Source organism: Choloepus didactylus, chromosome 10, assembly GCF_015220235.1.
Source record: "Choloepus didactylus isolate mChoDid1 chromosome 10, mChoDid1.pri, whole genome shotgun sequence".
Lineage (NCBI taxonomy): Eukaryota > Metazoa > Chordata > Mammalia > Pilosa > Megalonychidae > Choloepus > Choloepus didactylus.
This window is the reverse complement of record NC_051316.1, coordinates 10,932,119-11,075,637: the sequence shown is the minus strand read 5'-3', so window position 1 is coordinate 11,075,637 and position 143,519 is coordinate 10,932,119. Positions and strand designations below refer to the sequence as shown.

Genomic DNA, 143,519 nt, shown 5'->3' with positions numbered 1-143,519 from the left:
ACCACGCAGTCATACAAAACAAATCGTACATTCGATTGTTCACAGTACCATTACGTAGTTGTATATTCATCACCTAAATCAATCCCTGACACCTTCATTAGCACACACACAAAAATAACAAGAATAATAATTAAAGTGAAAAAGAGCAATTGAAGTAAACAAGAACACTGGGTACCTTTGTCTGTTTGTTTGTTTGTTTCCTTCCCCTATTTTTCTACTCATCCATCCATAAACTAGACAAAGTGGAGTGTGGTCCTTATGGCTTTCCCAATCCCATTGTCACCCCTCATAAGCTACATTTTTATACAATTGTCTTCGAGATTCATGGGTTCTGGGTTGTAGTTTGATAGTTTCAGGTATCCATCACCAGCTACCCCAATTCTTTAGAACCTAAAAAGGGTTGTCTAAATTGTGCGTAAGAGTGCCCACCAGAGTGACCTCTCTGCTCCTTTTGGAATCTCTCTGCCACTGAAGCTTATTTCATTTCCTTTCACATCCCCCTTTTAGTCAAGAAGATGTTCTCTGTCCCACGATGCCAGGTCTGCATTCCTCCCCGGAAGTCATATTCCACATTGCCAGGGAGATTCACTCCCCTGGGTGTCTGATCCCACGTAGTGGGTAGGGCAGTGATTTCACCTTTCAAGTTGGCTTAGCTAGAGAGAGAGGGCCACATCTGAGCAACAAAGGGGCACTCGGGAGGAGGCTCCTAGGCACAATTATAGGGAGGCCTAGCCTCTCCTTTGCAGCAACCATCTTCCCAAGGGTAAATCCTATGGTAGAGGGCTCAACCCATCAAACCACCAGTCCCCTATGTCTGTGGTCATGTTAGCAACCATCGAGGTGGGGTAGGCCAATACCCCTGCATTCTCCACAGGCTCCTCAAGGGGGCACTACATATTTTTTTCCTTGTTGTTTTTTTTTTAACTTTTTTTTCTTTTTTAAATCAACTGTATGAAAAAAAAAATTAAAAAAAAAAAAACATACAATAAAAGAACATTTCAAAGAGACCATAACAAGGGAGTAAGAAAAAGACAACTAACCTAAGACAACGGCTTTACTTCCAACCTGTTCCTACTTTACCCCAAGAAAGTTACCTAATATAGCAACATTTCTGTGAACTTGTTCCTACTATATCCATCAGAAATTAACAGACCATAAAAGCTCCCTGCTTTTAATCAGCTGCTTCAGGTTGCTGGAGGTGACCACTGTTCCAACCCCTGGGGAAAAGATGCAGAGGAGTCTTAAAAAGGCAATACCATTTTTTTTTCCTCTTTTCTCTTTCCATCCCCTGTTTGGGAGCAAAATAGTTCATAAAAGTCATAAAATGATGGCTCTAGGCCTCAACAACAACAACAACAAATTTGGTAATCCCAGAGGAGCAGGAAAAAAGATCTCCAGAGTTATAACAACACAGTACTCAGAATTCCAGTTCTCAATAAAAAATTACAATACACACAAGAAAAAATGACTTTGCCAGAAAGCATCCCTGAGAAAGAACATACATTGGAACTATTAGTCAAAGACTTTAAACTGTTTTAACTATATTTAATAAATGAGCTAAAGGAATCCATACACAAAGAACTAAAGGAAAAATAGGAAAATATTTTCTGAAAAAAGTAAGGAGATGGAAATTGTAAAAGAAACCAAGCAGACATTTTGGAGCTGCAGAGTACAGTAATTGAAATGAGATACTCATTAGATAGATTCAACAGCAGATTTAAACATGCAGAAGAAAGGATCAGCACAGTTGAAGATGAGATGATTGAAATTATGCAGTGCAAACAGCAGAAAGAAAAAATAAGGAAGAAAAACCAACAGAGCCTGAGGAATCTGTGGGACACCATCAACTGTACAAACATGTGCATCACTGCAGTCCCAGAAGGACAAGAGAGGGAGAAAATGGGCAGAATTTCAGTGATTATTGAAGAAATAATGGCTGAAAAGTCCCAAATCTGATTAAAGACATGAATATATACACCCACGAAGCTCAACGAATTCAAAAAAGAATAGACTGTAAGAGATCTACACCAAGACACAATCTGACAAAGTATAGCCAAATTGTCAAAATCCAAAGACAAAGTGAGGATTTTGAAAGCAGCAAGACAGAAGCAACTTCATGGATGTGCCGGAGTGAAGCTGTTATGGACCCCAGAAGAGCCATGATTTAGTCCAATCTTGTTGGGTGGGACCTTATGATTAGGCTGTTTCCATGAGACGTGACTGACACAGTTGTGGGTAGGAACACTGATTAAACTATTTTCATAGAGGTGTGATCCCACCCATTCAGGGTGGGTCTTGATTAGTTCACTGGAGTCCTTTAAGAGAGCTCATGGAGAGAAGCAGCTCAGAGAAGCTGAGAGAAATGTTTTGGAGAGAAGCTAAGATATGTAATCCAGAGTTTGGCCCTGGGTGAAGCTAAGAGCTGACACAGACCCAGATGCTTGGAGATGCAGACAGAAAGACATTTGGAGATGCTAAGCTAAGAGATGAAGCCCGGAGTTTACCTGGAGAGTCTGAGAGAATCCCCAGAATCTTTGAGAGAAATGCCCTGGGAGAATGAGCAAGGACACACAGAAGCTGAGAGAGAGAGAAGCTAAGAGAGACAGAACCCCAGGGACATTTTGGAGAAAGCCATTTGAAATGCAATCTGGGAGCAAAGGACCAGCAGATGCCAGCCATGTACCTTCCCAGCTGACAGAGGTATTCTGTACACCATCAGCCATCCTTCAGTGAAGGTATCATCTTGTTGCTGCCTTAGTTTGGACACTTTTATGACCTTAGAATTGTAAATTTGTAATCTAGTAAGCCCCATTTATAAAAGCCAATCCATTTCTGGTATTTTGCATTCCAGCAGCTTTCAGCAAACTGGAACATAAGAGATCCCCAAGAAGGTTAACAGTGGATTTCTCATCAGAAACAATGGAGGCCAGTAGACAGGGGGATGGCACATTTAAAGTTCCTAATGAATAAAACTGTCAACCAAGAATTTTGTATCCAGCAAAATTAGTTTTCAAAAATGAAGGAGAAATTAAGACATTTACAGATAAACAAAAGCTGGAAGAGTTCATTATCCAAACACCTGCACTGTAAGAGGACAAATGGAGTCCTTCAAGCTGACATAAAAGGACAATAGACAGTAACTTGAAGCCTTAAGAGAAATAAAGAAAATTAGTAAAGGTAACTACACAGGTAAATATAAAATCCTGTATTCCTGTACTTTTGATTTGTAGCTGCTTTCCCCCCATGACTTGACAAACAAATGTAAATGTGTAAAATAACATTTTAAATCTATGTTAATAGATATACAACACATAAAGGTATCATCTGAGACAATACTATTATGAGGGAGAGACAGAGATCTATATGGGTGTATACTACTGAAACTAGGTTGGTGCTAGTTGGACTGGTTTAAGATGTTAATTGTCATTACAAAGGTAACCACTAAGAAAATAACTAAAAAATATAGAGAAAAGGAAAGAAGAAGGGAATCAAAATGGTACACTATAACAAAGCAATAAATCCAAAAACAAAACAAAACAAAGGGCAGGAATGGTGCAACTAAGGAACAGAAAACATGCAAGACATATACAGAAAGCAAATAGCTAAATGGCAGAAGTAAATCCTTCCTTCTCAGTTATTACCTAAAATGTCAATGGATTAAACTCCCCTATTAAAAGGCAGAGATTGGCAGATATGAATGAGAAAGCATGATCTATCTATATAATCTCTGCAAGAAATATACTTTAGGTACACAGACACAAAGAGATTGAAAGTAAAAAGGTAGAAAAAGATATTCCATGCAAACAGTAATCAGAAGAGATCTGGAGTGTCTATATTATTGCCAGACAAAATAGACTTTAAGTCAAAAAAGATTGCAAGAGACAAAGGATATTATTTATTGATAAAAGTTTGAATCCAGTAAGAAGGTAATGATTATGAACATATATACACCACACAACAGAGCCCCAAAATAAATGAAGCAAAAATGGTGTTCTAGTTTGCTAATGCTGCCAGAATGCAAAACACCAGAGATGGATTGGCTTTTATAAAAGGGTGTTTATTTGGTTACACAGTTACAGTCTTAAGGCCATAAAGTGTCCAAGGTAACATGTCAGCAATCAGGTATCTTCACTGGAGGATGGCCAATGGTGCCCGGAAAACCTCTGTTAGCTGGGAAGGCACATGGCTGGCGTCTGCTCCAAAGTTCTGGTTTCAAAATGGCTTTCTCCCAGGACGTTCCTCTCTAGGCTGCAGTTCCTCAAAAATGTCACTCTTAGTTGCACTTGGGATATTTGTCCTCTCTCAGCTTCTCTGGAGCAAGAGTATTCTTTCAACTGCCATCTTCAAACTGTCTCTTATCTGCAGCTCCTGTGCTTTCTTCAAAGTGTCCCTCTTGGCTGTAGCTCCTCTTCAAAATGTCACTCACAGATGCACTGAGTTCCTTCTGTTTATCAGCTCATTTATATGGCTCCACTGATCAAGGGCCACCCTGAATGGGTGGGGCCATGCCTCCATGGAAATTTCTCATCAGACTTGTCACCTACAGTTGGGTGGGGCACATTTCCATGCAAACAACGTAATCCAAACCTTCCAACTTAATCCCCACTAATATGTCTGCCTCGCAAAATTGCATCAAAGAATATGGCTTTTTCTGCAGACATAATACATTCAAACCAGCACAAATGGTCAGAATTGAAGGTCTTCAAAAATAGTTGGAGACTTCAGTATTCCACTTTCAGGAACTTGTAGAACAGCTAAACAGAAGATCAGTAAGAAAATAGAGGTCTTGAACAATGCTGTTAGCCAATTAGACCTAATAGACATTTACAGAATTTTCCACCCAGCAGTAGCAGAATACACATTCTTCTCAAATACACAAGGAACATTTTACAGGATATGCCATATGTTAGGCCACATATCAAATCTTAATAAAGAAATATTGAAATCACACAAAGTGTCTTCTTAGCCCATAATGGAAGAAAGCTAGAAATTAATAATAGAAGAAAAACTGATAAATTAAAAAATATGTGGAAAGCAAACAACCACTATTAAACAACCAATTAGTCAAAGAAGAAATCACAAGAGAAATTAGGAAATATCTTAAGATGGATGAAAATGAAAACACAACAGAGTAGAACTTATGGGATGAAAGTGGAGTCAGTGACCGAGGGAAATTTATAGGTCTGAGTGCCTGCATTAAAAAATAAGAAAGATAACAAACCAATAACCTCACTTTGCACCTAAAAAAACTAGGACAAGAAGAGCAAACTAACCAAAAGTAGTAGAAGGAAGGAAGTAGTAAAGATTAGAGCAGAGATAAATGAAACAGAAAATAGAAAAACAATAGACAGAATCAACAAAACCAAAAGTTGGTTTTTTGAAAAGTTCAGTAAAACCAATAAACCTTTAGTCATGTTGACAAAGAAAAAGAGAAAGAGGACTTGAATAACTAAAATCAGGAATGAAAATAGGGACATTACTACCTACCTAAGAAATAAAAAGGATTATAAGAGGATACTATGAATAATTATAGGCCAATAAATTAGAAAACCTCAATGCAAGGAATATTCCTAGAAACATACAAATTACCTAATGAAAGAAGAAAAAAACATGATTGCTTCAATTGATGCAGAAAAAAATATTCGAAAAAGCCTAACAGCATTTCATGATAAAAGTAATCAGGAAACTAGGAATAGAAGGGAACTTTCTCAACCTGATAAAAGTCATTCATAAAACACCTAAGGTTAATATCAATCAATGGTGAGAAACTGAAAATTTTTCCTCTAAGATCAGAAATAAGACAAGAATGCCCATTTTTACCACTGCCATTCAGCTTTGTACTAGAAACTCTAGCCAGAGCAATTAGGCAAGAAAAAGAAAGAAATTCATCCAAATTGGGAAGACAGGGGAAAAACTACCTGTCTTTGAGTCTGGTGCTGGTTTGCTGGTTTGCATGACCAATTTTAAAAAAAAAAAAAAACTTTTTATTTTGAAATAATGTCAAACTTACAAGTTACAAAAATAAGACAGAAACAATACATAGAATTCCAATATACCCTCTCCTACCCAGATATACCAACAATTAGCATTTTGCCACATTTATTTTGTCATTGTATCTATCAGTCTGTCTGTCTTTCTATTTACCTATAGTCTAAACATTTGCAAGTAGATTACATACATCACGTTCCTTGAACACTTAGCACTTCCATGCACACTTCCTGAGAACAAAGAAACCGATGGAAGTAATGGGGTGAGCTATATTTCGAAAGTGGAGTCCGTTGTGTCGGTTACCTTTCCATGCCTCAGTTTCTTTTTTGTGAAAACAGGTAAAAAAGAGTTTATCCTCGGGGTCACTGTGCAGTAAGCGGGATATGGCTTTTTAGCCCAGAAAATTGTGATTTCTGTTGCTATGGTTTTTACAGCCCATTTTAACTGCTCAGTCCCTCAGTCAGTGTTTTCAAGTGCAATGATTTGCCCTCACTGGCAGGCAGTCACCCTCTCCAGGGTGGATGCCCTCTTCCAGGATTTTGAAACTGTGGGATGGAGTAGAACTGAGCCTGAGCAGGGATGGGGTGCTGTCTCCACACCATGGCGGCCCTGATGTGGGCCTCATATGTGCAAGGGGTGACAAAGGCAGTCCCCTAATGAGTCCCTGTGCAGACATTAGGCTGAGGACAAGGTCTGGGGTGGCAAGAGCTCCCACAGTGGAAATAGCCTTGGGGTCACCTTCAATGGGTCCCCAAGGCACTGAGGAGATGGTGTGGCAAGGGGAGTGGGCTGCTGACCCTGGAAGTGGTTCGGGGCTCAGAATCTTCTCGTGCCCACAGACTGGCTGCCAAGGCTAAGAGGCAGTGGCCTGGTCTGGGTTCCTAGACCCCCAGGTGGATGTCTTTGCTGAGTAGAGGAAGTAAATGAGATAGAGGTTTTGCAGTATGCTCTTTTCCAAGGGAAAGCTGGTGCAGATTTTAAACCCTTTCCCAGAACACCAACGTGCTGTACTTAACCTCATTTATGGACAGAGAGGAAAACACATATAACAACTGTGAGCAAGGAGCTGCCTCTTGGCTGAAGAGAAGGGCCTGACTCCATGTGTTTCGGTTGCCTGGCATTTGCACAGATGCTAATGACAGGACTGAGGTTCTCTGTGTGAGTCATGGAGGGAGCTGGAGCCAGAGGCAGGGCTAGGATCCCAAGCTGGTGTAGGTTGCGAGGGGCTGTGGGTGGCCCCGGGACGGAAGCGTCCAGGGCCGGCTCCATGCTGGGTGCCTCCACCCAGACTTGACCCCAGAACTATGAGCTGCTCCCACTAAGCCACTTTTCTGGAGCACGCATGGTGTAAATAAAGCCTTGGTGGCTGCTGTGAACCCCTCTTATGGATGCCGCTTGTCCCGCTCTCCCCAACACTGGGATCCCGGGAGATGCTGTCACTCAAGACCTCTGATGGAGACAGGAAGCTTGGAGCTTGCAAAGGAGAGTGGGGCCAGGCTTCGAGAGAGTGCTCTCAGACTCAGGGGGCTCTCTGGGGCCAGATGGGGAAGAGCTCTCCCACTGAGACCCCAATATCCACAGGGGCCAGTGGGCAGCAGGGATTGGTGAGATGAGGAAGGGGGCACTGTGGGAGAGTGGAGGGGGGCCAGCTCTGCCCTGAGTTGGCGGGCGTGCCTTATATCTCAGCCTGAGGCATCCTGCTGTGCAGGGAGACCCAACTTACCTTGAGGGCTGGCTACAATCAGAACTGCTCTAGGGTCTCTCTGTCCTGCTTTGTGTGGACCACAGCTCCTTGGGGGCAGGTGCTTCATCTAAAGTGTCCACAGCCGTCCTCAGGGCCTGAAACAGTTGCAGAATTTTTTGTCCTTCGGGTTTCACATTACATTGCTTTGGAATATTCCAACTTTGTCTTGGCAAAACCAAGAGAGTAAATGTGTGGGTGTGGGCAGGGGCATGTGTGTGCATGCACATGTGTGCACATGTGTGTGTGCATGCGTGTACACTCCCCACTTGCCATCGGGAGCCACCGTGGCAGCCAAGTGGGCTGACTCCAGAGCCCACAGGGTCTCCGTGAAGGTGGCTCAAACCTGGAGTCTAGGAAGGAGAGCCTGGATCTGCTGGGGTCAGGGGACATTCTCCACCCCCTCTTACTGGGCAGGGCCGTTCCCTAAGTGTCTGCTAATTTCTTCAAACCAGAGAGGTGACGGGCCGGAGAGATCTTTGTGTCAGACCCAAGGGCTCCAAATCTGGCCAGCTGGGTGATCTTTGGGTGAGCAACTCTCTTCTCTGACTCCATTTCTTCATCAGACAGAGAGAATTAAAGCATCCACCTCCCTGAGAGTAAATGATATGATGTAAGGTCCTGGAAAGATGAAACGTTCAAAACTGACTGCCATTATTTATTCAGTATATAGATATTTAATAAATAGTTCTTATAATTATAGTTTAGTCATTCCTTTTGACCAACCAATAGAAAAAGCAAATTCTCTTTTTTTAAACTTTTAATTGTAGCAATCTTATACAGCTCAAAGTTTCCTGTTTTAGCCGCTTTCGAGTGTAAAATTCAGTTGTGCTAATTACATTCACAATATTGTGCCACCCATGAACAAATTCCCCTTTTTTTATTCAATTTTTTTGAGATATATTCACATACCATACAATCATCCACAGTGTGCAATCAATTGTTCACGGTATCATCATACAGTTGTGCATTCATCACCATGATCAATTTCTGAACATTTTCATTACTTCAAAAACAATAAAAAGAGTAAAAATAAAAGTAAAAAAGAACACCCAAAACATCCCATCCCCTCCTAATATTTATTTACTTTTTGTCCCCGTTTTTTCTAGTCATCCACTCATACACTGGATAAAGGGAGTGTGAGCTACAAGGTCTTCTACAATCACACCATCACACAAGCTTTATATTTATATGATTGTCTTCAAGAATCAAGGCTACTGGGTTGCAGTTAACAGTTTCAGGTATTTCCTTCTAGCTATTCCAATACACTAAGACCTAAAAAGGGATACCTATATACTGCATAAGAATGCCCACCAGAGTGACCTCTCAAATCCATTTGAAATCTCTCAGCCCCTGAAACTTTATTTTGTTTCATTTCTCTTCTCCTTTTTGGTGAAGAAGTCTCTCCCAATTCCAAGATGCTGGGTCCAGGCACATCCCTGGGAGTCATGTCCCACGTTGCCAGGGAGATTTACAACCCTGGGAAGCCATGTCCCACATAGAGGGGAGGGCAGTGAGATCACCTGCTGAGTGGGCTTAGATTGAGGCCTGAGCAACAAAGAGGTTCTCTGGGGGAGACTCTTAGGCACAATTATAAATAGGCTTAGCCTCTCCTTTGCAGTAACAAATTTTCTTTTGAGGCTGATCTCCATATGCCAGTTAAAGCCCAGTCTGTCATGTAGCCTTGTGGACAAGTTCAGCTTTTCTGAGGAAGGTTGCTGGTTTTTTTCTGGGGTGGGTGGGCCCTGAGAGGTCTGACACACAGTGTGCAGTGATGAACAGCAAGCCTGGCAGCCTCATGCCTGCATGCTAAGGTGCATTTTGCCAAGAACACCCACTGCTTTCCCAGTGCATCAGGCGAAGGGGCGGAAGTTGGGAGCGAGACGGTGCAAGATCGCCCATTTTTTTCCCTCCAGGACTTAAGCTGAGGGTGCCACCTGGTGGAAATGGGTGCGAGGCTGTCTCTGAAGGGGGGTGGCAGGAAGTTCAATCACACTTCTCCTATCAAAATGTCAAGAATTCACAGGCAAATGCTGCAGAGAGAGCTTGTCTAGCTTTCTGAGGAGGGCACTTCTGACTTTCATGCTCCTTGTTAGCTAAAGGATAAAGTTCCGGTCCACTTGGCTGGCAGCTTGGGTGTTTTTAAACCCGTTATGTAGATGTTTGAAATGAATGTGCTTCTGCTGTTTTTTCTGCTTGCCATGGGAAAATCCGCACTCCGTAAATTCAAGGAAAGAACACCATTTCTCTTTGCTGAGGTTTGTTTTTGTTTTTGTTTTTTCGCTGCTTTTTTTTTTTTTATTCAGTGTTATTGAGATATATTCACATACCATACAGTCATCCATGGTGTACAATCAACTGTTCACAGCACCATCATATAGTTGTGCATTCATCACCCCAATCTATTTCTTTAACATTTTCCTTATGCCAGAAAGAGTAAAAATAAAAATGAAAAATGAAAGAAAAAAAGAACAGCCAAATCGTGCCCCCCATCCCACTGTATTTTTCATTTAGTTTTTGTCCCCATTTTTCTACTCATCCATCCATACACTGGAGAAAGGGAGTGTGATCCACAAGGTTTTCACAATCACTGTCACCCTTGTAAGTTACATTGTTATACAATTGTCTTCAATAGTAAAGGCTACTGAGTTGCAGTTTGATAGTTTCCGGCATTTACTTCTAGCTATTCCAATGCATTAAAACCTAAAAAGTGTTATCTATATAGTGCATAAGAGTGTCCAGCAGAGTAACCTCTCAACTCCATTTGAAATCTCTCAGCCAGTGAAACTTTATTTTGTTTCATTTCGCATCCCCCTTTTGGTTAAGAAGATGTTCTCAATCCCATGATGCCGGGTCCAGATTCACCCTCAGGAGTCATATCCTGCATTGCCAGGGAGATTTACACTCCTGAGAGTCAGGTCCCATGTAGGGGGAGGACAGTGAGTTCACCTGCCAAGGTGGCTTAGTTAGAGAGAGAGAGGGCCACATCTGAGCAACAAAGAGGCACTCAGTGGGAGACTCTTAGGCACAATTATAAGCAGGTTTAGCCTCTCCTTTGCAGTAATGAGCTTCATAGGGGCAAGTCCCAAGACAGAGGGCTCAGCATGTCAGGCCGTCAGTCCCCAGTGTTTGTGAGAACATCAGCAACAATCCAGGTGAGGAAGCCCAACACGTCTGCATCCTCCCCCAGCTCCTCAGGGGGCCCTGCATATATATTTTTATTCTCTGCCCAAATTACTTTGGCACGTGTCACTATTTCACTCTAACCTATGCAAACCTACCAGGTCTCCCTTCCTATTCAAAGTTCCATGTAATTATGGTGTTTGAACAAACTGATTGTAGAAGTTATATTGTTTAGAAAATACAGGTCCTACACCAAATAAACGTATCTTCCCTTCGTGTCACGTGGAAGATGAAGTTTTAAAACCCAGTCAGTATCATCCTTTACCCTTTCCACCAACTGTTTTTAAGAGTTTTGAGGAAGTGTTTCTCTGAGAGATGGTCTGGAGTTCGCTTTGGGTTGAAAAGACCTAGATTTGGGATCTTGGCTCTGCCACCTCCTTGCTGAGATGCTTGGCCTAACGAGGAAGGCGACTGATGAGTTCATCTCCAGAAAGTGCCCAGACTCCAGCGACGTCCTGAAAACCAAGAGCGTTCCCTTCTTTCCTTGTTTTTATTCATTACACGTTTTTTATCCCAATGGCAAAAAAGTGCAATTAAGAGAAAAGACAGAAAGAGCCTCTGCCCACAGTCCCACCAGCCAAACACTCTGTCTCCTTCTTGTCGGCTACAAAAATCTTTACAGAGTGATAATCGCAGCTTATACCATTCTGCCTCCCCCCCCGCCCCGTTTCCTCACATTGCTACAAAACCCTCAGACTTATTTTAATGGCCACATTACTATTTCAGGCATCAGCTTTTTAAGACCAAAAGCATTTATTTCAACAAAGGCATTTTTCCTAGACCACAAGTGTATGCTCTTATGTGCATGGATTTTCAGAGCACAGGAAAGGCCAGATCGGGACACACTTGGAGCTACTAAATGGGACAGTAGGGAAAGCATGAACTTCCTGGGTACTGGGAACCCCTGTCCCAAGCATGACCTCTTGTCCCTGGCGCTTCACACCCAGTGGCAGGTAACTGCCCCCACAGCTGGCCGTGTCCTCAGTCTGCTTACTTGTCCCACTGGGAGGTTGGCACTCCGAGTCACAGAGAGGTGACCTAACTTGCTGAGGTGATGTTGCTAGTGAAGGTGGGGCTAGGATTGAACCCAGGGTGTCCAGTCGTGCTGCCTTCCTCCTTCTCTGATGGGGAGGTGCCAAGGCATGAAAACAAATCAGAAACATTGGTCTGCAGAGCAACCTTGGCTTGAGGGGCCCCGCCCTTGGATCTGTAAAAAGCTGTGAAGTCTGGAAGGTTTTAGGTCCACGTACTTTGGGGCAGTGCATGGGAGCCTGATTTTGGAGGGATGCTTCTGTCCACTTTGCAAAATGGCTATGTGAGCATATGAGGAGAGAGGTGTTAGGGCTGTGAGAGGGTCTGTGGCTCATGGCCCAGGGAGAGCCAGGCTCCCACCAGAGAAGGGAGAAATTTGCTTAACCGCAGATTTCTATCCATTTTTACTCCATTAGCAGCCGAAGGGGCAGTGATTAGAGATGCCACAGGAGGGCATCCAGCTCAGGCAGGAGGGGAGTGGAGCTGGGTCTGGTGAGAGAGTTGGCACAAGGAGCAGAAAGAAAACATTGCTGCAGGAGAATATTTAATAAGAGAGAAAGTGTGCAATGTGTTGTAGGGTGGGGAAAATCCATTCTAAACAATGTATGCAGTAGCTTCTCATTAAAAAACGAAGCACATGGCACATTCGGAAACAATGAATATGGTAGATTCTCGTTAAAAAGCACACAGGCTCTTTGCAGCCTCTTCTATCAGAAGGAAGATCATTCCCGACTGTCAATATTCCAGAAAACATTGACGTGATGCTGGTGGGACATGCGGTTATCACGAAGGGCCCCCTGGAACCCTGCGGGGGGACTTCCACCCCATCAGTGTAGGATTCGGTCTCCTTGGGAAGAAAAAGAGGCTTCCAGTTGATGAATGGCTGGGAAGTAGGAACTGGCTCCAGTTCGCACTGTTTGTAATCATGTGTAGAACGTGATCAAGGGCGTGGCCATGAGCTTCCCTTACAAGATGGGGTCTGGGTATGCACACTTCCCCATCAGCCTCATTATTCAGGAGAGTAGGTCTCTTGTTGAAATCCGAAATTTCTTGGGTGAAAAATATACCTGCAGGTTTCAGCATCTCAAGCCCGGAAAGAGGAGTTAATTCTTGTTGGAGGAAATGACATTGAACGTGTATCAAATTCAGCTGCTTTGATTTGGCAAGGCACAACCACTAAAAACAAGGATTTCAGGAAATTCGGGGATGGTGCTTATATGTCTGAAAATGGAACAGCTCAGCAGACGGCTGAATAAGTTCTCTGAACGGTCTAGCTTTGGAAACAAGATGCCAGGCCTGTTTGTGATGTTTAAAAACCCTGTCTCAGTCCTAAAGATTTCTAAAGATTTGTAGCCTTCAGCAAGTAATTCTCAAAATAACTTCTAAAAAGAAGATGCTTCTAAAAAAGAAGACGATGTAGAAATAAAAGCAAAGTACAGGGAAATGCTGGAATGATATCATGATACCAGCCAACATCAGCCGGGCAATTGCCACGTGTAGGCCTGCGTCTTACGTGTTTGAGCTTCGGTAACCCAACAAATCTTCCCCACCACACTGGAGAGAGGCCCCACTGGTAAGATCTACAGTTCACAGATGGGGAAAATGAAGCCACTTGCGAGGAAAGGGATTGGAACCCAGGCATCTCCCCAAACAAATGCTATTTTGTCCTTTGAATTCTTTCCCTGCATGCATTTATTTAAAATTTCATAAATAGCATACTGGAGCATTCTCTTTGTAAAATATTTTGCTGTTACCAGAGAGAGAAAGAGAGTCACACATGAAGATTTCTAAGTTTGAAATGCCCTACTTCATCCAGTTTTGTCCTTGTCTGAGGGTAACCAGGCCTAATTAGCGTTTGTGGTTCTTGGGAGCTTTTCCTGATATATTTTGAAGTCAGCTGGAAATGTCACGTGAGGTTTTGGGGAAAACTTGTGTATGTGATGAACAGACACATGGATGGATAGACCTCAGATGTGTGGTGTGCGACTGCCTGGGGGCCTTGGACATCGGCATTTGGATCTGCTGGGCCTGATGGTTGGCACAGTGAGCATGGTGGAGCCTGCTTCCTTGGCAGCCTGTGTCCCTCCCAACGGGCAGTTCACTGGCTGGATATTCTCTGGACCAGGGTCACCTTTTGTAACTTTAAAACAAACCAGCAAGGTGGGGTTGCTCTCCGGCCCCTCTACTCACAGGCAGAGTGAAGAAGGCGTCTACCTTCTCAGTGCCTCTGTTTCTGTAGCCCAAACAGGGGGTGGTGATGGCCCTGGCCTGTCAAGGCTGCTGCAGGCCCAGCTGGTAAACCCATGTCTGGGACTTGGAGCAGGGCCTGGAGGGACTCAGCTCAGTCAGTGTGAGCTTTCAGCAGCATCACTGTCAGCAAAGGGTGGTGCCGGGAGAGGGGGCGGAGTGCTGCCTGTAGGGTGTGTGTGTGATGGAGGGTGTGTGTGTGAGATGGAAGGTGTGTGTGTGTGTGATGCTATGTAGTGTGTGTGATGGAAGGTATGTGTGATGGAGGGTGTGTGTATGTGATGGAGGGTGTGTGTGTGATGGAGGGTATGTGTGTGATGGAAGGTGTGTGTGTGTAAAGGAGGGTGTGTGTCTGTGATGGAGGGTGTGTGTGTGTTGGAGGGTGTGTGTGTGTGATGGAAGATGTGTGTGTAATGCTGTGTTGTGTGTGTGATGGAAGGTATGTGTGATGGAGGGTGTGTGTGTGTGTGATGGAGGGTGTGTATGTGGTGCTGTGTTGTGTGTGATGGAGGGTGTGTATGTGTGAGCTGTGTTGAGTGTGTGATGGAAGGTATGTGTGATGGAGAGTGTGTGTGTGTGATGCTGTGTTGTGTGTGTGATGGAGGGTGTGTGTGTGAGATGGAAGGTGTGTGTGTGTGTGATGCTATGAAGTGTGTGTGATGGAAGGTATGTGTGATGGAAGGTGTGTGTGTGTAAAGGAGGGTGTGTGTCTGTGATGGAGGGTGTGTGTGTGATGGAGGGTGTGTGTGTGTGATGGAGGATGTGTGTGTAATGCTGTGTTGTGTGTGTGATGGAAGGTATGTGTGATGAAGGGTGTGTGTGTGTGATGGAGGGTGTGTGTGTGATGAAGGGTATGTGTTGATGGAAGGTATGTGTGTGTAAAGGAGGGTGTGTGTCTGATGGAGGGTGTATGTGTGTAAAGGAGGGTGTGTGTGTGATGGAGGGTGTGTGTGTGTGTGATGGAGGGTGTGTGTGTGGTGCTGTGTTGTGTGTGATGGAGGGTGTGTGTGTGAGATGGAAGGTGTGTGTGTGTGTGATGCTATGTTGTGTGTGTGATGGAAGGTATGTGTGATGGAGGGTGTGTGTGTGATGCTGTGTTGAGTGTGTGATGGAGAGTGTGTGTGTGTGATGCTGTGATGTGTGTGTGATAGTGTGTGTGTGAGATGGAAGGTGTGTGTGTGATGCTGTGTTGAGTGTGTGATGGAAGTATGTGTGATGGAGGGTGTGTGTGTGACACTGTTGTGTGTGATGGAGGGTGTGTGTGTGATGCTATGTTGTGTGTGTGATGGAAGGTATGTGTGATGGAGGGTGTGTGTGTGTGATGGAAGGTGTGTGTGTGTGATGCTGTGTTGAGTGTGTGATGGAAGGTATATGTGATGGAGGGTGTGTGTGTGACACTGTGTTGTGTGTTGGAGGGTGTGTGCGTGTGATGGAGGGTGTGTGTGTGTGATGGAGGGTGTGTGTGTGTGTGATGGAGGGGGGTTGTGTGTGTGATGGAGGGGGTGTGATGCTGTGTTGTGTGTGTGATGAAAGGTATGTGTGATGGAGGGTGTGTGTGTGTGTGTGTGATGGAAGGTATGTGTGATGGAGGGTGTGTGTGATGCTGTGTGTGTGTGATGGAAGGTATGTGTGATGGAGGGAGTGTGTGTGTGTGAGATGCTGTGTGTGTGTGTGATGGAAGGTATGTGTGATGGAGGGAGTGTGTGTGTGTGAGATGCTGTGTGTGTGTGTGATGGAAGGTATGTGTGATGGAGGGTGTGTGTGTATGTGATGCTGTGTGTGTGTGTGATGCTGTGTTGTGTGTGGTCAGTGAGTAGCAGACGTGTCAAGAACATGAACTTCCCCTGAATCCCATTAACCACCCCCCCAGCTGTGGGGTCCCCTGTGACCCCCTCCCCCACCCCTTGGTCCCCCAGATCGCCCTCCCACCCCGCGCCCCTCCCCGTTGCCGTGGTGACCGCCTGCGGCATCCCCGTGCCCGCAGCCCCTCCTCGCGGCCCTCGCCCTGCAAGCGGCTTTGTCAAAGGCTCAGTGTTTGCATGCAGCTGCGAGCCAGCCCAGACGCATTGGGGACGGGAAGGAAAGGGGGCGCCCGCGGGGGCCGCCCTGGACCTGCCTTGGCCCCGGGCTGACCGACTGCTGGCGGTGTGGCAAGGGGGCTCGGCCCGCAGGACCGGGACTGCCTGGCAGACAGCGCTGGGCTGCCCAGGGGACGTGTCCGTGAAGCCCCCCGGCTTCCACTCCACCCCCGACCCCCTCAGACGGCTTCTTCCAAGTGGGATCCCCAGAACTCCGGGGGAGCTGGCCGGCAGGTGGGTCCCAGGGATGCCCGGGCTCCAGTGGGCTTGGTGCCCGCCTTAGCATCTCTGTGCTTTGGACTGGGAGCTCCTGACTTTTTTGGTTTGCTTCTTAATGTCTTTCTTCACCAGGAAAGGCAGGTGAGTGTGTTGGTGTTTGAACAGGTGGGGATTTCTCCCGTGGCTTCAGGTGGCTTTGGAATCTGCAGGTGAGTATCGTTTTCCTTGTGTTTCTTTGGGGTGAGAGACCGGTGAGGTCGTTGCTTATTTTCCAAGGTGGCTGGGGCTGGGCTGCACTCTTCTTTAGGGGTTGGAGAGGTGGTTTAATGAGCCAGGCGTGATTTCAAATGCCCTGTGCACCTTCTTAGCTCGCCAGAGTACAGACTAAGTGGACAGGAGACGATCTGAGCACCTATTTGCTGTGGACGGCTGGGGTCCCCAGCTTTTGAACAGAATTATTCTGGGATAGTTCATCAGACAAAAATCTATACTATGTTGGCAACTGTTGGTGTTGTGGTGATGGCACACAAATAGCAAAACTCTGGAATCCCCTCTTCTTCATTCCACTCTCCTCATTTCTTTTCAACTGGGTGGTGAGGGAAAAATAGAGTATGTGCTTAAAAAAAAAAAAAAACCTCAGGTTGCTGTGACAATGGAGACCCACTTTCAGATGTCAAGATGGTCTTTTTATTTTTTTAAATGTTTCTACTACCGCTAAATGTTTCCCCCAATTGTCACCTCTCAGAAGGGAGAAAATTAAAGCAAGGAGAGTCAGGGGTGCTTTGGTGTGGTGCAGATGTGTGAGGCTCATTAAGAAGACAAACCCTGAAAATAAATATGGGCTATGGGACTTTTTTTCCTTTCTTCTTTTTTAATAAGAGACCGTCAAATGTGCAGCCACTGGTTTGTGGTTTGTGCCTCTGGGTCCTTTGGGGACGCCGAGTTTTCCCTGGCTCTTTGGTTGTGTGTGTGGATTTTTTACGCTCCGTGTCTGTGAAATCAGGGTGGTTGGATGCTTTATCTGCTGTTGTTTTCTAGGATTATAGGGAAATGCCGGCATTATTACCTAAAGTCAGTTTGAAGTGAGAAGTATGAATCGCTGTGTTATACATGGGTTCTGAGTGTGCATGCACAATGTGGAGGGGGGTAGGATTTAATTTTGTTGCAAAGACAGTGAGCCCCAATCCCAGTGAAGCTGTCACGAGAAGATTTCTATTTGTGCAGGAAAGTTAAACATGTCTCAGAATCGCACCTTTTCTCAGCCTCTTCTGGGCTGCCCAGGGCCAGTGGCCCCTTCTGTGTCCTGGGAAATAGGGTGCTCAGGATCCTGTCTCCGTGCCCAGGGGGATGCCCAGAGGTGTCCACACCTTCCCTGCTGGAGGGATCCCAGGTGACTGGGCAGGTGGCGAGTGAGGCAGGGGGCTTGTTGTAAGAGACCCCATTGGGTGGCACTTGGGCTGGGGGCTGGAAGGCCTCAGTTTCTTCACCTGCCAAATGGGTATCAGGACATCCACAGATGCACCTGCCTAGGAGCGGGAGCGACTGTGTGTGACCACACATCCTCATTGCCCTCATATGTCAAGATAGCATCTCCTCGCCTTCTGTCATCCAAGCCGGCGGGCACAGGTTCTGGCTCCATCCTGCAGCTTCAGCTCAGCCTGGGAGGTGGGGGTCCATGTTTTCCAGGCCAGCCTGAGGAGGGGGCACCCGGCAGAGCCTTTGGGCTGTGCCCAGCCTTGGCCACTCTGGGGCCACACAGACACACATGCAGGGGGTCCCAGGGTGCTGGTTTGTGCTCCAGCCAGACACGACATGCAAGTGTGTGCAGTGATGTACCTAGAAAATGTGGTGAGGCAGAGGCGAGGCCCAGGTCAGTGTGTGGGGCCCTGAGCTCCCGTGTGCCAAGCAGGAGGGTGGGAGCACACACTCGCCTGCTGTGTGTGTTGGGGGGGTGACAGACCACTCTTGTCACACCGTTCCCTGCCGAGAAGCTCTCAGCAGTCCCCATTACCTGGGGATCCCAGTGCAGGCCCCTTGGGCCTTCTAAGGGTTCAGCTAACCAGCTGATTAAACAACCGACTCCTTGGCTTCCTGCCTTCCCTCTGTTCTCTCTTTTGACCACCTTCTCCTTCTTTCCCTTTTGTTTTTTTAATTTTTATTTTAGTAGCATATATACAACATAAAATTTCCCATTTTAAACCACTTTCAAATATGCAATTCAATAGTATTAATTGCACTCTCAATGTTGTGCTCCTATCACTACCATCCACGAGCAAAACTTTTTCATCACCCCAAACAGAAACTCTTCTTCCATTTAATTAGCTTTATCTCCCCATTCCCTGCCTTCACCCCTGGTACCCTGTAATCTTCTTTCTGTCCCTGTGAATTTGCTTATTCTAGGTATTTCATATAAGTGAAAACATGTGGTATGTGTCTTTTTGTGTGTGGCTTATTTCATGCCACATTGTATTTTCAAGATTCATTCATGTGGTCGCATGTGTCAGGACTTCATTCCTTTTTACAGCTGAATAATATTCCATTTTGTGTGTGTGTGTGTGTGTGTGTGTGTGTGTGTGTGTGTGTGGTGCATTTTGTTTTTCCATTTACCTGTTGATGGACACTTGGGTTGCTTCCACCTTTTGGCTGTTATGAATAACGTTGCTCTAACATTGGTGTACAAGTGTCTGTTTGAGTCCCTGCCTTCACTTCAGTTCCTTTGGGTATATGCCTGAAAGTGGGAACCTTATGATAATTCTATGTTTCACGTTCTGAGGAACCTCCAGTTTTCCACAGTGGCTGCACCACTTTACATCCCCACCAACAATATACGAGAGTTCCTGCTTTTTCACATCCTCATCAGCATTTGTTGTTTTCTGTTTTAATTATAAAAATATAATATACACAACCTGCTGGGTGTGAAGTAGTATCTCATTGTAGTTTTATTTTGTTTCTCCATAATTGATTCTTTCTTTCTCTACTGCTTTTTTCTTCCCTTCCCTTCTTTTCTTCCTTTTTTTCTTTCTTGCTCCTCTTCAGTTCAAAGTTTAGAGGACACAGGATAAAAATAAACAGATGAATAAAAATTAAGAGTGAGTTTTTGTCAGGCAGTGCTTGTAGGAGGAAACGTGATGCCCAGTCCCCAGGGGAGGGTCCCAGCCCCCCACAGCTGAGGCCCGCACAGTCACAGAAGCCCCCAAGGCCCTGCCCGAAGCTCGCCTTCCTGGAGAGTGGAATTCTATGGGAATTCTGGACTTGGGCCAATCCATCAGAGTTCCTGACTGCATCTGGGAGAAGACAAAAGATGGGCTGGGTGTGTGTATTGGGGGATGGGGAGGGGCTGGCCTTCAAGATTGGCAAGACTTACTGCAGGCCCCCTCCCCACCTCCTAGTAGGACCCTCTGTGAGCTCAGCTCCAGGGCCTGAGGTTGGAAATTGGCTGCAGACTAGAGAGCCTGGGCGACATTTGGTCTAAATTGGAGAGCCCAGGGTGTAGACAGCCAACTCTGAGGCTGTGTGATGACCTAGTGCCCTTAAATGACCTTGGAAATGTCAAGGACAGGTGCAGCCCCTTCTCCTGCCCACGGACAGAAGGAAGTGGAGCTGTGAGTCCTTTCATTTACCAAGGGTGGGTGCATTTTGGTGAGCAAGCTCTGGAAGGAGAGGTTGGAGACCCCATTCCCTTCTCTGGGGGTTGAAGCTCCATCTCTCACCCTGGAGACAATGGGGGCCGAAGCTCCATCTCTCACCCTGGAGACAATGGGGTCTTGGACCTTCTTGGACCTTGGCTCCCAGCTACTTATCGTGGTCCCTGGAGAAAATGGGCAGAAGCAAAGCAGACAAGAGGCGAGATCAAGCCTGCCATATTTGTTCCCAGAAAGGCCATGCAGGAAGGTGTTGGGACATGCACACGCACAAAATAAGGAGAACCCCCAGGCTGTGTCCTCTTCTGGTTTAGAAAGCCCAGGGCTTGGCTACTTGATTGCTGTATGTGTTTTAATCTAGGTTCAGTGCCCTGAACACACGGGGCTTTAGAAACGAAAATGGTCACCGTCAATTCCAGTAATTTCTAGCCTATCTTTTCTGGGCAAATCATTTTGCATCTCTGAATATTCCAATTGGACAGAGCCGGATTGGGCTAGGACTTTTTGCCCAAGGTGGCTTTTTGCCACGCTTGTAGCATTCAAACATATTAGCATCCTAATAAGCTGTCATCTGATACAGAATTTACTCTACCAGAAATGGGATTATTTCTGTACATCCCGGTGTTCTTATCCCTTGAAGCATCAGTGCATGTTTCAAGGAGCACACTCAGCCGCTGCTGGGGCTGGGTGAGCATTTCAATCCATTGCTGGCCATTTGCTGAGGACATGGATAGGCTTGGCAGGTCCCCAGCACAGGCAGCGATGTGCCATTTGATAGCTGATGCAGCCTAGCACAGCCTGTGTTGTTTCTCCAAGAACTACATCTTGGGGAGTGAGGCTGATCCCTTCCTGATACTGTAACTGGTCATGGTTGGAGCTGGCAGGCATCAGGTGAGGAAGGAGGAAGCTGGCGTGGTGTCTGTGTGTCTGCAGGAAACCCCCGGGTGGGGTGGGGGGCTGTTAGCACTAGGAGCTGCTGCCTGCTTGCTCCTTGAAGAGAGGGTCTGCTCCATCTCCCATCTCCCACATGCACCTGTCACCTCCCAGTCCACCTCCCTACCACATGTAGGCAGACTGTATTGCTAGTGACACTTTTCAGGGAGGGTGAGATCTTTGATGGCAAAGGGGGGCCTCTGGTTCCTCACTCCTTCCCTCCAGCAGTCCTCTGGCTCAACACTGTGCCTTCACAGGAAGCCCTGTAAATACATACCTGCCAGTGACTTCCGTCCGGCCCTGGGTGATCAGGAGCTGAGACTCAGGGCCTGAATGGTGAAGAATGGGTCCAAGTAATTGCAAACTTGGCACCTGGCAGAACTGGTGTCTAGAGGGGACGTTAGACAGAAAGGGGTAGCAGCATCTCGCTGGGCTTGCAGCTGCCCCGTCACAATGCTGAAATTACCCTTCATTCAAGCTGCCACGGGCCTGGCTGAGTGGGGGGCGTGGCCACCACTCCATCGCCTCGTTTCTTTATGTATCACTCTCTTTATACAGTGTTACTTCTTCTTCTTACAGGGGAATTGTCTTAAAAGGCATCAAGCCCCACACTTTTAAGTGTAGCCACATCAGCATTCTTTGTGAAAGAAAAGAAATAATTGCTTCCACTTCAAGTTCAAGTGTTGTCAGAGCAGACTGCCAGACATTGTTCTGTAATTATTGGCTCCTTTTCTGGAAAGCTTTCAAAATGTCACGTCATCTAAGAGTTTAAAGCCGGGCTGGCTTAGCACGGTGCTAAAGGTTCCTTTTGGCTAAGATGATGAAACCGTCAAATATTTTTAAGGCAATTCAACATTTTTTTTTTATTTTAATAAGGAAGTAAAGTGAATGGTGATTAATCAGCTGCTGAGTCACTGCCCACATCTTAGTGTTTTACAGGCATTTTGCTAGGAACCCCCCAATGGCCTCGGGCCATAGGGATATTTGCCCCATATTAGGGTTCAAAGTTGTAGAGATTCACCTAAACTCACCCAGCTCAGAAGTGGCCGAGATCAGTTTCACCCTTGGGACTCATTAATTCCAAATCCTGAGCTCTTCCACCTTCCTACCTGCCTGATAAAATTAAAGGCAGGGCAGAAATGGAGGAAACATTTTCTGCCTCCAAACAAAAAGCAATTTCCATTTAAAGCAACCTAGGAAACTCATTTGCAGAAATGCGTTTTCAGAAAAGTAAAATTACTCTCAATGTTCCTTCTGTTTTGGGTTTCTTGACCAATTTTTTCCTTCAGGAGATTTAGGAGAGCTAAGTAGAAATTAAATTTTCCATACATAAACAATCATGGAGACAGTTGGTTTTTATTGCATAATCACTAGGGGTTTGGGAATTTGAATGATACGGCTGAGAAGCTTAGATTGTCCTATTTTTAAATAGTTTGTTTATTCCCCCTGATTGCAAACATAATAAATGTTCTGTGTAGAAATTTGTGTATTACTGGGAAGCATCACGGAAGCCGGTCATCTGAAGACACCCACGGTCAGCATTTCAGGCTGCTTCTGGGAAGCTGTCTTCTCCTGGGTCTCAGTCTACTTTTAGGTCACATGGTCAGTAAAATTTGTCATGAAAGCAGACAAAGGTGCCTTTCCCACCCCCCAGCCAGGGCCCATCCAAAACTGCCTGGGAAATAACTGTCCCTGTCCTCCATCCTCCCACCAGTCCCAGCCTGTTTTGTTATTTCTGTGTCTTGATTGAGCCTGTCTTCTGGAAATGAGGAGAAAAGCTTGCTTATGCCATAATTCTCCGTGGCGTTTGAATGGTCCTGGGAAGGAGGTCTGGGGTGTCAAAGAAATGATTGCACCAGACAGTGTTAAACAGGCAAGGATGGCTTTATTCAAAGCAATTTGCAATAGGGGGGAGAGGGATACCAGAAGGCTACTGTGTGTGTGTGTGTGTGTTTGTGTGTGTGTGTGTGTGTGTGTGTGTGTGTGTGTGTGTGTGTGTGTGTGAGAGAGAGAGAGAGAGAGAGAGAGAGAGAATCCACTCCCCTGAAGCAGAGGGCAGGCGAGTTCTTAAGTACTGAGACGAGCTAGTGGGAAAGTGCTGGAGAGAGGAGTTCAAGCAATAAGGTGTGCCCTGAGTGGGAGGTAAACCCAGGGTTGATGGTCCAGCTGGAGGCTGCACAGACCCCATAGCTGCCCCCCCACCCAAGGGGCTTTGCCAGCCACCTTCCCAGGGAATTGCTTTCGGAACCTGCTGCATAGTCTTCCTCCCACATCCCACAATTTCAATTTATTATCAACAATTTTTTTCATCAGATGACAAACTTGGAAAGATAAAGAGACGTGGTGCTACATAGGTGCAGTTTTGCCCTTTTATAGGAGCCATTCTCAAGGACAGATTTAATTTTTTTACTGCAATTTTATTGAGATATATTTGCATAACATACAATCATTCAAAGTGTACAATCAGTTGTTCACAATATTGTCATATGGTTGTGCATTCATCAACACAATCAATCTTTCAACATTTTCATTAGTTGAAAAAATAAAATTAAAATTAAAATAAAAAAGAACATCCAAAACATCCCATTCCCCTCCCCCCATTGTTCATTTACTTTTTTTAAAATACAGTTTTATTGAGATATATTCACACACCCTACAGTCATCCATAGTGTACAATTATTCACAACATCATACATTTGTGTGTTCATCACCAGAATCAATTCTTGAACCTTTTCCTTACTCCAAAATAAAAATAAAAGCAAAAAAGAGCACCTAAATCTTTCCATCCCCTCCATCCCACCCTATTCTTCATCTAATTTTTGTCCCCATTTTTCCACTCAGACAGATTTAATTTTGAAAATCCTGCTTGTATACCAGAAGTATTATATTTCTCTAAACATCTGTCCAGGGGCAATATTTACCTCCAAAGTTTGTCCATAAATCTTTTCATCAATATGATTTATAGGTTAAAAAAATCTCACATCTTCATCTGTACATCACTTTATAAATCTTGGCTCATAACTGTTTATCTCAGAATAAAGAGCTGTACCAAAACTTCAATGATTACCTATAACAACAATTACTTAGTCATACATGTAGTTAATAATTAAATACAAAAATTATTGTTTATAACTTACTACAAATCTCTTAAGAAGACCAGTTTTGAAAGAGCAAGAAAATATCTAGAAAATTGCTGGGGGCTCCAAGAATCTCCTTATCAGTCAAAGCAAGTACAACAGGAATAATATTAGATGTTCATTTTGGCCCTAAGAGTTAAAACAAAATGATCTCAGAATGTATAATTGATGATTGGCAAAATTGTTTTAAAACTATATGGCTCCAATATGTATAAGGATCCTTTGGAAGGATTTTGAAGGAGCATAAGGGTTGCAAATAAAAGCAAAGAGCAAGTACTTAGGTGCTTTGGTTTGGTAAAGCTACTGGAATGCAATATACCGGAATTAGATTGGCTTTGACAATGGGGATTTAGTGGCTTACAAGTTCACAGTTCTGAGGCCTTGAAAATATCCAAATTAAGGCATCAACAGGATGATATTTTCTCCTCAAAGACCAGCTACTGGCTAACTTGTTCCTCTGTCAGATGGCACATGGAGATGTCAGCTGGTCCTTCTCTCCAGGGTTTCGTTGCTTCCAGCTTCTGGCTTCAGTGACTTTGCTCTGAGCTTTTGTGTGTTTCTCTCCTTTAGCTTCTGTCTCTCTCAGCTTCACAGGGCTCTTTTCTGCCTTTTATCTGCCCATAAAGGACTCCAGTAAGAGGACAAAGACCCATCTTGAATAGGTTCGGTCACATCTCAATGGAAATAATCAAGTCAAAAGGTCCCACCCACAATAGGTCTGCACCCCAGGAATGGATTAAAATAACTTCTTTGCTGGGATACATACAGCTTCAAACTACCACATTAGGTAATGTATTTTTTTTTTAAATTCAGTTTTACTGAGCTATATTCACATACCATGCAGTCATCCTTGGTGTACAATCAACTGTTCACAGTACCATCATATAGTTGTGCATTCATCACCCTAATCTATTTTTGAACATTTTGCTGACACCAGAAAAAATCAGATTAAGACTAAAAATAAAAATAAAAAAGAACACCCCAATCATCCCCCACATCCCACCCTATTTTTCATTTAGTTTTTGTCCCCATTTCTCTACTCATCCATCCATACACTGGATAAAGGGAGTGTGATCCACAAGGTTTTCACAATCACACTGTCATCCCTTGTAAGCTACACTGTTATACAATCATCTTCGAGTCCAGGCTATTGGGTTAGAGTTTGACAGTTTCAGGTATTTACTTCTAGCTATTCCAGTACATTAAAACCTAAAAAGTGTTATCTATATAGTTCATAAGAATGTCCACCAGAGTGACCTCTCAACTCCATTTGGAATCTCTCATCCACTGAAAGTATTTCATCTCATTTTGCATCCCCCTTTTGGTCAAGAAGGTGTTCTCAATCCCATGATGCTGGGTTCAGATTCCTCCCCGGGAGTCATATCCTGCATTGCCAGGGAGATTTACATCCCTGGGAGTTGGGTCCCACGTAGTGGGGATGGCAGTGAGTTCACCTGCCGAGGAGGCTTAGTTAGAGAGAGAGGGCCACATATGAGCAACAAAGACACTAAGGGGGAGACTCTTAGGCACAATTATAAGCAGGTTTAGCCTCTCCTAGGCAATGTATTTTTAACTATCATGTCACTGCTGTGCTTTTGGTGCCCCAAAAGTATTCTTCAACATCATCTTTCTCCCTTTGATTAGAAATCCCAGTCTCTATCAACAGTCTAATACTGTTTCTGAGGGACAACATCAAATGAAAAGACCATGTAAGAAATAGAAATGAATGGTAATATCATCTTTAGAGATTAGGCATTACTTACACTGCAAGAAGTGATTGATTTGGTAGACATTAGACCTTGTCTGCACTCTGCATCCTTTCCAGAATTATCTAACTTTGCTTTTGTTACTGTCCAGAAGCAGTTACCCTTCTGAGAGTACCTCCTTTCTGTTAATTACCCCAAACAATTGCAATGATCTCCATGGTTCGTTTTCTGACATACAGTTCCCCATTTTTGTGGCGCCGGCAAATGTACACTGCTTCTTCTGAGGCTCACCAAACTCAACATTGCTTTTCTGAATTCATGTATGAAATTTGTGCAGCAATGAAAGACTTCTGAGAATTCAGGGGAGTTCTGCAGAGTCCCAAGATTTTAAGGGAATTGACAGCGTATTTTAGCCCGTAGGCCTCACACCACACCTGGGCAAAGTTCAAGAAGAACAGCGCTTTGTGATTTAGGTTGACTCCAGGAAGTGATTTTTCTTTGCCATTCTTTTCATCATAATTTTGACAGGTCTCCCAGGTCCCATGAAAACTTTCCATCCTGGTACCCCATGCATTGGAATTGGAGTTTGAAGTTGTTCGCAGATTGCTGAGTCGACCAATCAGCGAGGTCTCCATCCTTGTTAAAGTTTCTGCCATTGTCACGGAAGCCATGGGTGATCTCGTCCCCTGGGCCCGTGCTGAAGCCCCTAAAGTTCAGTGAGTCAGGCTGCTGGGCACTGAAGAAGGGGGTGCAGAATGCCAGCTGGAAGACTCCCTGATTTCTACCTGAAGAATAAAATGCATTGTCTACAGCTGCTCCCACTTCTCTCCTCTCCTTATCCACCTTTTCTCAGCTTCTTTCGTTGTTTACATTGGCTGAACTTCAAATTTTGAATAATGTTTTCAAAGATTTCCTCCTCCTTGTAGTTCAACACAAGGTATTTGTTATCCAGTTTGCTATCCTTTGTAATAATGTCATCAGGATAGCTGATCCTTTCCTTAATTGCTAAGGCCTCTCCTTTAGCTTTCTTTTTTTGTTTCAGCACTCTTCTAAGTAAGGTCATCTAAAGTCTGAATAAAAACTTCCCAAATCTGTGTAACCAAATCCTCAGTCATGTGTTTACTCTCTCCAGCAAATGCCGCTTCCACATAAAGCCTTCCCACAGCATTTTCCATATTCCCACTGACATACTTTGCACAACGTCTCCAAGTTGCTGTTTCTGATATTGTGCCGAAAAGGGCCTTGTGGAAAGCATTTCTGGACTCCTTGTAGCTTCGGCTGAGGCTGCTTACAAGATCCAGTATGAAACAACAAGACATTAAATTCTGGAGATCTCTGGCTGTATATTTGGTAAGAATGAGTTTAAGTTTGGTTCAATATTCTGGAGCATAAAGGACTACATCTCCCTCATTTGGAATACTAATATTCACAGTTGACGTGATTTCATTTTTGAAATTCAGCTGGCTGAATGGCTTCCCATTGATCTCTAATGAGAAATTGTTTTGGATCTGGGCCAATGCCATTTTGTTATAAAAGAAGCATTGGATTATTTGATTTTCAGGTTCAGTTGTAGCATTGGCAACTTCTTTTTCCAATTCCATAAGTTTATTCATTTCCAAAGAAAGCTGATTTTCATTGATGGGCAGTCTTTCTTCTTGATGAATCCATTTATCCCCAGAAATCATAAAATCCACATATGCTGTACAAGCCTCTTTATATATACTAGTGCATCCATAGTCATCTCTGGAAGGGAGGCTGAGTCGTGGTTGGTCAATACAAATTATTCAGTTCATAGAGTTCTTATCATTGGTGCCAAAAAAAAAATTACTAAGGGCTTTTTTTTTTTCCATATTTAGGGCTCAATTGTGCAATAGATTTCTCAGCTGTCCAAGAAATACCATCTGTTTGCCCTCAGTTTTCTATTGCTACTGGTCACCCATGTGTATCTGGTGACAGTTTGGGTAAAGGTTCTCCGTCTCTGCCACCGATAGCAGATTCATTTCTATAAGACCTGTACAATGTTTTTGCTTCCTGCACTGCTACTAAATCTTCAGTTTTGGGTTCCAGAAGGACAGCCTTCAAAACAACTTCCAGTTCATCTCTTAACGTGTCAACGTTACTGTGATGGGAGCTATTCTAGGAGGGACGTTGCGTTTCACCCACCTTCCACAGGCGGGTTTGAAGAAGTCTGTGCAAGGTTCAGCAATGGAACTCGTGTTCCGAATCAGCCGAGCGGCTGGTTTTATGCAGACTTGCAAACGCTGCCACTGTAGGTTGTGGACAGGGCCATTGATGTGACGGCTGACAGCGAGGAGCAGGGTGAGGATGTAGGGGCGGACCTCCGGTGGGGTCCACTGCTGTTTCTCCTTTGATTTTGGAGTGTTGATGTCAGTTATATCCATCTGTCACGACCCAGGAGGGCTTTTGTAGCCAGAGGACTAAAGAAAGCACCGGACACGTTCTGAGACATGAGCCTTTATTATGAGGCTTACCTACAGTTTGGGGAAGTCAAGTCACATTGCCCTGAAATCAGGAGCTTCTCTGAGTGGATTCAGGAGCTGCTCAGCACTCAATGTGGAAAGAATCAGCACTTTGGGGGGCGCTGAAAAAGATGATTAGAAGGGCTCGACATTCCAATAGGTGTGAGCTTAAGGTGGGGAGCAGGGTCGTGCAACATAGGGAGGGAGTGATTGTAATCAATAGGGAAGAGTGGAGGATTGTAGAGATAACTATCTCAGAGAGTCTCAGGGAGGAGGTAGTTTCGGGGATAGATTACATTTAGCACCTGATATTACAGGGAGACTAGGTCAAACCTCAGCTGTTCTGGGTCAAGCAAACTGCTGAGGGCAGTATTCAAGACACATCGGGGCCTGAGCTCCCACACCATCTGACTTTCTTATCTGCCCATCACCTAAAATCTGATTTCTTAGATTTTAGTGAGAGTATTAATTAATTTGTCCAATCTGCCAGGGAAAAAGAACTTGTTCAAGACTAGTAAAGGGCAAAAAGATTACTAGGTGTCTTCAGTTGTGGCTATTGGCTGGCACAAGGGTAGGGAAACTCCCCTAAAGGGCTTTGCAAGCCACGTACTCTCTCTGTAGCATTTCCTTCCTCCCTCCCTCCCTCCTTCCTTCCCTCCCTTCCTCCTTCCTCCTTCCTTCCTTCCTCCTTCCTTCTTTCCTTTCTTCCTTCCCCTTAAAAATATATTAAAAAAAGCATAAAACATTTTTGGCTTGTGGGCTGTACAAAAAAATAGCGTACTGGCTAGTGCTGGATTTGGCCTCTGGCTGTTAATTACTGAGCCCAGTTCCTCCAAAGATTATCCAGTTCCAGTCTGTAGCGTAGTCTTTTGTACCTGGTCACTGTTCAGCCAATATTTGTTGACTGACACAAGGGAGCCCTTTAATGTCTCTGAACTTCCATTCAATGGGACCCACCCTCCTGCTCTAGGCGGGGTTGGCTCCTCCTCCAGGAAGTCTTCTCAGCTCTCTGCCCACCCCTCCTCCAGGAGGTGACCTTGACCTGGGCCTTCACCATCGGAACCTCAGCTTCCTCATCGGAAAATGGGGAAGTGGAGGTGACAGCTGCTCTGAGTCTACATCATCCTTGGCTCCTGCGGGCTGGGGGAGTGATCGTAGTCTGAGTTGCTAAGTGCCCCCAGGAGAAGGCTCAATATAGCAGGGTCCCCAGAGCCCTGCTCTGGAAGCAGAGAGGAGACATTTGAGCTGGTTTGGGTGATAAGCCATGAGGCCAAGCAGTCTGGACAAGAGGAAACAGCCTGGGTGGAGGGCACGGGAGATGTCCCCTGAGGCTGGGGGTGCAGAGGGGCCTGGCCAAGGGTTGAGACCATCTCTGTCTTGGATTAGGCAGGGGGTTGGAGTAATTACCGCACGTCCCTCATGCAAACTCTGTTTGTCTTTTCAAGAGCCAAGGTCACTGCATCAGCCTTTTCTTTTTCTTTTTAATTAAACTTTTTGTTTGCAGTCGTAGGAAGTACAACTTGCCTCTCCATGGGATCCCACCCATTGCCTTTTTGTGGACACATCCACTTCCCTCTGTCTCCAACTCCTCTCTCTCTATTTCTGTAATTTTGTCATTTTGAGAGTATTACATAAATGGCATCACATAGTATATAAGCTTTTGGAATTGGATTTTTTCCCACTCAGCATAGATCTCCAGGGATCCATCCAGGTTGTGTAGATGAGACCTCGCCAAATCTGGGTTCGTTGCTTAAATGCACAGACTCACCAAACAGGCTGGGGAGGAAAAAGGGGTTTATTTACTCCAGTGGAAGGGCAAGGGAAACTTCCCAAATCTGCCTCCCCGTGGTGATTTTTCAATTGCCTTTTATACACTTTAGGGATAAAGAGAGATAATCATCTTGGGTAACAGGTAACAGAGATCTGGAGAACTTCAGTAGTTCCTTATCTCAGTTATTTCCTACTTCCTTTAGGATTTACATCCTCTGGGACACCTGTCCAGGGTGACTCCAAGACTGGGGAGAAAGACGAAAATGTATTCATATCTGGATGCAGCCTTTACACCTACATATTGCTTTTCTGTGAGCCTAGGAGCTCAGACTCACTGCGTGCTTATGGTTTTAAGTTTATATTCAAAAGGCTACTGTTACAGTTGTTGCATGTTGCAGCAGTTCACTGCTTTTTATTGCCCAGGAGTATTTCACGGGATGGATTTCCAGTTTGTTTAACCATTCATTCACCATTTGAAGGACAGCTGGGTTGTTTCCAGTTTGGGACTGTCCACTGAAAAATAATACACTGAGCTGCAAGTCAACAAAGGTGTTTAATTGGGGTCTTAGAATTGCAATTCTAGTAGCAACCCAAATTGTGCCCTGTCTTGTCGCTGAGGCTAGGGTTTTTGTTTGTTTGTTTGTTTGTTTTTAAATTAAATTCAGTTTTATTGAGATATATTCACATACCATACAGTCATCCATGTTGTACAATCAGCTGTTCACATTACCATCTTATAGTTGTGCATTCATCACCCCGATCTATTTTTTGAACATTTTCCTGATGCCAGAAAGAGTAAAAATAAAAATGAAAAATAAAAGTAAAAAAGAACATCCAAATCATGCCCCCCATCCCACCCTATTTTTCATTTAGTTTCGTCCCCATTTTCCTACTCATCCATCCATACACTGGATAAAGGAAGTGTGATCCACAAGGTTTTCACAATCACACACTGTCACCCCTTGTAAGCTACATTGTTATACAATTGTCTTCAAGAATCAAGGCTACTGGGTTGGAGTTTGGTAGTTTTGGGTATTTACTTCTAGCTATTTCAATACAATGAAACCTAAAAAGTGTTATCTATATAGTGCGTAAGAGTGTCCACCAGAGTGACCTCTCAACTCCGTTTGAAATCTCTCAGCCACTGAAGCTTTATTTCGTTTCATTTTGCATCCCTCTTCGGCCAAGAAGATGTTCTCAATCCCACGATGCCAGGTCCAGATTGATCCCCAGGAGTCATATCCTTCATTGCCAGGGAGATTTACACCTCTGGGAGTCAGGTCTCATGTAGTGGGGAGGGCACTGAGTTCACCTGCTGAGGTGCCTTAGAGAGAAAGAGAGAGAGGGCCACATCTGAGCAACAAAGAGGCACTCAGGGGGAGACTCTTAGGCACAATTATAAGCAGGTTTAGCCTCTCCTTTCCAATAACGAGTTCCATAAGGGCAAGACCCATGACAGAGGGCTCGGCCCACCAAACTGTCAGTCCTCAATGTTTGTGAGAACATCAGCAACAATCCAGGTGAGGAAGTCCAACGCTTCCGCATTTCCCCCCAGCTCCTCAGGGGGCCCTGTAAATATATTTTTATTCTCTGCTGAGGCAAGGGTTTTTAAAGAAGAAGTATAAGATCATGTAAGTTGTTTGCGATTGGTGGATATTCAGGGCTTTCCAAATGGTTGTCAGGTTAGATAGTTTATTGAGTTCTTTACCTTGTGGTTTGTTTATTGTGTCCAGATGTCTTTAGGGTTTTGAGGAACATTGTTGCTTCAGCTTTGCACACTTTGGCAGTTGTGATATCTGGCTGAGATTTGCATAAGAGTCACTTCCTGAATGGTCTCTTGATTCCGGTTTTTTTTTTTTTAACACTTTATCAAAAAATTAAAAAAACAAAAGGAAAAGCAAAACAATTCAAACAAAACAAAGGATTATGAAAAACGAATAAGCTAAAATAACCACACTGCTTCCAACGTGTTCCTACCCTACCCCAAGAAAATTAACAAACCAAAATCATTCCTGAGCATTCCCATATCATTAAGATTATCTTCAATAGCTTATCTGTTCTTATTAGATTGTTGTTCCCCCTTCACTAGTAGCTGTCTATCTCTAGGTCCCCTACATTCTACAATATAAAACATTTATTTTACATTTTTCACAGAGTTCACATTAGTGGTAACATACAGTATCTCTCTTTTTGTGTCTGGCTTATTTCACTCAGAAGTGTGTCTTCAAGGTTTAACTTGATTCTGTTTTAAATCTCTTAGCCACAGTAAACTATATTGCTTTATTTCTTTGCACAGGGCTCTTCCAAATAAAGCTGGTATGAGCATTTGAATATGCATATCTGGAATGCAATTCCTCTAGGTCATGTGGTAGTTTCGTGTTGCCATTTTAAAAAGAAATTGCTGAATTGTTTTCCAGCATGGCTGTACCATTTTCCATCCCTACCAGCAATGCATGGGGGACCCAGTATCTTTGTGCCCTCCCCAGCATTTGGTGGAGTCATCTTTTTACTTCACTGATTCTGATGGGTGTGAAGTGGTATCTCACTGTGGTTTTAATTTGTAGGTCCCTCGTGGCTTAATGACATTGAACACCTTTTCACGTGCTTATTGGCCACCACTTCATCTTTGCTGAAATCATGTCTTTTTGCCCAGTTTCTCAAGGCAGGGTGTCATTTGTAACTGTTGAGTTTTCAGAGTTGTTTATATATTTTACGTATTAGTCCTTTGTTGGGTGTGTGGTTTGCAAGATTTTTTCCCAGCATGTAGACTGTCTTTTCATCTTCTTAACAGGGTTGAGAATCGTCTCTTGATTCTGTTTTTTTTTTTTAATACTTTATCAAAAAATTAAACAAAACAAAAGTTTTTTAATTTTAATGCAGTCAGAGGGCGGGGCAAGATGGCGGACTGGTGAGCTGTATGTTTTAGTTACTCCTCCAGGAAAGTAGGTAGAAAGCCAGGAACTGCGTGGACTGGACACCACAGAGCAATCTGACTTTGGGCATACTTCATACAACACTCATGAAAACGTGGAACTGCTGAGATCAGCGAAATCTGTAAGTTTTTGTGGCCAGGGAACCTGCACCCCTCCCTGCCAGGCTCAGTCCCGTGGGAGGAGAGGCTGTCAGCTCCGGAAGGAGAAGAGAGAACTGCAGTGGCAGCCCTTATCGGAAACTCATTCTACTGATCCAAACTCCAACCATAGATAGACTGAGAACAGACACCAGAGAATCTGAGAGCAGCCAGCCCAGCAGAGAGGAGACAGGCATAGACAAAAACAGCACAAAAAACTCCAAAATAAAAGCGGAGGATTTTTGGAGTTCTGGTGAACATAGAAAGGGGAAGGGCAGAGCTCAGGCCCTGAGGCTCATATGCAAATCCCGAAGAAAAGCTGATCTCTCTGCCCTGTGGGCCTTTCCTTAATGGCCCTAATTGTTTTGTCTCTTAACATTTCAATAACCCATTAGATCTGTGAGGAGGGCCGTTTTTTTTGTTTGTTTGTTTGTTTTGTTTTGTTTTGTTTTTTAATCCTTTTTTCTTTTTCTAAAACAATTACTCTAAGAAGCCCAATACAGAAAGCTTCAAAGACTTGCAATTTGGGCAGGTCAAGACAAGAGCAGAACTAAGAGAGCTCTGACACAAAAGGCAATAATCCAGTGGCTGAGAAAATTCACTAAACACCACAACTTTCCAAGAAAAGGGGGGTGTCCACTCACAGCCACCATCCTGGTGGACAGGAAACACTCCTGCCCATTGCCAGCCCTATAGCCCAGAGCTGCCCCAGACAACCCAGTGTGACGGAAGTGCTTCAAATAACAGGCACACACCACGAAACTGGGCGTGGACATTAGCCTTCCCTGCAACCTCAGCTGACTGTCCCAGAGTTGGGAAGGTAGAGCAGTGTGAAATAACAAAGCCCCATTCAGCCATCATTTCAGCAGACTGGGAGCCTCCCTACACAGCCCAGCAGCTCAGAACCGCCCGGGGGGACAGCACTCACCTGTGACATAGCACAGTCATCCCTCAACAGAGGACCAGGGGGTGCACGGCCTGGAAGAGGGACCCACTTGCAAGTCTCAGGAGCCATACGGCAATACCAAGGACTTGTAGGTCAGTGGCAGAGACAAACTGTGGCAGGACTGAACTGAAGGATTAGACTATTGCAGCAGCTTTAAAACTCCAGGATCACCAGGGAGATTTGATTGTTAGAGCCACCCCCTTCCCTGACTGCCAAGAAACACGCCCCATATACACGGCGGGCAACACCAACTACACACACAAGCTTCGTACACCAATTGGACCCCACAAGACTCACTCCCCCACTCACGACAAAGGCAAAGCAGGGGAGAACTGGCTTGTGGAGAACAGGTGGCTCCTGGACGCCACCTGCTGGTTAGTTGGAGAAAGTGTACTCCACGAAGCTGCAGATCTGATAAATTAGAGATAAGGACTTCAATTGGTCTACAAGTCCTAAAAGAACCCTATCAAGTTCAGCAAATGCCAAGAGGCCAAAAACAACAGAAAATTATAAAGCATATGAAAAAACCAGGCAATATGGATACCCCAAGCCCAAGCACCCAAATCAAAAGATCAGAAGAGACACAGCACCTAGAGCAGCTACTCAAAGAACTAAAGATGAACAATGAGACCATAGTACGGGATACAAAGGATATCAAGAAGACCCTAGAAGAGCATAAAGAAGACATTGCAAGACTAAATAAAAAAATAGATGATCTTATGGAAATTAAAGAAACTGTTCACCAAATTAAAAAGATTCTGGACACTCATAGTACAAGACTAGAGGAAGTTGAACAATGAATCAGTGACCTGGAAGATGACAGAATGGAAAATGAAAGCATAAAAGAAAGAGTGGGGAAAAAATTGAAAAAATCGAAACGGACCTCAGGGATATGATAGATAATATAAAACATCTGAATATAAGACTCATTGGTGTTCCAGTAGGGGAAGAAAAGGGTAAAGGTCTAGGAAGAGTATTCAAAGAAACTGTTGGGGAAAACTTCCCAAATCTTCTAAACAACATAAATACACAAATCATAAATGCTCAGCGAACTCCAAATAGAATAAATCCAAATAAACCCACTCCGAGACATATTCTGATCACACTGTCAAACACGGAAGAGAAGGAGCAAGTTCTGAAAGCAGCAAGAGAAAAGCAACTCACCACATACAAAGGAAACAGCATAAGACTAAGTAGTGACTACTCAGCAGCCACCATGGAGGCGAGAAGGCAGTGGCACGATATATTTAAAATTCTGAGTGAGAAAAATTTCCAGCCAAGAATACTTTATCCAGCAAAGCTCTCCTTCAAATTTGAGGGAGAGCTTAAATTTTTCACAGACAAACAAATGCTGAGAGAATTTGCTAACAAGAGACCTGCCCTACTGGAGATACTGAAGGGAGCCCTACAGACAGAGAAACAAAGAAAGGAGAGAGATACTTGAAGAAAGGTTCAGTACTAAAGAGATTTGGTATGGGTATAATAAAGGATATTAATAGAGAGAGGGGGAAAATATATATGACAAACATAAACCAAAGGATAAGATGGCTGATTCAAGAAATGCCTTCACGGTTATAACGTTGAATGTAAATGGATTAAACGCCCCACTTAAAAGATATAGATTGGCAGAGTGGATCAAAAAAAATGAACCATCAATATGTTGCATACAAAAGAGTCATCTTAGACACAGGGAGACAAAGAAATTGAAAGTGAAAGAATGGAAAAAAATATATCATGCAAGCTACAGCCAAAAGAAAGCAGGTGTAGCAATATTAATCTCAGATAAAATAGACTTTAAGTGCAGGGATGTTTTGAGAGACAAAGAAGGCCACTACATACTAATAAAAGGGGCAATTCAACAAGAAGAAATAACAATCATAAATGTCTATGCACCCAATCAAGGTGCCACAAAATACATGAGAGAAACACTGGCAAAACTAAAGGAAGCAATTGATGTTTACACAATAATTGTGGGAGACTTCAACACATCACTCTCTCCTATAGATAGATCAACCAGACAGAAGACCAATAAGGAAATTGAAAACCTAAACAATCTGATAAATGAATCAGATTTAACAGACATATACAGAACATTACATCCCAAATCACCAGGATACACGTACTTTTCTAGTGCTCACGGAACATTCTCCAGAATAGATCATATGCTGGGACATAAAACAAGCCTCAATAAATTTAAAAAGATTGAAATTATTCAAAGCACATTCTCTGACCACAATGGAATACAATTAGAAGTCAATAACCATCAGAGACTTAGAAAATTCACAAATACCTGGAGGTTAAACAACACACTCTTAAACAATCAGTGGGTTAAAGAAGAAACAGCAAGAGAAATTGCTAAATATATAGAGACGAATGAAAATGAGAACACAACATACCAAAACCTATGGGATGCAGCAAAAGCAGTACTGAGGGGGAAATTTATAGCACTAAACGCATATATTAAAAAGGAAGAAAGAGCCAAAATCAAAGAACTAATGGATCAAGTGAAGAAGCTAGAAAATGAACAGCAAACCAATCCTAAACCAAGTAGAAGAAAAGAAATAATAAGGATTAAAGCAGAAATAAATGACAGAGAGAACAAAAAAACAATAGAGAGGATAAATATCACCAAAAGTTGGTTCTTTGAGAAGATCAACAAGATTGACAATCCCCTAGCTAGACTGACAAAATCAAAAAGAGAGAAGGCCTATATAAACAAAATAATGAATGAAAAAGGTAACAGAACTGCAGATACTGAAGAAATTAAAAAAATTATAAGAGGATACTATGAACAACTGTACGGCAACAAACTGGATAATGTAGAGGAAACGGACAATTTCCTGGAAACATATGAACAACCTAGACTGACCAGAGAAGAAATAGAAGACCTCAATCAACCCATCACAAGCAAAGAGATCCAATCAGTCATCAAAAATCTTCCCACAAATAAATGCCCAGGGCCAGATGGCTTCACAGGGGAATTCTACCAAACTTTCCAGAAAGAACTGACACCAATCTTACTCAAACTCTTTCAAAATATTGAAGAAAATGGAACACTACCTAACTCATTTTATGAAGCTAACATCAATCTAATACCAAAACCAGGCAAAGATGCTACAAAAAAGGAAAACTACTGGCCAATCTCCCTAATGAATATAGATGCAAAAATCCTCAACAAAATACTTGCAAATCGAATCCAAAGACACATTAAAAAAATCATACACCATGACCAAGTGGGGTTCATTCCAGGCATGCAAGGATGGTTCAACATAAGAAAATCAATCAATGTATTACAACACATTAAAAATTTGAAAGGGAAAAATCAAATGATCATCTCAATAGATGCTGAAAAAGCATTTGACAAAGTCCAACATCCGTTTTTTATAAAAACACTTCAAAAGGTAGGAGTTGAAGGAAACTTCCTCAATATGATAAAGAGCATATATGAAAAACCCACAGCCAGCATAGTACTCAATGCTGAGAGACTGACAGCCTTCCCTCTAAGATCAGGAACAAGACAAGGATGCCCCCATCATTACTGTTATTCAACATTGTGCTGGAAGTGCTAGCCAGGGCAATCCGGCAAGACAAAGAAATAAAAGGCATCCAAATTGGAAAAGAAGAAGTAAAACTGTCATTGTTTGCAGATGATATGATCTTATATCTGGAAAACCCTGAGAAATCGACGATACAGCTACTAGAGCTAATAAACAAATTTAGCAAAGTAGTGGGATACAAGATTAATGCACATAAGTCAGTAATGTTTCTATATGCTAGAAATGAACAAACTGAAGAGACACTCAAGAAAAAGATACCATTTTCAATAGCAACTAAAAAAATCAAGTACCTAGGAATAAACTTAACCAAAGATGTAAAAGACCTATACAAAGAAAACTACATAACTCTACTAAAAGAAATAGAAGGGGACCTTAAAAGATGGAAAAATATTCCATGTTCATGGATAGGAAGGCTAAATGTCATTAAGATGTCAATTCTACCCAAACTCATCTACAGATTCAATGCATCCCAATCAAAATTCCAACAACCTACTTTGCAGACTTGGAAAAGCTAGTTATCAAATTTATTTGGAAAGGGAAGATGCCTTGAATTGCTAAAGACACTCTAGAAAAGAAAAACCAAGTGGGAGGACTTACACTCCCTGACTTTGAAGCTTACTAGAAAGCCACAGTTGTCAAAACAGCATGGTACTGGCACAAAGATAGACATATAGATCAATGGAATTGAATTGAGAATTCGGAGATAGATCCCCAGATCTATGGCCGACTGATCTTTGGTAAGGCCCCCAAAGTCACTGAACTGAGTCATAATGGTCTTTTCAACAAATGGGTCTGGGAGAGTTGGATATCCATATCCAAAAGAATGAAAGAGGACCCCTACCTCACCCCCTACACAAAAATTAACTCAAAATGGATGAAAGATCTCAATATAAAAGAAAGTACCATAAAACTCCTAGAAGACAATGTAGGAAAACATCTTCAAGACCTTGTATTAGGCGGCCACTTCCTAGACTTTACCCCCAAAGCACAAGCAACAAAAGAAAAAATAGATAAATGGGAACTCCTCAAGCTTAGAAGTTTCTGCACCTCAAAGGAATTTCTCAAAAATGTAAAGAGGCAGCCAGCTCAATGGGAAAAAATTTTTGGAAACCATGTATCTGACAAAAGACTGATATCTTGCATATATAAAGAAATCCTACAACTCAATGACAGTAGTACAGACAGCCCAATTATAAAATGGGCAAAAGATATGAAAAGACAGTTCTCTGAAGAGGAAATACAAATGGCCAAGAAACACATGAAAAAATGTTCAGCTTCACTAGCTATTAGAGAGATGCAAATTAAAACCACAATGAGATACCATCTAACACCGATTAGAGTGGCTGCCATTAAACAAACAGGAAACTACAAATGCTGGAGGGGATGTGGAGAAATTGGAACTCTTATTCATTGTTGTTGGGACTGTATAATGGTTCAGCCACTCTGGAAGTCAGTCTGGCAGTTCCTTAGAAAACTAGATAAAGAGTTACCATTTGATCCAGCGATTGCACTTCTCGGTATATACCCGGAAGATCGGAAAGCAGTGACACGAACAGATATCTGCACGCCAATGTTCATAGCAGCATTATTCACAATTGCCAAGAGATGGAAACAACCCAAATGTCCTTCAACAGATGAGTGGATAAATAAAATGTGGTATATACACACGATGGAATACTACACGGCAGTAAGAAGGAACGATCTCATGAAACATATGACAACATGGATGAAGCTTGAAGACATAATGCTGAGTGAAATAAGCCAGGCACAAAAAGAGAAATATTATATGCTACCACTAATGTGAACTTTGAAAAATGTAAAACAAATGGTTTATAATGTAGAATGTAGGGGAACTAGCAATAGAGAGCAATTAAGAAAGGGGGAACAATAATCCAAGAAGAACAGATAAGCTATTTAATGTTCTGGGGATGCTCAGGAATGACTATGGTCTGTTAATTTCTGATGGATATAGTAGGAACAAGTTCACAGAAATGTTGCTATATTAGGTAACTTTCTTGGGGTAAAGTAGGAACAGGTTGGAAGTAAAGCCGTTGTCTTAGGTTAGTTGTCTTTTTCTTACTCCCTTGTTATGGTCTCTTTGAAATGTTCTTTTATTGTATGTTTTTTATTTTTTTTAATTTTTTTTTCATACAGTTGATTTAAAAAAGAAAAAAAAGTTAAAAAAAAAAACAACAAGGAAAAAAATATGTAGTGCCCCCTTGAGGAGCCTGTGGAGAACGCAGGGGTATTGGCCTACCCCACCTAGATGGTTGCTAACATGACCACAGACATAGGGGACTGGTGGTTTGATGGGTTGAGCCCTCTACCATAGGTTTTACCCTTGGGAAGATGGTTCCTGCAAAGGAGAGGCTAGGCCTCCCTAGAATTGTGCCTAAGAGCTTCCTCCTGAATGCCTCTTTGTTGCTCAGATGTGGCCCCCTCTCTCTAGCTAAGCCAACTTGAAAGGTGAAATCACTGCCCTCCCCCCTACGTGGGATCAGACACCCAGGGGAGTGAATCTCCCTGGCAACGTAGAATATGACTCCCGGGGAGGAATGTAGACCTGGCATCGTGGGACGGAGAACATCTTCTTGACCAAAAGGGGGATGTGAAAGGAAATGAAATAAGCCTCAGTGGCAGAGAGATTCCAAAAGGAGCCGAGAGGTCACTCTGGTGGGCCCACTTATGCACAATTTAGACAACCCTTTTTAGGTTCTAAAGAATTGGGGTAGCTGGTGGTGGATACCTGAAACTATCAAACTTCAACCCAGACTCATGAATCTCGAAGACAATTGTATAATAATGTAGCTTATGAGGGGTGACAATGGGATTGGGAAAGCCATAAGGACCACACTCCACTTTGTCTAGTTTATGGATGGATGAGTAGAAAAATAGGGGAAGGAAACAAACAAACAAACAGACCAAGGTACCCAGTGTTCTTTTTTACTTCAATTGCTCTTTTTCACTTTAATTATGATTCTTGTTATTTTTGTGTGTGTGCTAATGAAGGTGTCAGGGATTGATTTAGGTGATGAATGTACAACTATGTAATGGTACTGTGAACAATCGAATGTACGATTTGTTTTGTATGACTGCGTGGTATGTGAATATATCTCAATAAAATGAAGATAAAAAATTTTTAATGCAGTCTAATTTGTCTGTTTTCCTTTTATAGACCATGTTTTGGTGTAGTCTAGGAATTCTTTGCCTGGCCCTAGATCTCAAAAATTTTCTCGTGTTTTTTTCTTTAAGTTTTATAGTTCTACATTTTACATTTACGTCTGTGATCTGTTTTGAGTTAGTTTTCATACAAGGTGTGAAGTTTAGGTTGAGGTTTATTTTTTTGCTGAAGGATGTCCCGTTGCTGTGGCACCATTTGCCACAAAGGCCATCTGGTCTCTTTCCCTTAAACTTTTCAGTTTGAAATAATTTCAAACTTACAGGACAACTGCAAAAATAATGCAAGCCCCATGCAGAAAACTCAACATACCCCACCCCAGACACCCAGATTCACTGATTTTAACACCTTCCACATTTGTTGTGTCATTAGATCGATCTATCATCTATCTATCATCTATTTATCTATCTATTTACCTATGATCTATCTATTTATTATCTATCATCTATCTAATCTATCTCCATCATCCACCTATCATCTATTGCCATCATCTATCCATCATCTATCAGTCATCTATCTAATCTATCATCTATCCAATCTATCATCTATCCATCTTCTTTCTCTCTCTATCATTTCTATCATCCACATATCATCTACATTCAACTGTCATCTATCTATGTATCCATCCATCCATCAATTATCGATCTAACCATCTATTATCTATTATCTATCTATCTACCTATCTATCTATCTATCTATCTATCTATCTCAGTTTACTAAAGCTGCCAGAATGCAATATACCAGAAATGGGTTGACTTTTATTACAATGGGAATTTATTAGCTTACAAATTTACAGTTCTAAGGCTGTGAAAATGACCAAATTTAAGGCATCAGCATGACCAATGCCTTCTCTGAAGAAAGGTTTCTGGCATCTGGGGCACCTCTGTCACATGGGAAGTCACGTGGCTGGAGTCTGCTGGTCCTTTGCTCCTGGGTTTCCTTGCTTTCATCTCTGATTCCAGTAGCTTCCTCTCTGAGCATCTGTTGGTTCTCTCTCAGCTCTCTCTCTGGGTGTTCCTCTCTGAGCTCTCTGGGCATTTCCTGTCTTTTACCCTCATAAGGGACTCCAGTAAAGGATTAAGACCCACCTTGAATTAAGTGGGTTGTATCTCAGTTAAAACAACCTAATCAAAAGGTCCCATCCGCAATAGGTCTTACCCCACAGGAGTGGATTAAAAAAGCAGCTTCAAACCAGCACTCTATCTATCTATCTATCTATCTATCTATCTATCTATCTATCTATCTGATCAGTTTTCTAAGCATTTGAGAGTAGGTTGTACACATCATGCTCCTTGAACACATAATACTTCCATGTACATTTTCTAAGAGCAAAGATGTTCATTTATGTAACAACCTTAAGTACAGTTATCAAGTTCAAAACTTTAACCTTAATATAAAGCTTTCAATCTATGTTCCAACTTTTATATGTCCCAATAATGTCCTTTTGGGCTTTTCTCCTCCATTATTAGATCCAGTTCAGAATCATGTATTGCATTTAATTGTTATAGTCTCTTTGGTTGCTCTTCTTTTTTTTTTTTTTTTTTTTTTTTTGTTTGTTTGTTTGTTTGTTTGTTTAATTGTGGGGAAATATATTTTCTCCACTTTACAATCTCAACTGGACAGTTTTATTTCTTCATCTCTGCTCCATATGCATTTTATTTCCTTTTCTTGCCTTATTGCATTGGCTAGAACTGAGGGACCACTTGGATTACTTTTGCACCTGCAAAATCAGTTGGGCATATTAGTGAGGGATCTTGTTTGCTTTTACTATAATGGTCTTTTAAAAATGCTTAAAATTCAAAATAGGCACTATGGTTACATGGTTAAAAAAACACACAAAAAGTTCCAAGAGAAGTTGCTCTCCTACACTTTTTCCATCCGCCCCCTTTTCCTCCTGTCTACCATAGATAACTGTTTTTAGTTGTTTTTAAAATATTTCAAACTTGCAGAAAACTTGCAAGAGAGGATTCACTAGGTGTCAATATTTGGCCATGTTTGCTTTCTGGAGCCCATCTTTGTGGGTGAATATACTTTTGTCTGAGCCATTTGATCTTTCCCATCAGTTTCAGGCCTCATCATCCCTCACCAGCCATATCCTAGGAGCAGGATCTGTTCCCCCAATACTAAGGGGCAGGAAGCAAACACAGAAAGTGGGCCTTGGTGTAATTGTGCCTTTCATATTATACTCCAGATTGACATTTTTCTCTTAGCCCATGACTCTCTTTTTTTTTTTTTTTTTTTTTTTTTTTAAATCATCATTTTATTGAGATATATTCACATACCACGCAGTCATACAAAACAAATTGTACTTTCGATTGTTCACAGTACCATTACATAGTTGTACATTCATCACCTAAATCAATCCCTGACACCTTCATTAGCACACACACAAAAATAACAAGAATAATAATTAGAGTGAAAAAGAGCAATTGAAGTAAAAAAGAACACTGGGTACCTTTGTCTGTCTGTTTCCCTCCCCTACTTTTCTACACATCCATCCATAAACTAGACAAAGTGGTGTTTGGTCCTTATGGCTTTCCCAATCCCATTGTCACCCCTCATAAGCTACATTTTTATACAACTGTCTTCGAGATTCATGGGTTCTGGGTTGTAGTTTGATAGTTTCAGGTATCCACCACCAGCTACCCCAATTCTTTAGAACCTAAAAAGGGTTGGCCCATGACTCTCTTTTATAGCTGGGGTTTTTTGTGTTTTTTGTTTGTTTGTTTTCTTTCTGATCTACAATCCAGTTAAGGTGCACATATTGCATTTGGTTGCTATATGTATAGCACTTTAGGTTTGTGGCTGGTTTGTTTTCAACAAAATGGGCTTTTCGTAAGAGCCCAAAGCAGTTGTTTCACAGAATAGTCCATATCCTGGATTTGCATGGTTCTTCTCTTACACTGAGATTCATGTTTGACATTTCTGGCTAGACTATTTCATGTCCAAAACAATTTCAACTGGCAGTTTTATTTCTTCATTTCTGCTCCATATGCATTTTATTTCCTTTTCTTGCCTTATTGCATTGGCTAGAACTGAAGGATCACTTGGATTGCTTTTGCACCTGCAAAATCAGTTGGGGGTATTAGTGAGGGATTTTGCTTGTTTTTTATTATAATGGTCTTTTGGCGTCCCATCATGGCCTCAGTGTTGGGTTGACCATCGTTAGTGATGGTAAGTTTTGCCACTTGGTCAAGGTGGTTCTACCAGATCTTTCCATGTGAAAGCATCCTTCTGAAAGAAGCAAGTGGTCCATGTCACTTATTCATCAAGTCCCCTCACTGTTGGAAGCTGGGTCATTCCCAGCCTTTGCTTTTATCAACTTGATGCAATGAACAATCTGGTGCTCTTGTTGCATCCTGTGCAGGTGTGCCTGTAGCACAGATTCCAAGAGAGGTGAGTGTTGTGTCAAAGGGCAAAAGCCTCTGTATTTTGGAAGATCTGGCCAGATGCATCACAAGGGAGTTGTCCCATATCATCCCACCCAACCTGTAGCGTGCATGAGGCCTCATTCCACACCCTCAGCGGTAGAGCCTTGCCAGTCCAGTACATGAGAAGGGGCCTTTGGCATTTTGTCATTTTAAATTCTCTTATGATGAGTGAGGTTGAGCTGCTTTTCATGTGTTCAAGAGCCAGTTGCATTTCCTTTTCCTGTGAATTTTTCAGAAATTCCTGTCCTTTGCTGGAGTGATCTGTTTCTGGGTCATTCCACAGCCCACTCACTGCCCTCCCTCCAACCTCCACTGCCACCTGCCCCCAACTCTCCCCACCCAGCTAAATGGTAGGGAGTGGTTCAGCTGTCGGCTGTCTGAATCTCAAAATCATTAAAAACCAAACCAAATGTAGGTCGAGTCAAATTAAGTCATTTTACCCTGCACTTATAAATCAGGCAAATATGAAACACATCGTTTTGCATCTGGTAATCATTTTTATCATCTTTTTGTCTGTCGCACTGTCTCACTGATTAATGTATGAACCAGGATGTCATTCAGAATATGGAATAACATAAGAGATGAGATTTTTTTCTTTCATTTTTTAACTTTTTATTTTGAAATACTTCCAATTTACAGGACAGTTACATAAATAATACAAGCCCCATACAGAGAGCTCCAAGTTATCCCATTCCTCCAGATACTCAGATCTACCAATTTTAACATTTTACCACATTTACTATTTTCTTTCTCCCCTCCCCTCCCCCATCCCCTCCCCTTCCCTTCCCTTCCCTCCTCTCTTTCTCTCTTTCGTTCTTTCCTATTCTTTCTTCCTTCCTTCCTTCCTTCCTTCTTTCCTTCCATTCTTTCTTTCTTCTTTATATCTGTCTGTCTATTTATCAATCCATTTTCTGAACACTGGGGTATAGATTATATACGTCACGCTCCTTAAACACTTCATACTGCCATGTATATTTCCTAAGAACAAAGATATTCACTTATGTAACCACCTTAAGAGCAGTTATCAAGTTCCAGAAATTTAACACTGATATAAAGCTTACAGTCTATATTCCAAATTTTTATGTCCCCAAAATGTCCCTTTGAGCCTTTTCTCCTCCCTTGTTAGATCCCATCCACATATTGCATTTAATTGTCATTGCTTTTTAATTACTCCTTTTTTTTTTTTGATTGTAGGAAAATAAACACAACATAAACTTTTCCATCCCAACACTCCCAAGCATATCGTTCAGTGGGATTAATTACATTCATAATATTGTGGTACTTCACCACCTTCCATTACTAAAACTTTCCACATCTTTTGAAACAGAAACCCTATACTCGTTACGTGTTTACTTCCCATCCCTGACAACCCGTACCCTAATTTCTGTCTCTGTGAGCTTTCATATTCTCTGATATTTTCCTTGAGGTTACCATGGAACTTAAATTTAACATCCTAAATCTATAACAACACTGTTGCTTGGGTACCAACTTCAATAATAAATACAAACTATGTTCCTGTACCCCTCTGTCCCTCCCACCTTTATGTAGTTCCTGTCACAAATTACATGTTCACACATAGCGAGTCCAAAACCACTGGTTTATCATTACACTTTATGCGTTTGCCTTTTAGATCCTGTCGGAAGTGAAAAGTGGAGACACAAACCAAAGCTGCAATAGTACTGGCATTTGTAATTGCCCATGTTACCCTCACCTGAGATCTTTGCTTCTTCCTGCAGCTTTGCTCTGTTGCCTTCTCCTTTCAGCCTGCAGAGCTCCCTTTAGTATCTCTCCTAGGATGGGTCCAGAGGTGACAGAGTCCCTCAGCTTTTGTTTATCTGGGAATGTCTTCATCTCGCCCTCATTTTCTTTGGTTGGTTGTTTGAATTGTTTTCTCTTGCTCTTCACTTTTATTTTAAAAAGTCAAATGTTGTTTTTTTAATCATGCATCCTCAATTTAGATGAGCATACCATCATTTTTTCAATATATGAATTTCAGAATCTCTTTGGGATACTGATTTCATGTTTCTAGGTTCATCAAAACAGTTGAAGTTTTAAATTCTTTATTTCTCTGAATTCTCAAGACAGTTGCCAATGTAAATTTTAATATAAAATATTTAGTTACAAAATAGTATTGCTTTTGTATGCACATAATTGCAAGATTACCTTGCTTTTGTCAATAAAAAGATACCATCTTTCATAAAACTAAACAAATTAACTGTGATGTCGAACAAAACTTACATATTGTGAAATAGCTTGGGGTAATTTACATCAACAAAGTCTTAAGGGTCCCAAATAAATATACTCATCAACTAGGCATACATAAAGAGGAGCAAGAAAAAAAAAATAAAATGAAATGAAACAACAAAAAAATTAGGACACAAATGACCACATCTAGAATTCCACTCAATTTTAATCAAATAAGACAAATCCTTACTTTAAAAAAAAAAAAAAAAACATCGGCATTTTGAAGGGCAAGGGGGAACAGACTTTAAAAAAAGAGGAAACTTTATATTCACCCTTCCCCTGTTGTAGGTTGACTAAAACCCTAAGCGTGTTTGTTTTTAAAGGCAGGTCTCTTTATTCGAAGAAATCGCTTGGCATTCTTAATTGTGAAGAATTACAGCAGAACAGCCCATTCTTCCAAGTCGCAAACGTGCTCCAAGAAAGCAACTGACCTGTCAATCCAAACCTCCTGCCCTGTTGGCTTTTTGTTTCCATTTTCTTCCCTGAGAAAAGGGCAATGTGTGGTCCAAGCTGGAGAGCTCAAAGATCCAAGTCTTTCCCCTATATGTGTAACACCCATCACTGCCTGCTCCGTTGAGTTGGCACTCGATGAGCAGAAGTCAACGGTATGAAGGCTGATCTACGTCAGTCGTTCACAAGAGCACTGCTTTGGGGTGGATGTTGTAGGGGGTAGGGGTAGAGAACCAGTTTTTTCCAATGGGAACTGATCGTAGACAGTTGCCCTTAGTACAATTCAAGTTTTGCTTTCTTTGACCTTGGTGGTGCGTCTTCTTGTCTTCATCTTCATCATCATCAGGATAATCTCCCAGACCCACCAGGCCTCTCTTGGTAGTAATAGCCACCGTCTGAGATGTATTTTTGGGGACGGATCCAGGAGACCCTGGAGAACCAGGCAGATTTGTTGCAGATGACTGGCTGATGAGATTAGTCTTTGTTCCCCTAGAGAGGGAAAGTGTGAAACTTGGGCTCTGCCGACCGGAAAGATGTGTTTTCAGAAGCACCTCCTTTTCCTCGCTGTCTTTTAGTTCCTTCCTTTCCACGAATTTGCTTATTGGATCTATAAAACCATCATCAATTTTAGGTTTGTCAGAGGGAGACACTGCAGCTTCTCCATCTTCCATGTCATCTCCGTCTGCATTAAACCACATCTCTTGTCTAGTGTCCTGGCATGTCTTTGATATCTATAATTTCCTCGAAATGGAATGCATTCTTTGATATTTGGGATTGTCTCACCTTTGTGTTTGTTGTTCACACTTCAGGGTCAATCCTTTAAATATCTGTACATAATCTACATCTCCTAGTGCTTTCCTGTAATTTTCACTTACATGAGCAGTTAATGATTTTATATCTTCCATTCTAATAAAGTCAAACATCTCTATTATGGCAGAGTTCATCAGATTGTACAGAACCATTGTTGAGCAATGTTTGACCATGGTTCAGACAAAAAGCTTTTCATCATGTGGTGGCTATAAAACTCATTTCTTAATCCAATAATCTTTCTCTAACAACAAAGGGCACATAATGCCAAGAAAGCATGCTTTGAGGCCAAAGAACTGACAATCCCTGGTGGATATCCTTATTAATAATGTAGCTCCTTACGTGGTAGGTATGGTATTCTACACAAAATGTTAACAATTCCAATGCACATGCCAATAACTGGGTTGTTTGAAAATCATCTTTACTAGGTTTCTCTTCCGTCATATTTGCCGATAACAGAGCTGTGAGAAAATGCTTGTAGAAGAAACCCGGAAATTCAGTCTTTTCTGTTTTGTTGGCAGAGGCTAGCATGTTCTCTGAGTCAGGGAGGCACCATGCTCCATGGGGGTAGAGGATCTGCTCAGCTTCAGCCCGAGTAATGGCTGCCTCACATGTGGGAAAGCCTGAATCTGCTGCAGGGACAGCCCCATGCAACACCGTCCCCTCCTGGTGCCCTGTGCAGCTCTCCCACATTTCTGAAAGGCAGTTTAGCCAGATACAGACTTCTTGGTTGGCAGTTTTTTGCTGTCAGCACTTTAAATATGTCTTCCCACTGCCTTCTTACTTCCATGGTTTCTGATGAGAAATTGATGCCTCATCTTATTGAGGCTCTCTTGTATGTAATATGTTGCTTTTCTCTTGCGCTTTCAGAATTTTCTCATTATCTTTGGCATTTGACAGTTTGTTTATAACTTGGCACAGTGCGGTTCTATTTGGATTTATCCTGTTTAAAGTTCACTGAGTGTCTTGGATGTGTATATTCATGTCTTTAGTTAAATTTGGGAAGTTTCCCACCATAATTTCTTTGAATTCAAACATCTCTGCCTCTTTCTCTCTTTCTTCTCCTTCTGGGACTCCCACGATGTGTGCCTCGGTCTGCTTGATGGTGTCCCACAGGTTCCTCAGACTGGATGATTTCGCTTGTTTGGTCTTCAAGTTCACTGATGCTTTCTTCTGCCAGTTCCAATCTGCTGTTGAACCTGTCTAGGGAATTTTTAATTTCTGTTCTTTTGGTCTTCAGCTCTGTTTGGTTCCTTTTCATAATTTCCATCTCTCTACTGCTATTCTCTTTATGTTCATCTACCATTTTCCCAATTTCCTTTATTTCTTTGTCCATGTTTTCCTTTGTTCTTTGAGAATATTTAGGACCATTTTTTTTTAAAGTCTTTGTGGGGAACATCCGAAGTCTGATCCTCCTCGTTGATGGTTTCTTAAGCTTTCATCTTCTCCTTTGCCTGAGCCATTGCTTCCTGTTTCTACCTATGTTTTGTAACCTTTTGTTGAAACCTGGACATTTTTATATTTTAATGTCTTTTCACTGTAATTTGAGAATCTGAGGTGTCTGTTCCATAAGCTTGTATCCAGTTAGGGTTATGAGAGCTTTCCTCAAATGCCAGGGACTAACAAAAAAAACAAGAAGAAGAAGAAGGAGTGACTCATAATGCAAATAGTAGGCTAAAGTTAATACCATAATAGCATCATTATAATAATATTGTTTCAACAGTTGTAACAAAAGCACCCCACTAATAAAAAATGTGAACAGTGGGGATAAAAGCGTATGAGAGGGGGGTGTATGAGAACTTCATACTTTCTACATGAGTTTCCTGTAAAACCTACAGCTACTTTAATAATAATAAAAATAATAAGACCGTTAAGAGAGAGAAAAAGGGCCTCATTCTTATACTAAGGTGATTAGATGGGCTTCAGAGAAAAGGGTCTCCCAAATATATTAACTCAAATATGTAGTAAAGGAGTGAGGAAGCAGATAAGTTTTATCAAGTTCCCTCAGTTGTCCAGCATTTCCACTTATATGACCTCATTTTGTCCTCAATATGTGGGCCTCATGGCTGCAGTATGGCTGCCTCAGGTCCTGCCATCACATCCTCACCCACTAATGACCAAGGTGAAAGCAGATCTTCTCTTCCATGGGTCTCTTAGAGGAAAACCTTTCTCCTCAGCTCCCCATCAGGCAGCCTGTCACATACTGGCTGAAGCCGTTCACCCTGGGGTGGAGGCTTCTTGCACATTTTACCTCACAACAATCCTGCAAGGTTGGCGTCACTGAACACATTTCATAGAGACATCTCTGTAGCAAAGGGAGACCTGGACTCCCCTTGGGCTGGGCTGCCGGACCCCAGTGAACACAGTTTGGGTGTGGTCTAAAGCATCAGTTTTTAAATTGTAGGAAGCAACAGAATCCCCTGGAGGGCTTGTTGGGCCTCACCCACTGTTGAAGGTGTCTGGGGTGGGGCCAAGAATGTGCATTTCTGTCAAGTTCCCAGGGGTCCATGGTCACCCTTTAAGCACCTCTGCTCTTAGCCTGTGGACCAACTGCTTTTGGAATTAAAATGTTGTTGCAATACAGCCATAGTAGGGCAGAGTCCCTGTAAAGCCTGAAATGCAGGTGGCCCTTGCTTGGCATGGTCCTGGGGTGTACGGATTGCAGTTAGCACGGTTTGGTTAGCACCCATCCCACAACCACGTAGTTCAGATTTCACTGACTGTGGTATATTAACTAGGAGTCATTGCATGAATGCAACCTTGGCTGCTAGCTTGTCAGTCCACACATCTGTGTAAGTGTCAGATGCACGTCATGACCAGTGCACAGGTGCCACAATTCTTTCAAAGTCCATCCGTGACGGTTCGTGCAATCTGTTTATCAGTTCATGCACAGATAGCAAAGCAGGTTGTTATGTGGCCCTCTTGCCACCCAGCGATCAAACGAGGGGCAGTTTACAAACGTGGCTCATCGAAAGAAAGAATTGACCAACAGAGATAAAAGTGTGGTGGAAAACCACAGAAGCTATAGCACTGGAAGTGAAATTTGACTCCACCGTCTCCGGAGGTGTAGAAGAAACAGCTGACTGAGGGATGTGGACACATCACCGTTCAAGAGACTCTAGAAGCACAGCCAGAAGAACTTCGCCAAGCTGAACGTATCACCATAAATGAAGAAGGCGATTGTGACGAAAAACGAAGTAACTTCACGTTAAAGGAACTCGGAGAGATGCCTCATGACATTGAATGTGCAAAGGATAAAATGTCAGTAGCTCCAAATTAGTGGCAGGTTCTGGCTTAATGGTGCATGCTGAATAAATATGTTTCTTTCCTCCTAAGACTTCCATTCAAAGCCTATAAAAGGACCAAGGATGCACTGTTTCGTTTGTGCTCCAAGTTTCACCTCTTCCCTTCGGGAAGTGTAAACTGGTAGCTGCGCTAGGACATGAAGCCCTTGCCCAGGAAGACGGGATGTATCATCAGGGTCAGCTAGCTGCTGTAACAAAGCATCTGGAAGCTCCGTGGCTTGGCCTAATAGAAATTGATTCCTCCTCGATCACAGTCCAATGCAGATGACTGGAGAGAGGCTTGGAGGGCTCAGTTCCATGCAACCATTCAGGGTTTGGTTGGAGAAGCAGAGCCTGCCTGTGCGATATGGAGAAGGGGTTCCTTACAGGAATGGGGTAGCACCCAGATTTGAGAGCAGCTGGGTGAATAAGGGTCTGTGGACAAATCTACTGGGATCACAAGCGGGTCACCAGGGCAAGCTGGTAGGACCCTCATGTAAGGCTGTGGCCTGGCCCCTGCGTCTGGAGGGACGTGGTTCTAATATGGTTTGTTTTTTGTTTTTTTGTTTTTTTTTTGGAGGAACATTGGGCACAGAGCAGAGTGAGGACAAGCTCAAATCTGTCAGTGCCTTTGTGCCTTTCTTTCCCAGCATCCCATCATGACGACCTTCACTTCTGCCTTCCAGATCTCATGCACATTTCTCTTTCGACCAGCCCTAACTTGGAACTAAATGGAGAGGCGGGTTCTGGAAAACAGAGGTCCAGCTTAGCCCATGGACACATTGTGAAGCCACCATGAGTACCAAGTTCCTTCCTTCTGGACTTCCGGGGCCTTGTCTTCCATGCGTATGCCCAGCGGATGGTGTGGGAGTTTTTGTTTTTGTTTTCTCAAAGTGTTTTTTTTTTATTAGAAAAATTGTAGATTTAAAGAAAAATCAAATTCATTCAGAAAGCAGTTTCTTCCATATACTGTCCCCATACAGTTTTCCCTTTTATTAATATTTTGCATTAATGTGGTACTTGTGTTACATTTGATTAAATATTATAGCTAGACTGTTAACTATAGTCCGTAGTTTACATTAAGGTTCACTCTTTGTATTGAACAGTTATGTTTGCTTTTCTTTTTTTGAATATTTAATTCTTTTAAATTCAATTTTATTGAGATATATTCACATACCATACAATCATCCAAAGTGCACAATCAGTTGTTCACAGCACCATCATATAGTTATGCATTCATCACCCAGTCTGTTTTTTGAACATTTTCCATGTACCAGAAAAAGTGAAAATAAGAATTAAAAAAAAAAAAGTAAAAAGAACACCCAAATCATCCCCCCATCCCACCCTATTTTTCATTTAGTCTTTGTCCCCATTTTTCTACTCATCCATCCATACACTGGATAAAGGGAGTGGGATTCACAAGGCTTTCACAATCACACACTGTCATCCCTTGTAATCTACATTGTTATAAAATCATCTTCAAGAGTCAAGGCTACTGGGTTGGAGTTTGATAGTTTCAGATATTTACTTCTAGCTGTTCCAATACATTAAAACCTAAAAATTGTTATCTATATAGTGCATAAGAATGTCCACCAGAGTGACTTCTCCACTCCATTTGAAATCTCTCAGCCACTGAAGCTTTATTTTGTTTCATTTCACATCCCCCTTTTGGTGAAGAAGATGTTCTCAATCCGACAATGCCAGGTCCAAATTTATCCCCAGGAGTCATATACCAGTTGTGGGAGTTTTTGAGGAGCCACCTGGAGGGACACACATCACCCTGTTTGACAAGCGCTGGGTCACATGGCCCTGCCCCCCTGCAAGGGATGCTGGGAAGTGTGGCCATCCAGGGTGTGCAAGGAGGAAAGGGGAGATTTGGGTGTACGTGTTGCCCTCACTGCCACATACATGAACCAGCCTCAGCACCAAAAACTCTGAGGCGATTTCACTGGTTCCGAGCTACACTTTGTTTTGTTTTGTTTTGCTTTGCATTTCAATCTCTCTGAAATCAGGAATTTATCTTACAATTAATGGCATCTTACAACCATAATTGGCAGTGTTTTTTCTTTCTTAGTTGGACATAAAACTATAGTGCATCTAAATTTAATGGCATTGTAGATTTGATGCAGTACAGTAGTACCACCCTTCAAAAGCCAGTGCAGACCATAGCATCCATATTCCGATGACTCCAAGGAATGCAAATAGAAAACAACCAGGAGGAGCCACTTTATATTATGAAATACTGTGTTTGGGCAAAGTCGTAGTGAAATGGTTGCCATACTGGTTATAACGTCTGTCGTCCCTGCCCTTTTGCAAAGCATCTCGGCCACCTGGGCTGTCCGTGGGCGACTCCCTTCAGCTCCCTGCCTCCGTCTGGGACACACTGGTGTGCCGTGGGCTTTTAATGAGGTTATACCCCCATACAAGGTGGGAAGAGAGCGTTTTCCAAAAGAACATTCGAGATGGTGATGTTATTTGAGGTTAAAACCTCTGCCAGAATGCTCCAGGCTGTAAGCACGTATTAAAAGCATTTGAGATATTTTTCCAGAATTGGGTCAGTGTGTGCCAAAATGCCCAGTATTGTTCATCACTTTGATTTTAGCAAATGGTGCTGAGAAAATGTTACATCCTGAACCCAGAGAGGAGCCCAAACAATTATGGAATTGCTTGCAGTGGCCAAAAGCTGGCCAGGGCATGGGGGGGTGGGGCTGGAAAGGCAGAGATGTCAGAGAAACCCATCACTTCCCCTCTGGAAGGGGAAGAAAAGTGGGAGGAAACAATTGTGGCTTCTGTGAGCTGACTGCTGGGCTCATGTGGGCCAACTCACCTCACGTGGCTGGTGTGAAAACAGGGTTGATCTGTAAAATACAGGATACCCCAATTAAATTTGAATTTCAGATCAACCACGAATAGTTTTTCAGTATAAGTATGTCCCAAACATAACATGGGATATACTTATACTAAAAAATGGTATGTTGTTGCTCTGAAATTCACATTTCACTGGGCGGGCTATATCTTTATTTCTTGAATTTGCCAACCGGAACTGAAATGGATGTGATGTTTCAACTGTGCAGTTTTGTCTTTAAACACACCCCTGCCCACGAACCTGGCAGGGATGGCAAGCACCACATCACTCATGCTGGGTGGTAAATAAGACATTCTGTGTCTCTGCTGCCAAAGCCGCTGGAAGTGTGAATCAGGGCTCACAACTTTTCTGCAGTCTTAAAAAGCCCTACTTTCTGCTGGGACTTGGATGGCTTCTCTGTATACCAACGAGAAAGCTTACACTTGAACAGATAACAAATATCTATAAGAAAACACTCAAAAAGCAGCCTTTTTCTTTTTATATTCAAAACTACATTTCATGATAACCTAGGGCAGTGGGTTTGAGACTGCTTGGGGTTTGTAGGTCTTCAGGTTCCAAGAGGGAAGTGTGCAAGTGTAGTGTCTGGCCGGTAGGGGTCAGTATGTGTGAGAGTAAGTTGACCTCTCAAAATGTTTGTGCTTGTCTGATTTTCCACTAGCTGAGCTTCTCTCTTACTTAGGATTCTTCCCTGGCTCTCCCGTTAAAACAGGCCTTTCAAGATCTGGCCCCTGCCTGCCTCTCCAGCCACCTTCTCCCCCTCATTCAAGCCTCCCCACAGCTACAGTGAACCTCTAGCATGCCATACTCATGCTCCTCCTTTTGGCCAGAACTTGTTTGGAAAACTCCTATGTAGACTTCAAAACCCCTAGATTCCCTAGATCTGGTTCCCCTGGGCATCCTATATTTTCATGGACTATATTTCAGTGTCATGGAGTCTCCTAAATATTTGCAACCAAAAGATATTCTTATAAATATTTAATGGGATACACTACAAGAATACCATTGCTGCTTTGCTTGAAGAACAGTTGGGGACTAGCTAAGGAAGTCACAATACAGCTGTACATCCACTCATCAGAGAAAATCATGCACGCCCTTCAAAGAATGAGGGAGCACCAAGATGTATTAGGTGAGAGAAGCAAGGGATCCAGGCCAGTGTGTTTGGATGCTAGTCTCTGTGTTGGCCATCCCAGTGAGGATGCAGGAGAGCCTGGCTCCGGTGTTTCTTGTAGGGCAGGGATGGCCCAGGGGCCAGAAGAGAGAAACCTCCCTCCGTGCCCTGTTTTGAACCGTTGGAATTTTCACACTTTGTGCAACATTGCCTACTTTAAAAAATATACAAAGATGTAAAAATCAAAATCACCTAAAAGCACATACTCAAATTGGAAAAGGTGTGCTCAAGAGCCCTGAGAACCTGGTCCTTCCCGATGTCTCTTTCAGGCTCCCTTTTCCTCCTCTTGGCTGTATCCCAGCCAGAACCCTTTAAACCCCAGGGCCTTTTCACAGCTCCATGGATCCATAAGCCCATGTCCTCTGTCTAAAACTCCTCACCCCCTCTCCAGGCAGCCAAGTCTTTCCTTCCTCAGCGGACCCCTCCCAGAGGGTCCTCCACATCCCACTCCCCATTCTGGGGAGTCCTCCCAGGTCACCAAGTGCCTCTTCCCTTGTTTTCAGTTTCCTTTGTTGCATAGACGGTCGAAATTTTCACATCAGATTTACCAGTCCTTTTCCTTCAGGGTTTGTGCCTAAGGAATTCCTCCATTACCAGTAGCCATAAAGACGTTTTCAATTAATTTTGTTCTAAAAGTTTTTAGGTTTTCTTCCTTCTCATATGTGAGCTTTACTTCCTGTGGAATGTTTTGTGTATGGGGTGAGGTAGGTGTTTCGGTTTCCTGGGCAACTCAAGCAAACACCATGAAATGGGTCGGGTTAAACAATGGGAATTTATTTGCTCACAGTTTTGAGGCTAAAAGAAAGTCCAAATCAAGGCATCATCCGGATGATGCTTGCTCCCTGAAGACTGGGGTTCTGGGGCTGGCTGCTGGTGATCCTTGGTTGCTCAGTCTGTCACACGGCAAAGCACACAGCGGCAACTCCTGGCCTTTCCATTCTCTTTTGGGTTCTGTTGAATTTCAGCTCCTTGCTTCCTGTGGCTTCCTCTCTCTCTGTCTGAATTTCATTCTCTTATAAAGAACTCAAGTAACAGGACTAAGACCTGTCCTGATGAAACAATCTTATCAGAGGATCCTATACCCGCAGGAATGGATTAAGTTTAAGAACATGTTTTTCTGGAGTACATACAGCTCCAAACCACCACAGCAGGGATCCAGTTTTATCTTTCTTGATATGCTGAATAGTCCATCCTTTCTTCACCGATTTGTGTGTGATGACATCTCTGTTGTGTTTCCATACACACACTCACACAAACTCACCCACCTCCAGTCTCACACCTGGCACTTCCTTGGGCTTACCTGTTTGTGTGTCTCTCTCCTCACCAGCCTTGGAGCACCTTGAGCAATGACCATGTGGTAGACTCGGACCTGGTTTTAAATTTTTGCTTTCTCACTTACTAGCTGTGACATTTTTGGCAACTCAACTTTCCTTCTCTGAGCCTCCTAAAATGGGGATAATAATTTCAAATTCATGGGCTTCCTGTGAGGATTAAACAAGGTGATGAATGTGAAGTGTTGAATGTGATGTTTGGCACATAGTAAGCCCTTGTACACAATGCCTGTCATTAATAGTGATCTTTGCATTCTGAGTGCTTAGCACACAGTGGTACGAGTGCTTGGCACACAGTGGGTGCAAGTGCTTGGCGCACAGTGATGCTAGTGCTTGGCATGCAGTGGTGCAAGTGCTTGGCACACAGTGGTGTGAGTGCTTGGTGCACTGGGGATGCAAGTGCTTGGTGCATTGTGGAGCGAGTGCTTGGTGTATGGTGGTGTGAGTGCTTGGTGCACAGTGAGTGTGAGTGCTTGGTGCATTGTGGATGCAAGTGCTTGGCACACAGTGAGTGCTAATACATGCTGTAATACATGAATTGTTGAATGGGTTCATTAAGCGAGTTGGGTGGCAAACAAGTGAAAGCTCTGTAGAGACTCAACTGTTGACTTTACCGTCTGAGGCCTCTTTGTTCTTTCCTCTGCCCTTTGTGTGACGCACAAAGTGGGTGTGCGTTCTTCCTGGGGAAATAACCTGTGGGTTGATCAGATGCTCTTCCTTCTGAGCCAGCTTCTCTCTTGTTAAAGTGGGCTGCTGCCCTCTGGAGACTGCCTCTGTCCTTTGGAAGGGCCGAGTGAGCACTGGGCATGGAGCCCCACTCCGTGCCTGCCAGGAGGTGGTCCAGTCAGTTTTCAGGTGTGGGCTCTGAATGTCCAGCATCCCCCCAGACCTGGTTCCTCCTGGCTGGCCCCGGGGACTCTCTTGGGGTAACATCCTGGTGTCATGACACCATTTCCCTCCTGGTGTTTATAAGGCCCTCTCCAGTTCTCCTTTTTTGGTTCCGCATGGCTCACTTCTGGTTCTGCCTCACGGGTGCCCCTGCCTTCCTCTCTCTGGCCTGGGATCTGCCCTGGTCAGCACTCAGGTCATTGCTGCCTGTTCTGCCTAGAGCAGAGCAGGGGCCCGGGGGAGAAACTGCAGAGTGTGCAGGAAGACCCACTCCTCAGAGCAGCCCCTGCTGTGCAGTGAGGGGCTGGGGGAGTGGTGAGCATCTCATCCTGGGGCTGAGCAGCCTCCCAAGAGGACCAGCTGTGGGGATGGTGGAGCGGGAGGGAGGAATCGCCCCATGGCCTTCACCAGTGTCTCCAACTCGGTGACACAAAGCAGACCCTTCACCATTGTTAAAGTCAGTCACTTGTCCAGGGAGCCCCTGCAGGATTGAGGATCCAGTGCAGACTCTTGTTCAATCAATGAAATAACTGGCTAGCGTGACAGGAGCGTGTGGTGTTCATTCTTTGGGGTGGGTTCACCTCCACCTCACCATGCACCCTTTACCCTGATGAAAGAATATTGTAGCAGTTATCTCTTGCTGCATAGCCAGTTACCCAAACAACAGTAGACCTTTATTAGCTCTATTTGTTTTGGTGGGTCAGGAGTTTGGGTTTGGCTTGGCCCTGGCTTCAGGTCTCTCCCAGGAGGTTGCAGTTATCCGAAGGCTCGACTGGGCCTGGGGATGCACTTCCAAAGGGGCTCACTCACCGGGGGGGGGGGGGGGAGTTGGCACTGACAGGTGCTGGAAGGTCAAAAAAGTGGGCTGTGGCACCCTCAAGGCTGCCCCCTGCCTGCCCCACGGGTCTCCCCACGGGCTGCCAAATGACGCAGGAGACAGCATTGTGGAAGCAGCTATGCCTTCTGTGACCGAGCCTCGGATGTCGCCCTCCATCATTTCTGCAGCTCTCTATTGATTACACAGGTCATTCTACTCAGAGGGCAGGGAGCGGCCCAGGGGCCTGGACAGGCTGCCCCCACAGATGTGTTTCCCCTCCCATGCGAGACACCACTTCTTCCCACTCCCCTCCCCTCAGGCGGGAGGAGACACTTGCTCTTGGTTCTGCTTTCCAGCAACCCCCCTCCTTCTCTTGGTCACTCACCTGTCAAGACCCCTCACCTTCCAGGTCATCACACCTGGCTGGTGCTGCACTGCCCAGAAGACACCTTGGCCTTCTTAGACCACTGTGGTAGGGTCACTGGCTGCAGTGCTGGCTCAGTTTTGGGACTGGCTTGTCTGTGTGCCCTAGAAGGGATGCTGTTTTCTGGGCTGGGGTGGACCCACAGAGCCTTCTAGAACCTTCCAAAGCTGTCCAAAACTCTGGCACTCAGAGAACTCCTAAGCTCCACTGTCTCCAGAGGCTCTCGGTGGACAGGGCCTGGGTCCCGGGTGCCAATGGGATTTCACCCTCTGCCTCCTGGCCCGGGGATGTCAGAGAGGGGGAGTGTCTAGAAGGTGATGGCAGCAGGGGCTCCCCTTCTTGGTCTGAGCTGGAAGCTTCTGAGTAGTCCACTGTCACTCCTATGGAGGGCCGGGAGCCTCAGGCAGCTGGAGCTGAGACTCGGGGTCTTGGACATTCAGCAGCTGCAGCCACAGCTACTCAGAAGACAGCAGCTGCTGTCCCTCCAACACCTGCCGTGGGCTCTCAAAAATTCCAAAAACACATGTTCTATGTTTTCTCTACTGCGTGGAGGAAGCAATCAAGGCTCAGAGAGGTTCGGCGACTTGCCCAATGTCGCACAGCCGGCGGAGTCAGGATTTGAACCCGAGTCCAGGTCCAGGCTCCCCCTGTGACACCAGCCCATCCGGTTGTTCGTTACCTGGCTGGGCAAGTGCCACCCTCATCTCCAGTGATGGGTGGCAGCCAGCAAGAGATGGAAGCTGGAGAATGAGCTCCACTGTCACCTGGGCCTTCAGATTCCTGGAGGTAGATGTAGCAGTACGTCCAATGGCTGGGCTCTGTGGGCTGGTTTTCTGCCTTGCTTGGGGCCTGGCACACAGCAGCCCCTGATGCACGCCTTCATGTGGGTGAATCTATGTACCATCAGGGTGTTCACCATAGAATTCTGCACCTCTTGAGCTCAGAAGAAAAATATCTGGGAGGCCAAAATGGGGTTGCAGCTCCCAGCCTCACAGTCATTTTGCACCCCTTCCAGGCACACACAAATAACTGGGCAACTCTTTGAGGAACTGCAAGTGGGGATGAGGTTCCTGTTTCCAACCAGGGCTGACATCATTTGGGAATTCATAGAAGCAACGCCCTCTCTGATATGAAAATGTGAATGGATGCGCATATCGATGTGAGAAAGCGTTTTGTTAAAGTGTCTGTGTGTTGTTATTGTTCCTTGTTTTTGTTTCGTTTGTCTCACACGTATGCAGCCGCCCATTCAACCCCCTTCCTGCCCCATCTGACGACAGGGACTCCAAGGCTCAGAGACATCATCTTGCTTAAAAAAAATAGGGTTTAAGACTGTATTAAAAAAACACACGAAAAAACAAACCTTGTTTGAAGTGGATCCAAATTTATCACCTAAGCCTTTTAGGAAGCAGTGTCTTTATTTATGCACAACAAAAAGAAAGATGGGGAGCCCCTCTCTGGGGGATCTGTGTGTTCTCAAGCCCTGTCTGGAGCAGATCTGCGTGAGGCCAGGTGTTGCCCAGGTAAGGTCTGGCTCCACCCCCTTGGAAGCCCCTGAAATAAATTCATTTTCAGCTGGGCCACTTATTTCCCCACTTCTACCCAAGAAGCTCCGAGAAGCCTCTGCTTGTGCCTTTGGGTGCTCTCTCTCTCTCTCTCCCCCTGTGCCCTCTGACCCTCTGATTCTGGGGGGCTGGGTCTCCTCGTGCTGGGTCCTTTTGAGGGCCTTCTGAACCCCACGCCCCTCTCGGAAAAATCCATCCGAGACAAAAACAGAAGGACGGTTACAAGGGCTGTGTCCACACCAGAACCTAGGTTTCCCCGGGGCAGGTGCCTGTTAAACTTTAAACCACCACTGGCTATTTGAGCTGCGCCAGTTTGGCCCGGCTTGAGCAGTGAGCTTTGCACACTCCCTCAGGCTGGTTTTGATCACCTTTTCTCCGTCGCTGTCACCATCACCGCCCTGGCAAGCACCGGCACTTTCCGCACGATAACGCGGAAATGCAAATACGCTGTCATTTTGTGACCCATGTTGCGAAAATTAGAAAAAGGAAGTTCTGTTTTGCTGCTACATGAAGTTCCAGCCCAAAGGAGAGACACACACGCACTCAGAAGGCTGGTGAGTGATATTTCGCTCTTGGAGTCCTTGAGGATCTCCAAGACCACGGTCAGGTTTTGTAAGGGGTGGCCCTTGGGGTGGGGCGGCCGTGGGAGACGTACAGAGCAGGAGCCATTTGAGGGAGGCCGAGATGTTTGCAAGGCAGGAAGCTGCTGTAGCTGTGTGTGGAATGGTGTCTTCTCTTTGTCCTTTTTGCTTCCTGAGGGTTCCTCTGGCATTACTGGTAGTCAGAGTTATTGTGGGCATTAAACGGGGGAAATGTGAGCATCCTTTGTAAACTGCCAAGGGCCGGATCACTGTGGTGATTGTTTCGGGTGGGGGGTGGTGCATTGTCTCTAACAAAGATGAAAGGGCGCCTGCCTCTGCCTGGGGAGGGCCATGGGTCCTTGGCCTGGCCCAGCACCCAGGGTCCAGTGTCCTTCCTTGTGTCTGCACCTGACGTCAGGAAGCGAGCCAGCAGGTCAGGTCTGGCTGGAAGCTCCAGTTCTGCTTCCACGACTCCGGGGCTGGGGGAAGACGTTGGTGGTCTTTGGAGGGGCAGAGAGTCTCAGAAGGGTCATTCAAGAGCGTGGGGAAAGGGTGCGTTTGGCCTTGGAATGGCCTGCAGAACGGGGGAGGGGGAGTGGAGGAGAGGGATGGGGGCTGGGGGGTCTCCCAGCCGGCACGTAGAACCCATCCCAGCCCCACGACACCGGTTGTGGTGATGAGACAAGAAGGCACCCACAGCCCTGGACCTCGGTTCATCCCTGACTTTGCAAAGCTGGGCTCCCTGTTACTGTAATGCTTAGTCCTTTTACGGGTTCCTGAGAGTTGCTGGGGTGCTTTGGGGAGCAGGAGTCACTGTCTGCCCGTGGGATACTGCGGAGGGTCAGAAACGTGGACCCTGGGGGCTCTCCGGGACACCGATGGGGAAGGGAGAGCTGGGATCTGTGCAGCAGAGGGTCTGGCTGGCCTGTAGCTGCCACCCCCTGCAGCCTCAGCAGCCCCACAGGTGGCCCTGGCCTGACCCCCGCTGTGCAGAAGGGGAAACTGAGGCTGCACAATGGAGAGAGTGAGCATGGGAGCCAGTGTTTGACTTTGGGAGGGAAGGTCCAGGATAGCCTTTGGAGCGGGAGCTGTGGCCCGAGCCAGCCCCAGCACCGTGCCCCTGGACAGGTGGCACTGGCCCCGACCTCACCTGGAAAGTGAGGGTGTGAGTGGCACCAGGCTCCCAGAGCTGGGGAGTGGTCTGGGAGGTGAGCACAAGCTCCGGGCACCTGGACGTAATCAGCTCAGCTCCGCTCCGCTTTGCCATCCATTAGGGCAGGTCCTCAGGGCTCCATCCAGGGTGGATAGTGCTCAGCTGTTCTTGCAGAAGGGGACACTGAGGCACGGAGTCTCACTGGCTTTCCCAGGGACCCCGCAGCCTGCAAGTGCTGCCAGCTGGGTCCCAACTGAAATCTACTGAGCCGACTCACTTGCTCAGCAGCCCTGGGAACCGGGTGGGGCCATGGTTGTGGCGCGGAGGGAAGGAAGTGGTTTGTCCCCGGCTGTCACAGGAGGCCCAAGACCTCAACCCTGCTCTTGAGGGGCTGACGTACATCTCTGTCCCAAGACCAAGGTCACCTGAGGCCAAGGGACCCTCAAAGCTATAAGGGAGCATGTCCTCTGCACACCATTCTGAGAGGCCACACTGCTGAGGGGTGTCTGGGGAGGGCCGTGCGTGAGCTTGGTGGTGCCGAGAAGCCACACCCCACACGTGGGCCTGGCACGACCCCCGTGCATAAAGGGTGTTGGTCTGGAGTTGACATTTTACGTTGAGAGGGAAGTTCTGGAAATGTGCCTAATGTAGGTGGTACAGACCTGTGGGGCAGATGTGAGCCCAGGTGAAGATGAAGTTACGGGGAGGGGCATTATTGAGACAACTGAAACGTTAGGTATATAGACTAAGCTGTATACCAGTGTTAGCTGTCTTGAACTTGATGGCTGAACTTGGAGTGGTCACATAAGTGAAAATCCTTGTGCTTAGGAAATGTACATGGAAGGATTATGATGTATCAAGGAGCAGGATATCTACAATCTACTCTCAAATGTTTAGAAGATAGATAAATAGAAGATATGTATATATATATATATATATATATATATATAGAGAGAGAGAGAGAGAGAGAGAGAGAGAGAGAGAGAGAGAGAGAGATATGGATGGATAGATGGATGGATAGATGGATGAATGGATGGGTGGGTGGGTGGATACACAGATAGATGGATAGAGAGATGGATGGATGGATGGATGGATGGATGGATGGATGGATATACAGGATGCTATAAGAAACGTGGCAAAATGCTAAAAGTTGGTAAATCTGGGTATCTGGGTGGAGATTAGGTTGGAGTTTTATGCTTTGTTTTTGTATTCATTTTGCAACTTTCTAGTAACTTTGTAGTTATTTCAAATTAAAAGTTAAACAATGACAACAACAAAGTTCAGGTTGCTGAAAAATTCTGGCGACCACCAGGAAGCTTTAGTGACCCGCGTGTGGAGAAAAGAATGAACAAGGGAGGGAGAAGGAGACCCTGCAGCCACCCTGGTGGCTGGGGAGGGGTGACTTCCAGCCTGGCAGGAGAGCAGAGGAGAGGAGCGACTAGTCCCTGGTACACAGGGTTTTCAGGGTTTCCGTCCCCTCTGCATTGATTCCATTGCCTGCAGGTGCTCTGTGAGGTCCCATCAGTTGCTGCAGCGATGGGGAGACCAGTGACCTGCCAGGGAGGCAGGAGCCCCGTGGCCACATGATACCCCAGGGAAGAGGTGGAGGTGGGGAGGCCTCAGAGGAGGAGCTCTAGCAGAGACCACATGGAGGGAGGCCATTGCGTGCAGCCGGGGCACAAGCCCACAGCTCCAGGCCTTCCATGTACCCTCCTTGCCTGCCCTGCAGCCCCTGCCCGGCCTGGCCCCAGCCCCACTTGCCTGGGATAACTGCAGGAAGCTCCTGGATGGACACCCCACCTCATCTGGGCTTCTACCATAACCCAGGGCCCTTTGAACATCTGAATGACATGTCACCTGCCACAGGGCCCCCATGGCTCCCCAGTGCTGTGCCGTCCATCCTGACTTGGCAGGGAGGTCAATGGGCACCTGCAGAGCCACTGGCCTCTGCCCCAGCTCACCCCTTCTCTGAGCCCTGCTCTACTTCAGATCCTCAGAGGGCCTGCCTCAATTTCGTTTGCCTTTGCATAAGCCATTCCCTACACCTGGGGCTGATCCCTCCACCTGGGACTGATCCCTCCACCTGGGATTCTGTTCTCTCCACCTGGGGCTGATCCCTCCACCTGGGGCTGATCCTGCCACCTGGGGCTGTTCCTCTACCTGGGGCTGATCCCTCCACCTGGGACTGATCCCTCCACCTGGGGCTGTTCCTCCACCTGGGGCTGATCCCTCCACCTGGGGCTGTTCCTCCACCTGGGACTGATCCCTCCACCTGGGGCTGTTCCTCCACCTGGGGCTGTTCCCTCCACCTGGGATTCTGTTCTCTCCACCTGGGGCTGATCCCTCCACCTGGGGCTGATCCCTCCACCTGGGGCTGTTCCCTCCACCTGGGATTCTGTTCTCTCCACCTGGGGCTGATCCCTCCACCTGGGGCTGATCCCTCCACCTGGGGCTGTTCCCTCCACCTGGGATTCTGTTCTCTCCACCTGGGGCTGATCCCTCCACCTGGGGCTGATCCCGCCACCTGGGGCTGTTCCTCCACCTGGGGCTGATCCCTCCACCTGGGGCTGATCCCTCCACCTGGGGTTCTGTTCCCTCCACCTGGGATTCTGTTCCCTCCACCTGGGGCTTATCCCACCACCTGGGGCTGTTTCCTCCTCCTGGGGCTGATCCCTCCACGTGGGATTCTGTTCTCTCCACCTGGAGCTGTTCCCTCCACGTGGGGCTGTTCCCTCTACCTGGGGCTGTTCCCTCTACCTGGGCTGTTCCATCCATCTGGGATTCTGTTCTCTCTGTCCGGAAGTTGTTCCTAGCATGGGAGATGCTTCAGAAGTATTTGGGGCAGTAACATAGGAGCATCCAACTAACTGAGTGGCTCCAGATGCACAGACCCAAATAAAATGGCCCTGCTCTCCAGCCTATCGTTGTGCTGCAGCATCCCGATGGGGGAGTTTGTAGACTAATGGAGAGTGGGGTAGACCAGCATCCCCAGAGAGTCAGCAGAGTGGGGACGTGAACCCTGGTTTGTTTTGGGGTGGGTGCCACCCAATTGCATGGACCCAGCAGGGCTGGGGGCTGCCTCCTGATTTGGGAAGGGGGGCATGTGGTGAGGGATCCCACAGTGTATGAGGCCTGGCTCAGTGTCCCCTGGAAGACCTGCCTGGGACCCAGCCAGAGGCATGGACAGGGGGTGGACAAGATGGGCAGGTGTGGGGTGACCAGCTGGCCACATTGCCCCCCATCAGCTGGAAGGATGCTCGACTTTCCAATCAGCTCATGGGAGGGTCCCCTGGAAGTCCCGTTGGTATCCGGGCAATGCGAGCTCATGTCATTGCAGCTGTGTGTCTCTAGGGGAGTGGATTCACCTCTCTGGGCCTCCTCTTCCACAGGAACACCCTGGCAGGGTTACTGGGCATCTTAAATGAGACCCCGTGGGGGAAACTGAGTCCAGCCACTGACTGCAGGAGAGCTGCTGAGACCTTTTGTTACCTCATTTTGGATTTTATATTTTGAAAATTTGGACTAGAGCACAGCATGTTGTTGCATTTTTATGTAAAAGTGTGTAATGGAAGGGAGATCAAAACTGCTTGTGGTGCCAATCGAAATTCATCCATTCATTTATTTACGCATTCCAAAGGCATATCAGCTAGTTTTGCATTCTTTCATGGAACCTGATGGAGCCCGAGATTTAGCCATCATTGTACAAACATAAACCAGTGCTCGTGTGGGAATAAGGCAAGCGTGAACACAGAGGCTGTTCAAACCCGTTCGTTCATTCCTAGCAAGGCAGATGGTGCCGTCTTGCACTGTGCCAGGCCCAGGGCACCCTGTGTTTCTGCAGGAGGTTCCTGCCCTCTGAAGGAGAAATGGCATGCGAATGACTTGCTGTGCTCTGAGCACTTTGAATGGTAGTGCAGCTGGGAAGGGACAGAGCCTAGGGAGGTGAGGGGACGGCTGTCACCTGAGTGAAGTGGGCCTGGGCCGTGCAGATAGCTGGGCCAGCGGGACCTGCCGGGGCACAGGCCCTGAGGAGGCCTCCGGAAGGCCCGGAAGCCAGGGGAGGGTGGCGGAAGGGGAAGTCCAAAGGATTTAAGCATATAATGGAAATTACCGGAAGGTGTTTTTGTTTGTGTTTTTGTTTTTTTGCATTTGTTTTTTAGTCTCAAAAGGAAATTTCAAACATAATCAACAGTAGAGAGAATTATGTAGAGAACCCAAGTTGTCCCGTGTGAACTCTTGGAAAGAACAGAAAGCAGGAGGCTCCCCCAAAGTGTGTGCTGCAGGGTTCAACTGTTTCCTGACTCATCCCACCCTTGCCGACACTTTATTGTGGGATTTTTCTAACATGTAGTAGAGTTTAAAGAATTTTGCAGCAAACACTCATATGCCCACCATTGAGATTCTGCTCGCTTTATCCCCAGGGGATTATTTTTTATTTTAAGGGTTGTGATTTTACAGTGGCTTTTGATTTATGGCAATGGATGGTGGTTTTTCCATTCATGGCCGAAATATAACATTTCTTCTAGATGAAAGTAATGTCATAAAGAAAAGTATTAAGTCACGATTGTGGTGCATTTCCCAGAAGTACCTGGGGCATTTGAAGGCCTTATTTAGAGGACAACCAGCAGGCTGTAGAGAGTGTTGGCAAAGGTAAATTTATAACTAGCTCCCACATCACTGTTCTCACCACAAGCCACACCAAGAGTTGCATCCTTGGAGAAAGGAGCTGCCAAGCTCTGCCTGGAGTGAGAACCACCATTCCAGGTTCTGCAGCTGTGGGGGCCCTGGTCTGAGAGTAGGGTGCACATTTGAAGTCAGCTTCTGCTCAAGAAGCTGTGTGATGTTCGGGAGGTTGCTGCACCTGCCTGGGTTGGGGTGGGCGAGCTCGATCACCGGGTCTATGCAGTTCTAAAGTTCTGGGTGCTGGATGGTGGGTCGAGAGGGTTTGAGATCAGAGGCCAGTGTTTGTTCCTTTTCCCTGATTTACTCTGATGGGGTGATGGTGGGTACACTTCCTCTGTTTCCTCATGGAAAGATGGGGTCACAGCCCCATCCCCCTCCCTGGCTAGTTGGCAGTGTGTATGGGAAAAGGAGCTCTGAGCAGGCTGAGTTCAAGCTGGAGCTTTTTCCACAGGGGAGGTTTCTTTATTAAGAACCCTCCTTTTTTTTTTTTTTAATGTGGTCTAATCTGAATGTTTCAAATCCCAATCTAGTTACTTACTTACTTAGCTGGTTATTATTTTACCATGGAAACTTTCCAGCCTGCAGAAATGGAGAAAACAAACAGTGTAGCAAAAGCACCCATTGCCTGCATGCAAGTCATGAGCTGGGTGCCAGACTTGTTTCAGCAGCACCCCAGCCATTCCCCAGCCCTGATGAGCTGGGAGCCGATCTCAGATGTCCTGTTATTTCTTCTGTGAACATTTCTGTCCATACCTCTTAAAGAGAAGGGCTCTTTTCTTAGTAATACCATCACAACACCACCTCACAGCTTCGGGAATGGATGCCAATTTCTCAACATTGTCGGCTAGTGGCATGGTCCCCTTGGCAGGGGCTGGCTCCACTGGCCAGTCCCACACTTTGTTTGTGAAGCACCTGTCCTAAGACTCCTCCATTGGGGAGGGACATGGCCTGCAATCTGATGGCTGGACCAATGTCCATGCTAGGCTGCTCCTGCCATCTAAAAGACCCCACACATGCTACTGTATAAACTCCTGCAGGGAGCCTGGCTGTGCCACTGTGAGTGAGACACCCTAGCCTCCATGTCTTCCCCCAGCTCTGCTTTACCAGCAGGTTCTGACCACAGAATCCTCTTTCCGGCTGACCCACTCATGCACGGGATGCTTCCTGTGCGCCCTGTCCCCAAAGGACCCCCGACAGGGACCCCCTTCCCTCACCAGGGCTGCCTGCTTTTACCCATTTCTATCCTAAGATTTTGCTTGAATTGTCCTGGGCCCCCCTCCACCCACCCCTAGGCCCTGGGAGGCTTGTGCCCTGGCCAGAGGCGGATGGGAGGCAGACGGCCAGGTGACGGAGGCAGGGACGGAGTCACAGGTTGTCACAGCCACCACTGGAACTACAGACTGCAGAGAGAATGCAGCCCTGTAGACACTCAAGGCTGGAGTTCTGGTCTCCCAGTGAGACAACTAACCCCTGTTTTTCAAGCCACCGTGTCAGGGTATTTGTTGCAGCAGCCTTGGGAAACTAGGACACTCAGCTTGCATGCTCCTGTGACGGGAGGCTCACTTCCCTCAAATGTGTGGCCAGGCAGCTCTGTCCGTGGTGGTGGAATCTCACCGTGGTTCCCAGCTCTCCTCCAGCCAGGACAGGCCAGCAAGGAGTGATGATTGGGGGTGGGCGTGGGGCAAGCTACATGCTCCTTTCTTCCCTGCCAGCACCTGCCTTCCAGGTCCCCTGATTTGGAGAGACTCGTGGAGATGCTCGGAGTTCCCTAATTATCAGGCACATGGAAGGACCTCCGTAGGTATCCATTAAATCAGCAAATGAGGGTTTTATGTAACCATCCCTCAGTAATGAAGCATCATCCATAGAACTGTGGCCTGGTTGATGTAAGAGAATTTCTTGGTGGAGCTTTCTGGGTTGGACTAAGCCAGTCCCTGGGCTTGCTGCTGATTAATCTCTACAGATCCAGCTTTGGACAAAAATCCTTATAACTGCACATGTCCAACGACTTTACTGAGCATCCTGCCATGGCTGGCATTGCTGTGAGGCCTCTGCCTGGGATAAAGGCATCCACACAGGGAAGCTGGCAGGGCGGGCAGAAGGAGGGCTTTAGACCCCTGTATCTGGTGCTGTTTGACAGACGAGTGGATATCATGGCTGTGTTTTTCCATCAGGGCTGCTGAGAATACACAAAACAGGCAGGTTGGGACATAGTCCTCATGGGCAGCCTTAAGAATTAGGGACTGTTCTGGTTTGCTAATGCTGCCCTTTTGCAAAACACCAGAAATGGATTGGCTTTTACAAAGGGGGTTTATTTGGTTACAAAGTTACAGTCTTAAGGCCATAAAGTATCCATCAACAGTAGGGTACCTTCACTGGAGAAAGGCCGATGGCATCTGGAAAACCTCTTAGCTGGGAAGGCACGTGGCTGGCATCTGTTTGCTCCCAGGTTGCGTTTCAAAATGGCACTCTCCAGAATGTCTCTATGTCAGCTTCTCAGGGCAAACTCTGGGCTAGTACCTCCAAAACATCAGCAAAACTCTGCTTTCAATGGCTGTCTTCAAAATGTCTCTGTAAGTTGCACCTCCTCTCTCAGCTCCTGTGCATTCTCCAAAGTGTCCCTCTTGGCTGTAGCAAGCTCACTCCTTCTTTCTGAGCTTATATAGTGCTCTAGTAAACTAATCAAGGCCCACGCTGAATGGAAATCAGCTAATCAGAGTCATCACCTACAGCTGGGTGGGTCGCATCTCCATGGAAACACTCAATAAAAGAATTACAATCCAATCAACACTGATACATCTGCCCACACAAGATTACATCAAAGATAATGGCATTTGAGGGACATAATGCATCCAAACTGGCACAGGGACATTCACACGACTGTTTGTAGCACCATTTTACAGACAAGGAGACTGAGGTTTGGGGAGTTGAATTTGTCCTCCGTCACCTGGACAATGGATGGAAACAGGTTTCTGCTAGATGCAGAACCTTCCAGAAGACTGACGTGGGCAGGGCCCACCAGGCCGCTGGATAATCCTTGGGGGACGGGCTGTCCAGGCATGGATCCTTGGTAGCTGGGGTCAGCCAGCCCCTGGTTCTCATGCCAGGCAGCCTGGAGCCCCCTGGTAGGGTTCTGGTTGGGACAATCCCCCAGGGTGATCCAAGAGGACATGCTGGGGGGAGGTTGAGCAACATCCCTCCCAAACCCCCTCCCAGCGTGACTCCCATCAAGGTGTCCTCCATCCCAGGTATGTAGTAAATCAAGAAATTGTTCGTGCACCCATTCCACAAGCATTTATTGCACTTCAAGAACTGTGACGGCGGGAATGGAGCACCTCCCTGGGCTCACCACACATGTGTCCCTGGGGTCGGCAGATCAGGCTGTTTACTGACCTGGGTCCTGTGGCTGGGAGGGGGCCACAGACCCCAGTCTGCCCACCCCAAGGTCTGGATCCTCCGAGTCCTACAGGGAGGGGTGCTGGGGCGAGAGGGTCTTGAGCTGGTAGCAGTGTGCCTTGCTGTCACGCTAAGTAGTCCCCACAGCCAGCACTTGCAGGGGCAGAGGATGTCTCTCAGGCCCTGGCTCCAAAACCGTCATCCTCTGGGAGCCCTCGATGTAGTGCATTTATGGGTGGATATATGTGTCACCTCTTTCAGACAGAAGGATACAGACCTCAGGGTGACAGCAGGTGTGGGTGCTTTTGAAACCCTTTATCCACAGTGATCAAGAATGGATAAACCTAGGAGAAGGAAGTTTGTGAAGACCGAAAGTAGATTTGAGGTTATCAGGGGCTGGGAGTGGGGCCTGGGGAGTTAATGCTTAAGGGGTACAGAGTTTGTATTTAGAGTGATGAAAAGATTATGGTCATGCATGGCAATGATGGTTGCCCAGATCGTAAATAAAATCAATGCCACTGGATTGTAAACTTAAAATGATAAAAATGGAAAATCTTATTTTATATATATATATATATATATATATATATATATATATATATATATATATATGTATATATACTACCATGATTAAATTTTTGGAAAAAAAGGGAAAAAAGTGCATTTCCTCCTGTATTGTCTTGGGATCATTTCACAGAAGTTCCGAGGCGAACCTCACTGAAGTGAATTCTTGAGGACACGGGGGACTCATATTGGAAACTGTTGTTGGAACAACTGGTGTTTCTCTAAGAAAAGCTGCAGCTCAAGTAGGAATTTTAGACCTCTTCCAAGCCATCGTGCATGCAAAACTTCTTACGCAGCCAACTCTGCATTCCTAAGCACCTCTTGATTAGGATGAGGGGAGATTCTTACTTCCTTTCGTCTTTCTATGATAGCTAAGTTATCTGAAGGGGACGTGTCATTCATGTGATTAAAAAAAAAGTAATTTTGAAAAGATGATGGTGTGAGTTTTATTAGGATTGGCATGATTGGAGTGTGTGTCCAAGAAAACCAAAGTCAGCCACGTTGATCCCTCTCTTTCTTTTCCCCACACAGCTCGTCCTCGTCCCCCTGCCCTGCCCCGATGTCTCACTGATGTCCACCCCCATTCCAAGGCATGTGGCAACCCGCGTCATCTTGGCATAGCACGATGTTCTCAGCAGACGGGATGGAGACTCTCAGCCAGGGCATCTCCTTCACTGAAACCCCAAGGCAAGTGGCTCTGTTCCCTGGCTCCTATAACAAATGCCAGGTGGTGGGGTGGCTTAGAGGATGGGAATTTATTGGCTCATGATTTTGAGGCTGGGAGAAGTGCAAAATCAAGGCGTCACAAGGCAATGCTTTTTCCCTGAAGACGGTGGCATTGTGGGGTTGGGTGTTGGCAACCCATGGTCCTGGACTTTTCCATCACATGGCCAAGGATGTGGAGGCGTCTTCTCCTCTCTCCTCTGGATTCTGCCAACTTCTGGCTTCTGGCTACCCTCCATGGCTTCTCTCCCCATCTAACTTTCACTCTGCTTATAAAGGGCTCCAGTCATCCAGATCACACAATATTTGTCCCTTTGTGTCTGGCTTATTTCACTCAACATGATGTCGTTACAGTTCATCTGTGCTGTTGCATGTGTCAGAACTTCATTCCTTTATATTGCTGAATAATATTTTTATTTTAAAGTAACATATGCTCTTTTAAAAAATCATCACATCTGCACAGAGGGCATGGGGCAAAATTAGAAACACCCTTTCCCAGAGCCACCATTTTATTTTCCTCCTGAGGAAACCACTGCTATGTTTCTCATGTACCTGGAAGAACAAATTCAATAGATGTTTAATTTTTCCATTTTATTATGCAAAAGAAACCCAGCTGTTTTTCAGCATGGCTTTCTTTCATTCTTCCTTTCCTCCTTTTTCTTTCCTTCCTTTCTTCCTTCCTTCTTCTCTCTCCCTCCCTCCCTCCCTCTCTCTCTCTCTTTCCTCCTCCCTCCCTTCCTTTCTTCCTTCCTTCCTTCCTTCCTTCCTTTCCTTTCCTTGCTTTCCTTTCCTTTCCTTTCTAACATAAAGCATCTCAGCCACCAGTGCAGCTGGGAGTCCACCTTGTGGAGTGCCCTGGCCTGTTTCTCTCTCGCTCTTTTTTTTTTAAACGAGAAAAGTTGTAGGTTTACAGAAAAACCATGCACAAAATACAGGATTCCCCTATACCACCCTATTATTAACACTTAGCATTAGTGTGGCGCATTTGTTACAATTGATGAGAGCACATTTTTACACTTGTGCTATCAGTTCTAATCCATGTTTTAACTTAGGGTTCACTGTGTTGTACAGTTCTATGTTTTTGGTTTTTGTTCTTTTAACATTTTTATTCTGATAAAAGAGATACAACCTAAAATGTCCCCCTTTTAACCACTTTCAAATACATAATTCAGTGTTGTTAATTATATTCACAACCTGGCCTGTTTCTGGCATGGGACCCAGCAGCTTTCTTGTTTCCTTCCCCTGGAGTCTTGCTCATTGGTCAAGGGTTGGGTTCTGGAACTCTGAGACTCTCTCCATCATCCCTGGTGCCTTGGTGAGGCCACTTGAGTCACTCTCTGCTGTTGTAGAATCTTGCACGGACATGCTCCTCGGAGCCTTCCACACGATAGGCTCTGCGACTCCCAGTCACTGTAGCAGCCCTCCCCGGGGAGCAGGGGCCCAGCGGCAGGCACTAGGCTGGTGAGCCGGGCTGGGGGTTTAGGTCTCCAGCCGTCCCCTGGCCCAGGGAGCCTGTCTGCAGTCAGGCAGGCCATGCCCAGTGTTCTAGTTTGCTAATGCTGCCGGAGAACACCAGAAATGGATCAGCTTTTTTAAAAGGGGGTTTATTTGGTTACACAGTTACAGTCTTAAGGCCATTAAGTATCCAAGGTAACACATCAGCAATCAGGTACCTCCACTGGAGGATGGCCAATGGTGTCTGGAAAACCTCTGTTAGCTGGGAAGGCATGTGGCTGGCGTCTGCTCCAAGCTCTGGTTTCAAAATGGCTTTCTCCCAGGATGCTCCTCTCTAGGCTTCAGCTCCTCAAAAATGTCACTCTTAGTTGCTCTTGGGGCATTTGTCCTATCTTAGCTTCTCTGGAGCAAAAGTCTGCTCTCAAAGTCTGTCTCCAAAATGTCTCTGTAAGCTGAAGCTGCTCTCTCAGTTCCAGTGCATTCTTCAAAGTGTCCCTCTTGGCTGCAGCTCCTCTTCAAAATGTCACTCTCAGCTGCACTGAGTTCCTTCTGTTTGTCAGCTCATTTATATGGCTCCAGTGATTTAATTTAGACCCACCCTGAATGGGTGAGGTAACACCTCCATGGAAATTATCCAGTCAGAGTCATCACCCACAGTTGGGTGGGGCACATCTCCATGGAAACACTCAAAGAATTACAATCTAATCAACACTGATACATCTGCCCACACAAGATTGCATCAAAGATAATGGCGTTTTGGGGGATATAATACATTTAAACCATCACACCCAGACATGCTGCTGCCATGGGGCAGGGCACAGTGTGCACACCTGTGTACCTGTACACCTATACCTGTACCTGTGAACCTGTATGCCTCTCATCTGTAGAAGCCCTTTGCCCTGAGGCAGCTTCATCCTTCTCAAGGTTGCCAAGCACACACCCATTTGCTGGCTGTTTCTGTTTAACCCTTGTGTGTGGAGGGTGCCAACACCAGCCAGACAGGTGACACTGGTCACTGTTCTGCTCCTGGGAGCCAGGCTGAGCAAACCATTTGCGATGACACAAAGAGGCCAGACAGCCTTGCCCCAAGCCTATGCCTCACTTCATTAGATGGGGCCACGATGGGGTCAAACCATCAGTGCAAGAGCATAGAGAAACCTGGAGGACTCTGGAGGATGCTCAGAAGATGCTGCCAAGTGAGAAGATGAAGTGGTAAAGACAGCAGGCACCCAGGGGTCCTGTTTTCATGACCCCTGCATGGGCACAGAAATAAAGACTGTGAGGATGATAGCAGATGTCAGTAAACTTCCTTTCCCACAAAACAAAGAGAAGGAGAATGGCGGAATAACACAGAATCATGTGGCCTCTGCCACTTCCTGGCTCTGACCTCTCTGGGACTCAGTTTCCTGATCCCCTAAGAGGGGTTGGGACAACTCCAGGACTTTGTCCAGCCCCAGTGGGGCAGCTGGGTCCTCCATACACATGGTCGAGAGTGAGAGCTTTGTGGATGGTGTGCTGGTTTGTATATATTATGTCCCCTAGAAAAAGCCATATTCTTTGATGCAATCTTGTGTGGGCAAACTTATTAGTGTTGATTAGGTTGGAACCTTCTGATTGAGTGTTTCCATGGAGATGTGACTCAACCAATTGTGGGCGAAACCTTTGATTGGATAATTTCTATGGAGGTGTTGCCCCACCTATTCAGGGTGGGTCTTTATTGGATCACTGGAGTACTTTAAATAGAGCCACACAGGCCCAGATGCAGAGCAACTGCAGCTAAGAGAGGACAAAACACCCCAAGAGCAATGCTTTGGAGAATGCCATCTTGAAACACAACCTGGGAGCAAGCAGATGCCAGCCATATGCCTTCCCAGCTAACAGAGGTTCTCTGGATGCCAACGGCCTTTCTCCAGTGAAGGTACCCTATTATTGATGCCTTACCTTAGACACTTAATGGCCTTAAAACTGTAACCTTGTAACCAAATAAACCCCCTTTATAAAAGCCAGTCCATTTCTGGTATTTTACAAAATGGTAGCATTAGCAAACTGGAACAGATGGTGAGGAACTGAGCCTGGTGGAGGAGGGGCTGGGATTTAGACTGGAAGGCACTGCTGCTTGCTTTGGCCTTTTGCAAGGCAGAGAGAAGGCAGTTGTTGCTTGATGGGTGCAGGATTTCTGTTTGGGGGTGGAGAAGTTCTGGTCATGCACAGTGGTGATGGTGGCACAACACTATGAATGCAATGAACACCCTGAATTGTATACTCAAAAGTGCTTAAAATGGGAAATATTGCATTGTATATATGTTTCCACAATAAAAATGGAAGGAAGAGGGGAGGGAGGGCAGAGAGGAAACCAGCTTCCAGAGACCACGTTGCCATGTCCTGAAGTGAGTGAGGCTGCCAGCTGCATTTGCAGCTTCCTAAATTGTATCAATAGGGTGGTCTCAGCTCCCCAGCACCCAGTACCCCCCACCACCCCAGTCTGCTCCTCTCAGAAGAATGCTGAGCCCTGGACTTTCTGGTCCTGGCTGTGGCATGGGGGTGACCCAGTGGGAGACAGTTTTGGGGTGGGCGGTCCCATTGGGATTCCGCCTGTGCAGCCCCTGTGCTACCAGACCTGGGGTCAGGCAGGGCCCTCTCTGTGCAGCTGGGCCCCACTGCCTTCCCTCTTCTAACTCCTTGGCCAGAGCTGGGGAGCAGGGCACCCCAGTCAGACAGTGTGTATATGGTTAGGGAACTTGGTGGGTTTGATCCCAGCTTTTAGGGAACCTGGTATTTGCAAATGTGAAGCTGGAAGTAAGCATCCTTTGTTCAGATGGTATGGCCAGTTCTGGCACAAAAGCTCTTCAAAGAGAGGATGGTCCAACTTCGAGGCCCACCTCAGACCCTAGCAAACCCCTCTTCTCTGGACGAGGCATCGGCAGTGCTTGAGTCTTTGTTGGCTGGGTCCCTCCACACACCTCAGCGTCTTCTCCTCATGAGGTCATTATCCCTCTTATAAGAAGGAAAATCATGCTCAGTGAATGGGAGCAGCTTGGTTGGGGTGGGATTTTTGCTAAAACAGCTTTACTGAAGTATAATCGATATACAATAAAGTGCACATAGTTAAAGCATACTGTGTGCTAAGTTTTACATATGCATACATCTGTGAAACTATCACCATTATCAAAATGGCGAAGACAGCATCATCCCCAAGGATTTCCTTGTGCCCTTTTACTCTCTCCCTCCCACCCCTCCCCGCCTCTGCACCTCCCCACCCAGGCAAACACTGGTTTCCTTTTGCACTCTAGATTAGGTTGCATTGCCTAGAATTGTATATAAATGGGAAATATGATAGGTGCTCTTTTTTCGGGGGGGGGAGCAGGAGGTCTGGCTTCTTTCACTGGCATGAGTATTTTTAGATTCATCCATGTTCTTGGGAAGTATTCCCTCCTTTTTGATTTTTTCTGGAGTGGTTTATTCAGAACTGGCATTATTTCTTCCTGAAATGTTTCATAGAATTCACCAGTGAAGCCTTCTAAACCTGTAGTTTTCTATAAGTGCAAATTTTTACCACAAACATTTCTTGTGCTTAGTGTTCATTGAGCTTCCTAGATCTGTGGATTTATAATTTTCATTGAACCTGGAAAAAATTTGGTCATTATTTTCTCAAATATTTTCCCTAATTATCACTTTTTGGGGGATTCCAGTTGCACATATATTATGCTGCGTGCAGTTTCCATACTTCTCACTAATGCTCTTTTCCCTCTTTCTATTTCATTTGGGATAGTTTCTATCGCAATGACTTTGAATTCACTAATCCTTTCTTTTACAGTGTCTAATCTGCCATTAATACCTTCCAGTGTAATTTTGCTCTCACACTTTATAGTTGTCATCTTTAGAAGTTTCATGTGGGTCTTTTTATATCTTCTATGTCTCTATTTAATCTGAACATAATGGAATACTGGCAAAATAACTGTTTTACTGTTCTTTTCTGCTAATCTGTGTCAGTTATGTGTCAGTTTCAATTGTTTGATTAATCTCTTCATTATGGGTTGTATATTTATTATGTGCATGCCTGGTAATTTTTCACTGGATGCTAGACACCATGGATTTTACCTTGTTGGGTACTAGATATTTGTGATATGTATTCTTGAGCTTTGTTCAGGGATGCTGCATTAGTTTGCCTGCGTGGCTATCACAAACACCACACTACACATTGGCTTAAACAACGGGAATTGATTGGCTCATAAATTCAAAGCTGGAAGTCCAAAATCAAGGCATCAGCAAGACCATGCTTTCTCCTCAAAGACTCTGTTCTGGTGCTGGCTGGCTGGCAATCTTTGGGGTTCCTTGGCTGTCCCATCACATGGCGATGTCTTCTCCTTTCTATTCTGAGTTCCCGCTGACTTCCTGTGTCTGGCTCTTTCTAAGTCCTCCGGTGACCCAGATTGAGATTTACCCTCACTCAGTTGGCCACAGCTTAACTAAAAATTACATCTTCAAGGGGTCCAGTTCATAGTGGGTTCATAGCTGCAGGAATGCGGGCTAGGATAAAGACCATTTCTAAACTGGGGCACATAATTCAATCTACCACCAATGCAATAAGTTACTCAGAAACAGTTTGAACTTTTTGGGTTTTGCTTTTGAGATTTGTTAGGTGGGTCCAGAGCAGGGTCACTGTAGGGATAATTATTCCCCTCTATTGAGGAAAGACCTTTTTGAGTACACCACCCCATGCCCTGCAAATCTTGAGGTTTTCCATTCTGGCTGGTGGGGACAGGCACTATCTCCTGCCCTGAGTGAGGACCAGGTAACACTGCTGCTAATGCTTTTAGGCAGTTTTTTTTTTCCCATGCACATGCACTGAACAGCACTCAGCTGCATATTCTTCTGCAATTCTTCGAAATTCTCTCTCGGGGCAGCTCTCTCCTCCATGGTGCTCTGTCTTGTAAACTCTAGCCTTTGGGCTGTCAGCTCTGAGGTCCACCAGGCTGCACCAGGACTTGCCTTCCTTACATGGTGACCTGGAGACCATCCCCAGACAGAAAGCTAGGGCTATAGTGGGGCTTTCCTCATTTGTTCACTATCTTTCAAGGATCACTGTACTTTGCTGTCTGATGCACAGTGTCTTGAAGCTGTTGTTTTTTATGGTTTGTCCATTTGGGGGTTGTTTTGGGTGGGAGAATAAACCTGGTTTCTGTTAGTCCATCTTGGCCAGAAGCACAAGCCCTCCTGAGATGGGATCTGAGCTAGGTTCGATCTTGTGCCAAACAGCTGACAACTCTACATCTGAAGACACTGAGGCCGAAAGCACAGCTTGCATTCCATTTGGCATATTTTTATTGCTGTGTCATGTCTGAATTCTGGAAACTTGAGTTTATCTCCTGTGCTATGAGAAGAATGCAGTAAAACACATATTTTCCATTTAGAAGCCTTAATTTTTCTCCCAATTAAGCTCTTTCTGAGAATGTGGCAGTAGCCAAAGAGAAATGCCCATCTTGAACTGATTTTGGCATCCCTCTTAAGGAAAGTTCTGCTCAAAAGTAGTTTCTGCCTTGTGAGAGAAGCAAGAGCTTGTGCAGCTTTTGCAGGGGTAGGGAGGACGTACGTCTGCTGTGGAGACCTGTCAACTCTCAGGACAGTAGGTGGAGAAGAGCTGAAGGCTGGACTTCTCCCTGCACACCCCGCAGAAGCAGCTCAGCCTGCACAGAGCAGTTGTGGCCAGCTCTGGGTCCACATTTTCATTCTTTGTTTGTGAAATCTACTTCTTCATTGGCCGTTCTTTATTCTGTTTAGCAAGTAAGGAAGGGAACATGTAAAGAAGCTACTGGCTGAAGAAGATCTGAGTGTGAGTTGGTATGTCAGTGTGTGAGTGTGTGGGTGAGAAGGTTGTGGGTGTGTCTGAGTGTTGGTGTATGTGACTGTGTGTGTGAATTGGTGTGTCAGTGTGTGTGCATGAGAAGGTTGTGGATGTGTCTGAGTGTTAGTGTGAGTGTGAGTTGGTGTGTCAGTGTGTGAGTGTATGTGTGAGAAGGTTGTGGGTGTCTGAGTGCCAGTGTTTGTGACTGTATGTGAATTGTGTCAGTGTGTGAGAAGGTTGTGGGTGTGTCTCAGTATATGTGACTGTGTGTATGAATTGGTGTGTCTATGTGTGAGTGTGAGGTCGTGGGTGTGTCTTGGTGTTGGTGTATGTCACTGTGTGTGTGAATTGGTGTGTCAGTGTGTTTAAGTGTGGGAGAAGGTATGTGGGTGTGGCTGAGTGTTGGTGTATGTGAGTGTGAGTTGGTATGTGAGTGTGAGTATAGGTGTAAGTGTGTCATTGTATGCAGTTATGTGTGAGTCAGTGTGTCAATATGAGTGAACATGAGAATGTTTAGGGATGTGTGAGTGTGTCTGAGTTTCAGAGTATATACTGAGTGTGTGTGAGTTGGTGTGTCAGTCTGTGCGTGAGAAGGTTGTGAGTGTCTGAGTGTCAGTGTATGTGACTGAGTGTGAGCTGGTGTGAGTGTGTTTGAGAAGGTTGTGGGTGTATCTGAGTGTTGGCGTATGTGACTGTGAGTTGGTGTGTAAGTGTGAGTATAGGTGCAAGTGTGTATGTGTGTGTCAATGTGTGTGATTGTGAGCTACTGTCAATATGAGTGAATATGAGAGTGTTTAGGGGTGTGTGAGTGTGTCTGGGTTTCAGAATATGTGACTGAGTGTGAGTTGGTATGTCAGTGTGTGTGTGTGAATGTGTCTATTTCTATACATGTGATGGAGTGTGTCAGTGTGTGAGTGTGTCTGTGGTGGAGTGTGTGAGAGTGCATTTGTGAGCTAGCATGTAACTGTGAAAGTGCATGTGTACCCTTGGGAGGCTGTCTTGAGTGGGGGGTCTTTGTGACTGTCTGCGCGTGTGGGCTCGAGAAGGCATGTAGTGGTACTCGCTGGTCCCCATCACAATGGGGTAATGTTGCATGTTTAGTGAAACTGCCTCCCTGGCTGCAGGGTCCTCTGTGGCCTGAAACTCACTTCGTCCTGGCTCGGAAGTTCGCAGTGCTCAGGTGCCTGCCCTGCCCTTCCTGGAGCCACGAATGACTGCCGGGCAGCTGAGGACGCAGCCGGGCCATGTCCAGCCCTCAGGTCTCCGCCACCTCGCTTGCCAGAGAGGACCTGCCCCTGGGGGAGAGGCTCCTCGGTGTCCACTGGGCAGAGATGCAGAGCTGGTCTCTTCCACCCTTTCCCTGCAGAATGGAGGCTTGTCCCCACAGCTGCCCTAAATGCCCCTTGGAAGAGGTGGGTTTCCATTCTCCTTTCGTGTTTTTGTTTTTCCAGTACCTCCTAAACCTCTCTGCTTCAAACCTGGGCAAGAAAGAGATTTTCAGATCCCCCCAGCCCCGCAGCGCCCTCTGCCGGCCAACCCAAGGACCCCGGAGACCCAGGCTCCTGCCCCTTCATCTGTCAGCATCCTCATCGGGAGGTTTGAAAGCATCAGGTAACCCATACGTAATTTAAAAGGCAGTTTAATAGAGTTGTTCCTTGTCCTCCTTACAGCTCCTCCTTGGGTTCATGGGAGCATTTCAGTGAATGCTAATCTCCCTTCAGCTTCATTCTCATCTTTCAACCCTCCTCAGCTGAAATTCCTGTGCACCTAGAATTAACACTCTAGATTGTCTTCCCTCCCTGAAGGTTTCCAGGTGAGGGGTGATGTGGAAGTGTAGAGTAGCTTCAGTGTATCTAGGGAGGAGAAAGAGCCTGGAATTTGGAGGAAAAGTCTTGGGCTCATGTCCTCAGGCAAAGCCCCAGATCATTGGCCAGATCCCTGCCCTGTGACCTGGGGGTCTTGAGGGTGATGCCCATCATGTGCTGATGCCCAGCAGGTCATTTGGTCACTGGAAGTTTCTTTTCTCACGTGTAAAACAGAATAACAATTGTGATGATGGTGGTGGTGATGATGGTGATGTTGATGATTATGGTGATGTGATGGTAGTGGTGATGGTGGTGATGGTGGTGATAGTGATGATTATGGCAATGTGATGGTGGTGGTGATAGTGATGATTATGGTGATGTGATGGTGGTGATGGTGATGGTGGTGATGGTGGTGATGGTAATGATAGTGATGGGATTGTGGTGATGGTGTTGATGGTGGTGATGGTGATGACAATGGTAATAATTATGGAGGTGATGATAGTAGTGATGATGATGCATTTGGTGGTGATGATGATGGTGATGATTATGGTGATGTGATGGTGGTGATGGCAGTGATGGTGATGGTGATGGTAATGATGCTGGTGATTATGGTGATGTGATGGTGATGGTGATGACAATGGTGATAATTATAGAGGTGATGATAGTAGTAATAATGATGCAGTTGGTGGTGATGATGTTGGTGATGATGTTGGTGAGGACACGGTGGTGATGGTGATGCTGATGGTAAATGATGGTGGTAATGATGGTGGTTGAGGTGTTAGTGCTGTGGTAGTGATGCTGATGGTAAGAGATAATGGTGGTGATGGTTATAGTGGTGATGATGCTGATGGGGATGATGATGGGGATGATGGAGGTTATGGTTGTGGTAGTGTTGATGGTGATACTGCTGGTAGTGGTGGTGGTGATGATGATGGTGGTTATGGAGTGATGATGGTTATGATGAAGATTATGGTAAGTGATGGTGGTGATGGTGATGCTGATGGTGTTGGTTGTACTTGTGGTGATGGTGATGGTAAGTGATGGTGGTGGTGATGATGCTGATGATGCTGATGGTGATTATGATGGTGATGATGGTGGTAGTGTTGATGATGATGATGGTAGTGATGGTGAAGATGATGGTGATGATGGAGTCATGGTGGTAGTGGTGGTGGTAGTGATGCTGATGATAAGTGATGGTGGTAGTGATGGTGATAATGCTGGTGGTGGTGGTGGCAATGATGGTTATGGTAATGATGGTTATGGTGAAGATTACAATAAGTGATGGTGGTGACGGTGATAATGCTGATGGTGTTGGTGGTAGTGGTGGTGATGGTGATGGTAAGTGATGATGATGGTGGTGGGGCTGATGGTGATACTAATGGTAAGTGATGATGGTGGTGATGGTGATGATGGTGTTTCTGGTGATGAAGGTGGTTATAATGATGGCAGTTGTAATGATGATGATGGTGGTGATGGTGGTGGTTATGGTGGTGGTGATGGTGGTGATGGTGATGATGAAGGAGGTGGTGGTGGTGGTGGTGATTATGATGGTGTTTGTGGTGATGAAGGTGGTGATGATAGCAGTTGTGATGATGATGGCAGCTATGATGATGATGGTGACAAAGGTGGTGATAATGATGGCATTTGTGAAGATGATGATGATGGCAGTTGTGATGATGGTGGCAGTGGTGGTGGTGGTTACGGTGGTGGTGATGGTGATAATGAAGGAGGAGGTGGTGGTGTGGTGGTGGTGAGCATGGTAACTGCCTTACCTCAAGGTCATCATGAGGATTAATAAACCCAGTGGATATGAATGCACTTTATAAATGGAAACCACTGTACTCATGCTGGTTATCATTTCACACATATATTTTAAATGTACTGGGTGGGAGGTAATTTCACACTATAGGATTTCCTTTTTCACATAAAAGAAATCTATTTTAAAAATATCTTCTACTTGCCACTATCTGAAAGCCCCTCTAGACAGGATCCGACTGAGCCAAGCCCAGGGTGTTCAGATATCACACAGAAAGAGACCCACCACTGGGCTTGGGTGAATGTCCCAGGGATCAGAGAACCACAGTGTGGGCCTCCTGCACCCGCTGCAGACCATCTCCTTGATGTGGACTCTCACTGCAGGGTGGGGCAGGCGGTGGCCCCTGGGCTCTGTCTGGCCATCCCAGGCTCAGAGGGCCCTGCCTGAGCCAGAACCATTTCTCCCCCCACAGGAAGCCGCCCCTCGGCCTCACAGGGAGCCTGGTCAGCTCAGCCTGGAGCATGGAGCCGAGCGTGCACCTCTCAACTCTCTCCAGCCCTGTTGCCGCCCTGGGAGGGCTGGATGCTGGGCCTGGCAGGGAACTGCAGCCCTTACAGCCACAGAACGTAGACCTGGGGAAGCCCCGAGAGCTCCCCGTTGGGGCTGGCACCCACCATGAGGGCCACAAAGCCAGTGGTCTGGGCTTGCAGGTGTCCTCTGGGGATGGTCCCCTGGACACAGGCCCCACGGGAGAGCCAGGCGGCTGTGGTAAGCTTCCGAACCGGGACAGCGGCATCGACAGCCCATCCTGCAGTGTCGCTGGCGAGAACTTCTCCTGTGAGGAGGGTGCCGAGTCTGGCAAGGGACCCATCCCCCCGGGGCTGTCCCCCGAGACGGACTCAGACAGCAGCACCCCACGGGGCATCCCCCAAGAGGAGGCTGACAGCGACGTGGACGAGGGCAGCGGAGAGGAGCCTGAGGTGGTGACCGTCCCCCAGAGGGCCAGTGTGGGAACGGATGTGGCCAAGGTAGGGCCTCCACCTCCTCTCTCCCAGTCACGGAGCTTCCCAGCTCTCCTTGGAGAGGAGGGCACCTGGTTCAGCTCGTGGGGGGCATCTCCCAAGGGCTGCTTCAGCCACAAAGCTCCCACCCAGCCTTGTGCTCGGCGATGGTGCACAGAGAGCACCCTGCAAATAAGGCCCCCTGGGAAGCACACCCGGCCCTCCTGACACCCTTGGTAACCAGCTTCTCCCTCCCCAACCCTCATTTTCCACATTGCAAGCACATGACCCATGCAAGCCTTGCAAAAACCCTGTGTGGGAAGAAGGCAGCTGAGGAGAGGTTAGTGCCTGCTCAGTGTCATGCATGGGATGGGAGGTGATGCTGCATTGTCCAGGGCTCAGGCCCTCTGCACCAGGCTCTGTCCTGAGGATGCTCGGGGTGGGTGGGGACCGGAAGCTGACTGGCCCCCCCTCACCCTGGCAGGCAGAGCCACCCAGGGTTTGGCTGTCAGCCTTGAGGGAAAGTGCATTCAGCTGCTTTTAGCCTTGCTTGAGCTCTGGGAGCCGTGCTGTGACATGTGCGGATGGGCCAGTAAAACCCCTGGCTGGTCCCCTGTGGGAAAGCCCACAGGTGAGTGGGTCCCCAGAGCTCAGGTGGTGTTTGCTGGGGGTCAGACCCAGCCGGACAGGTGGCACCCCTCGTGGCTGCTCCAGCTGTGCCTAGACCTCAGAGTAGAAATGCAGATCCCCAGGCCCATCCCGGGGTGAGAGGCTGTGTGTGCACCACCATGACCTCCTACCTGGGGTTTGGGAAAACTGATGCTGCGTGACTGGTGGGGATGGCTTGTCTTCTCCATCGTCGGTCCTGGTGGTAACACGCACGTCACATGCTCCTTGTCCTCAGGGGTGTGCGTCTCCTTCTTGGGCCCCTCCCCGGGTAAGATGAGGGGGTCCTGACGGGCTGGTGATGCAGGTGTACACACCTGTCGGCCGTCAGTGAGTGGGCACTGCCGTGGGAGGGGTGCAAGCCTCAGGGAAGAAAGTGGAAGATGGGAAAGGGATGGGAACATGGAGAGCGTGTTTCAGGCAGTGCACGGCTTGGCCCCCGAGGCCCCCCGCCTCTGGGGTGGACACTCCCACCACCACCTGGGGTTTCCAGGGCATCCGGTTAGGGGACTGTGCATGGGGACAGAGCCCAGGAGGGGTTTTGCAAGGGGAATTTGAACCTCTTCCCAAAGAGCTCTTTTCCAGGTGGAGTCTCCTCTCGGTCTTACCATGATTTTTGTTCTTTTAAAGTTAAGCAAAAGGAGACTAAATTAGGCTTAAATGATAGATTTGGAGGACGGTGGAGTAATCAAATTGAGAGTGTCTGGGGCAGGGCACTGTTGTGTCTTTTTAAGGGTCAAGCATGGGGGAGCCTGGGAGTCGGGTCTCTTTTACAAACAGGGAAACTGAGGCACAGAGGGGAATAAAGTATGGCCACAATGTAGGGGTTCAGGCTGAAAACCCTCATTGTCCTCAGGGCTCTGCTCCAGCTTCTGTCTTGGCGACGGTGCCCCCATTCACCCCGACCTTCTCCCTAGAACCCAGGGTGCCCTTCCTTGTGCCTCTTCCACATCCAGCCCCTCAATTGAGGGGTTCTGCCAGCTTGAGCCCCTCAAGACCTTGCCAATGGGACCTTCCTCCCTGTCCCCATGTTCCTGCTCTGCCCCATCCCCACCTAAGTGACCGACGACTCCAAACATGGCTCTGTCTCCAGCCGGGCACCCATCCCAGCCAACCCCACCCCACCACGCTGCTTCTCACTCTCATTCCCCGCCTCCCTGATCCCGGGGAGGTGGGGCTCTGTCCTGCTGAAATGTGAGTCAGGAGACATGGCAGTTGGCTGGGGGCATCCCAGGTAGGTGCCGTGTGATGGTTACAACTGCACACAGAGGGCCGTGTCGGCGCCACTTCAGAGCTGGGGAAACTGAGGCACGGAGAGAGGATGTCCCCGAGTCACACCACAGCACTGTCCAAACCTGTCGGCTGTGTCCTTGGGCCCAAGGTCAGCCGTCTGCCAGTCTGTGGGGGAGACAAGCTGGCCGGTGGGAATCTCCGTGCAGCCATGCTCTGTGGTGGAGGGTGGAGGGGCCAGGACCACTCAGGGGTGGAGGTGTGAGAGTTAAGGAGGCAGCAAGAAGAGGTGCAGAGGGAAAGGATTGGAGGATAAGGAATGGGGGCCCACCATGCCAGGGAGTGGGGCACTGTTGGGGGGCTGAATAGAAATCCTGGGGCTCACTCTGAAAGGTGACTCTAGGACTGGGCTGAGGAGCTGTCAGGGAGGGGGTCGAGGTGGAGGGTGCCAAGGACAGCAGGTGGAGCAGATGGAGGACCCACAAACCAACCTGGTGGGAAGGAGCAGAGAGGGCTGCTCCAGGGGGGCCCCTGCATCTTAGGCCCCACAAGCTTGCTGAGCAGCTGCTGACGGACACCAGGTGGTCAAGCCAGGGTCCGGGGGCCCCTAGGGAAAAAGACGACAGAGAGGAGTGTTGGGGGGTTGGCAGAAAGATATTCTTGGGTGGCTACAAGGTGTCCTGGCCAAGGAGCTTGGGACCCCCAGGACACATCTGTCGCCTGGCACAGTCAGGTTTATCACCTTGCTGCAGTGAGGAAGCCTGCGGATGGGGACACTGTGGGGCACCTCACCAAACTAAGGAATAGCTAGAGTTTTCCCAGGATTTGGGGGAGGATTGAGGTGGCTCACTCCCAAAGCAGAGGAGGATGTGTGAAGGGGTCGACAACAGATCTGGGCTGCACAGTGGAGCCAGGGTGCTGTTTCCTTGGTAACAGCAAAGTTTAGATGTGCAGCATTGGGTCTAGACGCCCCTACTCCACAGCTTGGAAATCAAGGTGGCCTCTTCGTGTGCAAGTGCCGCATCCACATTAAACAGAAATGGCAGGCAGGGTTTAGGGTCAGAGGCAGACCCCAGTGCCCACTGTGCTCTATTTTATTGGGCAAAAAAGAGGAGAAAATCTATTCTTGAGGGTGAAATAGACATATCAGGACACAAAAATAAGAGCTGTGTCATAATAGTAAGTACGTAAAAAAATGTGCATGTCTCAAACTCAAGGCCACCAAGGTCCAGATTGATGCTGTAGTATGTGAAGCAGCTGAGGGTGGGAGGGGGTGGGAGTGCTGGCTGAGAGGTCCGAATTCTCTAAGGCCAAAACCCTGTGCTTTGTCACCAGTGAGAGCCGGAGGCTCTCGATCCTGTCCGGCTATCAAAATCACCCGAGAGCTTTAAAGAACAGGCATCTTGGATCCGTCCAGAAAACCCTTCAAGGACTTGGCAGGGGTTTCCTAACCCCTCCTGGTGTTTTGTTCATTTTGTTTTGAATTCTCCCCATTGGTGCTGGTGCACAGGGAGAGATGCACTTGTCCAAGGCTCAGCAAGTGAAGGCACGGGCCAAATCTGGCCCCTGGCCTGTTTTTGTAAATAAAGGTTTATTGGAACAAGCCACACTTATGTTTTGCCTGCAGCTGCTTTCATCGGAGGGTAGTGGTTGTGCCAGAGGCCACGTGGCTTGCCACTCCTATAAAATTTACTCTCCGGCTCTTCACAGAGTGAGTTTGGTGCTTTCTTGCCCTAGGCTGGTGTTTCCCACGCCTGTCTAAATCCCAGAACCACTGAGGGGTGGTGGTGGTGGGTTTGGGTGGCTCTTTCAGAGGAATCCCCCTGCAGAGGCTGGTCCCCCGGGGCCTGTGATCCACGGATGTCACACAGGAGCTCTGCTGTCTACGGTGAGCCCTCTGACCCTCCAAGGCCACTTCCAATGACCCTCCAAAAGGGCAGCTGAGGACCACGCTGGTTTTTTTCTGCTTGTTTGTCTTGGTCGCCGAGCCCCAGCTGAGCTTCCATGAGCTGCTTGCTGCTCAGTGCATGCATTAGTGGACGGCACAGACAAAGGGCAGCGTAGAAAGTGTGGGCAGATTTTAAGGAGACGAAGGCCTTTGGAAACGTGGCGGAAAATAGGAGGTGAAAGCTCGTTGAATGAATTCCAGTGGCTGACTGGTGTCACTCTTGGTTTTATTTCGGTGGTGATCTGTTGGTGTGGTCCTTGCTTTTTTAGGCTCGGTGGGGAAATGCCTAGAATTCAGTGGAAGGCACAAAAACCCCAGCTTTATCCTGGAGAAAGCCAATCTGTTTTTCTGTTACCTCCTTCTGCGTTTCTTCCCATTTGTGACTTCAAACAGGGATAGGCCATCTTTTGTTGCAAATATCTTTTACATAAGCCTTCCCCTTATAGCCCACGCTGCCAGATTCAAGTCTCAGAGTTTACACATTTTTATTAATCCATGTTAGTGAGGCGTTGTAATGTTTGCCTTTTCATTTCTGGTTTATTTCACTCAACCTAATGTCCACAATATCCGTTCGCTTTGTTGTACACCTCACAACTTCATTCCTTCTTGCTGCTCCCTCATGCAAAAGCACTCTTACATTTGTACATTTAATCACACTCATTGGCCACTCTAGGTTTCACTAAGTTATACAGTCTCAGTCTTTCCTTCTGGTGTCATACAGACCCCTAACCTTCCTTTTTCAATCGTATTCGCAGTCATCTTTTTTTCAGTGTGCTTACAAAATTGTGCTACCATCACACAGTGTTCTGCTATCCATTTCTAGATCTACACAATCTTCTAGAACATTCTATACCCCTTCAACATCAAATGCCCCATCTCTACCCTCTTTCTATCTCCTGATATCTTCATTTCTACACTCTTCTCCAAACCTCTCTCTCCTGTCTTTTCCTATCTGACTGTAGCATTCCCCTTAGTATTTCCTGTAGAGGAGGTCTCCTGTTCACAAACTCCCTCAGTGTCTATCTGTAGATATTTTAAACTCTCCCTCATTTTAGGACAGTTTTGCCGGATATAAGATTCCTGGTTGGCAGTTTTTCTCTTTCAACATCTTGAATATATCATACCACTGCCCTCTCGCCTCCATGGTTTCTGCTGAGAGATCTGCACTTAGTCTTATCGAGCTTCCCTTGTATGTGATGGATTGCTTTTCTCTTGCTGCTTTCTGAATTCTCTCTTTGTCTTTGACATTTGAAAATCTGATTAATAAATGTCTTGGAGTTGGTCTATTTCGATCAATTCTGTTTGGGGTATGCTGGGCTTCTTGGACCTGTAATTTTATGTCTTTCACAAGAGATGGGAAATTTTCATTGATTATTTCCTCTATTATTCCTTCTGCCACTTTTCCCTTCTCCTTCTGAGACATCTATAACACGTACATTCATGTGCTTCATGTTGTCCTTCAGTTCCCGGAGATCTTGTTCATATTTTTCCATTCTTTTCCCTATCTGTTCCTTTGTGTGCAGAATTTCAGATGTCCTGTCTTCCATCTCACTGATCCTTTCTTCTGCCTCTCCACATCTGCTGTTGCATGTCTCCATTGTGTTTTTCATCTCTTCTGTTGTGCCTTTCATTCCCATAAGTCTGCCATTTGTTTTTTCAAGCTTACAAATTCTTCCTTACGATCCCCAGAGTCGTCTTTATATACTTCATCTCTTGTCACATTCTCACCTTGTTGATTTGATTTAAATGGTTTGTTTGAACATCTATAATTAGTTGTTTCAACTCCTGAATCTCAGTTGAAATGTTAGTTTCTTTCTTTGACTGGGTCATATCTTCCTGTTTCCTGTAGTAGCTCATGATTTTTTGCTGGTATCTAGGCATCTGATTTTCTTGATTGGTTTACTCTGGAGGTTGTTTTCTCTCCTTTGCCTAAGGTTTTCTTGTTGGTTGATTTTGATCTCTATCTTTTTCTTTTTTCTTTCCCTGGCCAGTTTTAAGATTGGCTCTGCCCCCTAGTCTTCCCCCCAAAATCAGGTGTCCGCTGTGGCCTGCCACAGGGATGGGAGGTAGGCCCTGGGCACCCCAGCAAGTTCACTGTGTGATAATATAGATCTGCTGTCTTCCAGTGGCACTCTATTCTCTACTTGCTAGCAAGACCTGGGTTTGTTTTGGAGCCCTGCTTTAATAGTTAAGTATTCCCTATTTCTCAGCCAAAAGAGGGCTGGGTTTCCACACAGGGTGTGTAGACCAGCTCCTGTGCTCCTAAGAAAGGGTCCAATGCCTCTTGCATGTTCCAGACTGTCTAGCAGATGGCATTGTTCAGTAACTCAATTGTCCTCAGAGGCTGCTTTGCCTCCAAGCACAGGCTGTGTCTGACCCTGCAGGGTTGAAACTGTGGGACTCCTATGCTCTCACTTTGCCAGCCACAGTCTGGCTCGATTTGGGGCTACATCTGTGGCAGAGGACTCTCTCAGCTGACCCAGCACTCCAGCCATCCCCAAGGCAAGGAAACAGCACCTGCTGCTTCCCTCAAGGGTGGGGAAGGGCTTTCGGACCCAGGGCTGGACATGCATCTCTGTCCACGTTTTCTCATCTCTTTGTCCCTCACTGATCTGGGCCCTGAAATGTCCTCCCCTGTCCCCCAGGTCTTCAAGTAGTGAGGGTATTTTTCACTGCTGTGAGATTTTAAAATCTGTGTCCCTGGTGGGAGGGGTCCCGTCTGCTGATTCTGTGCCTTTCCTGCACAGAGACTGAGTGAGGGGGAGGGGAGAGGACCAGCTTGTCTGGGACAGAAGATTCCCACCTGGTATTTCTTCTCTTTCTTCAATTCAGCATCTGCAGGGTCCTTCTCCAGTCTGTATCCTCCTCCAGAGTTTCAAACAATTCAGAATTGTCCTTTTTTCCCTGAATCTCTGGAGAGAAGTTTTGGTAGCTGCTTATGTTGCCATGCTGATGATGGCACCCCTGCAAATGTCTTTTTTTTTTTTTTTCAGTTTCTTGAGATATATTCACATACCATACAGTCATCCATGTTGTACAATCAACTGTTCACAGCACCATCATATAGTTGTGCATTCATCACCCCAATCTATTTTGAACATTTTCCCTACACCAGGAAGAATCAGAATAAGAATAAAAAATAAAAGTAAAAGAGAACACCCAAATCACCCCCCGCCATCCCACCTTATTTTTCATTTAGTTTTTGTCCCCATTTTTCTACTCATCCATCCATACACTGGATAAAGGGAGTGTGATCCACAAGGTTTTCACAATCACACTGTCACCCCTTGTAATCTACATTGTTATACAATCGTCTTCAAGAGTCAAGGCTACTGGGTTGAGTTTGGTAGTTTCAGGTATTTACTTCTAGCTATTCCAATACACTGAAACCTAAAAAGTGTCATTTATATAGTGCATAAGAATGTCCACCAGAGTGACCTCTCAACTCCATTTGAAATCTCTCAGCCACCAAAGATTTATTTCATTTCATCTCACATCCCTCTTTTGGTCAAGAAGATGTTCTCAATCCCCGATAGCGGGTCCAGATTCATCACCGGGAGTCATGTCCTGTGTTGCCAGGGAGATTTACACCCCTGGGAGACAGGTCCCACATAGTAGGGAGGGCAGTGAGATCACCTGCTGAGCTGGCTTAGCTAGAGAGAGAGGGCCACATCTGAGCAACAAAGAGGCACTCAGGGGGAGACACTTAGGCACAATTATAAGCAGGTTTAGCCTCTCCTTCCTGCAAATGTCTTTTGACATGGTTGCTGCAGCTGCTCTGTAGTCAAAGCCCCACGAGGGAAATATTCATCTCTGGGCTGCAAAAACTTTCCTGGGATTGGCGGAATTATTATGCCTTTCCCTGGAAGTCTCCCGTGAAACACCACTTATGACAACCAAAACCGTGTCCAAGCCTGGGAGACCTTTTCCGAGGGCTCTGTGGCCCCAGAGTGTTGGCAGCACCTAGCCTGAGGCCAGTCTTCCCAGGTGAACTGCATCTCCTCTCTCAGCAGTGCCCCGAGCCCCAGAAGCTGCTCAACATCGCCCGTGAGCTCCTGCACACTGAGGAAGCCTACGTGAAGCGGCTGCACCTGCTGGACCAGGTAAGCCCACCTGGCTCCAAGGGCCACCTCTGTCCATTTCCAGAGTCAAACCCGGGCAGCCTCAGAGGCAAACCTCACAGCTCCTATCATTTGTTGAGTCTTCCAGCTGGAGCATGAATAACTTGAAAATACTAAAACTCAGATAAATTTAAGTCCTGTCTAGAAACCTATTTTTTGCATTCAGACTCTTCCTGGGAAGAGTCTTTGGGGGCTTTTCTTTCTGGTAGTCACAATATCTGAGTGTATATATGGCCTCAGGGCATTTTTTCTGCAAGAATGGTTGGGGCAGAGGGTTGCACGTGTTTCCATCCACGTGGCAAAGTCGGATTTGTGAATACTAGAAACAAAACTCAAATGGAGCTCCAGGGTTTTGACCATGCATCCAATTTGTATGCCATCAACCAGAGGAGGAAAATCGGGACCTTCCATTGCAATGGAAGAAAGATTTGCCTCTGCCAAGGGTGACCTGTCCCAGGGGAATTTCCCAACCTTCTCCAAAATCCTCAGGCTCTGAATCAGCCATAAATGAACTTGCTTTCAGGCCATAAGCTTTTTCGGATCAGGTTAACGAAATGGGAGGGTAATGACTTCGAAGTTCATGAAGTTCATTAAGAAAAACAGTTTGGCAGCCGGTGAGCTCCTCGGAGATTTCACAGCCCACAGTGGCTACTCACCTTGCAAGCCCAGCGCGAGTGGCCACACTTTGCCACTGTTTGTGGGTTCCCCTGTACCCCAGGTTTTCTGCACCAAGCTCACTGAGGCAGGAATCCCTCCAGAAGTTACCACGGGCATTTTCTCCAACATCTCCTCCATCTACTGCTTCCATGGGCAGTTCCTGCTGCCGGAGCTGCAGACACGGATCACACGGGAGTGGTGAGTGGGGCTCCGTGGTCACTCGGGGAGAAGCTGGTGAGCACAGAACCTTGCAGAGAGTCTTTTGTTTTTTTGATTTTAATTTTTATTGTGGTAACATATATATAACATAACATCTCCCACTTTAACTATTTTCATTGCATTCAGTGTTGTGCTACCATCACTACCGTCCATTCCCAAATTTCCCCATCACCCCAGATACAAACTCTGCACCCATTAAGCCTCAATTGCCCATTCCAGAGAGTCTTTGGCTCAAACACCATTTTGGGCTGAGATTCTATCATGGTGGCCGTATTGAGTGTGTGTTCTCCCTGCCGGGGATCCATGGGGCTAAAAACCAAGCAGGCATTTGGGGGGACTGTCCCACCTGGGGCCTCACTCTGCCGTTTCTGGAGAGGCAGCCCAGGATGGGGCGGAGCCCAGGTTCTGAAGTTATGGCTTTCAGTTCAATGTGGACCCCACCCCTTCCTGGGTGAGTGACCACGACCAGTTAATGTCCCTAAGCCTCAGTTTCTTCATCTGCAAGATGGACAGATTGCAATGCCCCATGCACAGGGCTTTGTGGGGTTTCAATGAGGTTTGGCATCTGCACTGGTTTCCTGAGGCTCCATCACAAAGCGCCACGGGCTGGGGGCTAACACAACAGAAATTTATTCTCCTGCGCTCTGGAGCCTGAGGTCTGACGTCAAGCTGCCAGCGGGGCCATGCTGTCCTGGAAGCCTTTGGGAGAGATTCCTTCCCTATCTCTTTCCAGCCCCAGTGATCTTGCCAGCCATCCCTGGCATTGGTTGGCATGTGACTGCGGCACCCAATCTCAGCCTCCATCTTCACGTGGCCATCTTCTTTCTCTGTCTATCTGTCTCTGTGTCCAAATTTCCCTCTCCTTCTCCTTCTAAGGACACCATTCTCCAGTCTGACCTCACCTGCACTCATTAAACCTGCAAAGCTCCTGTTTCCAAATACAGTCACGTGCACGAGACCAGGGTTTAGGACTCAAATGTTCCTTTCTGGGGGACTCATTGCAGCCAGTAAGAGCATCTGAAACCACTAAGCACCGTGAATGAACAAGGGCAATTGTGCTTTCTTTTCTCTCCTTGGGTAGGCTCTGAGTCCATCTCGGGCCCTTCCTCTGCTGCCCTGGTCATTTTTAGCAGGGGGGTGGCTGGGCTGCAATTCGTAATAAATTTAAACGGCGAGGGTGTGGTCCCCTTGCCCCTCTGCCCTTTTGTGTCTTCCTCCCTCCTTTCGGGGATGCTACTCTCGGTTTAGGGGATGTGCTGGTGGCTTGTCTCAGCTGGCATCAGTCTGGTTTGGACGCCTTGTGCTTTTTCCTGGGGTCATCAGGGGCCCCTTCTCTGAGTCGCAGGAAAAGGGGGCTCCCTCTGGGAGCAACGCCCACCCACCCTGCTCGGCTTCCACATACCCGTGAAGCAGGCATGGGCTGGGTCAGGGGACCGTGTGGGCACAGGCTGGGAGGTGGGAGAACACTCAGGGCATGCAGGGATGGAGCGGCAGGAAACTTGGGAGAGGGTGGACGGGCCATCTCCCCTGAGAGCAGAGCCCTGACACCCTCCCTGCCCTTCTGGGACACTTCTGTGGCCGGTTCAAAGCCACCTCGGGTTCACTCATTTAAAAAGCCAAAAAAAATCCCCACAAAAAAACAAAAACCCAGAAACCACTACCATCACGACAAACACCTTTTTTAAACTTAAAGAAACAGTTGCAAAAACAAAAAAAAAAAAACAAAATTAAAAAAAAAAAAAAAAAAAAAAAAAAAAAAAGAAACAGTTGCAGCTTAAGCAACTTTGTAACCATAAAGAGAATGTTTTCCAAATTCCCTGCATGCTGGCTGCCCTCTGCCAGGCAGCGTCTTCCGGGGGCGTTAGCATCCCTAAGGGACCCCAGGCATGATGGAAATTCTCTGGGAACTCTCTTTAAACTGCTCACTGGGATGGTGCACTGCAGACCCCTGGGCTGGGGTGTTGGGGTCAGGGGTGCCCCATGGAGGCTGACAGCCAAGCACTGGCTCTCCTCCCACCTAACTTAGGATTTCCACAGCTCTCACACATACAGACAAAATGTGCTCTTGGGGCTGCCTCTAGATGTGACTTCGTGCCTTGAAACTGTCCCCCCAGTCATCCTGTGATTTCCCCACCCCACCCCCAGCTCCTGGTCCTTTAAATTGCACCCACGTTTTGATTGGGGTGACATCTCCACAGCGGGTGGCTTTGTGCATTTCGTTCACTTCCTTCTTGATTATTTCTTTAGGATAAACTAATATATTTTTATGCCTCTCGACGCATTTCCAAGTTACCATCCAAAGCAATGCTTGGTTTTCATTATCAGTGAAACATGGTACTACTTCCCCCCTAAAACCGCCAGCACTGGGTATTCCCCTTATTTTTAATAGTGGCTCATTTCTGAGGAGTGACACGGCATTTCATTGATTCTCTTTGATAGCTTGTGACTCATCAATATAGTGCTTCTGCTATAATTGACACCCCCTATTTATTGGCACTGCTAAAGGGTCTTACGGGCATTCTCTCGCTAGGTCCCCAGCCCCCAATTTTTCTCTCCTAAGTTTTATAGGGCAGGGAGGTAAGGCTGAGAGAGGCCAACTGCTTTGCCCACCACCCCACAGAGCTGAGCATTCAGTGTTGATTCGTTTTCTGGGAAAGTTTGGTGTCAGTTAACTGTGCCAACCCCACGCCATCCCAGTCCCTGGGCTCAGGCTGTCTCTGACCATCCGACTTGTTCACAAAGGGATGCCAACCCCCGGCTCGGGGACATCCTGCAGAAGCTGGCCCCGTTCCTCAAGATGTATGGTGAGTACGTCAAGAACTTCGACCGAGCCATGGAGCTGGTGAGCCTGTGGACCCAGAGGTCTTTGCCGTTCAAGGACGTCATCCATAACATCCAGGTAGAAGGGTACCCCGCAAGCATGGAGTGTTGAGGTTCTTGGGGTGCCAGGCAGCTGGAGTTTTGCAAATATGACTTTTTCTGACTCCCGAAATGATTACAAATTTGGAACATAGAGAACGTAAGTAAAATTACGGGATGTGTCCTGGATTCTAAATTTTGGCTTCAAAATTTACAGTAACTCTCAGAGACACAAATTATCACCCTCATTTCATGGATGGGAAAACTGTGGCTCAAAGAGGTTTTGCAGACTGCTTTGCATCACAAGATATTATTGCACAGAGCCTGAATTTGAACTCCAAAGTACATAATATTTCCTCTTCACCCCCTCTATCCTAGCCCCCAAGAAATCATGATTAATATTTTGATCTAGTTACAAAAATATTTTCCTATGCACATTTACCACTAGGGCTAAGCTAATATTAACTAGAGAATTTTATATCCTTTAGTTTAGGCAATGAAAAGCATGTTCCATGTCAATACTGATTTGATTTGGTGTTGATATAAATGCTTGGTACTGTCTGTAGCTTAAAAAATCACCATGATTTGGAGATATTAAGCTTGTTTGAAATTCTTTGTTCTTGGTAGTTTCAGGAAGCATCTGGTTGCGTATTCCTGATTAGTTCCTTAAGATACATCTTTAAGCTCATTATACATACTGCCAAATTCCCTTCCGAAAGGGGAGAGGAATGAAGAGATTTTTAAATACAAAATGCCCCTCAATATCTAGTGGCAGGTAATTTTTTAAAAAATGTTATACTGACCTTTCTCTTTTTCTGCAAATTGCCTCTTCATATCCATAGCCATTTTGTCTGCTGTGGTGTTTGTCTTTTCTTACTGATTTCTAACAGTTTTTATATGTTAACTTCATCCATTATCTGTCCCAAATGTTAAAAATTAATTTCCCCCATTCATCTTTTATTTGTCACATCAATGGGCATATAAAATGTTTTATTTTTAAGTTGTCATTTTCACCATTTTTTTCCCCCTAAAATAGTGCTTTGGGAAAAAAAAGGCTTTAAAGTAATTTTTATAAATGCCTTTCCCACTTCAAGGTTGTATGTGTTATGTTTTCTTTTAATTTATGGCTTCATTTTAAAAATTAGAAACACTATCCCAGAATAGTTTCCAGATGACTATAGTATGAGGAAAGAATCCAGTTTTATTTTTCTGAAAAACTTACGACTTGTCCCAACACCACCAATGTCCCTGTGCACGTGCGTGTGTGCACACATACACACGCACACAATCCCTGCTTGGAAGGCTGCCTCCTTGTGTGTCAGTTCCCTGGGCAATGAAGCATTTGGATCACAGGGATTTTTGTTTTGTTTTGTTCTGTTTCTAAAACTCTTTTTTTTAAATGCAATTTTGTTGAGATATAATCACATAACATACAGTCATTCAAAGTGTACAATCAGTTGTTCACAGTATCATCATATAGTTGTGCATTCATCACCACAATCAAACTTTGAACATTTTCATTCCTCCAAAAAATAAAATAAAAATTAAAATAAAAAAGAACATCCAAAACATCCATTCCCCCAATTGTTCATTTACTTTTTTAAAAATACAGTTTAATTGAGTTATATTCACACAGCCTGCAGTCATCCACAGTGTACAATCAATTATTCACAGCACCATCATACAGTTGTGCATTGATCACCAGAATCAGTTTTTGAATCTTTTCCTTACTCCAAAATAAAAGCAAAAAAGAACACCCCAACTTTCCATTCCCTCCATTCCACCCTATTCTTCATCTAATTTTGAATCACAGGGTTTTGATTATTGCAACTTTATTATGCACTTTCCAATCTTGCAAGATTACTGGTTAAGTAATTACATTAGTGACCAATTATCTTAATGAATTTTCTGGCAATTTCTGCATGGTGATTTTGTTGAGTTCCCTCCCCTACAAAACTTCAAATGTTGGGATTAGGATGAATGTCTAGATAAGTGGTGGGGTGTTATCAGCAGCTCTCCACCTCTGAGCATGTCCTTTCTTCCTTTATCTTAAGGTTCAAAGACCATAAATTCCTCAGGATGTTTATAGAACTGCGTATTTCTTAAGTGTTTTCCTTAGTATTGTAAGATGTTTGTTGCTATTGTGAATTGGGTCATTTTCCCACTTATATTTTCTAAATGATTATTATTGGTACTTAAGAAAATGAATTGATTGTGTGTGTGGTGTGTGTATACTTTTCTAATTGATTTGCTTGGATATCCTCAGTGGATAGCCACCTTGTCAATAAATGATATTGCCGCCCTCCTTTGCAGAACCTACAGCTCTAAGCACTTCTAGAACAGTCTCAAATCATAATGATTTTTTTCCTGGCTTCAATACTTTAATATTAACCATATTAGCCACTGAGTTTGATTCTGGCTCTTAGTTTGGAATAATTTTTTTTAAAGCCTTGTTAAAGAATTCATGTATTGCTATTACATTAATTCTGCTTTAAAGACCAGGGATACATATACATATAGAGGTCTTTCAGCATCTGAGGAGATGGTCTTTTATGGTCTTCCTGTACAGGCCCTTATTTATGCTGAATTCAGAGATGTTTCCAAATTTGAAACATAATTACATTCCAAGGCCAGTGCTGGATACTATTTGTTTCCATTTTATTTTAATCTACAAATTGTGAGTTAGGATTGGCTCATGGTTTTTTTTCTGTGTATTTGTGCTATTTTTATTAGTGTTTATATTGATGCTATAATAGCTTTGGAAAAAGAATTACTACCCCCTCCCTCCACTCCTTCCTCCCTCCACTCCCCCCCTCCTCTCCTTTCACCCTCCCCTACTCCCTCTCTCCCCCTCCCTCCACTCCTTCCTCCCTCCTCCCTCCCCCTCCCACCTCATTCCCCCTCTCTCCCTCTCTCTCCCCGCTCCTTCCTCTCCTCTCCTCTTCCCCTCCCTCACCCCCCTCCCTCCTTGACTTCCTCTGCTGGACCCTGAGGGTGATTGTGCACTGGAGCACATGCTGAGAGTTGGGGAGGCCACACACCCCCATTCCCACCCTCCCCTCTCCCACTCTCCCAGCTGCCTTTACCCCTCAGAGCAGCCTCCCTGTCTCTAGGTCTCCGTGTCCCTGAGCTTTCCCCGGGCTGACACAACCCGGAGTGAACTGAACGCAGAGGCTTGGAGGGGGCCTCTGCAGGCCCTCGATGTGGTCGTGCCCAGCTCTCCAGTGACCCTGGTGGGCAGCAGCCCTGGCTGTGGGGCAGCTGGCGGCTCAGAGAGCCCGACACACTGCTGTCATCCCTCCCACAGATGGCACATATGGGTCCTAGCCCGAGCAGGGTGCTTGGAGGACACAGCCCCATTTTGCAGGTCATGCCTTACGACATGCTCCCCTGAGCCCAGCAGCATGGCCCCTTGCGGCCATGTCCACTTCACCGTCCCTTTGCTGCTGGACTTAGAGAGGGCCCTGTAATTACAGCTCCTCTCCAAAGCTCCCAGGGAGCCAGCTGCACTCCTAACCTACATGCCCAAGCCCTGTGTTTCTTCTTTTATTGGGAGTAAAGAAGCTATAATTGGAGGTGTTGAAATCTAGTTAAATTTACACCAGCGCGTTAGGATCTGCTTTGGTCATTTTGAGGAAGAAGCGAAGAAAAAAACACAAATCAGGAGTCATTTGATTTCCTCCCCAAGTTGCCAGCCCAGTGGGTGCCTCGGCTCTGGGCTTCTGGATGAAGGCGGAAGGGGAAGGAGCTTGCCCCACCTTGGCATAAATGCTGGGATGTGCCAATGTCGACATTGTCCCCTTCCCGAATGCACACGGCAGAGCACATGGCATTCATGCATGCCTTGCTGAGCCGGAAGGACAGGCCACCGCCAGGGGCCAGTGCAGGACGGACACTGCTTCCTGCACACGTCAGCCTTCCCTGACCAGCTGTCATCGGGGCTGGGGCAGGAGGTAGCCATCCGCGGTCCTCGACCAGGGCCGTGAGCCTGGTGGGCACCTGCCCGGGCTGCCCAAGGAGCACAGGGCCCTGTAGCGGTCACAGCAGCCAGGAGCAGCTCGGTGAGGCTCTCCACGTGCCAGACTCATGGGGCTGATTTTGCTCCCCTGGGGACACTGTGCCATGTCTGCAGAGACTTCTGGGGCTCACCACTGAACAGGATGGGGGATGTGGCTGGCATCCAGTGGGCAGAGCCAGGGAGTCTGTTCAGTGTCCTACAAGGGTTTATCTGGCCCTGGATCCTCCAAAGGACCAAGACGGAGATGAAACAGGGCATCGCATGGCCATTTGAGGTTCTGTTGGCCCGTTGAGGTTTCCTTTGTTGAGTCCAAAGCATGCCGAACATTTTTTTAAACTTGTATTTTCAAATAATTTCCAGCGTTTACGGGAAAGCTAAAAAAAATGGCAAACTGTTTACAACTGCCTTGCTTACTTAATCATTCCCTAAATATGCACATAGGATGATTGTGATTTTTGAAGCTTTGAGACAAAGCCGGAGATGTTGTAGGCTTTTGTCACTAACTGCAAACGGGGACATTCTGTTCCGTAACCACGATTCCCTAAATCAGGAAATTTGACATTGATACAATAGAACTCTAATGCATGGGCCACAGGCCTTGACCCAACAATGTTCTTTTTTTCTTTTTTTTTTCTTTTTTTCCTTCTGGTCCATGATCCAACTCAGGATCATACACTGCATTCGGTCATATCTGTCTCCTTCCATCCAGAACAATCTTCACTGTTGGTCTCCCCCGACCTTGACAATCCTGAAGACCACAGGACAGCTTTGGAGGACACTCTCTTGGTGTGGGTTTGTCTTCTGTTTCTCCATGACTTGATTCAGGTCATGCATCTTTGGTAGGAATTTCACAGGCTCTTTTTCCTGTACCCTGCTCGGTGGGTTGCAAATTCCCCATCCTAGGGGCTGAGGATGTTCAGATAATTCTAGGTGGTGTCTGCCAGGCTCCTCCGCGGCAGAGCTGCTTCTGTTTCTCTGTTAATAAGTTTCCTGTAGGGAGATACTCTGAGATTATGTTACTATCTTACTCCTCCTTGTCCCTGGATGATTTTTGCTTGAAACAATTGTTGCAAGCTGCTGATCTTCTAGCCCTTCATATCCAAAAGGTTTTTGAGCTCCTGTTTTTGGACGCCATCCTGTTCCCAGCCCTGAGCTGGAAGAGGACACTGAGACCCAAGGGGTTCCTGGTGGGTGGACAGTGCAACAGTGCCGGATGTTTCTACGTGGTTCTGCAGGCACATGCTTGGCAGAGAGGTGGGAAGTTGCATCTCAAAAGGACGCTGGTCTTTTGGAAAAGGGTGACTTAGGGACCCCTCAGGAGTGTGGGGCTGGGGCAGCAGGGGTCTGTGCACACGCGTGTGTGATCCCAGCCCCACCCACCCAAACATTCTCCTGGGGGTCTGCAGCCAGTCGAGTCTGACAGAAGGATGGTCAGAAGCAGGCTTCTGGGGGTGAAGAGAAATGCCAACCCCAGTTCTCTGCAGAAAGAGTCAGGGAAAGCTCTTCTCAGCAGAGAGGAGTGAGGCTGGGCTCCAGGTCCCATGGATCTAAGCGAATGGGGGAAAAAAGTCATTTTCAAGGGAAAGAATCAGTCTTGGTCCATGCATTTCTTTTCTCAATCGAGGAGGTGTAGACACAGTGAGCAGTGGTTTTAGGATGACCTACGGGGGTTCTAATCCTAGCTCCATCATTCGGACCCTCTGAGCCTCAGTTTCCCCACCTGTAACATGTGGTCTGTGACAACCATAGGGGGTGCCTCTCAAGGCTGTGGTGTGACGGAGCAGGGCAGGGAGCCCCATCTGTGTGTGTGTGTTGCTGGGGGACGGGGAGTTGGAGGGACGTTCCGCACTCCACTCTGCTCTCTGGTTTCCCCCTGCAGAAGCAGGAGCTCTGTGGAAACTTGACGCTGCAGCATCACATGCTAGAGCCTGTGCAGAGGGTCCCTCGCTACGAGCTGCTTCTCAAAGACTATCTGAAGAGGCTCCCCAGGGACGCACCAGACCGCAAGGATGCCGAGAGTGAGCCAGGGGGGACTCCTAGGGGGGACAGTGCCTGGTTCCATGACTGGTGAGCAGGGGCACTTGCAGAAATCCAAGAAACTTGGGGAGTGTCTTAGAACTTCTGAGGGCAGAGAAGAATTGCCCCTACTCGAAGTTCTGTGGAAGGAGCTGCCAGATGCCAGCCGTGTACCGAGTATAGGACCCAGGCACTGCACTCCCAGGGCACGGGCTACACCAGGCGGGGTCTGTGCAGGAGTTGGGGAAGCCCCCTGGTGTGACCCCTCAGGACTCCCCCAGAACCTGCTGTGTGTCTGCAGGGCTGCAAGCCACCCCTTCTGGTCCAGCCTGGGGTGGACACCCACGGGAAAGGGCCTGGGTGCAGCAGGCAGAGCCTCTATGCCAAAAGATGCCCAAGCTCAGGGGTCCTGGGAGGATGGGTTTCCATAGGCTCTCTGACTGTCACGCTGGCCCCAGCCGGCCGACTCTTCCACTGTCTTCCCTGCAGAGTCCTTGGAACTCATCTCCATAGCTGCCAACCACTCCAACGCAGCCATTCGCAAAATGGTGAGTCCAGGGTGGGCGTGGAGGCATGTTTCGGGGCGGCAGGGCACCCTCCCACTCACCCATCCTCCATGGAGTCTGACAGGGCTGTGCTCTTGGCTAAGTTATCCAGTGCTCTGTGCCTCAGTTTCCCCATCTGTAAAACAGGGATGCTAACAGACCCCGTCTCACCAGACTGTGGTGGGGAGTCAATGAGTTGGTCTACGTGAAGTGCTGAGAACAGCACAATAAGAATTACCTCTCATCATTCATTCATTCATTCATTCATTCTGTGACGCTTCATCAGTGCCTTGCATGAGCCAGCTCAGTGCAAACGCTGGGGTGCAAAAGGCTAGCCGAGCAGCTCTGCAAAGCCAGTCCCAGGACCTGGGGGACCTCAAGGTGGCCTGTCCCGGAGGCAGCCTGGGCTGCCCAAGCTAGAGCAGGTTGTTCCGGGTGGCCCTGTCCTCAGGAGGGTTTTGTTTGCCCTGCACACTGGCAGCCCACACGGTTGTAAAAAAAAAATTTTTTTTTGTCTTTACCCATAATTGAAGATCAGGGGATTTCACAGGAGAATCCAAGTTTCTGGGTTCTCTGGAAAGCTCCAGAAGCCCCGGTCCCCGCCTTGTGTCCCCATCCCAAGACCCAGCACTGGCTGCCGTTTACCACCACACATACACTGTTGTTTTCTTGGAAGGAAAAGGAAAGGGAAAATTGCTTTGACTCTAAGTCTATTCCCAAAGTGAGAATGGATAGCATGCTCATTTTGGTGTGTGTGTGTGTGTGGGGGGGGGGTGTTCCCTGGACCTGGGGAGCCCCCACTGCAGCTCCACTCTTAGTCCCCTTTATTTAATTCCCCCTTTTTAACACCCCCAAACTACAACTAATAAGAGAAAAAGCCGTGTCTGGGAGCCCCGTGGCCATGTGGCTGGCCTGGAGCCTGTGGCTCTTTGGGGGTTCTCCACTGTCACCTGCCTAGGGGTCGAGGCTGTGTGGGAGGCAGTGTGGCCCTGACTGCTGCTCCTTTCCCAGGCCTGCCTTTAGTGTCATTTAACCTGGGGACCTGGGAGGCCTCTGCCTCCTGCCCCTGCTCAGTTTTGGGGGGGATGGGGGAGCTCCAGCTCTCTGCCTCACCCTTTCCAGACTCCCTGGACCCTCACCTCCTCTCCCTGCCCTCCCATCCACCCTCCCCCAGCCCTGAGCTTTCTTCAGTCACCTTTTGTTCATGCCACACACACACACACCCACAGGCCCCCAGACACACCACCGGGTTCCCTTGCTGCCCTTTGAGGCCCTTCACGTCTGCACCCTGCAAGAAGCAGAAGACACAGCTCCACCGACCTGCTTTGGGGGGCTGTTGCTGGGCCAGCTCAAGGTCAAAGGCAGTGACTGCCAATGGCTGCATGCAGGGCTCAGACACCGTGCCGTGTGCCTGCCAGCTCAGCTCAGCCTTGGTTGCATTAGCTGGAAGCTCAGCACCTGGGGCCTGGAGGGGTGGCCCCTCTCCCCAGGACCACCGGACTCAAATGTTGTGGCCAGAGAGGAAGACCACGTGCTGATGGGCTGAGGTTTCAGGACATGTGCCTGGGCCTAGGTCAGTGGTGTGAGAGTGGCACAGAAAGCCAGCCCAGCTTATCAGAAGGAAAGGGGGGGGGGGGGCACAGATTGTAGCAGGCAAAACTGGTGGATGCCTGGCATTTCTCTGACTGCAGCTTCTTTTCCAAGAGGAAGCCAGCATGGAAGTTAGGAGGGCAGGTTCTGGAGCCAGGGTGCCTGGGTCCAGTCCCAATTCACTGGCTGAAACACCTGCAACTAGCTATTCACTTAATTTCTCCATGTTTCTACGTCCTTGTCTATAAACAGGAGATGATAGTGGTACCTGTGTCATAGGGTTGAGATTAGAATTAAAGGAGTGAAGACACAACTGTGTGTAAAACAGGGCCTGGCACCCAGCAAGCCATGGTTGTTTTACTAGTAGTATTCTCTGCTTGGCGAACTCCTATTCATCCTTCAGAACCCAACTGAATATCCCTTCCATCCATGTTTTCCCTCCAACCCCACTGCTAATGGGCTCCTCCTCTGAGATCCCCATATGGTGGTTTTGGATCAGGCCTGAGCCCTGGGTCCACGCTCCTGTCTGTCTCTTGCAGGAGAAGATGCACAAGCTCCTGGAGGTGTATGAGCAGCTGGGTGGGGAGGAGGACATCGTGAACCCAGCTGACGAGCTGGTCAAGGAGGGGCACATCCAGAAGCTGTCTGCCAAGAATGGCACTGCTCAGGACCGTCACCTCTTCCTGGTGAGCCCCAGCCCCTGTCCTAGACCTCACCTCCATCCTCAGGCCCCAGGGATGACCACAGCAGGGCTCTGGCCGCTCCCTTCCCAAACATGTCCCATCCCTGGCCAGACAATGCCTTGCAGCTCCACACCCTTTGACAGCAGCTGGGCCTCTTCTGCCACGAATATCTTGTGTGTTTATCCCTAACGTCCAGGATTCCTCTTCAGCCCACTCTGCCTTCTCTCGAATTGAACAGCCTCCAGTTTGCAGCAGAGAGAACTGTTGCAGTGTGTCAGCCTTTAACCTGTGCCCAGGACCAAAACCTGGCCTGGAGGGAGGGGGGAAAAATGACTAGAAGGAAATACAACAAGCCAACCACAGTCCTCTTTGGCTGGGAGGAATAGACATCAAGGTTTTAAAAATGTGCAATCAGGAAAAGTCACTTTTGCGAGGCAGTTCCGTGAGTCATGAGAAACACAGCCATGCAACCACAATTGAGACAGAGAACAATTAAGTCACCCCCAGAATGTTCCCTTGTGCTGCTTCTTTGTAATTAGGAGCTCCCCTCAACCCGCAGCATCTAACAACCTCTGAGTAGTCCTCTGTTCTATAATTTCACCTTTTCCAGAATGGCACATAATGTCAAGTGGCTTCTTTCACTGGACATAATGCCTTCAAGAGATGCACCCATATTGTTGCAATAGCTCATTCCAAATGTTTTTCATTACACGATTCACCCATGTTCATGGTTGGCAAATTAAAAAAAAAAAAAAAAAAAAAAAGAAGCCCAAAGTAAAGACATCTTTTCAGCCTCATTGTTCAAAGTTGCAACCGTAGTTAAAATTACCAGGCATGTCTTGTGGTGTTTTTTTAAATGTGTTTTACTTTCTGGCACTTCCCCATGGTGAGTCGCTTACCTGACCTTACCCGTGCTTAACCTTGCAGTTCAGCAGCATGATCCTTTACTGTGTGCCAAAACTGAGGCTCATGGGCCAGAAGTTCAGTGTCCGGGAGAAGATGGATATCTCGGATCTGCAGGTGGGTGAGCCTCACCTTCCCCCTGCCCCTCGGCTCTCCTTGGTACAGGCTCTGGGCCTGGGGGCCGCAGAGTGTCAGGTGGACCTCCGGTTTGCCCACGTTCTGGGACTGAGTGGTGGGACCCCTGCTGACCCCTGTCACCGGCCACATCAGGACTTGGGGCCCCGTTTCCAGATCCAAGGGTGAACGTGAAGGCTAAAAGGACCTGTACGAGGTGCACGGACAGGGGTAGCAAGTGTGGGCTCAGACTTGCCACCTGCCTGGCTCCAGGTGCAGGGACTCTCCCACGTGCACCTGGGGACCTCTCAGATACTTGGGCAGCACTGTCCAGCATGGGCTGTTTGCTTTGCTGTCACCGTCTTCCACAGGTGCTCTGTGCCTTGTGGGGATGGGCACCCCAGGGGTGAAGTGGGGAGCAGTCGCCACGGCCTGTGCCTCGCACCCCCAAAGCATTTGCTAAATCAAGAATATTCGGTCATTTCACAAAGGTCCAGACTGATCTCAGAGACACCCCCAAATCCCTTCTTACCTTGAAAGTCTCCAAATCTAGGTTAAGGAACGCCACTGACAATAACAACTAATGAGAGAAAAAGATCCCTTTTCTTGTAGTTAGAAGAAACCGTCTTTCTAGCATGTCTTTATGAAATCAGTCATATTCGGTTGATGTGGAGGTTCTCAATCTTGAAGCTTGGGATAAAGCTCTGCTGTCGAGGCCCCCGCCCCCAAAATACTGCAACCAGGCGGTTCGGCCACACGGCTTATATCTGAGAACCCTTGAGAACCCCGACATCTGCTATTTTGCTTTCTAATCTTGTGAAGTGATACAAGAGAATGGACTCTGGAGGTGTGGTTGTGTAAAACATGGCCATATTTCCATTCTGAGATGCCCTTTTTTCATATTTGAAATCTCTACAATCAGGATGTGTCATACATGTACCCCAACTTACTTGGCAGTACCCTTTCTTACTAGTGGAGCATAATTGGTTGTCACTTGGTGCAAGGACTGCTGGGTGGAATAAAATCCAGCTTCTAATGGATCCTGCCTTTGGCACCTGCTTCCTTGCAGACCTGTGGGCCGCTGGGGTCACAGGCTTGTCTTCCACCTTCTCAGGGAAAGAGTTCTACATCGAAGAGGCATGAGGCCGCAGTGATGACTGATTGTTTTTGTCATTGTTTCTTCAGGTGCAGGATATCGTCAAGCCTAACGCAGCACCAACGTTTATAATAACAGGGAAGAAACGGTCCTTGGAGCTGCAGACTCGGTAAGGCAGGGTCTAAGTGTTTGCTATGGTGTGAATAAGTGTCTGTGATTTGAAATTTTAGCAGGTTGTTTCTTTTTCTAAACTACATAGTCTGGTGGTACGTATTTATCTGTTCATTCGTTGTATTCACTTATTTATTCATGGTTTCAAATTGAACAGTAGTAAGGAGAATTCAGTGAAAATTAAGCCTCTGTGCCCCTTCTGTTCCCTGCCCCCACAGACCTTCTTAACCGTCTCTTAAGTGTTTCAGAATTTTCTGTGCTCATGCATATGTTTCAATTTTTTAAAAGTCAGAAATGACAGTCTACTGTACGGCCTGTTGTGCATCTTGCTTTTACTCATTTAATTTATCAGAAACTATCCCATATCCAAGTGTCAGTTCCTAAAGCAGCATAATTCTCTACCATAGTTATTTTTTTTAATTCATTTTTGTTGAGATATATGCATATACCATGCAGTCATGCAAAGTGTACATTCAGTTGTTCACAGCACCACCATATAGTTGTGCATTCAACACCAAAATTAATTTTTGAACATTTTCATTACCACACACACAAAAATAATAAGAATAAGTGAAAAAGAACAATTTAAGTAAAAAAGAACACTGGGTGCCTTTTTTTTTGGACCCCATTTTTTTCCTCATCCATCCATACGCTGGACAAAGGGGAGTGTGGTCCTTATGGCTTTCCCAATCCCATTGTCACCCCTCATAAGCTACATTTTTATACAATTGTCTTCAAGATTCATGGGTTCTGGGTTGTAGTTTGATAGTTTCAGGTATTTACTGCCAGCTATTCCAATTCATTAGAACCTAAAAAGGGTTGTCTATATTGTGCATAAGAGTGCCCACCAGAGTGAACTCTTGGCTCCTTTCAGAATCTCTCAGCCACTGAAACTTATTTCATTTCCTTTCATATCCCCCATTTGGTCAAGAAGATATTCTCCATCCCACAATGCCGGCTCTACAGTCCTCCCCGGGAGTCATATTCCACGTTGCCAGGGAGATTCACTCCCCTGGGTGTCTGATCCCATGTAGGGGGGAGGACAGTGATTTCACCTGCCAAGTGTCTACCATAATTATTGACCAGCTCCAATGGGCTCCTCCAGAGTCTTGCTATGGCAAATAGCCCCATATGTGTCGTTATGTCCATAAGGCAATTCCCGAAGAAGAATTGCTGGTCAAAGGGTAGGATGTGGGTTTTAAATTCTGATGGCTCTCAGCAACACGCATTAAGACAGCTCTCAGTCTGTGTTCTGACCGTACTGCATGGGAGAGCCTGTCACACGGCCACCGATGGTGTGAGATTTTCATCATAACACATTATAATTCAGAGAGACCCCATGGAGTTTATAGGGATGCATGGATTTGTATTCACTATCAGGTAAAGATCAGAGAGAGGGGCTTCACACACTACACCTGACAACACCTGGCCACACCTGGCTGCACCTGGCCATGAGTGGTTAGCAACCCTCAGGGCCAACCTTCCAAGCCCTAGAGTTGCATTTATACGCAGTGCTCGAGAGTAACTATGGTTGGATCCAAGGCTGGCTGGATAAACTGTTGTTTTTGGTTTTACAGGACAGAAGAAGAGAAGAAAGAATGGATTCAGGTTAAGCTGCTAATGCTTTAAAGCAACCAAATGACCAGTCCTTGAGCATCGTGGGTGATTCCCTGTTGGGGCAGAGGCGGGCAGGTGTTCCTGGAGCCTCCCTGGCCCTGACGTCCCTGCCTGGCCCTTATGTTGCAGCAAATGCAGCTCCAGTTGTTCACTTCCATAAGCACCCTTGGACCCCCCAAGACTCTCGACCCATTAGCTGTTTGAGGCTCCCACCTCCTGACCCCAAAAAATAAAAATAAGGGGAACTGGAGAGACAGGCCGGCCAGGAGTTCTCATGCCTGAGGGGATCTGAGCTGTCCTGACTAGGAGTCCTTTTGGGGGCCCCTTTCTAACACCTCTGGGAGACCCCAAGGGAGAGCTGACTGCTGCCTTTTCTCCGTGGCAGCAGGAGTGGGTGAGAAGCACGAGAAGAGCTTCTGGAGGGTGAGGGGGTGATGCGAGGACAGGCCAGCTAGGGAGGCAGCAGTGATCTGGAAAGAAAAGAGAGCTGCTTGATCACAGCTTTCCAGGAGGGCTTGGGGCCAGCCAGAGTGGGGACAGAACAGGCCCTGTGAGGGCCAAATTTGGGGAGCAGATGGGGGGGCAATTGTCCAGTCCCTCAGGGATGCCTGGGCTGCAGGCAGGCCGGTGCCAAACGTTGAGTGCCCTGGCCAGGGTGGGCAATTGCCAACCATTGGGGCACGTCCAGCTTTCAGAATGCACAGAATGAAAATCTCTGGGTGAGAAAAGAGGAGAATAGAAATGCAGACAGGCAGTAGGTGGAGATGCTGAGGGGGTGAACTGGAAATGCGGCAGCCGTGCTCTCGTATCATATCAGCCCAGAACCTTCCCAGAAAGTGGCAACTTGCAGCACCAGGGAGGGGGCAGGACCTGCAAGCATTGGGGTGAAAATCAGGCGTTCTACCACTGCTCCACCTTTATCGGCCGAGCCTCAGTTTCCTCATTGCGGACACGGGGCTGTTACCAAAACCTGCACCCCAAAGCATTTGGTCCAGGGTGAGATGAGATGACTGGTAAACAGGGACAGGAGGTGTGCACATCTCCTGCCTACCTGGGCGTCCTCTCTGATGGCCTCTGTCATGTTCCCTTAGGTCATCAGGGCCACCATCGAGAAGCACAGGCAGAACAGTGAGACTTTCAAAGCCTTCAGCAGCACACCCGGCCAAGACGAGGACCCCACCCTCACACCAGACTCCCCCGTTAGTACCCAGCCCCTCGGGGTCTGTCCTCCATCCTCGCCCAGGTGTGGGGGGCAGCTCCCTAGAGGCTCCAGCTGGTGGCCCCCGAGGCTCTTCTTGCCCTGAGATCTGCCTCGTGCCAGCAGCCAGGGGGGACATGCAGTGGACGAGTGGGGTGCCGAGCCCACCTTTCCTGAGTGCCTGCTGAGGCCCAGCTGGGAAACTGAGGCTGGGGTCAGTGCCGGGCCAGGTAGCGCCCAGGTGGGTGAGGTGGGAGAACAGGAGCTGGCTAAGCTTCTGTGTCCATGGCAGAGCAGCCCGAGCTTCCCGGAGTCTTTTATCTTTATTTTATCCTCATGGAAACTGCATCCCAGGACAAGGCCCGGTGAGGGGAGCGGGCCACCCCAAAATCACAGGGCCAATCAGATACGCCTGCTCATCCTGTCCCCCTGAGCCTGCCACAGGGGACAGACGTTCCGAGGGCTCTCTGGAACATCACTGTAGGGCCTCAGATGTGATCCCACATGGCCACGAGCCTCACGCCACTCTCTCTGTCCCCTTGTAGGTCGTGGGCACCAGCTCCGTGGAGCCCGCCTGTGTGGCCGACGGTGGTGGGGTTGCTGGAGGGGTGAGTGACCATGGCAGTGTCTGCAGAGGTGGGGTGTGGGAGACCAGGTGGGGGCTGTGCCGAGGCAGGTGGGGCGGGTGGCTTGGGTTAGGGATCTGGAGCCCTGGCTGCGGGGGCCTGTCCCAGGGAAAACTTCCCAGAGGTGCCAGGGAAAATGCCATCAGAGCCGTGTGTTGGGGCCTGGGGTGTAGCAGAGAGGAGCAGAGGGGGCCTTCGCTGCAGACTCAGGCAGGCCACGCCCCGGGGGGTGAGCGCTCGGGTCAGGGAGGACCTGGGGGGACCCCCGCCTTGACAGGGGAACACTTGCCACATGGCCCTGGACACATCCCCTCCCTCCCTCTGGCTACCACCTTGTTGTACGGCCAGACTGCTCAGGAGACTCACTAGGGGCATGAGTCCAAGTGCCAGGCATGGAGTGGGTGTTCAATAAACAGGAGCCGTGACTATTCACTGCTGGACCTAGTAACCATTAGCGCCCACAGCAGGATATGGCCCTGGACTCCTGTGGGGCTGGGATTGCCTGGAAGGTGATTCTCTCTAGCACCACTGTTTTGTCTGCTGTTCTCCAGGCTCAGGAGGAATGAGGCAGTGGGTTTACTTCTGAGGCAGGGAGCTTCTCCCGGGGGTCCATGTCCTGTCCCCTTTGCAGCACGACCCCACAGCTTCTCCTACAAATCCCCTTCATATGTCCCTCTGGCTCCCTTGCTCTCTTCACCCCCCTCCCTGCTCCCTCCCTCCCTCTCTCCTTCTCCTCCCTTCCTCTCCCCCATCCTCTCCCCCCTCTCTCCCTCCCCCTCCCTCCCTCTCCCCTCGCTCTCGGCCAGCACTCTGTCATAAGTGTGTGCATGTGCCCAAACAAGGCACAGAGCAGCAAATGCTTCACTCCAGACTTCACCACTGTTACGGTTTGCTAATGCTGCCATTAAGCAAAATACTAGAAATGGATCGGCTTTTATAAAGGGGGTTTATTTGGTTATAAAGTTATAGTTTTAAGGCCACAAAGTGTCCAAGGTAAGGCATCAACAATCGGGTACCTTCACTGGAGGATGGCCAATGGTGTCTGGAAAACCTGTTAGCTAGGAAGGCACGTGGCTGGCATCTGCTCTGGAGTTCTGCTTTCAAAATGGCTTTCTTCCAGGACATTCCTCTCTGGGCTTCAGCTCCTCAAAAATGTCACTGTTAGTTGCTCTTGGGGTGCTTATCCTCTCTTAGCTTCTCTGGAGCAAGAATCTGCTTTCAAAGGCCGTCTCCAAAATGTCTCTCATCTGCAGCTCCTCTCTCAGCTTCTGTGCATTCTTCAAAGTGTCCCTCTTGGCTGTAGCAAGCTTGCTCCTTCGTTCTGAGCTTATATAGTGCTCTAGTAAACTAATCAAGGCCCACACTGAATGTGCAGGGCCACCCCTCCATGGAAACTATACAATCAGAGTCATCACCCACAGTTGGGTGGGGCACATCTCCGTGGAAACACTCAAAGAATTGCAATCTAATCCACACTAATACATCTGCCCACACAAGATTGCATCAAAGAATATGGAGTTTTGGGGGACATAATACATCCAAACCGGCACAACCACCAACACTTAAGAGTTCTTTTCCAGGCCACAAAGCTGACCCCATTTGATTATCACAGCTGTTCTGGGGCTTGTCAGGATCACCCCCATTTTATGGAAGAGAAAATGGGGACTCAGGGCAGGGGGGATGACTTGGCCAAGGTCTGGCAGCTGGAAAGGGGGTCCTGGGCTGGAGCCTGGGCTTTCTGTCCCCCACCCCACCCTGCCCCACTTGGGAAGCACAGATTTCCCTGGAGTCGGAGGGGGGGCACCTGTTAGCGTACCCCAGGATCTTCCAGCCGTCTCATTGGGCAATTTAAGTTTTTAATAAGGAAACGTTTGTCCCCATACTTGGCCCCGTCCATGCTTCCTGGGTGTGCGTCCCTTGTAGAGCGGGAGCCGAATCAGGCTGGGGTTCCAGGGCTGGGGCTGCACCTGAACTGGGCTTTTCCAACAGGCAATTCTGCAAGGAAAAAAGCTGTATGGCCCTGCATGGACCCAGCCTTTACCAGGCTGGCCGGGCACCGGAAAAAAATGAGGTCAGGGGAGAAGGAAGCATTTCAGATGACTCAGCGAGGTGCAGGGGGAGATTTTGGAATAAATACCAAACGGGAAGGGGAGAGGACCCTGTTGTTAGATCAGCGAGGATCTCTGGGGGTGTTGCGCGCGCGTCCACACGGTGGCGCCGCTGAGCAGACCCGCGCGCCCTGGTGGCTTCCACCCGCGCTGCAAGTCTGAGGGTGCCCCGGGGGCCTGGAGGGAACGGCGTCGTGCTGCAGCCCTGAAGAAAATGCTCTAGTGCTTCCTCAGTGTGGCTCTGCCCACCTTCCCTGCCCTCCTGGCCCCCTCCTCTCCTCCATGCCCTGGGCCTTTGCACCTGCCGTCCCCTGCATCAACAGAAAGCCTCACTCCCCTCTGCTCTGCTCCAAAATCTGCTGGGAAGGCAGCTCGTCCAAGGAGCGGGGGTCTGCCGCGAGGGGCATCCGCCCCAGGGGTCCCTGACACGTGTTAACCGCAAGAATCTGTCCATCCCTCACTTTTTAGGTGCTAAGCTGCAAATGGGACAGGCTGATAGTCCCCAGCCAAAATAGAGTTCTGTTTCCCCTTTTCCTCTGTTTCTGAGCTTTGGGAAAAACAGCTCATGCCCTCTACGCATTGTGTGTGTCACTGTTCCCACATGCGTGTGAACTGCGCCTGAGTACTCGCTTAGTTCCAAGTAGGAGGGAAGTGGAGTTTGAGTAATAAAAAGACGCTACAACTCAGGTTGAAAAACCAGGTATATAGGTAGAAGGTGCTGTCCATCAGCTGATCGTTCTGGGCTGCCTTAGTCAGGGAAGGCTCCCTGGAGGTGGCATGTGCAGGTGTGGGGGTGGGGGGAGGAGAAGGAGAAGGAGGAGGAGGAGAAAGGGAGACAGAGAGAGAGTGAGAGAGAGGGGAGGGGGGCGGAGCTTGTCAGGGTCAGGAAGACCCAAGAATGCAAAGCAGAGGAGAGAGGACATTCTTTGCCAGGAACAGCAAGTGCTGGAGCACGTGTGTGTTCAGGGATTTAATCCAGGATCCTTCTGACAAACAAAGTCTGGGTGAGGAATGCGGTCCTTTGGCAGAGGCTGACAGGCGGGGCTGGTGCCTGAATCAGAGAAAGTTCTAGATGGAAGGGACCTGGAAGTCCTTTTTTTTTTTCGAAGTCGTTTATGCTACAGAAAGGCCCCTGGCTCCATTTGTGACCAGCTGCAAGCCCTCGGGCAAGTGCCGGCCTCTCGGAGGCTCCTCCTTTCCCACCCAGGCTGTGGGGGTGAGCATGGCCCTGAGCATCCGAGAGAAGCTCTTGCTACGTGGTGTCACATAGGTAGCTGCGTGGATGACAGGTGGGAGCCCCTGAGGCTCAGGACTTCAGGGGGTCACCTGGGGACACCTGGGGACAAGTTGCCATCAGCAAGCTGCACCCCTCAGCTTCACGTTCTCCCCCCCAGGATTCAGCTGCTGTTTCACAGGGTCGCTGGTTCCCCGCAGCCAGATACCTGGGATCACATCAAGTTCAGGACCCTTGGCTCTCTTCCCACTGTGGCAGCCCCTATGACCCGCCCCAAGCCAGGGCCCCGGGCCCCACTGACGACCAGCCCTGAGGCCTCCCCGCCTTCTGGGGACCCAGGCGTGGTGTGTCTTGGCCTGGGCTGTGTTTTTTCCGTTTGTTCTTCCTCCATGAGGAGAAAGTGATCAGAGTTGAGATTTTAGTGGGTCTAGGATGGGTCACTGTATATTGAGTTTAGGATGGATCCATGTGTCTCTTGAGTTTAGGATGTGTCAGTGTGTGTGTTGAGTTTAGGATAGGTCAGTGTGTCCACTGAGTTTAGGATGTGTGGGTGTGTGTTGAATTTAGGATGTGTCAGTGTGTGTGTTGAGTTTAGGATGGGTCAGTGTGTGTGTTGAATTTAGGATGGGTCAGTGTGTCCACTGAGTTTAGGATGTGTCAGTGTATGTGTTGAATTTAGGGTGGGTCAGTGTGTGTGTTGAATTTAGGATGGGACCGTGTGTGTCTGTTGAATTTAGAATTGATAAATGTGTGTGTTGAATTCAGGGTGGGTCAGTATGTGTTGAGTTTTGGATGGGTCAGTGTGTCCGTTGAGTTTAGGATGTGTCCATGTGTCTGTTGAGTTTAGGATGGGTCCGTGTGTGTCTGTTGCGTTTAGAATTGATCAGTATGTGTGTTGAATTTAGGGTAGGTCAGTGTGTGTGTTGAGTTTAGGATGGGTCAGTGTGTGTCTTGAGTTTAGGAAGGGTCAGTGTATGCTGAGTTGAGGATGGGTCAATGTGTCTTGAGTTTAGGATGGGTCCGTGTCTGTTGAGTTTAGGATGGGCCCGTGTGTGTCCACTGAGTTTAGGATGGGTCAGTGTGTGTCTTGAGTTTAGGAAGGGTCAGTGTGTGTCTGTTGAGTTTAGGATGGGTCAGTGTGTGTCCACTGAGTTTAGGATGGGCCCGTGTGTGTCCACTGAGTTTAGGATGGGTCAGTGTGTGTCTTGAGTTTAGGAAGGGTCAGTGTCTGTTGAGTTTAGGATGGGCCCGTGTGTGTCTGCTGAGTTGCACCCCCCACAGGGTATGAGTGAGAAAGGCTCTGTGAACATTTCTTTAAGAACACAGCGTTCAAAGATAAGTCTTAATCTTGATGTCAGAAAGAACAACCTTTGCTACAATGTGCCATACTTAAGAATTTAGTATTTATTTTCTCCGCATATTTGGAAAGAAAGGAACTAAGTCCATTTGTGGTCTGGTGGTCTGATTTTCTGAGCCCTGACTTCTTCAGTCTTACAGTCCCTGTAAGTCCCCTCTTTCCTAAGAGAAGCTAAACCCAGCTCAGGAAGTTTTGCAAGAGGACCTTGCAAAATTCAAAGCCTTCCCCGTTCTGCAAAAGTCCAGTCATTCTCAGCCAAAGCCCCAAAATATCAGAGTCAGAAAGGACTTCTCTGGGCCCCAGGCTAGCTGAGGGCACACACAGAAACCTCCCAGATGGTGAAAGAGGCACCCCCACCCAGCCGCCCCCATCCATTGTTTCCCCTGCCCTACTCCCCGCCCTGCCCCGTACTCCTGCTTTTTATTTTGCTGTAATATTTTCAACAAAGCTCAGACTTCATTTCATCTCAGTCGTCAATATGAACATTAAGCTTACCTAAGGTGTTTTCCTTTTAAGCAGTTAAATGACATCTCTGGGCCTCAGTTTCCCCATCTGGGCCCATGAGAGGTTCAGAGAAATATCTCCCACGGCCGTTCCAGCTCTGGCCTCCTGCGGAATTCAGTCCACCTCTTTGGCGTTGCTCAAAAGCTTCTTAGGTTTGTAGTGAGCTGACTGTGTCGTCTGCTGCCCACCAGGATGGGGGCCCCGGCCTCCTGCTAGCAAATGTGACTGGCCCCAGAGGGGAAACGCTGGGGTGTGCTGGTGGGGAGCAGTTTCCACAGCCCAGGAAGCTGTTTCATTGCAGGCTGGGGCCCTTCTGCAGGTTTAGCAGCTGCTGTAGAATGAATTAGCAACTTGGCAGAACCAGTCAGGATTTCATGTGCTGGAACACAGGTTAGGAGGCCCGGAGAGGTTGTGTGTCCCCGTTTTATAGCAACCAAGGCTCAAAGAAGGGAAGTGACTCATCCAGGCTCTCCCAGCCAATGAGGGGTGATCCACACCTCTCCACGGCCTCTTGATCAGATGGGGAAACTGAGACTCGGGCCGGAGGCTTGCCTGAGTACCCAGCCTGCCTCCCCCAGGGGTCTCGGTTTTGCTCACCTCACAAGCCCTTGAAGCAGATGGGGTGATGATCCTAGAAACACCCCAAACGACTGTGACCTCTGGGAGGGACAGCACTGGCCCTGCTGCCCATCACCTGTACCCAGCCATGAGCCATGCCAAGGGGTCTCCAGGCGTCTCCAGGGAGCAAGGCAGTGAGGGGCCCTGGAGAGCAGGGAGAGAGGGCTCTGGGTGGAGGCTGGTTGGTGAGCAGCAGCTCTGCCTTTTAGATGTTTGTTGGGTTTCTTCCTCTTGTACAAAATGTTCTTGGGGAAACACATTATCTCTCTACCTCAAAGTAACCCAAGGGACATTTTGGTGTATTTCCTTCCAGACTCTCTTTTTTTTTTAAATGCAATTTTATTGAGATATACTCACAAACTCTACAGACCATCCAGAGTGTACAATCACCAGCTGACAGGATCGTCACATAGTTGTGCGTTCATCACCGCAATCAATTTTAGAACATTTTCATTACTCCAGAAAAGAAGTAAAAAGAAAAAACCCAAAACACCCCATACCCCTTATTCCCCCCTATTATTGGCCCCTGGCATTGGTGTGGTACATTCATAACTGCTGATGAAAGAGTATTAAAATATTGCTGTTAACTATAGTCTGTAGTTTGCAATAGGTACATTTTCCCCCATATACCCCTCCATTATTAACTCCTCGTAATAGTGTCATACATTTGTTTACTTCATGAAAGAACTTTTTTATGTTTGTACAGTTAATCATGGACATTGTCCACCACAAGATTCACTGTTTTATACATTCCCATCTTTTAACTTCCAACCTTCCTTCTGGTGACATACGTGACTCTGAGCTTCCTCTTTCCACCACATTCACCCACCATTCAGCACTGTTAGTTATTCTCACAATACTGTGCCACCATCACCTCTGTCCATTTCCAAACATTTAAGTCCAGCCTAGTGAAACATTCTGCACATATTAAGCAACTGCTCCCCATTGTTTAGCCTCATTCTACATAAGTCTATATTCTAGATTTTGTCTATGACTTTGCATATTATAATTAGTTCGTATCAGTGAGATCATACATTTGTCCTTTTGTGTCTGACTTATTTCACTCAACATAATGTCCTCAAGGTTCATCCATGTTGTTGCATGCTTCACAGCTTCATTCCTTCTTACAGCTGAATAATATTCCATCATATGTATATACCATATTTTGTTTATCTGTTCGTCTGTTGATGGGCACTTGATTTGTTTCCCTCTTTTGGGAATTGTCAATAATGCCGCTGTGAACATCGGAGTACAGATGTCTGTTTGTGCCCCTGCTTTCAGACCTCCTGGTTATATAAATCTTGAGTGGTGGGATTGCTAGGTCATAAGGCAAACCAATATTTAACTTCCTGAGGAACTGCCACACTGTCTTCCGGAGTGGTTGCACCATTCTGCAATCCCACCAGCAGTGAATAAGTGTGCGTCTTTCTCCACATCCTCTCCAGCACTTGTAGCTTTCCTGTTTAATAGTGACTATTGTAATAGGTATGAAATGATATCTGATTGTGGTTTTTGATTTGCATTTCCCTAATAGCTGTGAAGATAAGCATCTTTTCATGTGCTTTTTAGCCATTTGTATTTCCTCTTTGGAAAAATGTCTATTCGTATCTTCTGCCCATTTTTAAATTGGGTTGTTGGTCTTTCTGTTGTTAAGTTGTAGGATCTCTTTACATATTCTGGATATCAAACCCTTATTGGATATGTGTATTCCAAATGTTCTCTCCCATTGAGTTGCTGCCTTTTCACTTTCTTGACAAAGTCCTTTGAAGCACAGAAGTGTTCAGTGTTAAGGAGTTCCCAATTATCTAGTTTTTCTTTCATTGCTTGTGCTTTGGGTATAAAGTCTAAGAAACCACCCAGTCTCTTTTTCTAGGCTTGTAAATACTCTTATTGGCATAAAATCTATATGCTACTGTATGCTACTCGGTGATTTGCTTTTTTCCCCCTTAACAATATTTCTTGACACCTTTAAATAGTTTTTCTAAAGTGTCATTTTAGTGGCTGTCTCTCATGCATGGGGCCCTGGTTTATATAACTAGCTCTTTCTTGGTGGACAGTATCAGCTTAAAAAAAAATTTAACATTTTAACTATGAAAGGAATAAATACTTGATTTTCTATATTTAAAAACCAATTTTTAGAGCATTGGAAGTTTACAGAAAAGTCATACATAAAGTACAGTTCCCAATTACCCCCACACACACACATTTTTTGCATTAGTGTGGCACTTTTGTTACAACTGATGAACCCGTAGTATTATAATTATATTATTAACTACAGTCCATGGTTTACATGAAGTTTCACTCTAGGTGTTGTTCAGTCATATGGGTTCTTTTTAATTTTATTTCTATTGTGGTAACAGATACACTACATAAAATTTCCCATTTTAACCACTTGCAAGCATAGAGTTCAGTGGTGTGAATTACGTTCACATGTTGATCTACCATCACTACCATCCATTATAAAAAGTAATGTTATAAAGTAAAATCAAAATCAAACCCCTCTCCCTTCTATTGCCCACCTCCTCATGGGCACTTCTTTTCTCTACATGTTTAATTTGATCCCTGCAGACTTTTCTGGGCCTCAGCACACTCGCAGATGCACAGAGCTATCATCCGCTTTTTCAAAAGATAAAGCATATACGTACAATTGTGACTTGTCTTGACGCTCTTTGAACATTTATAAGCAGAAGTCCAGATTGCATTTCATGATTTCATATTTAGCATATTTAATGTCTTGCCTGGGGCACACGCACACATGCACACACACACACACACACCGGGGAGGAAGTTCAGGCAGCATGAAAGGAAATAAGAGGCAGGATCCAGAGCCCCCAGCCTGCTCAACTCCCAGAGGCATGCACCGTCACTTCTTTCCTCACCCACCCTTGCTGCTGTCTGCACATAGGCTGTGGGGGCTCACGCCACTAACACATGGGAGTGTGGGCTGGATGCAAATGTGCTTGGGGCTCAGGACTCCAGGCTCCTCCCTGCGGGGCTTCTTGGCCAAATGAATGTTGGGGTGAGCAGGAAGAGGCCGGCATAGCATGTGGGGTGCAGGTGCAGATACCCTGACTCCTAGTGCCTCCTGGGGGCGGTCTCTGGGTAGCCCCCCAGGGCTGCCTAACGCTGGTCTTTCCCATGGCACAGCCACTGCTCTGCCAGGGATCCCTCCTCCAGATGCCATTGTCTCAGAGGGGCCCAGAGGTGTCTGAGCAGGTGTTCCCGGCATCTCTGTTTGTGAGGGTGAAACCTTGGAAACAATCTAAGTGCCCATTAGGGGTCAGTTGAGAGGCCCCTGGCTGCAAGAGATAGGATTTAAGCCAAAGAAACATTTCCCATTCAGCTTCCAGAAAGCCTTGGGGAGGTGGTGACAGAGCTGGTTCTGTTTCAGGTGACCACGAATCTCTCTGTCTTCTCACAGTAGCAAAGTGCCTGCAGCAGCTCCAGGCACGAGTTCCCACCAGTCCGGGATGAAGCAGGGGGGAAAGGGCAGGGAAAGGGGCTCTCCAGTCAAGCCACTCTCTCTTATCATAAAAGAACATCATTCCTAAAAGCCCCATGCAGACCCCGCCCCTTCTGCTCATTGGTCAAGGGCAGGGTCACATGCCAGCCCTAGACCAATCACTGGTGGAGGGTGTGGCCAGCGCCAATCACAATGCAGGCCGTGGGCGAGGTAATTTAATAAATTATGGAGCCTGACATCAAGGATGTTAACCCTCCTTGGGGGTCCCAGGGGAAAACTCTAAGGTAGACTATTGAATGAAGATAGCAAGGTGGGGGACAAAATGTGCGGTGCCAGACTTTTTTTTTTTTTAGAAGGATGCATTGGAGAAGCATCTTACTTCAGGATTGCATCTCAAAACCATCAGGCCAGGAAGAAATAGGTGGAGTGACAGCTAGCTCTGGAAATTTCGTGACCTGGAGCCTGGTGCACTTGACACTTGAGCCAACGGAAGCTATTTGTCTCCTTTTGTAGGTCGATTCCAGAAAGCCATCCTCCAAAAGCCGACGTGACAAGGAGAAGCACAGCTGTAAAAGCTGCGGAGAGACCTTCAACTCCATAACCAAAAGGAGGCACCACTGCAAGCGGTGTGGGGCGGTGAGTCCTGGGCCAGGGGTGGAGTCCGGGGTGGGGGGCAGCATTGTCCCAGGGAGGAGGAGGAGGCTGCCGTGGTGGTTCTGGCAGACTCACCTATGCCCAGACGAGAGCATCAGCTGGGGTTTTTGCTAATAGTCTTGGTAGCCCTGAATAGTGGCCACATGCCAGCCGTGGATGTGGAGGTGGGCACTTTGTAGGCACCGTGTTGCTGAAGACCACATCAGCCCTGCCAGGGATGCCTCAAGATCTGTGTTTTGCAAATGAGCAGAGGTCAAAAGACCTTTCTCTGATGGGCTCTGATTTCCAGTATCCACTTATTGCAGGTGAAAAAGTGCTAGATTTGGAAATACATAGGACCTCGTTGAGCGTGGCTCAGCCAGTTGCTAGTGGAAGATCTTGAGTCAAATGGGTTGACAGTAATTTCATACCATGTAAGGGGAGGAGGCTGCAGCTGGTGTAGGGGCTCGGCTCTATGTCCTTGCTCCTGGGACTCCTAAATATTCAGAGACCCAGTGGGCCCCTTAACCAGCTGTCCCCCATGCCTACCCTCTCCATGACTTCTCTTCCAGTCCCCAAGCCTATCTTCTCAGTGGGCTGTTGAGTTGGTGCTCAATGCTGAAAGCAAAGTGGTCCCTGAGGAAGCAACTGTTGTTGAGTTCAATATTTTTAGGTGTAGTTAGTCATAATTCAGTACCATGTTAGCAAGTGGATCTCAGCCCACAGTTGCCTTGAAGCAAGGATGGTGCTGTTTTCCCAAAGGGCACTGGCAGGCCTGAGTCTAGAATGTTGTTCCCTGTTAAACCCTTTCATTGAATCTTACCATGCTGGGGCAGGAGGAGATAAATGGATGAGTACTCGGATGGAAGGATGGATGGGTGGATAGATGGATGGTTGAATGGATGGTTGGATGGATGGATAGTTTTGGTAGGTGGATGCGTAGGAGGATAGATGTGTGGGTGGGTGGATGGGTGGATAGATGGATAGATGGGGTGTGTGGGTGGAAGGAAGGAAAGAAAGAAATAAAGAAAGAAGGGTGGATGGATAGATGGATGATTGGATGGATGGATGGGTGGATGGATGCATGGATAGTTGAATGGATGGATGGTTGGATGAATGGATGGATAGATGGGGTAGGTGGGGGAAGGAAGGAAGGAAGGAGGGAAGGAAGGAAGGATGGATAGATAGGTGGGTGGATGGATGGATGGATGGGGTAGTTGGGTGGAAGGAAGGAAAGAGAAAAAGAAAGGATGGGTGGATGGATGGATGATGGATTATGGATGGATTGATAATGGATGATGGATGGATGGATGGATGGATGATGGAAGGATGATGGATGGATGATGGATGATTGGTGGATGGATGGATGGATAGATGCATGGATAGTTGAATGGATGGATGGTTGGATGATGGATGGATGGATGATGGATGATTGATGGGTGGTTGGATGGATGGATGGGTGGATGGATGCATGGATAGTTGAATGGATGGATGGTTGGATGGATGGATGGATAGATGGGGTAGATGGGTGGGTGGAAGGAAGGAAGGAAGGAAGGAAAGAAAGAAAATTGGGTGGGTGGATGGATAGATGGATGGATGGATGGAAATTAAACCAACCGATGCCACTCAGTGACTCTTCTAGACCTTCTTGCCCAGGACCCTGCCCTCCCCCAATCATTAACAGAGCCCCGCCCTAAAGAAATGGAGACTTTGGGTAAAGTTTTTCTCCACTTCTTTCCCCTCCTGGCCAAGTCCCTGTGTTCCAACTCCTTCTGGTTCCTCAGAAACCTCTTCCAATCGGTATTCTCCTCTCTCACCTGCCTTCACCCTCCCTCAAGACTCTCAGGCTAAAGACACTAAGCAGCCTCTCCTCCCTACTCAGCCAGGATCCTCGAAGTGCTCTCCACAACTGCTTTCCCACATGCTCTGCTAACACTGGCCTCCTTGACCTGAATCCAGAGGTGCATTTTGGTCCCCAGCACCCATGAGCCCTTGGAGCCTGAAGCTCATCTCCCTGGATGGTCCATTCTCTCCTCTACCCAAATGTCACTCACCATCCTAGAACTCCCTTGTGTCCTGCAGACCCCTGACCACTGAGCTCCCCCACCTTGTCCATCAGCCAGCCCCGTCCATACTTGGCTGCCCAGCCCTAACTGCCCCCTGGTCCCTCTGAACACCCACCTCAGCCTGGTGCTGGGTCGAACGGCCCCTTGTGCCTCTCACATCTCCCACCATACCTCACGCACGTGGTGGGTGCTAGGGGGACAGTTACGTTGTGGGGGTTCCTTCCAGCCTTTTTTCCATGCACACAGACCTCACCCCCACCCTGGGATCTGGGGTTTCCAGACCAGGAGGGCGGAACTTCCACCCACCCAGGGGACACTGCCTTGGGTTCTCCGCCCTCAGGATTAGCCCCCCAGGCTGCCTTCCCCTGGAGAAGCCCTTTGCCCACCCCTCATTGGTTTGGGTCCCCGTTTCCCCTCCTTTTGGCCTCTTCTGTCCCCACAGGTGGGGTCACAGGTGCCTCCTGTCTGTCTCCAGGTCATCTGTGGGAAGTGCTCCGAGTTCAAGGCCGAGAATAGCAGGCAGAGCCGTGTGTGCAAAGAGTGTTTCCTGACGCAATCGGCAGGACCCCAGAGCCCCAGCTCCGAGGTGCTCATAGAGCCCAGGAAGGGTGCAGAGGTGGAAGGACTGGTGCCTGGCCCCATGGGGTGGACAGCTGTTGGGGGGGGCATACCTAGGACACGACCCCCCACCCCTCATTCCCTCTGTGGCCTCATCTGCAGACCCTGCCTTGCTCTCAGAGCCTTGAGAACTGTGGGCTTCCCAGGACCAGGAAAGACACAGGGGATCTCAGTGAGAGGTCTCTGGGAGCACCCCACAATTCATTGCAAAATTTTGTGCACACATGTGCATACTGGGGAGCTGTGTCATCCCAGCCCATGATGGGGAGCCCTTTGCACCCAGGAGCTCCCTAGCAGCCACTGTCAGCACTGTCAGAGGTCACCCCAGAGCAGAGGACATGGCCACTCCTTTGGGAGCTGGGGCCAGGCTGGTGAAGGCTTCTCCCTGCGCCTGCATCCCCCACACAGCCCTGTCTGCATTTCCAAGCTGTAGCTCTGGCTGCCCACAGAGAAAGCTCACCCCCTAAGCCCGTGTGGTCTGTGTTCCCCAGAAGCTGCCTGCTTCAGATCCCCAGCAGAGCCTGCTCTGCAGCTACCTGCAGCTGTGGGATGGTGGCACGGCCTGGGACGCGGTGTGGGCCTCCATCCCCAAGATGGATCCACTGGTGCTGCACCTGCAGGGAGTTGGCCAGGTACGTGGCCCCTTCCCACCATCTCACCCCGGGATGGCACCCAGGGGCATGGGCCCCTCTGCTTTCTACAGCCTCTGAAGGGGCAGCTGCTGGGGGGTGGTGAGCAGGAGTAGCCCCAAGCCCAGCCTCTGGGCCACTGTGTCCTTGCCTGTCAAATGGTCAGCAGAAGTGCCTGCCCCACTGGGCAGTGGTGAGGGTGGAGCGAGCTGAGCATTTGCAAGTAAAGCCCGCAGGACGGTGCCCACCGCCAGGGGGTCCACCGGTGCCCCAGGCACAGCCCAGGGGGCCACTCCTTGCCTGATTCTGCAGGGACAGAGCATGACCTGGCCAGGGTCATCCATTGGGTCCTAGAGCCCGGGTCTGAGCAGAGGATCTCTGTCTCCTGTGTGTTAACTCCCTCCCCTTAGATGTTCGGCTGGGACAGACACCTGCCTTCCCCAGGTCCCAGCCAAGCAGGCTCCTCAAAGCATATTCTAGAAGCAAGGCTTCCAAATGAAACCCTAATTCCAGTCCTGTCTGTCCCCAACCACAGGGCTGGGATGTGGAAACCCAAGGACAGACGCTGCATGTCCCAGGAGGCAGCCAGGCCCCTGTGCCTGCGAGCTGGGTTGTGGGGGGCACCTGAGCCAAGGAAGGGTCTTGAGGGGGGGCTTCTGTTTGCCCCATGGGCAGTGGGCTTCCGGCCAGGCCCCCCGACTCTCTCCCCCTGGGTGCTGCTCCATGCAGCCCCCAGCCTCACTGTCCGGTTGGGAAGCAGCAGAGAGAGAAGCAATGGTGAAAAAATAGACACCCCAGAAACCAAACAAGCCCCTGGGGTTTGGCTTGGCCCTGGTTAGAGGGGCGTGGGGCTGCAGCAGCCCCCCACAAGGCCATCCATGCAGCCTCATGGGGAGGAGCAGGGAGGAAGGGGAGGCCAGCCCTGCCCCCCAACCAGGACCTCCCACCTCTGCCTCCCGCTCCCAGGAAAAGGGGGACGCACGCCTCTCCTTCCCGTGTGCATTCATTCATTCATCCCTTCATTCATTCACTCATTCCTGCTGGAGGGAGGGGAGAGACTGGGGCTGCAGAACCTGCTAAACACGGCTCAGGATCCTCACTGCCCACCTCCCCATCCCCACCTCCAGCCTGACCAGGGGCAGCGAGATCGTGGGCCTGACTCCTCAAGGGAGCGAGGGGGTGTTTGCAGCCCAGGCCTCCTGACCCAGCTCCTCTCCCAGGGACCTCCCCTGCCCTTAGCTGAAGGACACTCACCTGCTCCCCTCAAGCCACTCGCTGCCTGATCTCCCCACAGGAGATCCTTCTGTCCTTCTGATCCTTCGGGTCCTTCTGTCCCCCTCTGTGGGGTGGGCATCCCAGCCATGGAGCCACTCCCATGCTCCCCTGCACCCTCCTCAGGGAGCCGAAGTTTGGCTCTTGGTCCCACAGACAGCCCAGCAGGTCTCCCATGATCCTCAGGTTGGGCTGCCTGGGGACAGTGTGCCCCGAGGCCAGGATGACCATCCCCCCTGCTCAAACACCCACTGCTCTGCTGCAGGACGGACCACTGCCCCGCGCCATCCCCCTGCCCGGCTGCACGGTGACTGTGCCAGAGTCTGCGGAGAGGCCCGACGCCAGGCATGCTGTGCGGCTGCAGCGGGCCCCGGCCCAGCCCCTGTTCCTGAGCGCAGAGACCCCTGAGCTGCAGAGGCAGTGGCTGGGGGCCCTGGACACCGCTGCCCGTGGGGACACAGCCCGGCCCAGCCCCGGGTCTCTGCAGCCCCCAGCCCACCCGAAGGGCATGGCCACTCCATGAGCCCAGCCTTGGCCAGCAGCCAGGATGAGACACAGGGATCCCCCTCCAGGGCCGCCATCCCCACGGGGTTGGGCACCGGGGAGCCAGCTGCGTGTCCTCTGCCTGCAGCCACTGTGCCGACCTCAGGGAACACTGCCAAGGAGTTCGGCCCTGCTCCACCCCAGGCCGTCTGCCCAGGGCCTGGTGCACTCAGCACTGGGGGCTCCCCCTGTTTCAGAGATGAGGAGATGGAGGCCCAGAGAGGGGTGTTGCTGGCCCCAGGTGGCCCAGCAGGGCACAGGATGGAAGCTGGGGGCCAAACTGAAAATCAGGCTCAGAGGGATGGCAATGGCGGAGTTTGCTTCTGCAAGGCACTGAGGAGACCATGGCGGGCTGTGCTCAGGTGTCAGGTCCTTCCCAAGGTGCCCATGTCTGGGAATGCCGGACCCTGATCTGTGAGGGCCATGCCCCCCCACTGGCAGACCACGTGACCCCTGCCCATCCCCTCATGGGCAGGCCGCGGGACCCCTGCCTGTCCCATCCACACTGTGTGGAGCTGAACTGAAGCCGATGCCTCTGGATTCCAGATCATTCTCTCTGCCTGTTCTGGGGGGAACACGTGAGGGGACAGCCCTCCTCCCCCGGCAGCTGCTGGCCCAGGGCTGGACATGCACCCAGCACCCACAGGGAAGTGTGAGGGGCAGGGGCTGGGGGCTGGCCCGCCATCCTGGCTCTGACGCTCTGCTGGAAGCCCACCCCAGTGGCCACATGGTGGGGGGCGTGAGGACCTGCGACCGTTCTCCACACCTTTCCACGGACTGGCTCACTGTGCTCGTCTGCATCAATAAATGCCGACCCCTGTAGGAGGCCTGTGCAGCCTGGGTGTTCTTTGTCCGATCCCTCTGTGTCCTGGGGCTATGTCTCACCATGCAGTGGGTAGGATGGCAGAGGGGGGGGGGGACACGGGGTGGCAGGCCTGTTTGGTCCTCATAGCAAGGGACACTGGATCCGAGGCTCCAGGAGGGATGTCACGGGCTCCAGAGCACACGGCCGGCAGTGGGGGGCCCCTGGACTCCAGCATGAAGATGCAGATGCAGGGGGCACACAGCTGGGACTTGGACGGAGCTCAGCACCTGGAGGATAGTTGTGCACCCACGGCCTGTTGTGCAAGGGCTCGGGGACACTGGACTGAGAAGATGCTCAACTCGAGACAGCGCAGCGCTTGGCCCTTGCAAAAGAGGGCAGGTGGAAGATGGCATGAAGGACGGGGGTGGGGGTCTTTTGTTTGCACATGAGCCCCAAGGCCTCTGGGAGAAAGAGTGAAGGGATTTAGGGACCTGAGATGGAGGGCTGTATCATCCCCCAGGGAGGTGGGGTCCTGTAGGAAAGGGGTATGTCACCTGGGACCCTTACCCTCCGATATCTACCCAGCATCATGCAGGATGCCTTCACTGGGGCATTCTCTGCCCAGCCCTGTGCAGCCTTGGGGCTCGGTCCCCTTGGGGACTGAGGAACCAAAGACGAGCAACTGGACAGAGGTGAACCACTGACGAGCTCCCGTTGCCCCGTCTGGTGCCCACCTGGGCATGGCAGCTACCACCTGTTGAGCACCAGCTACGCTTGCCAGCAGGTCCTGACATCCATGGGGGCTCCCCATCTGTGGTGGGTGTACTCACCCCCATTTCACTGGAGGAAACTGAGGCACAGGTGGGCCCAGCTTGCCTGGTGGGGAGTAGGAGAGAGAGTCCAGGCCCTCTGGCAGCACAGGGGCCTCTGGTCACCTCCTGCTTCTCGAGGAAAATGCAGCCAAGCCTCCTAGCCCACTAGGCTGGGTCAGGGACAGCAGAGGCAGTGAGGGGACCCCACCTGCTGCTGGCCCTGCCTGTCTCCCTACACCCTCGCTCAATTCTGGTGCACTTGAGTCTCCTCTGTTTGCTGCCTCCAGAGTGTTTTTCCTCCAGCCACAGGTGTTCACGAAGCCCCAGCTGGGCCAGACACTAGAAGCCCTCTGCCAGGGCTGGGCTTCGTCTTCTTCCTGCTCAAGTGGCTGCCACTGCTGTTATCTCAGCACAACCCTCGGGGCAGCTGAGGAAACTGAGTCACAGAGGCAGCCGGAGCTGTCCCCTGGGTGTGGCAGCACCAGCAGGGATGGAGGTCTTCGGAGGCCCAGAGACTCCCCACAGGCCATAGCTTCTTCCAGGCTCTCTGTCAACCAGTGCAGACCAAGGACCTGTCCTCTCCCACCCCACCCAGCCTGGCCAGAGTCCCCACATGTAACCTCAGGTGGGTCTCTCCCTCACTCGTATGCCCATGGCTGGTGAGGCGGGACGTGATGCTCACTCAACAGCTCAGGAGTTAGCTAGAGCATTATATGCTACACCATATCAATAGCAGAGAGGTACCCATCCAACTATCCATCCATCTGTCCATCCATCCACCCATCCATCTGTCCATCCATCCATCTGTCCATCCATCTGTTCGTTCATCCATCCATCCATCCATCCATCCATCCATCCATCCATCCATCCATCCACCTACCCATCCATCCATCCATCCATCTGTTCATTCATCCATCTGTCCATCCATCTGTTCATCCGTCCACCCATTCAACCAACCATCTGTCCATCCATCCATTCATTCAACCATCTACCTATCCAAATCCATCCATCCATCCATCCAACCATCCATCCATCAATCTGTTCACCCATCCATTGAACCACCACTTGTTCAAGAGAAATGTACTATGTTCCAACTGTGCACATTGGACACTATGCTAAGCCCTGAAGACAGTGGAATCAAAACAAAATCCTCCCTCATGGGCCTGATTCACCCATCAGGAAGACATTGAATAAGCAAATATGCAGTTATGGGAAGTGACACAGGTTTTGGGGGGTAAGAAAAAAAGGAGTGGAGGCAGGAAATGTAAACCCACAAACCATGGTTACATTTAGAAGCCAGCCAGTCAGCCATTCATCCATCCATCCATCCTTCCAACCATTTGTCTATCTGTCCATTCATCCACCCACCTATCCATCTATCTATCCATCATTCCAGCCATCTGTTCATCTGTCCATCCTTCTATATATACATCCACCTATCCATCCATCCATCTGCCCATCCATCCATCCATTCAGTCATCCACCATTCATCCAACTATCCAGACAGCCAGCCAGCCTTCCATCCATCTACCCACCCATCCTGCCAGCCATCTGTCAATCTGTCCATCTGTCCATCCATCCACCAAACCTTCCAGCTGTCCACCAACCCATCCATTCATTCAACCATCCATCTGTCCATTCCTCCATCACCTCAACAATCTACCTACCCACACATCCATCCATTCAGTCAACTGTCCACCCATCCAACTATCCATCCATCTGTCCATCCATCCACCCATCCATCCATTCAACCATCCACCTACTCAGCCATCCATCCATCCATCCATCCATCTATCCAACCAACCATCCATCAGTCTGTCCACCTATCCATTGAACCACCACTTGTTCAAGAGAAATGTTCTATGTGCCAGCTGTGCACATTGAACAGTGTGCTGAGCCCTGAAGACAGCAGGATCAAAACAAAATCCTCCCTCATGGGCCTGATACACCCATTGGGAAGACATTGAACAAGCAAATGTGCAGTTATGGGAAGTGACACAGGTTTGGGGGAGTAAAAAGGGAAGAGGAATGGGGTGAGGCAGGTGGGGTGGGAGGACACCCTGGAAGAGGTGAGGGAGGGAGCTGAGTGGGACCCACAGGGAGGGTGTTCAGGCAGAGGGCATAGCTGAGGCTGGGCAGGAGGAGTGGGTGCAGGGAGGAACAGTGAGGAGACTGATGTGGCTGGTTTGAGCAGTGAGGATGGGAGAGGCTTGGGAGGCCCTGGAAGGCCTTGGCTTTGTGCTGACAGAGTCGGGAGCTGGGGGGTCAGAGGAGGGACATGGCGGACTTGGGTGTGAGGTGGTTGTGATTTTTTTCCTTTTTTTTTTATTAGAGAAATTTAGGTTTACAGAAAAATCATGCATAAAATACCAAGTTCCCATATTCCACCCTATTGTTAACACTTTGCATTAATGTGGCACATTTGTTACAGTTGATGAAAGAACATTTTTATAACTGTACTATTAACTACATTCATTGGTTTATTTTATACAGGCCTATGGATTTTTTTTTCTAATTTTTTTTATTAAATTCAGTTTTATTGAAATACATTCACACACCATACAATCATCCATGATATATAATCCACCGTCCACAGTGTGATAACATAGTTATGCATTCATCACCACAATCTATCTCTGAACATTTTCCTTACATCAGAAAGAACCAGAACAAGAATAAAAAATAAAAGTGAAAAAAGATCACCCAAATCATCCCCCCATCCCACCCCATTTGTCCTTTAGTTTTTATCCCCATCCCTCCATTCATCCATACACTGGATAAAGGGGGTGTGATCCACAAGGACTTCACAATCACACTGTCACCCTTGTAATCTACATTATTATATAATTGTCTTCAGGAGTCCAGACTGCTGGGTTGGAGTTTGGTAGTTTCAGGTATTTACTTCTAGCTATTCCAATACATTAAAGCCTAAGAGGTGTTATCTATATAGTGCATAAGAATGTCCACCAGAGTGACCTCTCGACTCCTTTTGAAATCTCTCAGCCACTGAAACTATTTTGTCTCATTTTGCATCCCCCTTTTGGTCAAGAAGATACTCTCAGTCCCACGATGCCGGGTCCACACTCATCCCCGGGAGTCATACTCTGCGTTTCCAGGGAGATCCACAACCCTGGGAGTCGGGTCCCACGTAGGGGGGAGGGCAGCGAGTCCACCTGTCGAGATGGCTCAGTTAGAGAGAGAGAGGGCCACATCTGAGCAACAAAGAGGCACTCAGGGGGAGACTCTCAGGCACCATTACATACAACTTTAGACTTTCCTTTGTGGTAATGAGCTTCATAAGGGTAAGTCCCATGCTTGAGGGCTCAGCACATCAAACCGCCAGTCCCAGTGTCTGTGACAACATACGCTAGGGGATCAGCATCTTAAAGTTTAGAGATAGGACAGGCCTATGGATTTTTAAAATTTTTATTTTAGTAACATATGGACAATCTAACATTTCCTCTTTTAACCACATTTCACGTATACAATTCAGTGCTCTTAATTACATTCACAATGATCTGCTACCATCATCACCATCCATTACCAAAATGTTTCCATCAACCCAAATAGAAACTCTACAATCTATGCATTAAGTCCCCCTTCCCTACCCCCACCCCACCCCATCCCCTGGGAACCTACTGTTCCAGTTTGCTAATGCTGCTGTTATGCAAAATACCAGAGACGGATTGGCTTTTATAAAGGGGGTTCATTTGGATACAAAGTTACAGTCTTAAGGCCATAGAGTGTCCAAGGTAAGGCATCAACAATAGGGTACCTTCACTGGAGAAAGGCCACTGGCATCCGGAAAACCTCTTAGCTGGGAAAACAAGTGTCTGGCATCTGCTGATCCTTGGTTGTGTTCCAGCTCCTCTCTCAGCTCCTGTGCATTCTTCAAAATGTTGCTCTTGGGGCTTTTTGTCCTCTCTTGGCTTCTCTGGAGCAAATTGTGGTCTAGCAAAAGTCTGCTTTCAATGGCTGTCTCCAAAATGTCTCTCAGTAGCTCTACAAAATGTCACTCACAGCTGCTCTGCATCTGGGCCTGTGTGGCTCTTTTTAAAGTACTCCAGTGATCCAATAAAAACCTACCCTGAATGGATAGGGAAACACCTCCATGGAAACAATCCAATGAAAGTTCTCGGCCACAATTGGTTGTTGAGTCACATCTCCATGGAAACACTGATCCAATTGGTTCCAACGTTATCAACACTAATATGTCTGCCCCCACAAGACTGCTTCAAAGAACATGTCATTTTGGGGCACATAATACATCCAAAGCAGCACACCTACTTTCTCGATTCTGACTCTATGAGTTTGCTTACTCTAGTTAGTTCATATCACTGAGATCATACAATAGTTGTCTTTTTGGGTTATTTCACTCAGAATGATGTCTTCAAGTTTCCTCCATGTGGTTGCAAGTATCAGGACTCCATGCCATCTTACGGCTGAATAATATTCCATTGCCTGAATACACCACATCTGTGTGTCCATTCATCGGTTGATGGATTTTGGGTTGCTTCCACTTTTTGACAATAGTGAATAATGCTGCTGTGAAGATGGGTGTGCAAAGGTCTGTTCATTCCCAGCTTTTGGACTTGGGTTTTAGCACACTCCACTGGCTGCCTGGGGATGGTAGGGGACAAGGGCAGATGCGGGGAGGCTGGTGAGGAGGTGATGAGCCCCCCATCTCCGGCAGGGTCACAACAGGCCCTGCAGTGGTCCCGGAGGTAAGACAGAGGCCAGCTATGCCCCTCGTGGCATGGATGCATGGTCAGAGCTTCCCATTTTCCAAGAGGTGAAAGAAATCTGCAGGTTTCTGTGAAATGTCCTGATGTCTAAACAGTAGCAACTCATCCTGGGGTCCAAACCAAACCCCTGGTGGACCACAGCCCAGGCAGCTGCTAACATGCAGGGTCCAGCAGGGAGCCCCTGGGCTGCAAAGGCCACACATGACCATGCCCTGACCTCCCCATGGGTCCACAGGACAGCCCCCGGCTTGGATCGTCAGGCTGCCGTCCCTCCTTTTCCAGAAGCTGAGGTTCAGGGAAGCAGGCTTTCTCTGTCTGCCGCAGCTGCTATGACAAGTACACCTGCCAGTTGGCTTCAACTGCAGGAATTCACCAGCTCACAATTTGGAGTCAGCAGTGTTCTGGTGATGGTAAGTTTCTGTCACCTGGTGCTATCCTTGCTTGGACTCTTCCTGCAGCTTTCTCTGACTTCTCCTGCCTTTTGGTTTCTGGCTTCTACTGCCTGCATCTGAATTTCCTTTCTTAACAAGGCCTCCTGCCCCATGGTTCAAGGCCTGCTCTCCTTCAGCATTGTCTCCTCCAAATAGGATCTTCAAAATGTTCTGTTCACAACTGGGTTTGCACCCACAAGGAGAAGGATGAAGGCTGGAGTGTGTCTTTTGTGGCAGGCATGGTTTGATCCCCCACACGTGGTGAGGTGCTGCTCAGAGAGGCGGCTGGGGGTCCGTCTGAGCCCAGAGCCCGTGTGCCTCACCCTGGGAGTCTGAGGCCCTCTGCCCTCACAAGCCCCTGCCCAGAGCCCCGAGCCTGGCATTCAGTGGGACCTGAGCCCTCTCCCTTCCCCCTCCCTTGAGGGGTGCAGCAGCCCCCCTGCCTCTGCCTCTGCCTGGGGACCCCTCCTCCAAGGCCAGCGCATGCAGAAGGAGACCATTCCCTTGGTGGGCTGGGAGGTGGCCTGAGGTCTCTGGGGCTCTTCTGTGCTCCCCCCTCCAGGGGCTGCTGGCAGGCTGGGGGTTCCCAGTGCCAGGTGCCCAGAGCTGCAGGTGAGGCCTGGGCTTGGAACTTGGAGCTCACCTGGGCATGAAGGGTTTCACAGGGGTGAGAGCAGAAGAGAAAGAAAAGCACAAACAAGGGGGCAGGGGTGAGTGGCAGTGAGCCCTGTGTGGTAGTTAGAGCCCAGCCCTGCTGTGGGGACCAGGTGGCTTCTGACAGCCTCACCTGGGCTCACCTTCCCCACCTGGCCCAGAGGGAGGGATGCTGGAAACTGCCCTGCAGCTCCCAGGGGAGAGAAATGAGCCAGCCTCCGAGAGGGCCTCCCCCAGGAGCCAGGTGCTGTGCCAGCCACCCACGGAAGGGAGTGGCGAGTCTCAGAGGATCACAGCTCACCAAGCTCTGGAAGGCCTCTCGGAGGAAGTGAAACCAAGCCCGGAGAGGGGAACGCACTTGCCAAGTTCATGCCATGAGTCAGGGACACGGTGGCCTTATTTCCTCGCTCACTTGCCCATCTGGACCCAGAGAGTCCACTCCTGGGTTTCTGGGTTTGGGGTTGGAGACACCCTGGAGGCCCTGTCCCTGTCCATGCTTCCAGCCCTGTTTCCCCTGCTGCTCCCTCGGACCCTGGGCTCCAGCCACGTGGTCCTCAGGAGCACACCGGGCTCAATTCTACCCCAGGGTCTTTGCACGAGCTGGTCCCCTCAGCAGTCATGGCTGCTCCAACTTCACCTCCTAGGGAGCCCTCCCTGAGCCCCCAGCACCAGGAAGGTCCCACCCCCAGGGTCCCTCTGCTTGTCTGGCATTTGCTTTCCCATTTAAGCTCTGTCTCCTCTAGAAGAGAAGCTCCGAGAGGGCAGGATGCGGCACCTGGAATAGCATCTGGCTGATAGCAGATGCCCAGTTAACATCTACCACCAGCCTAGGAAAGGCTCAGGGGCTCCCACTCTTGCCATACTGCCCCTGAGCACTTGGGGTCTGCAAGCTTCATTTCACAGATCAGAGATCAAGGCCCGAAGATGGGTGGTGGCTGCCCGAGCTGTCAAAGACCCCACATACTCTGTCGGTTCACCCATCCCCAGGTATCGGGGACGTCGGGGACCTCAGAGCCTGTTTCTCGCAGGCAGCAGGTCCCAGTGTAGAGGCAGGGTGGGAATTGGACCTGGCTGGGTCAGCCTCGCAGCTGGGACCCTCCACTGGGCTGAGGGGACAGGCTGCAGCATCCTAGAGGCACAGGATCTGGGGCAGGGGTGCACGTGGGCAGCTGCCCACTTCCAAAGCCCTGTCCACTCTCAGAACCTGGGGGCACCACCTCCTTTGGGACCCTTGTCCCCCATGCACCCTGCCGCCTGCAGGGGGACCCCGGGGCTCCTCCCCAGCTTGCTGCCAGGGTCCAGTGGAGCCCAAATCCCCCCTCTTCCCAGGTTCACTGGCTCCACCTTTGCAGACAAAGCCCTTCTGGATGGTTCTTCCAGGGAGAGCCCACGGCCTGGCACATGGCATCTGCAGAGTGGCAGCATCGGGGATGTCACACAGCCCCCAGGCCCCTGCCCTGTGACTGACCCCCACCCTTTACGGGGCTCTCAGCAGGCTCATCAAACGACCACCCAAAGCGCTTGCCTTCACCTTGGTGTTGCCTTCTCCCCTGGGCAGCAACAGTGTCCAAGACGACCATCTGTGACCACAGGCCAAGGCTCCCCTGGCCTCAAAACCCTCCTCACATCTGCCACCTCTCTGGGTGGGAGGCATTCCAGTTCCCATTTTACAGTGTCCCTCAGGAGGGGGACAGGGAGCTGCCCGGGGGCACACAGCATCCTCCCCTGAGTCTGGGGTCCCTCAGTGCCAGCTGGCATCCAACAGGGTGGCTGGGAGCTAGGGTGGGCCCTGGGGGAGAAGCCAGGCCCCCATCCCACATGCTGCACATTCCTTCCTGGAAACGGGGTATCTCCCTGGCCCCAGCGCCCACCCTGCCTGTCCTGCTGAGCTCATAGGTTCTGGGCTCCAGGCCCGGCTCACCAGGTGCAGAGCTCAGATGCAGGGCAGGGCTTTGGGGAAGGCGGGTCCATTTTCTTTTGAAACTTTTTCATTTTGAAATAATGTCAGATGTACAGGAAAGTTGCAAAAATAATACAGAAACAATGCAGAGACTCCCAATATCCCTCCTATACAGAGACCCAGATTTAGCAACTTTTAACATTTTGCCACTTAAGGTATTTCATTGTGTCATCTACCTATTTATTTTATCTATCTATTCTTCTATCATCTTTTTTTTATTTATTTTTTACTGTGGAATACAATACATATACATAGAAGTGATAACTTTCCAAGTGCAATTTAACAAGTAGTTAGAGAGTGTGCCAGTTTGAATGTATTATATCCCTCAAAATGCCATTATCTTTGATGTAATCTTGTGGGGGCAGACATATCAGTGTTGATTAGATTGGAATTCTTTGTTTCCATGGAGATGTGACCTACCCAACTGTGGGTGATAACTCTGATTGGATAATTTCCATGGAGGTGTGGCCCTGCCCATTCAGCATGGGCCTTGATTAGTTTACTAGAGCTCTATATAAGCTCAGACTGAAGAAACGAGCTTGCTACAGCCAAGAGGGACACTTTGAAGAAAGCACAAGAACTGAGAGAGGAGCTGCAGATGAGAGACATTTTGGAGACGGCCTTTGAAAGGAGACTCTTCTCTGGAGAAGCTAAGAGAGGACAAACACCCCAAGAGCAACTAACAGTGACATTTTTGAGGAGCTGCAGCCTAGAGAGGAACATCCTGGGAGAAAGCCATTTTGAAACCAGAACTTGGAGCAGACACTGGCCACGTGCCTTCCCAGCTAACAGAGGTTTTCCGGACGCCATTGGCCATTTTCCAGTGAAGGTACCCGATTGTTGATGCCTTACCTTGGATACTTTATGGCCTTAAGACTGTAACTTTGTAACCAAATAAACCTCCTTTGTAAAAGCCAATCCATTTCTGGTGTTTTGCATTCTGGCAACATTAGCAAACTAGAACAGAGAGCAAATTTCAAAGAATGTTACAGGTTACAGCTCCACAGTCTCAGTTATTTTCTTAATGTGAAATATAATATATATACAAAAAGGTAATATCTTTCAAAGTATGCTTTAACAAGTAGTTATATAGGAAATTTCCGAAGTTGCTATGAGTTATAGCACCATAATTTCAGTTATTTCCTTATTGTGAAATACAACATATATACAAAAAGGTATAGCTTTCAAATTACAATATAACGAGTAGATATAGAACAACAAATTTCAAAGGATGCCATGAGTTACAGTTCCACCATTGCAATTCTTTCCTTCTAGCTATTCTAATACCCTAGCACCTAAGAAAAAGAAAATTATATAAAGATTAAGTGTAGACTGCACACATCACGCTCCTTTGCCACTTAATACTTCCAGGTACATTTCCTAAGAACAGGGATATTCAGTCATGTAACCACCTCAAGTGCAGTTAGCAAGATGAAGAACTTTGACATCGGTATGAAGCTGACAGTCTGGACCCCAATTTTTAAATTGTCCCAATAATGGGAGAGGGCATCTTAACCCTAAAGACGACAGCTCTGTAATCCAGGTGCTCTGTTTCCCTTGAACCCCTTAGCCCCCGATGGTTCTCCCCATGCTGTGCGCATCCCTGGGGGTCCCTGAGAACAGGTAGCACCTCTGCACCATGTCCTGGCTCCCTCAGCACCTCTTCCCAATGTCTGTCCCACCCAAGCTGAGCTCAGCCCCTCCAAACTGGCAAATGTGAACAGGGTCACTGGGGCATGGGGACACTGGCCAGGTAGCGCCTTGCAAGGGGAAGAGCTGGAGGCTGCATGTGGGTCACCCAAGGCCACACCCCACTCTCTGCCAGGGATGTAGGTGGGTATCTTTCTCTCGGCATTGTCTTTCTCTTGGTTGTTCCTTTCCCAACAGCCTCAGATTTCTGCAAAGTCAAAAGTGGGCAGGGGCAACGTGGAATATGACTCCCAGGGAGGAATGTAGACCTGGCACCGTGGGACGGAGAACATCTTCTTGACCAAAAGGGGGATGTGAAAGGAAATGAAATAAGCTTCAGTGGCAGAGAGATTCCAAAAGGAGCCGAGAGGTCACTCTGGTGGGCACTCTTATGCACACTTTAGACAACCCTTTTTAGGTTCTAAAGAATTGGGGTAGCTGGTGGTGGATACCTGAAACTATCAAACTACACCCAGAACCCATGAATCTCGAAGACAGTTGTATAAAAATGTAGCTTATGAGGGGTGACAATGGGATTGGGAAAGCCATAAGGACCAAACACCACTTTGTCTAGTTTATGGATGGATGTGTAGAAAAGTAGGGGAAGGAAACAAACAGACAAAGGTACCCAGTGTTCTTTTTTACTTCAATTGCTCTTTTTCACTCTAATTATTATTCTTGTTATTTTTGTGTGTGTGCTAATGAAGGTGTCAGGGATTGATTTAGGTGATGAATGTACAACTATGTAATGGTACTGTAAACAATCGAAAGTACAATTTGTTTTGTATGACTGCGTGGTATGTGAATATATCTCAATAAAATGATGATTAAAAAAAAAAAAAAAAAAAAAAAAAAAAAAAAAAATACATGGTTACCTAGAAAAAAAAAAAAAAAAAAAAAAAAGTGGGCAGGGAAGCTGAGTCCACCCTGGCCTTTAGGGGCGGAGCCTGTGACATAGACTAGGCCAATCAGCATACGCCACTTGCTCGGCCACAGTGATTGGTTCAGGGTGGGCATGTGATCCACGATGGCCTCTCATCCCTGCTGGAAGCAATGGCCAGAGCTCTGGCAGCTGTCTTGGAACCCAGAGGAATAGCCAGCTCCCGAAGGAAGTCCATACAGAACACTCAGGTGGAAAGAAACTCCATCTCTGATGACACCCTCCACCTGCTAGATTAGGTTTATCTAAAGCAGCTATGGTGTGAATCAACTTCATTTGGAGTCAGATTTTCTGTCTCCTTCACCTGAAAGCATGCCAACTGCCACCTCACCCTAGGGAGCAGACACCATTTTGTACGGACAAGCCCGCATCCTTCAAAAATGGACTGCCTTGGCCATACCTGGTATCTGGGTTTTCAGCATTTCTGGGAGGGACTCAAAAAACCCTTCCACTTTCCTGCCAGTGTCAGATCAGACCTGCCTCCCAGGAAGCAGAGTCTTTAGTCTACAGGCTGGTTGCAATAAGGGAGAGCACAAGGCCGGGAAACATGGGGCATCTCAGTAAGAGGTGTTAGAACGGACTTAGAGCAGAATTTAGGCTTGTTTCAGGCAATTTGGAGAAGGGTTCAAGGAAGCAGGGCAGGGATGGGGGTAGTAATTCTATGATTTGGTATCGTAATAAATTTTTCTAGAAGGTGGGAGGAGCAAAGCATGGCTAAATCTGTAACTGACAAAGAGGCAGCAGCCACGCATATCACCCAGGAGTGGGGGATGTTTGGTATTTTTATTGTGTACACAGTATTTTAGTTTCCTCGGCTGCTCAAGCAAATACCATGCAATGGGTTGGCTTAAACAATGAGATTTTATTAGCTCATGGTTTGAGGCTAGAAGTCGAAAATTGAGGCTTTGGGAAGGTGATGCTTTCTTCCTGAAACTGGCATTCTGGGATTGGCTGCCAGTGATCCTGGGCTCCTCTGTCACATGACAATGCACATGGCGGCCTCTCCTTCTCTTCTGGCTTCCATTGACTTCAGCTTCTTGCTTACATGGCTTTCTCTATATATACTCATTCCAGTAATAGGATTAAGACCATCCTGATTGAGCTGGGTCACACCTTAACTGAAGTCATCTCATCAAAAAAACCTACTTACCATGGGTTCACACCCACAGGAATGGATCCGGTTTAAGAACATGTTCTTCTGGGGTACACACAGCTCCCATGGTGTCCTGTATTTTTCAGGACCTAGATAAGATTGTGATGTGATCTTGTTTTCTGGTTTTTGTTTGGGACTCACTTCATCACTGCCCCAGAGTGACCTTGTCTGATCACAGTGTTCTGGGAGCTGGAGAACATCCGAGAACCCCAGGACCACGCTGTGCCTGCCTGGAGTAGTTCTCCCACATCTTGTGATTCTCATTATTCCCCAGCAGGTCCGGCCTTGGACCCCACAAGTGGGCACAGATGAGGAGATGTGGTGGACACGGTGGTCAGCACCTGCTCCAGGCAACCTGCCCAAGGTCACAGAGCAGCGCCAGGATTTGAGCTCAAGGTCATCCGATGCCGAGTCCCCCATTCTTAACCACTGCTTCATTTGGTGACTGGAGAAGTTGGAAAGGAATAACGGAAGTTTGCCAGCTGTGTGGGAAAAATCATTTACCAGTGCTGTATCTCATGCATGTATTTGCAAACTGTTAGCAACACCCACTCTGTGCCCAGCCTTGTGCTGGGCCCTGGAGTCACAGAGGTACAGTCTGTCTGCTGAAGAAGGACCAAGGGCACAAGCCCACGCTCTGCCCTGACCCAGCCTAGGTGGATGATGGTGTCCTTCCTGGAGGAGGTGGCCCTGAGCCCTATGCAGAAGCTCTGGCAGAGCTGCAGAGCTTGCTAGAATGGGGCTCAGAAAGGTGGTGCAGCTGGAGTACTGTAGGGGAGCCACAGAAGATAAGGCCGGTGAGGGGTCAGGTGGCAGCCTGAAGTTGGGGACCTCAAGGCCTCTGCCAGGGACTGAGGATTTTATTCCTAGCCCCTTGGATTCCTGGGGGGTGGGGATACTGTGTCTGCATGTGACACTGCCCCCCCACCCCACCCCATCCCTGCACCAGCCCACGCAGAGCCCCGAGTCCAGGCGTGTGAGGCCCAGCTAGGCACAGAGCAGCCACTGATGGGGATTTGCTGAATGGATGAAATAAAATTAGGAGCCAAAGGAAGGAGCTCTGATTTCAAGGAAGAGCTGAGGAGGGGCATTTTTCGCATAATCACACCTTCCCGTCTGGCTCCAGGAGAGGGAGGGCAAAGTGAAGGCTGGGTGTGACCTGGGAGCCCTCTGAAGTCTGTAGTGATTATTTTGTACCAGGACTGCTATGTGCAGTTGAGCTGGTTGACAACTGCACAAATACCTCCCCCCCCCCAGGAGGCAGTAGGTACACTGAGATCCAGCCCGTGCTCTGCCCCAGGGAGAAAAGGAGATGCCTTTTCCAAATTTGTACAAGGGCCTTGGCCCTGCTCCTTTACCCCTCTTAAGACTCTTGGAAGAGTTGAAGATGAGGTGGTCATCAGAAGGGGTTGGAATGGCGACGGCACATGAGTTCAAGAGGAATGGATAAAACATCCCATCCATGTGTCTCCACATCTTCACTATCGGTTACTAGAGAGGCGAGTGAGTCTCTGGTGACGGACTGTGCCCTCCTGCCCTCTTGCACAGTGTTGCCAAACCATGCAAATGAAATATGTGGGGCAGCATCAGAAAGCACCAGCGCTAACCCCATGCACCTGGCATCCTTCCAGAATTTCTCGGTGTTCGCGTCTGCCTGTCTGGGGTCTGCACTTTAACAAAGAACAATGGGATCACACTTACCATTTTGGGTCTGAACCCGGTTCTTGTTTTCCTAATTCAGTGCCGGCTCAGGTACTGGGCAGATTCCCAAAAAGTGGTCAGGGCTGCCCGTGGCAACTTTGAAATATGGTTCCCAAATCTGTTGACAGTCCTCCCACCGAAATGTGAGGTCATTCTTGATAGAGTGCGATGGAAATGACAGTTCTAGGCCAAGATGGCATCCACTTCCTGTTCCGGGAAGGCTTGCCCTGGGAACCAGCTGCCATGCTGTAAGGGAGCTCAAGCAGCCCTGCAGAGAGGCTCATGGGAACAGGGAGGGTTGGGCTGGAACTGCAGATCCATGAATGAAATAAACGACTGTTGTTATTCTAAGTAGTATCTGTCCTTTGTGCGGCAGCAGATACCACAGCTTGCTGGTCAGTTGGAGCCCCTCTGGTTCTCTGCTTGGCCACAGAATTGATTTCCAGGGCAAAGCCAGGCCAGGCAGGACAGTGGAACAGATGCCATCTGTTCCAGTTTGCTAATGCTGCCCTTTTGCAAAACACCAGAAATGGATTGGCTTTTATAAAAGGGGGTTTATTTGGTCACACAGTTACAGTCTTAAGGCCATAAAGTGTCCACAGTAAGGCATCAACAATTGGGTACCTTCCCGGAAGGATGGCCTATGGCATCTGGAAAACTTCTGTTAGCTGGGAAGGCACGTGGCTGGTGTCTGCTTGCTCCCAGGTTGCATTTCAAAATGGCACTCTCCAAAGTGTTCCTCTTGGAGTATTCTATCCTGTCTTAGCTGCAGCTGCTCTTCAAAATGTCACTCTCAGTTGCTCTTGGGGTGTTTGTCCTCTCTTAGCTTCTCTGGAGCAAAAGTCTGCTTTCAATGGCCATCTTCAAACTGTCTCTCATCTGCAGCTAGCAGTGAGGTCCTTCTGTCTGAGCTTTTATAGGGCTTTAGTAAACTAATCAAGGCCCACGCTGATGGGTGGGGCCATACCTCCATGGAAATTATCTAATCAGAGTCATCACCTACAGTTGGGTGGGTCGCATCTCCATGGAAACACTCAATCAAAGAATTACAATCTAATCAACACTAATACGTCTGCCCACACAAGATTGCATCAAAGATAATGGCATTTTAGGGGACAAAATACATCCAAACTGGTACACTGTCCCTTCCCCTGGGCCTGTGAGTTGCCAGGACCTTCTCAGAACTCTAACGCTGTCTACAGCCACCTCCGCCTACTGTGCAGGGGCATGGGGAGGGAGTGGGGGGTTTCTGCAGATAGAGGGAAGCACCCCCAAGAGATGGAGAGAAGGAAGGGAACTTGCATGTGCCTAGTAGGGAGGGCCCCTGGATTTCTTCTCACTGAACTGGTTTAATTTGGGTTTCTGTCCTTTGCAATCGAGTCAGGCAACCACTTACCAGATGTGTCCATTATGGGCCTGAGCCTCAGTGGCTCATCTCTGAAATGGGAACAATGAATGGCTCACCCATGGTGGCTAGACTGTTATCAGAAAAGCAAAGCTGTCCATGGCAGGAAGAGGGAAGGCAGCGAGTGCAGACCTTTCCCACACTCCAGCGCCCTGCAAACTCATTCCTGCAGAGCTGGCTGGGCTCTGCCTGAGCCTTGCCCCATTCTAAATGTGTTGAAGCAGCTCTTACTCCATCCCTCTGTCGGTCCTGGGAGGAAGAGCCCCATCACATGCCCACTTTGTTTCTGCTGTTTAAATTTTAATTTTGAAAGCATTGCAAAGTTACCGGAAAGTTGCAAAAAGAAAACAAAAACAATAAGAGAACTCTACTCTACCCTTTACTCAGTGTGCTGGTTTGTATATATTATGTTCCCCAGAAAAAGCTATGTTCTTTAGTGCAATCTTGTGGGGAAGACATATTAGTGTTGATTAGATTGGAATCCTTTGATTGAGTGTTTCCATGGACATGTGACCCAATCAACTGTGAGTGAAACATTTGATTGGATAATTTCCATGGAAGTGTTATCCCGCCCATTCTGGGTGGGTGTCAATTGGATCACTGGAGTCCTGTAAAGGAGTTCACAGACAGAAGAACCTCAGAACAATCGAGAGCGACATTTTGAAGAGAAGCTGCAGCTAAGAGAGGACAAAACTCCCCAAGAGCAACATTTTGGAGAATGCCATTTTGAAACGCAACCTGGGAGCAAGCAGACACCAGCCACATGCCTTCCCAGCTAACAGAGGTTTTCTGGACACCATTGACCATCCTCCAGTGAAGGTACCCGACTGTTGATGCCTTACCTTGGACACTTTATGGCCTTAAGACTGTAACTTTGTAACCAAATAAACCCCCTTATAAAAGCCAATCCATTTCTGGTGTTTTGCAAAATGGCAGCATTAGCAAACCAGAACACTCAGATACTCAGATTTAACATTTTGCCACATTTGCTATATATCATTTAATCTATCCATCATCTATATCTATCTACCTACCTATTTATTTGTCTATTTTCTTACCATTTGAGAGTAGGCTGCTCCTTGAACACACAAAACTTCCATGCACATTTCCTAAAAACACGGTGATTCACTTATGTAACCACCTTAAGTACAGCTATCAGGTTCAAGAACTTTAACATTGATATAGAGCTTACAGTCTCCATTCCAATTTTTCCAATTGTCCCCAAACTGTCCTTTTCTCCCTGCCTTAGATCCAGACCAGGATGGTCATTATTCTAGTTTGCTAATGCTGCCAGAATGCAAAACACCAGAAATGGATTGGCTTTTATAAAAGGGGGTTTATTTGGTTACACAGTTACAGTCTTAAGGCCATAAAGTGTCTGTTCTAGTTTGCTAACGCTGCTGGAATGCAAAACACCAGAGATGGATTGGCTTTTATAAAGGGGGTTTACTTGGTTACAAAGTTACAGTCCTAAGGCCACAAAGTGTCCAACGTAAGTCATCAACAATTGGGTACCTTCATTGGAGGATGGCCAATGGCGTCTGGAAAACCTCTGTTAGCTGGGAAGGCCTGTGGCTGGCATCTGCTCCAAGTTCTGGTTTCAAAATGTCTTTCTCCCAGGACGTTCCTCTCTAGGCTGCAGCTCCTCAAAAATGTCACTCTCAGTTGCTCTTGGGGTGTTTGTCTTCTCTTAGCTTCTCTGGAGCAAGAGTCTGCTTTTGACGGCTGTCTTCAAACTGTCACTCATCTGCAGCTCCTCTCTCACTTCCTGTGCATTCTTCAAAGTGTCCCTCTTGGCTGTAGCAGCTTGCTCCTTCTGTCTGAGCTTATATAGTGCTCCAGTGAACCAATTCAGGTCCCACCTGAATGGGCAGGGCCACACCTCCATCAAAATTATCTCATCAGAGTCATCAGCCACAGTTGGGTGGGTCGCATTTCCATGGAAACACTCAAGGGACTCCAATCCAATCAGCACCAAAACATCTGCCCCACAAGATTGCATCAAAGAACATGGCTTTTTCTGGCGGACATAATACATTCAAACCAGCACAGTCATCATGTCCATTTTGTAGATGGGAAAATGGGGACATGGAGAGGGGTGGTAGCCTGCCCAGGGCCCCCATGTGCAGCCAGGCAGTCAGGCCCCATAGCCTGCACCTTACGGAGAGGGTCTGGGATGTACAGTGTGTCTCGGGGGAGGCAGGCCCTTCCCCCAGGCCTCAGTTTCCCCATCCGTAAAACAGATGGCCTCCAGGCTCCCTCTCCAGGCTGAGGCTCTCTGATTTCATCATCTGGCCAGGTGACCGGGGCCTCAGCCAGCTTTCCAGGCCTTGCAAGGGAGACCACCTGTGGGCTGCACCCAATGCAGCCACCCCTGGCTTCCCCCAAGGGTGGGCAGCCTCCCTGATGGAAAGTTCTAGGTTTTGGCAGGCGTGTCAGGACTCTCCTTTTGGAGGTGTGGGAAAAGAAAGGCTTGCTGCTTCCCTAAGGCCCCATAGGGACAAGGCAAGGCCAGGACACAACGAAGAGGCGGTGGCTAAAACATCCTGAGTCTTAGGGACTGGGCCAAGGGGAGTAGATTGGAAGTCTCAGGGGGCAAGGAGCATGGGGCAGGAGGGGAGGGGTGAGGCAAGTCCCCCCCACCTCTCCCTGAGACCTGAGACTTGGGGCTCCCTCCTTGCTCAGTTGGCAGGTGCTGGGCAGCAAAGAAGCTTAACTAGTTCATGTGCACTAAGCCTCTAATTGCCCTTGACACACCTCTGTAT

At 47.7% G+C, this 143,519-nt stretch overlaps 1 protein-coding gene and 2 pseudogenes across 2 annotated transcripts; 1 reads left to right on the top strand and 2 right to left on the bottom strand.

Annotated features, from left to right (window-relative positions):
• Positions 1–26,192: 26,192 nt before the first annotated feature.
• LOC119505633 lies at positions 26,193–28,307 on the bottom strand (annotated as a pseudogene).
• An 18,906-nt stretch (positions 28,308–47,213) lies between these two features.
• On the bottom strand, positions 47,214–48,531 carry LOC119505224 (annotated as a pseudogene).
• An 11,490-nt stretch (positions 48,532–60,021) lies between these two features.
• FGD3 (FYVE, RhoGEF and PH domain containing 3) lies at positions 60,022–125,281 on the top strand. Of its 2 annotated transcripts, none has more exons than XM_037798473.1 (19): positions 60,022–60,136; positions 71,087–71,242; positions 80,027–80,186; positions 82,609–83,164; positions 90,995–91,084; positions 91,821–91,957; positions 94,721–94,877; positions 100,735–100,873; positions 101,361–101,419; positions 103,546–103,692; positions 104,617–104,709; positions 105,892–105,971; positions 107,551–107,581; positions 108,682–108,789; positions 109,334–109,396; positions 119,212–119,334; positions 121,873–121,983; positions 122,507–122,647; positions 124,182–125,281. In XM_037798473.1, exons 1-19 carry the CDS (start codon positions 60,037–60,039, stop codon positions 124,437–124,439), a joined length of 2,709 nt encoding a protein of 902 aa, XP_037654401.1. In that variant the 5' UTR covers positions 60,022–60,036; the 3' UTR covers positions 124,440–125,281. The 2 variants fall into 2 exon arrangements, with proteins under 2 accessions (XP_037654401.1, XP_037654400.1); XM_037798472.1 differs by having other exon boundaries at positions 90,992–91,084.
• Positions 125,282–143,519: the final 18,238 nt, after the last annotated feature.

Coding starts and splice junctions, on each gene's coding strand:
- FGD3 (XM_037798472.1), top strand. CDS start 60,037: ATGCACAACAAAAAGAAAGATGGGGAGCCCCTCTCTGGGGGATCTGTG. Junction 71,243..80,026: donor TCCTTCACTGAAACCCCAAG/GCAAGTGGCTCT, acceptor TTGTTTTTCCAG/TACCTCCTAAACCTCTCTGC. Junction 109,397..119,211: donor GTGGTGGGGTTGCTGGAGGG/GTGAGTGACCAT, acceptor CTCCTTTTGTAG/GTCGATTCCAGAAAGCCATC.